We start from the raw sequence: 144179 nt of genomic DNA, 5'->3' as shown, positions 1-144179 counted from the left end.
GTTGATATAGGGGCACCTATTTTGGTGTCTCAGGTCACAAGCACATACTCTAGGGATTTATAGGTAAAAGTTATAAAATTAATCTAATAGCAGCTTAGAGATAGGTGGATTCCACTTGATTAGGAAATAATGTGCCCATGGAAGAAGGAATACCTAACGAAGACCTTCAGAGACGTTAGTTTTGTTGAAGAGGGAAAGAAAATGTAAAAGAATGCAGAGGCTGGAATTTTAGGATGGGTTTGGAAATAGAATATAGCCTATTATTTCTAAGTTATATTTGTATACCTGGCTTAAATGTGATTTTCACAAGAATCTGAAGAACTTTCAATGCAATATTCAAGAATGAAGACTCAGTAGTTTAAAAATAGGAAAATATCAGATATTTCATAGCAGGACAGTGACAGTTTCAATGTTGTGTTTTAGAGGAAGATTTATCACAGCTACAGGAAAATGGACGAGAAAACAAAAAGACTGGAGGCCACAAGTGAACAAGGGCTAATGGTGGTTTTAAGTAGGGTGATTTAAAAAGAAAATAAACATTGAGAATCAATTCGGAAGTAGAGGTGAAAGCACCTTGTGACTACTTAAGTGTGTAAAACAAAACAATGTTGGAGCTGAAATACATTCTGGAGTTTCTATTTTGAGTTTTAGAAAAGATCTGCATGTCTTTATTCCGGACAAGGAGTGTTAAGAGAAGTTTGAGGCATGATGCTGGAAGCCACAAGGTATGCTGTATTTTGGCCATGTGCCTTTCATCATACTTTTGTCTCTCTATCATGTGCAGTTAAACCTTTCATCATCCCAGACCCAAGTCAAGGATATTCCCCTCTCTGTTCTGGAGCCTCTTTTAAATTCTTGCACTTCTTGATCGCAAGGCTGAATATCAGTGTATTCAACAGAGCAGAAATAAACTTTATGAGAAACTCCATTAGAAAGAATACCATGTAATATGTCTTGAGGATTCAATTATCATGTGTAACATTTGCCTCTTATATTTTCAAAAATTGACAAAAGCAGAGGAAGTGGTAGGCTTATTTTGCATCTCTTACATGTAGTTTCTCTACCTTAATTTGAAAAACACAATTTATGTACGTACACAGTTATATTAAAAGACCAAAGTTAAATCCCCATTTTCCAAAAAGCAGAAAGATGGTTATGAAGAATTTTTTTTCGTTTTAGATTCTTACATTGCTGTGAATTTGATGTCAATATTCAATAAAGTACCTTCTGTTACTGGTGATATGAAAATGTGATTGCTATTGAACATTAAACAAGGCATGCTGGTAATTTTATAACAATTATGTTTTAGCTTTCCATACCAAAACAATGGTAATCAAATCTCATGCTTGAGAACTTTAGCTGATTGTCATAGGGACAAACATCCTGCCACCAGTGGTGCAATTATGGAGGAACATTAATGGGATAGTTCACCTTCCCTTGAAGGGTAGAGCTAAATCATTGTAGCTGATATAATGCAACTATGGGCTGATAGGCTGATGAAGCTTATCAAATCTTGTGCTCAGATGTATTTGCCATTATATTGCTTTCAAATGCCATGTGTTATAATTCAGTTACATTTCCATGTTTAAGGGAATGAGCTCAATACTCCCATCTGCCACAGAGAATATGGGTCTGCTGAGAATAGAAATGAAAGAACTACCCTTGTAGGCCATTTCACATTTCCTTGGAGTGAGTCTTGCTCTAACTTACATAGGACTCTAAGCAAAATTTCTGCTTTCATTAATTTTGTTCACCTCTCATACTTCTTGAAGCCCTCTGTTTGGAGAAAAGGGAGCATTTCTAGTCTCCAAAAAGTGGGTGAAAACTTGCAGAGACAATGAGTAGGTATGTATAAGCTATGTAGAAATCAACATCGTGCAATCTGAAGGTTACCACATAATTTACTTTCATGACATACCAAAAGATAAATCATTCCAGAAAACATTCGCAGATGTTTTGTCCTGCATTTTCATGTGCCAGTAAACTTTGTGTACATACTTATGATCATGGATTATGGAAACTCACACCAGGACCAAATAAAACGACAAGAATCTTTGTATTAAGTTTTAAAGATGATATCTCCATGTAAGATGTCAATTTATGAGTAAAAGGATGATCGCACAATGCATGCAAGTCTCAGCCTTTTAAAAAATAAAAAATATAACTATGTACAACACACATTTAATTTTACTACATAAGTGTTTAAAATTTTAAAGATGAAATGGAGCACAGGCACACGACGAAAACCATTTGGAACTCTTCAATATGTAAACGAAAATGCTGAGACTCACCCACAGTTCTTTGTTTTTGTTCCGTAAATTAATTATTCATGCAATACCAGGTGATCCCATGTTAAAGCAGATCAGAAGCAACCAGTAATTGGTATTAACAGTCATTATAAATGGCAACTCTTGCCCTAAAAACCTTTGATGGAAATGAAGACCACATTCCGTCAGCTCCATTATTTTCTTGTCTAAGCAGTGGAGTCAATTATTTGGCAGCAGGAAGAAACTAGACACACCTGACTTCTAACTATATCCCAGGAATTAAGAAATTTTAATACGAACAAAGGTCTTTGTAGCTACCATTTAAGAATTTGCAATGGATCATACACTTCACACATATCATCTCATTTACTGAAGCAGTCCTCTGGGATAGCTTTATTTCCTCTTGTGCTACAACGTAGAAACAAAGGCTTACAGAGGGTTAAGCAATTTGCTGAGAGGTTCACTCATCTTGTATGTGGCTGGGGAAGGATTTAACTACAAATCTGTCTAATTTACTGGTATGATGGCAAATTACTAACAAAGAACTCTCCAAAATATAGACATTATTTGTGGGATTTGTCAATGCCCATGTATCAATTCCCACTATTGCCAATTTTAAGTTTCCAGAGTGACATCATGGAGTGCAGGATAAGGTAGAACTGGACAAAATCAGCTCTCACAAACTGGTTAGAGCCAGTCCAGCACATTGACAAACTTTGACTTCAAAATTTAAAATTTCCACCGTTAGGTTTTGCTACAAACAATAAACAAAACAACAAGAAGAAAGAAAAAAACTAGTAAAAGAAAAAAGTAATCTTAGGCAGTGTTCTGACACATCTCCCTTTAACTAACGACTTGGAAGATTTCCTACTCAGATTTTAATTACAACCCGAAGGTGTATTGTATGAGATGAAAGGACTTTCCAACACCATTGAGTTATGTGTAACAGCTACAGGTATCATTTCTTTAGAATTAATATACAGGACAAACATGCCTATTTATTAGAGATCAACATATATAGTAGAAAGAAAAGTGAGTGAGAAAAATAGGGGAATAAAAGTTTGAGAAACTCCTCCTAAAAATGTTATCTATGATTGACTTAAAAATGTATATCAAGGCTGGGCATGGTGGCTCATGCTTGTACTCCCAGCACTTTGGGAGGCCAAGGCCTGTGGATTTCTTGAGCCCACTAGTTCGAGACCAGCCTGGGCAATACGGAGAAACCCTGTCTCTATAAAACAATACAAAAAATTAGCCAGGCACAGTGGTGCACAACTGTAGCCCCAGCCACTTGGGAGGCTGAGGTGGAAAGATTCCTTGAGCCTCCTTAAAAGTGAATATCAAAACACCACATTGTATGCCATATATATATATTACACACACACACACATTTGTCGGTGAACCTCAGTAAAGTTGGAAAAAATGTTTAAGAGCCAGGAAAGTAAAGGTGATTTTAACTGATTGCCTGCTATTTATGATTGGCATTTTATATTGGTTTGATCATTAAATTATTACAATAATATTTAAGTTACATATTATCGTGATCATGATTTTATAAACAAATTGAGGAAGATAGCAGAACCCACTTTCATCTCAGATTTTCCTTCATCTGCACTTTGAGCTACACCCACTCTAAACAAAAAGAAAAACAAAATTAAAACAAAACAAAGATCTCTCCAAATTGTGTCCACACCCTCCATATGCCCCGACCACTTCTATGTTGTCTGCCTCTTTTACATATAGATGCAAAGTTTATATGGCATTATCTTCGTTCTTTCCTGCATTATAAGGTTCTTCTAGTTTCCAATTAACCTAGATGAGTGAAAAGTACATGGAGAATGTACAGTTATATTTATTAAATGATTGGCTCTTCTCCACTCTGATCTTCATTCTCTCACAGTCTTAAAGGGAATGCTCTTTAATCTTTCCAATTACACATTTCTATTTTCACAAAATCTGCTGTAGCATCGGTAACTACATGCCCTTATTGTCTAATGAAATCTTGTTCTCCCAGGTTAAGTGCAAGCATAAAAATGCAGCTTTACTTCATTACTTTCTCTTTTCCTTTTTTTCCCATCTCTTACTCCCTTCCACCTTCATGGCTGTAAATATGTATACAAACGTGCTAAATAAATGGTTGTCACCTGGTTGTTAGGAGATGTGAGCGATTAAACATTCAAAAAAGAAATGGAAAATCTCTTTAACATGCAATGTAATTTAATGGAATCATAGAATATGCTTTGGCAGGAAAAATGGAAAATATCTATTTTAAACTTTTGATTTATTGAAAATCGAAGAATTTGACAATGGAGAAGATTTTATTTTTGCCACAAATTAGTCTTAGGAATATGCACCAGAGGATCAAATATTTTAAGCACAGACTTTTTGAAAGAAATCAAGAAAATATACGTAATTGTGAAAGATACATTTTTTCTGAGATTGCATATCTTGAGGAGAACATGGGGTCACAGTCTAATGTGTGAAATGTATGGAGTCTTCATGACACCCAGACAGGGGGCGCACACTTTACATAAAGATCTATTCAGGGTAGGTCCGCTGGAATCAGATTGTCTTCGTTTTCTTTTGTCTGAAACTGTCTTGATTTGCTCTTCACTCCTGAGCTCATGAAGTGTTATTTTAACCCTTATGAGTGGCTGGCATCTCTACTTTTAGAATGTAGAAACTGAAGCTTAGAGAGGTTGACCAAGTTCCCAGAGCTTGCGCAGATCCTAACCAGCAGAGCAGGTTAGTACACCCACGTTGCCCCCCCAGCTCCATGGGCTTGAGCATGATGTCAAATATGCTATTCAAGCTTTGCATGAACTCGATCATTCCGAGGGCCCAGGGAGACGTCATGTGCGCACATGGGCAGCGACAAGGCTACCAGGCAGTTTTCATGGGGCGAGCTGATACCCATCTCACAGGCGTGCATGTCAGCGGATGAGGGGCGCGCAGCTGAGGCCTCGGTGCTGAGTCTCCGCTTTCCCAACCCAGGCACCTTCAGCCCAGGCCTCGAGCAGACCTTCTGTGCTGAGTCTCCGCATTCCCAGCCCAGGCACCTGCATTTGGAGGCGCCCTCCAGGGACTGACAGAGGCTCATTGCTCCGCTCTGGCTCAGTTCTTTGCACCCCACCCCTTTCCCTCTCCCTCCTGGTTCCCCCGCCCAAGAAAAGGCAAGGCGCTTTTGTTGGGGATTCCCTTCGTAGGAGTGCGATAATGCCCCCGTCTGCCTTAAGTCACCTGCCCCTCCCAGGTATTCTTCCCAGGAGATTAATGGGACACCAGGAGCCCCCAGGTCTTTCCTGGCCTCCCGCCTGCAACATCCTGACCGGCAATGATGAGGGTGGATCCTGGCTCCGCGTCTGGCTAATGCTGCTTACGCACCTGCACACCTGGCTGCACAGATAGGAGAGCAGATGCGCGATGCGCGCCTGCCTGGGCTGAGGTACAACTCAAGTCCAGTCCCAGGACGTCTCCTCCTGTCACCCTCAAAGTGGTTGATGTGAATGCTTGCGAAAGCATTTCTACCCAACGTACTATGCCAGTTCAGGGAAATGCTCTGAATAATCTGTTTGTATTGACTTTCATCCGCCGCCTTCCTCACCCTTACACGTCAAGGACTTGAGGCGGGTGCCGACGCCAATCTATTTGCAGGATACAAATAAAGAGCTGTATGTTTTGAACCATCCCGTGGCCCCTGTTTGTTATCGTTGTTGTTGTTTATTTTGTTTTGTTTTGTTTTCCTCTAAAATTTATGTATGCCTTTAGCATTTTCTTCCCTTTGGAAAAGTTTGGGCCAAAAGTTTTCATGGAAAGGACACGCCAGGTCAGCCTCCTACTTATTTGGATTCGCCACTCTCCTGAGAGGTTCAGGCGGAACTAAATTCAGGGAGAAAACCTCTCCAGTGAAACCTGGACCCCTACTACATTCATTAATCCAAAAAGAACGTGTTCTTAATGTATTACCATTTACAAAGCTCTTTGATATCATTTTCTCATTTAAGCTTTGCAACAACCCTACAAAGGAGGTAGGGAAACACTTCCTGTATTGCAGGTTCTAGACTCCAGGCTCAAAGCAATCTAGCACCTCGCTCATGGCCCTCCGTTTTGTGAATGATGGACCAGGGGTTTGAATTCAGTTCTTCCAAATAAAATCCATTTTTATTCAACTAAACCATACCATGCTGTCTTCAAATTACATACTTCCAAAAACTGAAATGGGCAGCAGAGTTGATTTTTTTTTTTTAATGATAGAGCTTGAAAGATGTCAGTTAACAGAAGAGACTGTGTAAAGTAGTATATCTGGTTTCTCAGGGGAGACTTCGTGCAGGACACTGGCGAGTGTTGCACAGCAAGTAGAAGACATACTTTCATTTTCTTTCTGTTTCTTTTTCTTTTTTTTTTTTTTTTTCTGAGACTGAATTTCACTATTGTTGGCCTGGCTGGAGTGCAATGGCACAATCTCAGCACACTGCAACCTTCGCCTCACGAGTTCTAGCGCTTCTCCTGCCTCAGCCTCCTGAGTATCTGGGATTACAGGCATGCACCACCACGCCTGGCTAATTTTTTTTGTATTTTTAGTAGAGACGGGGTTTCTTCATCTTGGTCAAGCTGGTCTCGAACTCCCGACCTCAGGTGATCCACCCACCTCAGCCTCCCAAAGTGCTGGGATTACAGGCGTGAGCCACGGCTCCTGTAATTTACATGTGGAAAAATGTAATTTTTCACTTACACATGGAAAAAGAAATCGTGAAATTAAAAATTAAGTGAAGCCAAGCTGTAGAAACGTATACATTGTGCCTGTGTTAATGTAGCTGATGACTTGAGGAATTGGATCAGAGGCAAAAAGGCAGCTAAACTCTCCCATTTAGATCATAAGAAATAATTTTTATTTTTTCAACTTATTCTTGTTTCCACAACTCATGTAGCATGAAGGAGTATAAATTAATAGATGTTATGAACACTTTAGGTTATCTTTCCCAAGCTAAATCTTAGCAACTCCTTCTGATATGTCTTAGTCTATTTAGAGTTCTAGTGTATTATTTTAGTAATTGACATTAAATCAAATCACTATTTTATTACTTTTGAATATAATAAAAACACAAAAGGGACATCATAAAAGGGAATCGAACAAAATTAGCTTTAGTTTTAAAATGTCTACAATTTACCTTGCAAGTACATTTTAAAAATATGTCAAATGAAACATAATATTAAAAATGTTGAACCACTTGGCAATCTTTATATTTTATATCTTTAGGGATAGATATTTCATAATTCTCCCAAATGAAGTACCTATTTGAAACATTAATTGTCCTGCAGTCTGGCAGACCACTGAAAGCTGTAAAAAATTGCTAGCAACATCAACTCATAAAACTAATTACAATAAATGTTTCTAGCATCTGCTCTTTTTTTTCTTATTTCTCTTATATAAAACTATGCATACAATCCATTTCAATTTATCATTACATAACGAAAAGTGCAAGTTTTGAAGAGGATGAAGCATCTGGTGCGATGCTATTCTCGTTATTGCACTAAATAGATTTAACTAAATAGACTACCTCTAGTTTTCAGGATGTCTACATATTAAGTAATAGTAAGTAACAAAAGGTTGGATTCTTCAAACGTTATGTCACTACCAACATTACACCAAAGTTCAGAGCTTATTTTTTCACTATTTAGTTTGGTATACTGCAGACTTGAAAAACAAGATTTTAGTCATTGACTTTCATGTCCAGCTTAATCAGGAATATTATTAGAGTTGATCATTGATTATTTTAACCATTATCTCAAATTTTAACGCCTCCTATAGTTCAAATTCAGTCTCGATACTGACAATAGAGTGGTAAATATGAAGTCAGTTTTGCTCTCACTGAATTCAAAAGCAAAAGCAGAAAGCTGAGGAAATCTGAAATTGTGTGTCAGGTTCTTACAGTTGAGGGATGTATTCAAAGTGTGTTTGGGTGCCTCACTTAGTCTGGATAGTGGGTCAGAAAAAAGACGAAACCTTTTTTCTGTTTTGTGTACACCTGGAAACCACAACTGGTGGGCTCATTACTGGTTTTTATACGTAATGTGCTGTTGTCACACAGTCACACCCATTTGTTTATGTTTAGTGTATGGCTGCTTTCTCACTACAATGGCGATTTGAGCAGTTGTAACACTGACCATATGGCCCACAATGTAGAAAATATTTACTAGATATCTTTTTTATAGATAAAGCATAGTGAATATTTTAGGCTTTGTGGGCCATTCAGTTTGTTCGGGTTGGCCATTTTATTATAGCACGAGAAAAACCGAGGATCTTACCTAAAATAATGGATATGGCTGTGTTCTAAGAAAACTTTATTTACAAAATAAACAAATTCTAATAAACAAATAAATAAAATTGAATAAAACTTTATTTATGAAATCAGGTAGTAAACCAAAATTAGCTCCATGGAGCAACAGTTTATCAATTTTTGGTCTAGGGAAAGCAGCCGTGGCTATATTTATGGAAAGAACTTTTATACAATATATTTTTTTTTTAATTTGAATGCCCAATGATAAGGCTTAACAGGGGAATAATATGATAAATACATAGTTTTTAGACTATATGGTTGTTAAACCATTTAAAACCATGAGATTGACTTTTTAACATTAAGCATTGATTACCATTTTTGCCCCAAATATTTACTTTCCTAGATTTTTAATTTAATTTCTGTAAGTTTAAATACTGAGAAGTCACCAAAATTGCTGTAGTGAACATGTATTTATCCTTCAACTACATTCACTAACTACTTTTTTTCTCTTTTCTTCTTTCTCATATGACACTTGATTTCTGCATACTTTAGGATATACAGTCTAAGAATAAAGATGTTCTCCTGCATAACCACAATAAATTTACAGGAGGTTGCAAAAATATACAGTCCTGTGAAAACTCTATTTAACTTCCCCCAAATGGAAACATCTTATATAACAGTGGTAAAGTATCAAAATCAGAGAACTGATATTGGTACAACAGCGTTAACAAGATCACACACTTTATTCATCTTGCACCACATTTATCATGCAAACATTTCTAAATATGTAGTTCTGCATGTGATTACATGCATAGACTTGTGGAAACGCAACAAAAACCAGCTCCTGGTACTGTCCATCACAATGCATCAGTGCAATTCTCTCACTGACTCCCTTACAATTGCTTTCACTCCTGTCGGTGTACCTTAGCAAGTAATGGTATTCTATTGAGAATTGCATTATCTGTCTCTATCATTTTGTTATTTAAAAAATATTTTACGAATCAAGTATATTGAAAGTAACTTTTTGAGACTGGCTTTCTAACATTACGCATAATACCCATCTAAGTTGTTGTATGGATTAATAGTTTGTTTCATTTCATTTCTGAGCAGTATCCCACCATACACATGTACCATATTTTTAAAAATCTCCTTGCTTCTTGAAGGATATTTGGATTGTGTTGAGTTTGGGACTATTTTGGTACAAGCTACTATGAATGGATGTGGACAGGTTTTTGTGTGAACATAAATTTTCTTTATTTTTAAAATAGATTTCTTGGGCTCTTCTAGACACACAAACATGCCATCTGTCAATGAGGATGGTTTTATGACTTCCTTTTTAATGTGTATACAATTTATTTGCTTTTCTTGCCCTATCGCCTTAGTTTCAGTATTATGTTGAATAAGAGTGGTAGGAACAGACATTCAGTATTCACCACTAACTGTTATATTGGCTGTTTTTGCAGATGTTCTTTATCAAGTTGAGGAAACTGACCTCTATTTTGAGATTGCTGACAGTTTTTATCATGAATCAGTGTTGAATTGATGCTTTTTCTGCATCCATTGATATGACTAATCATGCGGTTTGTTTTCTTTAGTTTTTTGGCATAGAGGATTATATTGATTGATTCCAAATACTGGACCTGGCTTACAAACACGGGATACAATCAAATCAATTTTAGGTATAATTCTTTTATGAATTAGTGAATTCTCTTTATTCATAAATTGTGTCTAAGTTTTTGAAATATATTGGTCGTAATATATTTTCTGTGTGTGTATGTGCACAAAAGCATTTTCTGGTTGCGAGTAGCAGGATATTTATTAGCTTCATAACATGAGTTTGAAATTATTCTTTCCACTTATGTATTCTAGAAGAGACTGTAGAATTGGTACTAATTTTCTTTTAACAGTTACATAGAATTATGTTTCCTCAGTAGGTATGTAATTATTCAGATTGTCTGCTTCATAGTGAGTGAAATTTTTTATATTCTTTTTTTTGTTGGGAATTGGACCATTTCATCTAAGTTTTCAAATATGTGTTGTAGAGTTGTTTACAATGTTCATAATATTTCACTATTATCTTTTTAATGACTAGGAAATCTGTGGTAATATTCCCTCTTTCATTCCTAATATCAATAAATTGTGTCTTTTCCCCTTCAACCTTTGTCAATATTGGTTGACATTTATTCATCCTATTTACTGTTTCAAAGAACCACATATTTGTTTTGATCTTATCTGTTGTTTTCAATTTCAGTGAATTCTACTTTTATTTTATCATTTCTTTCATTCTGCTTGCTTTGGGTTTATTTTCCTTTTTTTTTTTTTTCCGTAGATTATTGAGGAGAAAACTTCCACAACTGATTTCAAACTTTCCCAATCTCTTAGCACAAGCATTTATTATACAAATTCCCCTGTCCTCGATTTTCTTGATCTGGATCCCACAAATGTTTCATTTCTACTTTTATTCATTTCTATCCATGTTTCACAATTTTAAATTTTATTTGGCTTCTTATAATTGAGTTTAAGATTAAGGATTACTTATATAATCTCAATACAAAACCTCCACCAAAAATATAATTTGCAGATATTTTCTATGAATACTTATTTTTTGCATTTCATAACGCTGTCTTTTGAAGCACAAAGTTTTTAATCTTGATGTGATTCTCAATGTTAATTTTTTCATGAATAAATCATGTTTTGGCAGTTCCGTTGAAAAACTTTTCCAATGTTTTTAAGTTTTTAAAGATTGACATATAATAATTGTACAAATTTATGAGGTATACAGTGATGTTTTAATACTTTTACAGTGTTCAGTTTGTGGGTATTTTTCTCCTATGTGTTCATATATATATGAACATACATGTAATATATATTTTTCATGTTATTATTTACATTTAGTATCATTTATGAAGAATTCATTTTTGAAGATAATGTAAGGTAAGGTGTATAAATGCATCCTTTTGCACAGAGATAGATAATTCTCCTAGTATGAAATGTTGAAAAGATTATATTTTATTCATTAAATTTCCTTGGCACATTTGTTGAAAATTAGTTGGCTGTAATTGTAACCTCAAATCCATTTCTTTGTTCTTCAGGTCTCTATTTGTCATAATACTGAAGTAAATTTATTAGTATATTTTTTCAAATTTTGGACCCAGGAATGCATTTCTTCCTTTTCAGATTATTTGGTTATTCCATCTCTTTTGCTTTTCCATTTAAAATGTGGAGTTAGCTTGTCAATTTCTGGGGCAACACACACATACACAGACACACACATACACACACACACACACACACCCTGTTACGATTTGATAGGAGTTGTATTGAGTTTATATATCACCAAGTGAAGATTTGCCATTTAAAAAATAGTCTTCCAATCTATGAGTATTGAATGTATCACCAATTATTTAGGTCTTTACGTTTTGCTATGTTTTACAGTTTTCATTATATATGTTCTATACTTCTTTTGTTAAATTTCTTTTTTTCTCTTCTTGATATTATAAATTGAATTGTTACCTTGACTTCATTTTGACAATGCATTACTAATATATAAAAATACAATTGATTTTTATATTGCTCTTGAATTCTGCAAATATGCTTCACTTACTTATACATTCTTGTAAGTTTTATTTTAGAATCCCTAGCTTGTTGTTGCTGTTGTAGTGTGCTTATTTTTGTTCTTTGATTTATCCTACTGCCTAGAATTTCTAGTGCAGTGTTTGTTTGAAGTTACCAGAGACACCATTCTTTACTTACTCCCGATTTAGGGGGGAAACATCTAGTCCTTCATCATTCAGGGTGAAAGCATGTCTAGATTCCTGTAGATGCCCTTAATCAGTTTGTTAAAGTTTCCTTTTACTCCTAGTTGTTGGGAGTTTTCATTCTGAACAGTTGGAATTTGTTGGTTTTTAAAGTCCATCGATTGAAATGATCATGTATGTTTCGATGTTAATTTACTGACTTCCTGATGTTAAAACAACTTTCCACTCTTGGCATAAAATTCACCTAATCATGCTGTAAAATCCTTTTCTGTATGTTGAATTTGGTTTTCTAATTTTTTGAGCATTTGTGTGTCTATATTTGTGTGTCTATATAAATGTGGGGTAATGATTGGTAGTTTTCAGTTTTGCTAATATCGCTACTTTAGATTTAGAGTAATACTGTTTTCACGGATTGAATAGGGAAATATTCCCCTTCTCCTCTATTTTCTAGAAGTTTATGACAGATAGATATAATTTCTTCTTTAAATCTCTTGATAGAGTCCACTCAGGGAGGTCATCAGGGATGAGGACTTTTGTAGCAAGGTAATAATTATTATTTTATTTGGTACAAGTCTATACAGATTTTTTTGTTTCTTCTTGAAGAACTTTTGGTAATTGCTGCTTCCTAAGAATTTTTCAAAGTTGTATAGTTTATTGGCAAAAATTGTTCATAGTATCACCTTATGATCCTTTTAATTTCTGAAAGGTCAGTACTGATTACCTTTTCTTCAGTGCTAATTTTTTCAATGTTTGAATTAATATCTGCTGCTATTTTGCTATTTTTCATATATGTAATTTTTTTGTTTCTCTGTTCCACTTGTACTTCAATTTTTATTTTAGCTGTATTCTTGTGCATCATTTTAATTCCTTCGTAAGACATTTTACTACATTTTTATATTCTTAGAATTTGATTTCTGAATTTCAGTATATATTTTAACTTACCAAAATCTACTTCAAATTAAAACTAACATTACTCTGCTAAAACATAAACTTTTGTCTTCATCAAAGCCCATCTTCTCTCCCTTCATTTGTGCTTTGTATATAAAAGTATTCACTTTTTTTGTCATTTCAATTCTGCTATGAAACCCCTTGAGTAAAATTTTTCTTGTGTCTTTTATACTTTTCAATTCCATAATTTCCATTTAGTTCCTTTTAATTATTTTACCTCTTAATCAACATTCTCTGATGAGTAATTGTCACCATACGCTCCTTTAATTCTTTAAATCTGAAATATATTAGCACTTTGAAACAATTTATAATTGCTGAATTTGAATTATTTGAAAATTTGAATTCTTTGCTAAGTTTAATTCTAAATAATCAGGGATAAACAAAAAAAAGTATACTGACTTTTTTTGTTTAGTTTAGTTTTGTTTTCCTGGTATGGCTCACACTTTCTTTGTGTTATGTATCTCATATTTCTTACTTAAAACTAGATATTTAGAATAATATAACAGCTCTGAATTGACATTCTCCTTACTGACCCAGTGGTTGGTACAGGCTTTCTTCATCTTCTACTTTCTACCAGGGCTTCTTGTGCTTCTCATGTGTTGGTGGAGACAGAGGGTAGCGGTCTTATGTTCAGCTAAGGATGTAGATCTGACTCTCTTCCACTCTCTCCTGCAATGTTTAATTTGACTTTTTTTTTTCTGATATTATTGCTTTTTAGGAACAAGATTTCTCTTATTCCTTATTCCAGAATTCCAAAAGTCATTTTTAGGTTATTAATTTTCTTTAGAATCAAAACTTTAATAAGTTGAAAGAATAATAGTAATAATATTATTATTTTGAACCATTTGGGAATAAGTTGTCAACAGGATGCATCAACAGCCCTGAAATCTTGAGGGTGCATTTCCTATATGTGAGCACTTTCTTCTACTTAACCACAGTATAATTCCCTAGATCAGGAAGTTAACCTTCCTGCCCTGTTGGGATCTGTGGCATCTTTGTGCTGGGATTGTACTTTCCCGGATTTCTTTTATTTATATGACTCCTAATTAAGATTGGCCATTAGATCAACTTACACAAAACCTTAAATTAGGAATTTAAAAAGTAGTCATTTTTATGCTCTGAATCAATTCAGGGCTGGCGCTTTGGCAGCTGAGACGTGTAACTGATCTGTTGGCTCTCCCTCTTGGCATTGGTAAACAACAAAACCCATGTTTTCTTCATCTTTCACTGGATTTCACCCATCATCCTCTCTAAACTCTGGTCTGGAGCATTTACTAGTTCATAGTCAAAAGTCACAGCCTTATCCTTCAGGTCACTTGCATTTTTGAGATTGTAAAGGATGAGTGAGAGATGTGCTTGAAGCCATAACTCCTGGGTTGCAGTTCATCTTTACTCTCAGCTGTTCATATCCGTCTTCCATGACCAACAGCCAGTCCAGCCAACCCCCAGCCCAGGCCCAGACCAGAGACAGATGACATTACATATACTGTAACCACCTTCCACAGATGCAAATGTTCTAATCTCTATAGTGAATCCCCAAATCTAAATCCTTCATAGTCTCCCTGCTCATCTGTTGAAACAGTTATTGATACACCATCTATTCTTTGCAGACCATTCAGGTTTTACTAGTTCTCCAAATAATATGATTTTTAAGGAAAGCATCCACTCAGAATCACATATTTTTAAAAAATCTGGAAAATCTATTTTCTTCCAGCCTGGAATAGTTGCATGACATTTCCATGAGTTTCATTAGATTTGTGTTGCTCTCTAACACATTACCACACACTTAGCAGCTTAAAACAACACTCATTCACTATTTGACAGCTTTTCTAGGTGTAAAGTCTGGCATGGATAGCTGGGTTCTCTGCTTAGGGCCTCACCTGGCTTAAATCAGCATGTTGTCTGGTCCACGCTCTCACAGGGAGCTTGGGGTCCTGTTTCAAACCTACTCTTAGCAGAATGAAGTTCCTTTTGGTCATAGGATGGAGGTCTCCTTTCAGGTTTCCTGTCGACCGAGGATTGCTCTAAGATCCTGGAAATCACGCACAGTCCTAGTCACATGGCCTTCTCCTAGCAGAGCAGTTTATGTCTTCAATGTCAGCAGGAAATTATGTTTTTCAGTCTTTCACCTAATTAATCAAGCCCACCCAGATAAACTTCCTTTGACTAACTGAAAGGTAACTGATTTGGAGCCTTAAATGCACCTGTAAGAAGCCTTTACCTTAGCCATAATCTCTTTACTAAACACAAAGCACAGGTCCTATACATATGAGAAAAACAATCTATTAATTCTATTAATTTCTATTTTATTGACTGGTTTAATCAGAAATTGGAACTCAATTTTGAAAAAGTCCTTTCATGCACCCATGAGCATAACATGAATTTTCTCATATCGATTAATATAGTGAATTATATTAATACATTCTTTTATATTGAACCATTCCTTCATTCATTTTATAAATACCAGTTGATCTTGTACTACTTTCAAAGTGAAGTGGTGGATTTTCTTGCTAATATTTTATTTTTTACTGATATTTATAAGTAGCACATTACCTTCTTCCTTGAATACTTTTATGTTACTTATCTTAAATCTTGTTTTTACATTTCTTCAGGTGGAACCCATTGTCTGAGGATCAAATTAATAAGACATCTTTAAATTAAATATGATCCTTGTACCCAGTAACTAAATGGATAATTTTTTAATAGAAAACATATGCCTACAGTCATATTACAATTTAATACAATGGTAATTATCATAGATTTACATACAAGTCACTGGCTAACTTAATATGGTAATTATCAAGAAGAATATGAACATATTTCATAGAATGCATACCCGAGTCAGAATATGAAATAAATAAAATTTTTAAATGTATAATCACAAATTTATTCACCACATTTTTTATATGATGGAAATGATAGAACAACATGATCTTTGAAGTTCATACTATGTTTTTAAATGTCATGTCAGAATAAATTCATTTCTCTTTGACCCCAGTGGTGAAAGAACAGAATGATACACATATTACATATTTTAATGCATATCATAGTTTTAAGGTAGCCAAATTCTCTAAAGATTTTGTCTGGAAGTGATTCAGTATCAATCTTCAGAGAGGCCTTTAGTGAAGAGCCATGGTCTCTGTTCTCTGTCCTTCATTTAATAATATTTCAAATTCGCACTTTACTGTCAGGACCATACTTGATAAAGACAGGTAACTTAAATAGTTTCAGGATAACCTTTATAGTTTCCAATCACATTTGGAGCAGTTGATTTAGCTTATTTAGGAAGTGAGCTTAGGTTTAAATCCTGATAAACATAAGCAAATCGGTTTAAATTTTTACCAACTTATATCTATGACTAGGGTGTGTTAATAATACTAGAAATAAAACCATTTTAGAGCAAATTGAAAAATGTATAGAATAGTGTAGATATGAGCATATTGGGTAGAAAGTATTTATGAGACATTGATCAAAAGAATCACCAGAAAATGCATTTTATGAGAGAGATTTGAAGAAATATAAAAATGAGCTAAGAGAGACATGACACCTGCTTTCCCATAGCTCAATAATGCTCATGCAGAAATGAGTCTCAATTTATTCTGTCTTATTTCAAAGGATGTCATCTGGACCAGCTCTTTGAAGATGCATGGATGCTGAGATTTGTCAAGTGTTTAATACGTGCCAATCTTGATGAGCATTTTGCAAGCCTTGTCCCATTTGTGCCCTGCAGGACACCTGTGAAGTGCATAATTACTGCTAATAAATTAATTTCCATTCCATAGTTTTACTAATTACATCTATTTTTTCTTGATTTTATTATTCATCTCCTTACTTTTAATTTTGTTCATCATCAATGCCAAAAAAAAGAAATACAAATCAAAACAAGTTATGATCTGGCTTACCAACTTAGCAAATGTGTAACGTGGTTTCAGTGCATTCTTTCCTGTGCTGTATGTGTGTGTCCTGTGTGTGTGGGTTTGCGTGTATGAACAGAGACACATTGCTGGCAATGGACAAATGAAACAATTACATAAACAGAAAATGGAAGTGGAAATTGGGGCAAAATTATTTCCAATCATTTTGAAATATATCAGTAAAATATATCTTCAAAGCTATCTAAAATGTAGAAAATATTTTCTGTGTTAACGTATTCTTCATGCCATAATTTATAGTAGAAATGTTAAAAGCATGAAAATGTCTAAAAATAAAAGCCTGCGGCCGGGCACTGTGGCTCACCCCTGTAATCCCAGCACTTTGGGAGGCCGAGGCGAGTGGATCACCTGAGGTCAGGAGTTCAAGACCAGCCTGGCCAACATGGTGAAACCCCATCTCTACTTTAAAAAAAAAAAAAAAAGGCCGGGTGTAATTCCAGCTACTAAGGAGGCTGAGGCAGGAGAATTGCTTGAACCCAGGAGGTGGAGGTTGCAGTGAGCCAAGATTGTGCCATTGCACTCCAGCCTGGGCAATAAGAGAGAAACTCCATCTTAAAAAAAAAAAAAAAAAAAAATTTCTTGTAAGCTAAGGTGAAATGAACTAGAAGCCCACACCATGTCACCACAACTAAAAGCCAGAGGAGATCAGAGTCCTATTCATCCATTAGATTAGTAGCAGTGCCGCCAAACTTAGCCTCCCAGGGCTCCTACAGCTTCCTATCCCTCAGAAGGCAGTGTGATTCCAGTGCACTTCATGATTTACAGGTACAGGGATGAGGCTTTAATGAGTAGTGGTCACCCTAACCTGCATGGAATGTCCTCAAAGAAACCTAATCATGCTTCCATTGAGAAGGTCATTTTCTCTCCACTACCTTATAAAAAGTATGGAGACAGTGTTACTCCTGGTAAGCAACGATGTTGAATGGTGATCCTGCAGAACCTAGCCTTCTCCAAACAACCCCCTTGCCTCTCTAGAGTTACAGGAGGCTCGGGAACCTGTGTTTCCTCTTCTTTGGCTGGTCTTGGCCTGGTAAGATTCCTCCTTCTCCCAGTGAAGCCAATTCCTAAATCTGTAGTAGAAATCACGCCAAGCCCTACTATATAGCCAGTAGACCTATCTTCATGGCATCAGCACAAGTAGAACTGCTTCATAATTGTTGACGCTGTGAAGTATGCTACTTTAAAAAGAATACTTTAGTTATTTAATAACATATTTTACATCATATCTCACTTTGATTTGTATTTGTACATGTATCTCTTGGCTTAATTTCCACATGTGAAAAGAGTTTTTCAATTATTTTTTCAAACAGAAACAATTTTCCTGATTAAAAGAGTATAAATTTGGGGTATTGTCATTTTTAGGTCTCTAGGTAGGATGTATCAAGAGTATTCGTTTCTCTTTGTTTTACTTGTTTTCTAATTATTTAAAGTATTTTTTAAAAAATAGGTTTGAACATTAAAAATGCCACAAAAGGAACAAAACTACATAATCACACACCTAGACATAGGTATTGTTAACTTTACATCATGTTTGATTACAATAATATTAAGCTTCATATTTTACATAGCTAGGATGGCATATATTTAATTTTGTAACCTGCTTTCTAAATTTAATTTTTAGCATAATTCTTTTCCATTTTGCTAGAAAATCTTTCCATTATTTTCATTGGTTTTATAATGTGGAGTTTTATATGCGTATCATAATTTATTTTACCATGCATATATATATTTATCATATACGTATATTTACCCCCCCACACACACACATACACACGCACACACACACACATGCATTTTTTTTTTAGAAGGAATCTCTCTCTGTTGCTCAGGCTGGAGTGCAGTGGCTCACTGCAACCTCCACCTGGGATTACAGGCATGAGCCACCACGCCTGGCCAAGAAAATATTTCTGAGAGATGTTCCATGGTGTGAAAACAAACAGATTAACAAACCCTGTTGGTGAATGTGGAATGGTATGTATAACAAAATAATTGTCTTGAACTGTCCATCCACACAGACTGTGTAATTTGGTAAGGTGTGGGCATGAAGCATTGAAGACTTAGGAAGACTGGAAGAGTGCTGAAGAAGGACTGAGCAATGCAGAGCTTCTATGATGTGAATGCAACCATGCAGCCAGGAAGCCAGCTGGAGTGCCACGCACCACAGAAGGGCTTGCTAGATGCCTTCAGTAGCACCTTCCATACTAGGGACCTGTACTGTAGTAACTAGAGTTTTCCAATTGTCTAAAGAAAGACATAGCATCTGCTTAAGAGAGTTGGCCAGTTTCTTGATATAAAGCAAAAACAAAGACAGAAAAAAGGAAGAAAGTCTACTTTACCATCAGTGGGACAGAGGATGTATATTGCCTGATCCAAAAGAATAGATGGAAATTTCATTAGTTATAGACTTCAGCTTTGCAGGTGGCAAACCTCAGTAAATGCCACCAATGACTTACCTGTAGGAAAAGAGAGTAGGGTTTTTTTTTTTTTTTTTTTTTTTTGCATTTCATTTTTAGCTTGACAATTTGGGAGGAGCAATTTGTTCGTCTTATATGATTCAGAGGAGGGATTAGGAAATAGAAGTCAGTACTGGGTTGGATGCTATCAAGATTCAGGACAGTCCTGGGATTGAGGGTCTCTATAAATTTTTTTTTTTTTTTCTGGGAGACAGAGGTATTAATGCAGGGCTGAGAGCTGTCATTGGCACAGTGGCAATAACCACTCCGGGAAAGACAGAAGATAGAAGAAAAGATGCAAGTGGTTACTTAGTCACTGTGGTTGTCTGCACAGAGGTCTTGTCTGTGTCTTGCTTGGAGCTATGTTGAGGCTGTACCAAAGAACTTAGTCATTTTCTTTACCAGAAGGTCAAAAAAAAAAAAACACATAGCCTTCTTCATTCCCAAACTCATGTGCCTTTAGGAGAGACATGGAGGTGGGTAACCAGCAAGAGAGACCGAGAATGTTTCTGTTTGCTTTTTGTTTAGATTTTTCACGAGGAGACATCTAGTGTTACCTGAAGAAATATTTATATTATTAAAACATGCTAATCTAAACAAGCACACTAACCTAGCAGTGAAGACTCAGGAAGAAGACTTAATTATCCAGAGATGAAACAAATATATATGTGTGTGTATATATATGTATATGTGTGTGTATATGTATGTGTGTGTGTATATATATATACACACTTAACTATATATATATATATATATATATACACACACACACACACACACACACACATTATTCTAACTTAGGTAAGGTAAAGTTTTGATGCTTTTACTTAAAGAACAGAAATCTCTCTCTATATATATACACATAGATGGAAGTGCATGAATTTAAATTTCCAGAAAATATACACACACAGACATAAACACACTCAGCTGTTGACTTTCACTATTAATAATAACAGAGGTTGGGTGAGTGGAATGGGGATGTGATAGATATGATGACAATTTCATCCTAATTTCATATTCTTATTTGTTTCATATAAGTGTATTTTAAGCATATATTATTTTTATCATTAAAGACTGGCTCACATTTTTGAAATTGTAGATAACATATAATCTTAAAAGTGCATATATATATATATATATATATATTTTTTGGAGACGGAGTCTCACTGTGTCACCCAGGCTGGAGAGTGCAGGTGGCTGTATCTCGCTCACTGTAAGCTCCTCCCAGGTTCAGGCTCCTGCCTCAGCTCCTCCGAGTAGCTGGGACTACAGGCACCCCACCACGCCCGCTAGTTTTTGTATTTTTAGTAGAGACGGGGTTTCACCATGTTAGCCAGGATGGTCTCGGGATCTCCTCTGACTCAGGATCCACCCGCCTCGGCCTCCCAAAGTGCTGGGATTACAGGCTTGAGCCACCGCGCCCGGCAGTGCATATATTTTTGCATTTAGATAAAAAGTATTTTCTAATAAGTAATATAAAATGACTCATAAGCAGTTTTTCTGTTTATTTTATTTAGTTTTTCAGGTATTTGTTTCCATCTTATTAAGAAGGTTAGTGGTGTGGTATGATCATGTGATTTTTCCATTTTTCCTTATTCACAGGGTAGCACTTAACAGTTTTTAGCCTGTTCATTCACAATGGAGCACAATTTTCAGATGGTTGCTGCAACAAACCACGTCAAACTCAGTGGCTTGAAACAGAAAATCTATTTGCTCACAGTTTCGAGGGCCAGTGCCTGAATTCAGTGTCCCTGGGTAGAGACTGAGGAGTCGGCAGGGCCCGCATTCCTTGGGGGTACCAGAAGAACCTTTCCTCACGGGTGCAGCCTCTGCTAGCTGCTGGCATCCTTTATCTTGGGACCTATTCACTTCAATCTCTGTCTCCATGGATACTCGCCTTTTCTTCCTCTTTCTGTGTCAAATCTCCTTTGCCTCTTTATTATAAGGACACTCGTGATTGGATTTAAAGCCTACCTGGATAATTCAAGATAATCTCCGTATTTCCAGACCTTTAACTTAGTGTCATTTGCAAGGATCCTATTTCCTTATAAAGTAATTTGTATGGGTTGCAGGGATTTGAGCCTCACATCTCTGGGAGGCCACTCTTCAGCTGAGTACAGTGGCTGACCAAAGAACTAAAAGAAAGTCAACCTCGACAACAAGAGTTCAGTACTCCAAAAAGGATTCAATCACACAACCGTCCCAGAGCAAGCATGATTATAACTGCAGCATATTCCCCAAAGATTATTCCTTTTGCAGAGAAGACTGTAGAGAGTTCACATTTAACTATAATTTAAGAACAATAATTTTGCTGTTATTAAATATTTTACATGGATGATTATTTTTGTCTTCAGTATTTGGGGAAAGAAAATTTCCATAACATAAACCAAAATGTTACCTAGTGCCATCAACTATTAGCCTAAACTTCTAGAGTATTTTCACATAATTGTATCAAATGTGAGTACTTCTCTAATTTAAAATAAATCCCGCCCAACCTATACAGCATGAAAAGAAAATTTAAAATCCCATAATTAGAAAAATGTGCTTGACCCCCAAACAATTAGGGAATTCCCACCTAATTATATAATTTTCAGGCAAAATTACTTAATATATATTATAACTGATAACTGGTTTGACTCATATTTTCAAGGAGGATTTTAGGATCAGAAAGAAGTGTCATTAATGTTATCGTTTCCAGAAAAAGAATAAATGTAAAACAAATATTACACTTATTTGTACTTCTTGACTTATTTATAATAGGTCAGGAACTTGTCTTGACTTTTTTACTTAAACTTATGAATTATTAGTGGCCAACATTTAATCAATACATTGGAAGCAAATGCCAAAGGCTGATGTCAGAGTAATTAGAAATGATGTGTGATGTAATGTTTTGAGATCCCAGGAGCAAACACATAATTGATAAATGATAGCTACCAAGCATTACCAAGATGGAGCTAAAATGTCACAGATAATGAATGTTGGAGCGGAGACTGTATTATAATTATTTATATGGACTCTCTCCATGACACATTAGTACTGAGCCATTATGTTATAAGGGAGTAGCTAAGAGTGCAGTAAGCAATACACATGTGCCCCTTCTGCGGGGTTTCCAGACTCCATATGTGTTTACTCAATCTATGCCATAGGCCAGATTTGTCCTAGAGAAATTATTGGATTTTTTCCAGGTGACTCTAAATTGAAAAAGGAATTAATCTCAAAAACAAGAACCATGGACAGAAGAGAAATTTATTCACATAAAAAGTAACAGAAAAAGCAAGAGCATCATGCCAATGAAGAGGAATAATGACTGTCTTAAAATATCTACTAAGACTCAGTTGATTTTTGTGCTCACACAAATAAAAATAACCTGAGCCATTTTTCTTACTAGAAGGCAAATGGCATTAGTTTCATTTCTCCTTTCAATTGCTGTTTTTCTATAAGAGATATGAGATATTTTTTACTTTCTGTTCCCTGTGCCCTGGTGCACAAGCATGAGGTTAACTCATGAAGATGCCTACCTAAGCTGATGTCACACGAATAGGTTCGTGTTGAAACGAAGTCCTCTAGACTGGATTTTTCACTTTCACTTGTTTTGCTACCTGTGTTTTCAGGGTTGTGCTTGTTCCTAGGTTTTGTGCATAGCAGACTCCTAAGTGATAGGGAGAGATATATCTGTGAATCCAGCCAATGACTGCAGTTCAGGGGGCTGGAAACCCTCCAAGTCATGAAGCTGGCCACGTGATTGTGTGGTTAGGAAAAGACATGAGGCACATGGTACGGAGTGAGGCTGAGAAAAACAATACAGGTTGTGTTGTGTGTCTGAACCCAGCCATTTATATTCAGTGTATATAAGGACCACTGACAAATAGGAACTGGTTGATTTGGGCATCTGAATTTATCCAAAATTTCAGTGAGTGCTTTACTCTTAGAAGGAGAAAAAGTACGTGTCAGTGGACTGGATTTTCATGCCTTATATGGGTGAAGTATTTTTTTCCATCCTCATCCTTTTTTCCAAAGGGTTAATGTGAGCAGTAAATAATAGTTGTTGAATATAACAGCCATTTTTTTTGATTCACAGATATTTTGAAACAATTGTACATACGTACAATAGTGGCCGACTAACTTTACTAATGAGACTGCATATCATTAATTTAGTTATCAAGTGAAATCAAATGTGCTCCATTATAAATAGTGCATAAAGAAGGGGGTGAATAGTTGACCCAGTTATTGGAATAAGTAGATAAATCAGTCATTAAATTAATTATGAATTTTTGATGGCTGGCTAGGAGGCAGAAATGTTTAATTATGAATGGTAATAGAAATCCCTATGGGGAAAAAATCACATTTAAGAGATAACGATCTTTACAAAAACATGTTCCGAAATACATTTTTACCAATTCAAGGTTTTGCAACCCTGTTTTAGAACTGTTTGAACTATTTTGATATCTTGGGTAGCCTGGAAAAGCCTTGGAAATTTACCAGATAATTTAAGCTGTGAAGAAAAAATAGTCAGAATCTCTCTCTCTCTCTCTCTCTCTCTCTCTCTCTCTCTCTCTTCCTCTCTCTCCCCCTTCTTTCTCTCTCTCCTACTCCTCCCCCTCTCTTACTTCCTATTCTTGTTTCTTTCTTTTTCCCTCTCTCTCTCTCCTTCTTCCCTGTCCCTTGCTCCCGCATATCTTGCTCTTGTTCTACCTCTTCACAAGGAAGTGTAAAGCAAAACAGATGAAAACGAAAACAATGAACAACATTTATATTGTCCATCTTTACTATGTTACTTTGTTTATGGCACTCATGGCCATAAGGGGATAAATTTTCAGGGAAAATCTGTGAGACTGACAAATTTTGAGTCTTTATTGGTCAAATCCAATAAGCTCTTAATGTAGGCATCAAGTAAGCCAAAGTTAGCTACAATTATAAATATGAAGTAATGTAATCATTTCTGTTCCTTTCATCAGCATCAATAAGTAGCCTCAATTAAGAGTCTTGACCATAGCACATGTTCCATTTGCTACATTAACTTCATCATGAAACAATTGAACTAATTGTTACAACATCATAGGCTATAATTAAGGATGCAAATGCTGTCTTCTGGTTTTGATAATACTGGGCAAATTAAACTACTGAACACCAATGTAAAGAGTGGAAGACAGTTTATAAGGGACAAAGAAACCAAATTGGGAACAGGTTCAAATCATTAGACGTTTCATGCTGTTTGGGGAGTAAACGTAAACTTGTTCATGGAAAGAAAAATTCAATGAGTCTTATAGTAGTTAATAAAGTAATTAAACTATATGGTCTCCTAGTACAGCAAACAAAACACTCAGGAACATCCTTTTTGATTGCCTTAAATGTCATATAAAAATATGGATGAGCAATTCATACATTTTGCATTGATAAAATTTGTCAGGGACAGCAATTAACTTAAACATAACTTAAACATAATATAAGTGTATGAGAGTTTTTTGTTTTAGGAAATTTTGGTACTATTTACAATCTTTACCTAAAATTCTAGTACTAACTTAATGATATCTATAATGAAACATAATCCATTGAAAAATGAAAGGGAAATTTCAAGTATATTACCCTTGTTAACTATCATTTCACCTAAGTAAGGTAAGTGTAGACTCACTTGTCACTATACTCTAGACATAAAGGGCTTGTCTTAGGTCATTCAGCCTGCTATAATGGAATATCATTAACTGGGTGGCTTGAAACAGCAAACATTAATTTTTCACAATTCTGAAAGCAGGGAAGTTCAAGATGAAGGCATCTGCAGATCAGTGTCTGCTGAGAGCTGATTTTCTGGTTCATTGGCAGCTCTCTTTTCTCTGTGTCTGGACATGGCAGAATGTAAAAATCTGTCAGGCCTTTTACATGGGCACTAATCCCATTCATAAGGGCTCCACCCTCAGGAGCTAATCACCCTGAAGGCCCCATTTCCTAATACTAATGTCTCAGGTTTTAGGATTTCAACCTAGGAATTTGGGAGGTACACAAACATTCAGACCATAGCACAAGTAAAACAGTTTTTCCTAATAACAACAATAATTGTATTAGTAAACTCTCCAGAGGTTAATGGTGTGGAGTGACATTGCACGTATTACCTCCAATCCCCTGAAATCTTCATTATGGGGTCATCAATAATTTTTTTTTTTATATATGATAATAGTATCTTTGTTAAATATCTCTTTTTAAAAAAGAATTATCAACTTTAGAGGTAAATACTAATGTATTTACAGATAAAATCTTTATATGTTACAAATAAGAAAACTAAAGCTTAGAGAGAAAAGGCAAAACTTTTAAAATCAAACAACTATGCATCAGTGACATGATTCAACATGGTTTACTCTAAACCCCTACACTATCATATTTGCCCTGTTCCATGCAATGTTCTATGAGGAATTTATTTACAATATTTGTCTACTCTCAGGAGATTTTCTTTAAAGCATATTTCTTTGTCAAATTAACTTCATCATTAGCATAGATTATATATACAATGATTCCATACTCAAACTGCATTCCTTATAAAAATAATTGTTGAATGCCAGAATCAGGGAGGAACAAGAGAAACGCACATAGAACTTCAGGAAAGTTTAGGTGTTTTACTGATCTAAAGATTTCATGGTAGGTTGGGTGTGGTGGTTCACACTTGCAGTCCCAGAACTTTGGGAGGCTGAGGCAGGTAGATCACTTGAGGTCAGGAGTTTAAGACAAGGCTGGCCAACATGGGGAAACCCAGTTTCTATTAAAAATAGAAAAAAGTTGCCACGCATGGTGGTGTGCACCTGTAGTCCCAGTTACCCAGGTGGCTGAGGCATGAGAATTCCTTGAACCTGGAAGGTAGAGGTTGCAGTGAGCTAAGAGCATACCACTGCACTCCACCCAGGGCAACACAACCAGACTCCATCTCAAAAGAAAAATTAAAATTAAAATTAAAATCAAATTTCACAGTAGCAGCTAGCACATAGTATCTTCCAGGCACTATTCTAACACTTTACATATGTAACTTTAACAAGACCCTATAAATTTGCACTATCAATACTCCAATTTAATAGACAAGAAAATGGAGACAGAAGTTGAACAGTTGAACAAGACCCCAAGTCGGTCGGCAAGTGGTGGAGCCAGGAGTCCAGAGTTTGCATTCTTTTTTTTTTTTTTTGAGACGGAGTCTCGCGCTGTGTCACCCAGGCTGGAGTGCAGTGGCGCGATCTCGGCTCACTGCAAGCTCCGCCTCCCAGGTTCACGCCATTCTCCCGCCTCAGCCTCCGAGTAGCTGGGACTACAGGCGCCCGCCACCACGCCCGGCTAGTTTTTTGTATTTTTAGTAGAGACGGGGTTTCACCATGTTAGCCAGGATGGTCTCGATCTCCTGACCTCGTGATCCACCCGCCTCGGCCTCCCAAAGTGCTGGGATTACAGGCTTGAGCCACCGCGCCCGGCCCAGAGTTTGCATTCTTAAAAACTAACTACTTCTCTATGATTCCTAATGCCATAAAGGCTAGTACTTAACTTAGATCAGGATCCCTCTACCTCATGTTCAGCCATTCTTCCCCACTCACCCTTTATGTTAGCGATATGCTTATGTTGGGGAATTCCTGGGACAACACAGACCTGGAGCACTTTATACCATCTTATCACCATTTTCCTCTTTTGTCAACTGGAACACTTCTTAGATTATAAACATTTTAAGTAAGATCAACCAGTGTTCTTAAACTCTTTCTTAAAATAGTGATGGGATAGAGCTGGTTCACACCAGCTCAGAGGGACTATTGATAAATTGTCAAGAATTTTGAAAGCATTTTGCATTATTAAAAAGTCAATTACAGAAACATAAAATTAAATAAATTATGCTAAAATCAAAGGTCATGAATACTCAAGACATTACTTTCTAATCATTGGGCATGAATGTTTGGGAGGTACACAAACATTCAGATCATAGCACAAGTAAAACAGTTTTTCCTAATAACAACAATAATTGTATTAGTAAACTCTTCAGAAGTTAATGGTGTGGAGTGACATTGCCTATATTACCTCCAATCCCCTGAGCAATCCTGTGAAATCTTACGCCTGTGGCCTCTGTAGGATGGAAATCCTGTCAGATAGTGTACTCATGGGAGCCTTTTCTTACCTCTACATGCGGCGTAGCTTTGTGGGTCACTTAAGGCAGTCATGACTGGCGTATTTTACCAGATGCAAAGGTTAAAAACCAGGGCTTCATTTATTGTTTTGTAGATTGTTTTGTAGACTGTCCAGACTTTAAAAAATGAAAGATAAAATATTAATAATTATTGATAAATATTAATAAATTGTGTCTTGTCTTTAGCCATTACATTGCAGATAGCTCAAAAATGTGAGAAAATATTATTTCAGTGTTGAAAATTACTATCTGATTCAACAAAGAAGTTGCCTACATCTTTGACAAGGCAGGGAACTTTCGACGTCCATCTGCCTTGTTGCACCTTCGCCATACTCTTTAGCATAAGGAAAACCTTCGTGGCAGACTTGCATTCATTCATTGATGACACTAATGACTTATTTGCTGAATCAGATAGTAATCAAGTCTTTATTTGTAGTCTGATTTTAACAAATAATGATACAATTTTACCACAGATTGGTTACAAAGGCAAGAGTGTAGCCAAAATCAATGAAAGCTTTCATTTAAAATAAATTGGCTATAAGAATTTACAGTAAAAGGTATGATACATTTTAGAGTAATTTGTAAATTCAGTGCTAATGCATTCTTAATATCAGTAAACAATTTTTTAACATACTAGTGTGGGTATACACACACACACACACACACACAGTTTTTTCTAGAGAACTAGTTGTTAAACATTTACTAACACTAACATTTACTAAAAACTTCTATTGCCTATGACAAGGAAGAATTCCCATTCAAATAGATTCTGTGAATTTCTGTGTGTGTGTGTGTGTGTGTCTGTGTGTGTGTGTCTGTGTATGTGTGTCTGTGTGTGTGCCTGTGTGTGTGGTTTTTGTGTGTGTGTGTAGCTTGTTTATTTATGCCACAAATGTAATTCAATTTACTAACTGGATTTAGCTCTGCTAAGAACAGTAAGGATATCAGGAAAAACACTTTCATTTACTGTTAAGAGATATGAGCAACTCCCTATATGATCATCAATGTAGATTACAAAAACTCTTGTTCTTCAACCACATTCACAGAAAGAACAATGTTGGCTCCAGGACTAAAATCTTTTAGTGTGTATTCCTAGCACAGGTAATAGCTGGACATTGCTTAGTCACTGCATTTAATAGAGACCAAACTAAAAAAAAAAAAGAAAGAAAGAAAACCTCTGTCTCAATGTGCTCACCCAATGAAAGAATTGTTTTGTCAGTCCAAGAAAGGAGAGAAAACCCTAATTTGACATTTTCTACCACAACTCAATTACACAAAAGTGCCAAGAATTATATTCTGCCTTTGGCCTTTCCCTGGAGTGAGACTGCCTGTTGCTCATTGCTACCTGTGTCAGACCCTGACTTCTCTATCATTCTCTTAAACAAACAAACAAAAAGTACATAAATAAATATTCTGAATTTTTGTATTTTGTATTTGCCACTCTGTGCTCCTCTTTGCTACTGTTCTCTGTTGCATTCTTGGCTGGGTTTTTATTTTTTCAGTTGCTACAAAATTGGCAGGTATCTCTTAGACTTCTTCTCTGTTGTACTTACACATCTTCTATCATCCTAAACAATTTGAAGACCCACATTCATGACCCATTCACCATCTTCAGAAACTTTAATTTTGTTACCAGAGATAACTCCAGTAATCTATTTTACTCAATTTCTATAACCTCCCCAATATACCCACACTATGAACCTCCTACTCTCTTGTTCTTGCCACCCCCTAAAATAGTAAATCCATACAATCCACTCTCTGTTCACAACCTCCTCTATTCCAGATCACTTGATAATTTATTCCCAACATACTAGCCTTTTAAGTTTTGTGAGTACCAGTCTATCAACCCTCCATTTAACCTTATATAGCCATCTCCTGCCATACCTACTTACAGCTCCAAATTCAGAAATTTAATCCTGTCTCGCCACTATCTCAGCCTTTCCTGTCTCATTGCCTTTCTGACATATCTGTCAATATTCACGCCCTGGAGGAATCCAGTGGTCAGTGAACTACATGCAGGTACCTGGAACGCTGAGCAAAGCTGATGAAAATTTCATGCTCATGAAAATACAGCCACCGTAAACTCATGGGCACCAGCATGAGAAGATACTGCACACTGGTTAATGAGCCTGTTGTGCTTCTGGGCCAGAGCTTGCATTTGTCCTTAAATATCTTCCCTCTCAGAGTGAGAGATTATTCTCACTTAAGGTGAACTATCACTAAAGACCACAAGACTTGGTTTTCTTCATGAGTCAGTGTGTCTATGAGATGGAGTGCCCCAAGAGAGAGAAAACTTGGCTCCTTGTAGGAACTGGTGGAGCAGAGGTACCATCCGCCTTGAGGATTATTTCTATCTAGCTATGCATGCCTGACATAATCTGCAGACAAGTGGGGTCTGTCCATGGTGGGTTAGTAAGCAAGTGAGAGTAACATTTAGAAATGCTTACAGCAACTTGACATTGCTGAGATACGTTTATTCTTTTTACAAAGTTACCTTTCTATGTTGGATCAAAAAAAAATTACTTCCTCATTGATAGTTGGAGAAGCATTATTAATTGTTACATAAAAGATAAAGGCACCTGTATATAAATGAAGTTGTTTTTATTTTGACTAAATATGTATTTTAGATACAATTTTCTCACTTTGGCCTCCTTCCTTTTCTCCACAAATATATTTCAATTGCAATATCTTCAATTCTCCATTCCAACTTATATCTACAGTTATCCTTAGGATATCATCTGATTTTCTGTTGACAGACAAGAGGAGTCACCTACATGGAGTTCCCATTTCGTATCCCCAGTTACAGACGTACATGTGCTTTGGAACCAATCTCATTTCAGATATGCCTTCCTCAATGGAAGAGTTATCCCTTCCCTGTGCTTTGGAATTGACCCCACCTGGCTTCTCTGGGCCTGTGTGTTCGGTTATACCCCACATTCCTCCCTGTGTGCTTGCATTCCACTTCAGTACATGTCTGACTTCTTCTCTTTGGCTTAGTCACATAATCGCGCCACTTCAGTGAAACCATCTTTCTGAGATGACTTTTGATTCTTTGGAACCAATTATTCCAGCAGACAAATTGTAGCTTTTTTATTTTGCTAGACCTTCCCATAGAACTGCTCATCTACCCTTGACCTCTGGAAGTCCTTTCTCCCCCTTGGAGCTCCTGAGGACGTCTTTCTGTTGTGCTTTTCTGAGCTGGTCTCTGACCACTTGTTCTTCACGTCCTCTGCAGGCTGCTCTTGCAGAACTCATTCCCAACCTCATGGATCCCGAGCATTGTGACATAAGCACAGGACACCTGACAGTGGCCTTCCTTTACCTTTAAAACTACTTGCATATTGCTTAACATGACTCTCCAACCTTATCTTACTATGCTGACTTTAAATTCTGTTTTATTCAATTTTGTTTTTGTTTCTTTGAACATCCATGCCATCACACTGGCCTAAAAAAAATGCCTTTTCCAAATTTTCTTTGGTGCTCTTCCAAATTCCATCTAAGAAAATACTTCTGATGCAAAGCCTTCCAGAAGCTTTCTCCTCTGAGTTAACAATCTTTGCTATGGGTTCACATAATAGACTTCACCTTCCATACAAGAAACTTAGTACATCATTTTTAAAGGAATTGCTTATTTAATTTTGTTTTCTCTCCAGACTACAAATGCCATTACAGAGGGTTTGTGTCTCTCTTAACATCTTTGGTATCTACAAGAACTAGCACAGTACCTGGAAGATAATATGTTGAATGATTACCTGCTAAATGAAAATGCCTTCATATTTCAGAATCTAACTGAGATGTGCATTCTAGAGTGAATGAGGGGCTGGGACCTTAGAGCTGAAATTAGTCAGTAGAATTTTATAATAGAAGGTATATAAATCTTGTTCCTTCTGTAACTAAATATTTACACTATTTTTCAACATTTTTAATCTATTTCTTTCATCACATCTGACTAAGCCATTACATATACCCAGAGCCTTTGGGTGTTATCTTCACATTGATGAAGAAGAGCAAAATGTGTACAAACTATACCACAGTATATTCCCAAAACTGTCTCATTTGCATGAAAAAGGATGGCCTAAAATTTAACGCTTTTGCTTTCAGAAAAGATAGTCTCCTGTAATTTAGGAAGAATTCAGGAATATGTTTTCTTAGCAAGCACAGACACACACACACACAGACACACACACACACACTCTCTCTCACACTCACACAGGTCTAGTTGCTGCCCACAAATAAATTTGGAAGGTAATTGTAATCCATGGTTCAGCTCCTTTAGTTGGTAAACCTAAAATGAAGAATAGGACATTTACCTAAGCCAGATGTAAAATACAATATGTGGATAGCAATGACCTGTAATATTTCACAGCTGGCTACATCCAGTACATCCCAAATGTTTCCCCGAAGCCAGCACACAGGTTTCCTCTGGCTTTGCTGACGGCCTGGGGATCACCAGAAGCCGAGTGGCAAATGTGGTATTTGTCACCTTCACAGCTGTTTGCTTCCTCTCCATGACTTGGTAAATTTGCTCAGTAAGGAAAAGGTAGAGGCAGAAACCTTCCTTGTAGATGAGAACAGGCCTTAGTGCTTTTCCCCAACCTGCCTTCACTCACAGCTGACATTTTCCAAAAGAAGATAATCCAGGAAGAAGATAAATACCATGTTATTCACAATGTTGAGCAAAGCTATCCACTGGCAGATTGGGCTGATATTCTTTAAACTCTCAATCTGAGACTGCCCAGGAGAATGAAATATGTCACCCACCCTGCTGTTCCCCCTACCCCACTGCACACAATTCAAATAATGCTCACATACAACTCACATCTAAATGCATGATTATTGATATGGTTTGGCATGTGTCCCCACCCAAATTTCTTGTCCAATAGTAACCTTCAATGTTGGAGGAGGGGCCTGGTGGGAGGTGACTGAATCCTGGGGGCGGACTTAACTCTTGCTGTTCTCTGGCAGAGTTATCAGGAGATATGGCTGTTTGAAAGTATGTGTCACCTCCCCGCTCTCTCTCTTCCAACTACCAGCCAGGCCATGTAAGACGTGCTTGCTTCCCCTTCACTTTCCGCCATGATTGTAAGTTTCCTGAGGCCTCCACAGAAGCAGAAGCCTATACAGCCTGCAGAACCATGAGCCAATTAAACCTCTTTTCTTTTTAAATTACTCAGTATCGGGTATGTCTTCATAGCAGTGTGAGAATGGACTAATACAGTTATCTTTATCAACTACTCTTCCCCTCCGAATATACTTATAAAATGCTTTTGTAATGAGCTGATTTTTCCCTATTGCTGTTTGTACTCATTTTTGCATACAGCCATGCAGAAATTAGCTTGAGTTAGAAATGGAGTTCCTGTCCTATCTGGAAGTCTCCCAAGAAATTTGTTACATAACATAGAAACTGTTTTAAGCTATGTGGTATCATTACGCCTCTCCCACTTCAAACGCTTGCTAACTCTGAGAGCATCTTATAATTATGTTTTTAATTTGTGTAACTACTTCATTATTTTTGCATCATTAAGAATATAAATTTCTTGAGAAACAATGTCTATTTTGCTTAATTTACTTATAGTGTGTTGGGATGCCAACACAAAATATGTGCTGAATAACTATTTTTACATTAATGGATAAATTTAAGAACAATTGCATCTTTTAAGAAAGTATTTCTAATTTATTTTCATTGGAAATACTGACGTGTTCAGAAGTAGAAAAAATAGAGTAATCTCCAAAATATCCCTGTGTTTTGATTATTGAGAGAAATATAAAAAATGGCAATTTTTTTTTTTTTAAGACAAAATCTCACTCTGTTGCCCAGGCTAGCGTGCAGTGGCGCCATCTCGGCTCACTGCAAGCTCCGCCTCCCAGGTTCACGCCATTCTCCTGCCTCAGCCTCCCGAGTAGCTGGGACTACAGGTGCCTGCCACCATGCCTGGCTAATTTTTTGTATGAGACAAGGTTTCATCGTGTTAGCCAGAATGGTCTCCATCTCCTGACCTCATGACCCGCCCGCCTCAGCCTCCCAAAGTGCTGGGATTACAGGCTTGAGCCACCGCACCCGGCAGAAAATGGTAATCTTGTTCAAGACCTGAATGCATCTCAATGTTGCCTCATAAGTTAGTGTTACTGAAAGATCAAATGAAAATGTCCTGGAAGTCCTATCAAAACAAAAGGTGAGCTAAACAACAAACAAGCAAGGTGTTGTTCTTAACACATTTGCATAATGAGGGATTTGAATTAACCTTAGTTTGTCACTTTATCTGAAAAGTAAAAACAGAAAGAGAGAGGGTGGAGGGAGAGACAGAGAGGCGAGAGAAAGAGGGAGGAAGGGAGTAGCGGAGAGAGAGACAGAGAGAGAGAGAGAAAGCTCTCAGAGGACGGAGGACAGCATTGTCTACCTTCATGGTGAGGATACTGTCTTGCAGTTTTCTGAGCTACATGAAAATGAAGCATCAGCCCTACCTGTCCCTGGAGAGGTTGGCCAAGGGGAATCAGTGTGCTGCATAGGGTCTGATGAGGAGCCTGGACAGGGTCAGCCCCAGGTAGTGGAGTTGGGACTTGCAGCTGCTTGAGGCCTTGGCCTTTGGCCTAAAGGAACAAGACTCTGCCAGAGGACTCTGGGCTTTCTCCCTCTCCAAATAAAATTGACCAATTTCAAATTCCATGCCAAATGTCACTCTCTCTCACCTAATTTGATTATATTTTTACCCCCAAATCTTCCCGATTTGTCTGTGCATCTTTCTACAAATTCTCCTAAGTAATTTTTTCTTTTTGCTCTTGTCTTGGTTTCCTCAATCATTTTGCCAATCTGTTGTCTCACCAACAGGTTATTTTAAATTTACTTCTTTTAATTGTTTACATAATGAAGTGTCAGCTATTATTAATAGGTATGGGACCCAAAGCCTCTCCTTCCCATATAATAGTTCTAACAAAAGGCCTGCCTTTCACCGTGCACCCTTGGCAGTCTTCTTGTCCTGCCACCGTAAGAGGCTAGTCCCTGCTGGTGAAGTTCCCTTCAAGCATCCCCCTCCTGAATGGAGCGTCTCCCACATAGTTCTTATTTATGGAGATCTTTCTGTATATATCCCTCTCTTAAAGAGTATGTGTACTCTCTTTTGTTCTTTGGTTCTACCTCAATGTCTTAAAATATCTGTATTCTGTGAACTCACTTGTTTAATTCACTTTAAGAAATACTTGTCCATGACTTTTGTAGGAGTCTATAGAAAATGGTAAGTTTTGGGGCAATTTTGGGAGAGTCCATACAATAGTATCTAGTTTTTGATTATACACGAATATAGTTTGGAAACAGTACAGAGGGAGATCCTAGATAAATCTTCATTATGGGTTTTTCTTTTCTTTTTTTTTTTTTTTTTTTTTTACAGTCAAGGTGTCACCTATGTTGCTCCAGCTGGTCTTGAACTCCTGGGCTCAAGCAGTCCTCCTGCTTCAGTCTCCTGAGTAGGTGGGACTACTGACACGTGTCACCCCACTGGCTTATGGGATAATTTTAATTGTTTTGTAATTATTGATTTGCATTTACCTTAATAATAACCTGTGGCATAGATAATGTTAATAAGAAACTCTTTCCCAAAAGACAGATTTGAATCTTTTCCTGACATATGACCATACTCACAACTTTATCACAAGACCAGAAAAATAAAAATAATAAAATAGAATTCTAAAATACAATTTGCAAAAGTGATAAATTATGACTCTTATATATACACACACACATATATATACATATACACACATGCACACACACACATATATACACACACAAAGCACAGAGACTTTAACTCTATATTAAGGAAGGAATCAGGAAAATGTTATAATAGATTCAAAGAAGTCTTTATATATGTAAATATAGCCATATGTATATATAAATATAGCCATATATATGTACATATATATATTGCATTTCCTCATCTCTCCTCTCTCTGTCTGTCTCTCTCTATATATACATATACATATATATACATATGTATGTACATACATGTATGTGTACATACATATATGTGTATATGTATATATGTATATATATACGTATATATATACACAGAGAGAGAGAGAGACAGAGAGAGGAGAGATGAGGAAATGCAATTTTAGGTAGACTCACAACTGCCTTTTTTGGCATAGGAGTCAGGGAGGATGAGGTGGCAGGATACCTGAGTGGGAAGTTAATGGACCTCCAGAAAACAGAATTAATTTGCAGATCTATAGGCAAGAATTCTTTCTCACTGCTAGCAATTATTTACAACTTACAAAAGTATAATAGCTCAAAGGTATTAAAAGGCAATGTGAAAGTGTGTGTTCTAAACAATGTATGATTTTCCACTGGAGACACCCAGTAATGTTTTTGGCTTATCCCAAATTTCCTTACAGGAATAAGAATATTACATTAATAGACACATTTCTGAGATCAAAGAATTGTACAGCTTTAATTGAACTATATTGAAAAATGTTCCTGCTAATTGCTCAACAACTGAATCTGATCGTATTGGATCTAATGAATGAATAACAACTGAATGAATATACATAAGTAAATGTACAAAGCTATCATGCCTCAAAAAGAAGGTGGAGCCATATAAAATATACATCTTATTTTTGTTTATGGTAGTGGGAACACATGCTCTCACTCCTAGGCACACAGCCTGCAAGGCACACCTGCTACTATACAAAGCTGTGGAGCTACGATATGTAACCCTGAGGGTGTACACTCCCTTGAAAGGCACCCCAGATTCTCTTGGGGAGGACAGATCTTTTTCCTCACTACTGTAGTTGCACCCACACATTGAGAATAACTGCCATGTTTCTCCAGCATCAGTGATGAAATGGGATTATGCCCTTGTCACTATCACTTTCAGTAGAAGGAACAGCTTGAGAATTGTGTGCAAGAAAAGCATTTCACAAAAAAACAGAAACAGACATTTAAAAATCCAATTTCATTACTAATTATCCCAACACTTCATGATAATATTTATAGTACAGCATGTTTTATGTTTATTTTTTGACAGGAAACAATTCTGGATATTGGTGGGCTATGATGTGATGTTTCAAAGGTATACTTAGTATAATGATGAAGTCAAGATGATTACCACCTTCGTCACTTTAAACATTTATTACTTCTTTGTGGTGACAACATTCAAAATCTTCTCTTCTAGCCATTTTGAAATATGCATTATTCATTGTTATTTGCTATGGTCACCTTACCTTGTAATAGAATACCAGAATTTATTTTTCCTGTCTAACTCTAACTGTATATCCATTAACCAACTTCTCCCAGTTCCCCCAGCCTCCCATCCCCAGCCTATGGTAACTACTATGCTACTATTTCTATGAAATCAACATTTTTTTAGATTTCACATATAACTAAGATCACGTGGTATTTGTCTGTGCCTGGTTTATTTCGCTTAACATAGTTGCCCTCAAGGTTCATTCATGTTGTTGTAATGACAGGATTCCATCCTGTTTTATGGCTGGATAGTATTCTAGTGTGTGTGTGTGTGTGTGTGTGTGTATAATTTTTTATTCATTTATCTGTAGATAGGCATTTAGGTTGATTCCATATCTTGACTATTGTAAATAGCACTGTAATAAACATGGGTGTACAGGTATCTCTTTGACACACTGATTTCTTTTCCTATGGATATATAACCAGTAATGGGATTGTTACAAAGGCTCAAAGAACTAACGTTATGAAAAGGGCAGTCTTTTTTAAAAGAAAAATTATGTAGAGGGCCAGGCACGGTGGCTCATGCCTGTAATCCCAGCACTCTGGGAGGCCGAGGTGGGCTGATCACCTGACGTCAGGAGTTCGAGACCAGCCTGGCCAACATGGCAAAACCCCACATCTACTAAAAGATAAAAAATAAAAAATATTACCCAGGCATGGTGGCAGGTGCCTGTAATCCCAGCTACTTGGGACGTTGACGCAAGGGATTCACTTGAACCTGGGAGACGGAGGTTGCAGTGAGCCAAGATCGCCCCACTGCACTCCAGCCTAGGCAGCAGAGTGAGACTCAGTCTCAAAAAAAAGATGTAAGAAAAACTGAATATACATATGCAGAAGAATTTAACTAGACCCCTAGCTCTCACCATATACAAAAATTAACCTAAATGATTAAAGACATATCTGTAAGGTCAGAAATTTTGAAACTACTAGAAGAAAACAGGGGAATGCTTCATGAAATTGGACAGGGCAAAGATTTTTGAATAGGATCTCAGAAGCACAGTGAACAAAATAAAAAAAAAAAAACCTAAACAAACAAAAAGCTTTATATCAAACCAGAAAGCTTCTGCACAGAAACGAAAACAATCAATACAAGGAATGAAATGAAGAGACAACCTATGGAATGAGAGAAAGCATTTGCAAACTATGCATTTGCAAGGGTTACTATCCAGAATATACAGAAACACAAATAACTCAGAAATAAAGCAACAACTTCAAAAATCAGATTCAAAAATGAACAAAATACCGAAATAGACATTTCAAAAAAGACATACAAATGGCCAACATGTATATGAAGCATATTCAATGTTACTAATCATTAGATAAATGGAATTCAAAATCACAGTGAAATACAACCTCACATTTGTTAGAATAATTATTACCAAAAAGACAAAAAGTAACAAATGTTGATGAGGATATGAATAAAAGGGAAATTTGATACACCGTTGGTGGGAATATAAATTAGTAAAGTCATTACACAAATTGGGATGGAGGTTCCTTGAAGGCAGAGCACTTTTAAGATATTGGAGCAGTGGAAGCAACATGTATAAGAAATTTGCTCAACTTCATTAATAAACATTTCAATCAACATGGGATGCCATTATTTCTCTATCAAGTTGGCAGCATTTCTTGTGTGTTTATATGTATGTGTTTTAAATGATTTTGATGAAAATATATAGTGTTTCTAAAAGGATAACAATCATTTACAGATACATGTTAGGGAATTATAAATTATTCTGATCCAAATCTTTGAATTATTTTCTCCCTATAAAAGATACCTTCTTTTTAATTCCTTAATTTCAATTTTAGGAATAGCCAAGAAGGACATCATCAGGGATATAAAAACTTCATGTATCAGAATATACTTTGCAAAACTATTTATAGTAGAAAAAAAGTCTGACAATATTGCATAGAATAAAAGAGCCTACAAAAATCATGTGTTTATAAAATATTTATGATATATTAAAAGCTATGGGAGATGTTCATGATACAATGTTAAGAGAAAAAAAATCAGTTTCACAGTATGGTTCAAAAATCGTATTACCCCAAAGTTGAGAACAACAGTTCCTGAATTCCACTTGCCATATGGGTTAAGGTTGGTATGTCCAATGAGAAGCTCTTACACCCAGTATGGAAGATGGAGGAGAAGAGACTCATTTTACAGAGACACTTGCAAGCAGATGGGACAGGCCAAAATCTTAAAGCAGCCCAGCTGAGTTTCTTGACAATGCTATGTATGAGTGCTTTGGCCTGAGCTGGTGAACTGTCCAGGGTGGTTTAAGGCCAGCTCTGCAGAGTCACCTACTTTGGTGATGACCTCCTGACCTGCAGTTCTACAGCCCTTCCAGTTGTTGTACAAATTTTTAAGTCCCTTCTTTAAAATCATTCATTCCTTGTACACAAAGAGTGGCCTCTATTTTACGGTTCAAACCCTGATGGTATCAGGATTGCAAATATAATCATACTAAAACACAGACATTCAATAAAAATGTGCCTTCTACATTCTCTTGGATGCTCTATCATTTATTATAACCCATGCGTTTCAGGGCACATTTAAACTTTTCAAGGACTACTTCTTCAGGGTTTTTAAAGTTTTCTTCAAAATTTCTTTCCATCCAGACATTCTGTCCATACCAATTTTAACAACCTCCTAAGCTGGGTTAAAATAGTCTGTGATGGGTGATTTTGTCCAACTTTTACATTTAAATCCTGTTTTTTTCCTATGATAGATAAAAGCATGGAAGATGGAGGCACACTGCCTTCGCAGCAGCAGGAAAGGGGCCTCTGCTCATCGTTCATGTTGGCATTGATTCACATCTGTGGCGAGATGCCGTGTTGGTGAGTGTGCAGGGAAATATCCACTTTCCTACAGACTGGGTGATAGCTTGAATTGCGGAAAACTTGCAGGCAATTTGGTAATATCTTTAAATTATAAATGCAAATGCCATGCCCTTTGCCTCAGCAATTCCACTTCTAGAAATTTATCCTACAGCTATACTCACATATGAGCAGAATGTTATATGAACAAAAATACCCCATTCATCATTTTTTGTAAGATAAATATATTAGAAAAATCTAAAAATACATCATTATGGGGCAGTGAAAATTGGACTTTATTACAGCAAAATATCAAGTAGCCTAAAATGTGTTTGTTTTCAGATGTATGCATATATAATTGCATATGAGTGTGTGTGTGTGTGTGTGTGTGTGTGTGTGGCATGCCATACATTAACTCTGGAAGAAACATAAATAACATACAACTCTGAATGTCTCTGGGGAGCTGGGGACAGACTCAGAAGAATAATTTAGTGTAGGACCTTTTTATCTTTTGATTTTTATGCTACACAAGTTTGCATAAATTAGTTTAAAATTAGTTTAACCTTTTAAAGTTAAGAATGAATTTTCTCCCCCATGTTTTCCTCATGGAAGGGTCTCCCGGTCATAAGAAAAAAATAGTCATTTGGCTTTTGATTCCCCAGTCCTTCTGTCATTCATTTTCCTAAACACTTAACATGTGATGGCTTATCTGGGAGAGTCTCAGTTGGCCTTCCTCGTGCCTGGCTGATCCGTACCCATTTCCCATCAAGTGTCCTGGTGTGAATGAGAGATTGCACAACACTCTTGAGAGAATACAGGTTATTCTTTGTGCATATTAAGGGGATATGCACTTGATTGGGTGAGCACAACTAGAAGTAGAAGGTGGTACAGGAGTCTCCTGACATCTTCATTTTGATGAAGCTGAAAGAAACTGGGTTGGCTTCCTGGCCCACATATCTTTTTTAATAAACTAGTTGGTGTAGTTTGAGGATCCTCAGACTTCTGTAAAGGGACAGAAAGTGAACACTTCAGGCAGTAGAGGCTGTAAGATCAGTTCCCCCATGGCAGCAGCATCAAAACATCGATAGAAAATGTGTAATCAATGTGCAGGGCGTTGTCCCAATCACACTTCTTTTACTTCTTTATTATTTTATAAACACAGGCAGAGAGACAGACTTGGCTGAAAGTTTCCCAACGTTTGCGCACCTGTTACCCTTCCTAGCTGTATGAAATAGATAAATACATTTAGAAAGGATAAATTTGGAGCATTCCTCCAAGGAACACTGGCTGTTTTGATCTAGCTTCCCTGCCTCATGGCTCCCTGCCCTGATTCTCTAGGGAGAGGCACCAGCGAGAAGATGCTCATCGTGAAGTTTTCACAGAAAAGATATTTGGTCCCAAAATGAGACTAACAAATTCCTAGGGTTAAATAAATTACTTCTTAGCAAATTACTGTTAGAAAGAATGCTCAAGCTCACCTATAGAAAGGTCTGAATTCTTCATTTGACTTCTTCAGGTTTAATTTTTGTGGAATCATCATAGCTGCTAGGAAAGGCACACCTGACCCAGTTTCCCCAAGTTCTGCAGCTGCTGAGTCAGCATCCAACACCAGGCTCCCTCGTTAGTGAGCAACCAAAGGAAGACAGGGGCTCTTTTTGCTCAACCTTTGTGTGGCTATGTGTCCCTGTTTTATTTCCTTTAGATATCAATTGTTACCTAGTTCTTGCTTTTTGTAATTCTGTATGTCTCTACACCATTAGTGACTTGTAGATCTATTTCGCCTTTAATCATCTACTTCTTCTTGGCTTATCTTTTGAAAGAAAAATCCATATGCCACCTCTGAATAGAGCTTGTTTTGTTTGAGGAATTCAGGTCATTCTTTTTAAGCCTTATTAAGCATGCTATTACAGGCTTAGCTAGCACAAGGTGTTACGGCCACTATGAAGACCCAGAATCTTCAAGATCCCTGAAGGCCAGCCACACAGATACGGCATAATCAAAGGCAGAATTCTAACTTCTCACAAATAAAAAGGAAAACACAATTTCATGAGTCTATTATTCTCCTCTTGTCATTCTGCTTTCAGGCAAACTGGCCTGCCCTAAACTATCCTATGGGAATTTAAAAGGAAGAAGTACATAACTTCAAATACCTAGTTACCTGATGTCATAATATAGCCCTCAAGTAAAGTGTTGTTATGAGAGCTTCCCTTTTTCTTCTACTGCAGTGACACAGGAAAATGAATGGTAGCCATGTATGTTTAGCAAAAAATACATAAATATGAATAAATTGTAATAGCTATATATCTATATATGGACATTGATTGCTGGATATAAGTGCTTATATACCATATACTATTTTATTTCATCTTCATAACGCTGAGAAGTGAGTAATATTAGCCCTAGTTATAGATGAGGAACTAGAGATGCAATTAAACAGAATAGAAATATGTTTACTAAATCATTATACATCACAGTGTTCTCTGGAATGCATCCTACTTTTAATTGATTCTACCTGTCTCTTTCTCTATACATATATACACACACACACACATAGTTCTCAGTATTGTCCTATATTGAATTATCCAGTGGTTATTTCTGCATGAATGTCTCATAAGAGCCTCAAGCTCAACCAACCAAAATGAAGATGTCAGGAGACTCCTGTACCTCCTTCTACTTCTAGTTGTGCTCACCCAATCAAGTCCACATCCCCTTAATATGCACAAAGAATAACCTGTATTCTCTCCAGAGGGTTGTGCAGTCTCTCATTCACACCAGGACACTTGAAGAAAAACGGGCACAGATCAGCTAGGCACGAGGAAGGCCAACTGAGACTGTCCCAGACAAGCCATCACATGTTAAACTGGTCTGTGCTCAGATTTCTAGACTTGTACTTCCGAAGCCCAGCACTGCCCAACCCTGCCCCACACCCATTTAAACATAATGTCTTCCAAAATTAGCTTCTTTCTGTTCCCCTCTTTCCCTCTCCAGTCAACTTTTACTTTCTTAAAAGTTTCAGGGTTTATTTTTCTAAATTATCTATAGCAAAAAACTTTTTCATGTCTTTTATATGTTCACATAGAAATTTGTTTTAGCCCTTACAGCAGAATTTATCTAATTGTGTTGAATTCTCTTCTTTTAGCTATCTTCCCACTAATCTTTAATTTCTTTGGTGTCTCTGTCACCATCATATCCCTGGTGTCTAGCAAAATACTTGGGTCAATATAGACTCTCAAAAAATTACTTTAGGAATGTTAAATGAATGTGATACTGACAGAGATCGGAGTGATACAATTGCCCAGATACTTAAATTCTCTTTCAACCTAATTAAATTTCAGTTCCTTTACTGGACTCAATACAATGCTATCCTAGCCAGCTTTTGTGCTGTGCTGTCAATGGTAATGCATTGTTCTCACTCTTTCCACTTCCCTTCTCATTTAGCAGCATCACTCATGAAGTGGGGTTGCATTCTCACTGAAATAGAGCCACATTTAATATGCATAACAAAACCACTCATATAGATGTGACTATAATTTTTAAAAGTGTACCTTAACCAAAAACTTTAAACAATGAACGACCTTTTATATAATCTTCCACCTCCAAGATATATTTCATTCATTTTAAATTTTTTAAACGTTGTTTTACCCAAATACAGAGACATTTTACAAAAGTGCAAAGGTCGTGAAAAACAGTATAAAACTGAGAAACTGTCACAGCTTGCAGGAGTGTAAAGAGAGGTGATGATTTAATGCAACAAAGAAATATTGAGTTGGATGCTGAAGAAGGAAAAGATATTAAGGCAAAAACTGGTAAAATCCAAATCAAGGCTGGGAGCAGTGGCTCACGCCTGTAATCCCAGTACTTTGGGAGGCTGAGGCGGCCGGATCATGAGGTCAGGAGATCGAGACCATCCTGGCTAACACGGAGAAACCCCGTCTCTACTAAAAATACAAAAAATTAGCTGGTCATGGTGGTGGGCGCCTGCAGTCCCAGCTACTTGGGAGGCAGAGGCAGGAGAATGGCTTGAACCCGGGAGGCGGAGTTTGCAGTGAGCCAAGATCGCCCCACTGCACTCCAGCCTGGGCGGCAGAGCGATACTCCATTTCAAGAAAAAAAAAAGAAAGAAAATAAAAGGAAAAAAATTCAAATCAAATCTGTAGCTTAGGTTACAATACTGTACCTATGTTACTTTTTTTTTTTTCCAAACTGTTTAAGATTTTTATTTTGTTAGAGCAGTTTAGGTTCTCTGGGAAATTGAGAGAAATAGTGTACAGAGATTTATGTAATACGGGGATATCCCATTTTCTGTGAAACTGGCAAACTGCCTTCTTAAATGGTTGTACCCTATTGCATTCCCACCAGCAATGATAAAAGTTCTTTTTGAACCACATCCTTGCCAGCATTTGGTACTGACAGTACTGGATTATGGTCCCCTGCTCCCCTGTAAACACAGCCTTCCCCATTGTCAACATTTCCCACCAGAGTGCTCCATCGATCACAGCTGATGGGCCTGCACTGACATATCGCCATCAGCCCAAGTCCACAGCTTACATTAGTGTTCACTCTTGGTGGTGTGGATTCTATGGGTTTGGACAAAGGTATAATGACATGTATACAGCATTATGGTATCATACAGAGTATTTTCACTGCCCTAAAAATCCTCTGTGCTCTGCGTATTCATCCCTCCTTTTCTCCATCCCTTGGCAACCACTAATGTTTTAACTGTCCACATAGTTTTGGCTTTTCCAGAATGTCAGTTGGAATTATTCAGTATGTAACCTTTTCAGATTGGTTTCTTTCATTTAGAAATATGCATTTAGGTTTCCTCCATGTCTCTTTATGACTTGACAGATAATTTCTTTTTAATGCTGAAGAATGTTCCATTGTCTGGATGCACCAAGGTTTATCGATTCACCTGCTAAAGGAGAATTTGGTTGCTTCAAAATTTTGACAATTACAAATAAACATACTTGTGCAGTCTTGTGCAGACATAGATTTTCACGCTTTTTGGGGATAAATTTGATATTTGGGAAAGGAATATGGAAAGGAAAGGAATTACAAGGAAGATGATTGTTGGATTGTGATAAAACTATGTTTCATTTTCTGTGAAACTGACAAACTGCCTTTCTAAATGGCTGTACCCTATTGCATTCCCACCAGCAATGATAAAAGTTCTTTTTGAACCACATCCTTGCCAGCATTTGGTACTGACAGTACTGGATTATGGTCACGCTTATGCATGTGTAGTAATAGCTTATCGTTATTTTAATTTGCATTTTTCTGATGTCATATGATGTGGAGCATTGTTTCATGTGCTTGTTTACTATCTGCGTATCTTCTTTGGTGAGCAGTCTGTTAAGATTTTGGCACTTTTTTAATTTTTAATTTTGGTGGGAACATAATAGGTGTATACATTTATGGGGTACATGAGATATTTTGATACAGGTATGCAATGCATAATAATCACATCCTGGAAATGAAGTATCCATCACCTCAAGTATTTATCCTTTCTTTACATTACAAACAATCCAATTATGCTCTCAAGGTTGTTTTAAAATGTACAATAAATTATTGTTCACTATAGCCACCCTGTTATGCTATCAAATACTGTATCCTATTCATTCTATGTAACTATATTTTTGTACCCATTAACCAACCCTCTAACCCCCACTACCATTCGCAGCCTTTGGTAACCATTACTCTAGTCTCTGTTTCCATGACTTCAATTGTTTTAATTTTTAGTTCCCACAAATGAGTGAAAATATACTTCTCTTTCTGTGCCTGGCTTATTTCACTTAATATAATGACGTTCAGTTCCACTCACGTTGTTGCAAACAACAGGATCTCATTCTTCCTATGGCTGAAGAGTATTCCACTTTGTGTATGTACCACATTTTCTTTATGCATCCGTCTATTGATGGATGAATTAGGCTGCTTCCAAATCTTTGCTATTGTGAATAGTGCTGAAAAAAGCACAGGAGTGCAGATATTTCTTCCATATACTGATTTCCTTTCTTTTAGGTATATACTCAGCAGTGGGATTGCTAGATTACATGTTAGTTCTAGTTTTAGTTTTATAAGGAGCCCCAAACTCTTCTCCATGGAGGTTGTACTAATTTACATTCCCATCAACAGTGTATGAGGGTTCCCTTTTCTCCATGTCTTTGCCAGCAATTGTTATTGCCTACATTTTTGGTTAAAAGCCATTTTAACTGGGGTGAGATGATATTTCACTGTAGTTTAGATTTGCATTTCTCTGATGATGGCCCATTTTTAATCAAGTTGTTTGCTTTCTTATTATTAAGTCACAATTACTTTTTTGCAGTTTGTTATATATAAATAAAATAAATGTTGGCTTTATGAGAATGAGTTTATATCTCTTATGTGTAAAGTTTTATTTTATTGTAACAATTTTCTATATTTTCTAATTGTAATGCATTTTATATATTGTGCTTTGTCTGTAAATGTGTAACCACATTCTCATTTTTGATCACTATTTAATACTGTGTTTCATTACTTGATTCACGCACGCATTCAACAAATATTCAGGTGTCTGTTCTGGACTCTGGGGACATAATCATGAATAAAAATATCCCTTCTCTCAATGGTTTATTTTCTAGTGGGAGAGCAACACACAAGTAAATATCAATTATACACCAAAGCATGGACAAACCCTATGAAGAAAAAGAGAGCAAGGTGAGGGGTTGTTGTGCAGCAAGGCAGCGTAGAGGAGGGGCCAGGGTTTCAGACCAGGTGGGCACGGAAGCTGATCTCTGAGCAGAGACTTGAGTTAAGTGTGAGTGAGCTATGTAGAGATAGGGAGGCAGAGTTCCAGGAAAGAAAACAGAAAATGGAAAAGTGCTTAAGAGAAATAAGTTTCTTTTATTAGATATTTCAGGCATTTCATTTTTTTCATATACTCTTAAAGATTATGTCAAGTTTCTCCTATATCTTTCTCTAGCATTTCGAGAGTAAGATTCATTTATTTTGTTTTATTTTATTTTAGTTTAGTTTAGTTTAGTTTAGTTTTTGAGACAGAGTCTTGCTCTGCTTTGTCGCCCAGGATGGAGTGTGGTGGTGCCATCTAGGCTCATTGCAACCTCCACCTCCTGGGCTTCAAGCAGTTCTCCCACCTCAGCCTCCCTAGTAGCTGGAACTGCAGGCACACACCATCCCACCCAGCTAATTTTGTATTTTTAGTAGAGACGGGGTTTCACCATGTTGGCCAGGCTGCTTTCGGACTCCTGACCTAAAGTGTTCCATCCCCCTTGGCCTCCCAAAGTGCTGGGATTGAACCACCCCATCCAGTCTCAATTTTTGCATTTAAATCTTTGATTCAAACCAATACATTTGTCGTGAGAATAGGATTTTAAAAATACTCTTGTAGCTGTTTAATCCCCATTATTTTTCCTATGATAATTTCCTAGAATTAGAAAGAATACATTAAAAGTATTGACCTTTTAAAGATGTTTGATGCATACTGCTAAACTGCCTACTGAGAAGATTTTAAATGTTTGAAGTACTTGGAAGGACGCATTTCACCATATCCTTAAATACATTGTGGATCAGCAGTTTTTTATCTTTATTAATCTAGTAGAAGAAAAAGAGCATCTCCAGTGTTTCTACTGCAGTCTTTTAAATTGTTTTTATTTACTTATCTTTTTATTTGGTCATGTTTTATTTTTTATATTATCTTTTCATGTTTCTGCATACATTCTCCAGCTAATCATTGTTAGTTTCTCTGTTGGAATGCTGTGATATTCTGTACATGCTGATAATAATATACCTTAATTATTTGGTAATTATTTCATTCATTATAGCAATCTACCTATGATCAATTTAACTATCTCATATTTTAAAATTGACATTTTCTGAAAATATTGCTGCTCAGCTTTCTTTACATTTTCATTTTCATATAATATTTTCTTCATTGTAGTTTTTCTGTGGCATCTAAAGGGTGTTTTGATGTCATTTATAGTTATTACCACTTTAGGGTATGGCTGGTTAATTTCTTAACTTTTGATAAATATCCCATGGTGCTGGAAAAGGCTGACATTAGGGGAAACTGAGTAAAATAATTGAACAATGAGATCTCTTGGACACAGGAATGGTAACATCACACACCGGGTCCTATTGTGGGGAGGAGAGGAGGAAGGGATAGCATTAGGAGATATACCTAATATAAATGATGAGTTAATGGGTACAGCGCACCAACATGGCACATGTATACATATGTAACAAACCTGCACGTTGTGCACCTGTACCCTAGAACTTAAAGTACAATAAAAAAAAAAAGAAAAAAAAAAAAAAAGAAGACACCACACAAAAAAAGAGAAAGACCCAGTACTGATAAAACACAAAACGCAGATGCTACTGAGTAATTTCTAGCATCTACCCTCTGAAGAATGTGACTCTTGGTAGCTCCAGTCACCTTTCCATGTGGTTTGTTGCTTGTCCAAAGGAGGTTGTCAGAAGCTCTCCCTAACCATACTGTGCAGAGTGGCTCGGACATCTCAGAAGCCACATCCTAGCTGCCCCCTATTCTGTGATCTTTTCTGGGTTTCCATTTGTCTCAGGGTCAGGTAACAGTCCTGCTGAATTTCTAAAAAATAAAATTCTTCTTCTTCAAAAAAAAAAAAAAAAAAAAAGGTATGTGGAAACTCTCCTATAAACCTAAAATTATTTTAAAATATAAAGTTAATAAATATTAACTTATCATTTTTGTTTCAAGCTATGGACTGCCATAACTGGACTAAGCAAAACAGAGTAGAAAACTACCTAAGAGGCCTCGGGCAAAAGACGAGGAGCCTGTGCTGTGAGCACAGAGTCTGCTTGTGAACAGGTCAGGGCCATGAGTGGGCCGTGACCGGGAAGGAAGACAGCAACACCCAGGCCCAGCAGGAGAATATTTGGGACAATTTGGACTGAAAACCTCAAGAGCAAATGATCAGACCTGAGACAGAAATGAGAATTGAAAAGCAGGGATTTTGAAAGCAATGTCCTTGGATAGAGTTTGTTTCTGATAGTGTCTTTCTGGTGAAGTCTTGAGCTCTAATTCTGGGGGACAAATGCTTATCTTAAAGGATCTTCCTTTTCCTTCAGAGCACGCACTCCTTGTCCCTTTTTTATATAGTTTATGATTTGACCATCTGTTTGTCTGCATGTCTCTGTCTCAACAACACTTAACACTTACTCTTTGTGAATTTTGAGTAGACTAACTGCAAAGACAAATATATTGTTGAGCTCTCCGCGCTGGTGAGGCTGGGCTGGACCCCTCCTCGTTTACTCACGCTTATCAACAGATATTAGTGCAGGGCTGCTGCTGCTGGCATGGATTGGGAAAGATAGAAACAAGAGAAAGCAAGGCCGTGTTCTATCAAAGGACCATTGACTTAAATTTAATTCTACCTTCAAAAACAGTGCACTTCAAACAGTTTATTATATTACTTCAAATAATGCTTCTTTGAAAGTTTAATGTAAAATATTTAAATTATTATAGCATAAGATTTCAAGCTTGTGATGTGACCTGTTGTCATAATTATTATTTTTCCCAATCACGAAATGTGGAGGATTATTATTACTTAAGGAATTTTTATTGCTTTTGTTGTTCAATAGAATTATTTCACATCATGGAGAAATGTCATACATTTAGCTAAGGATAGCACATTTTAAGAGCATGTGAGAGAAATCATTTTTAATAAAAACCATTTTTACATTTTTCTAAAATATAATAATGCTACTTTTTAGAACTTCTGTTTTTCTAGAGAGTGATAAATTGGATATAAAAATTCTGCAAAGGAAAAAGAACTACAACTTTAAGTACACTTTTAAAATACAGCTACAAAAGTGTGCCTATTTTTCATAAGTAAAATTGAGATTTGCTCTATGGTCACTGGTGGAATGATTGAATATACCAATATAATTATACTAAATCTTTCACTTGCATTTGAAAAAAAACTCGTAACCAATAGAACCAATTTTGAGTTAATAGCATAATCTAACATTAAGATGATACTTTTTGCTGATTTCATTGCAATTATATCTAAAACATTACATATCTGAGAAATATTTGGTCCTAGCAAACACGTGAAACCCCAAGTAATCTTCAAAACATAACTTTAAATTGTGATGTTGCATTTTCTGTAAGAAATTCTATTCGTTATTCTTTATTAATAGCTATGAATTAATCCCTGGAACTGTATTCTAGCTACTTTAATTGGTTTTAAGTTTTTTTTTTTTTCCTGTTGATCAATTTCACTCTTTCCTTTACTAACTTATTTAATTCTGTGAATATAACTCTCATTCATTACATGAGGATTCTGAAATTTCTTCTTAAGCTAATGTGCTGGCTTTCAAACTATATTAACATCCATAATATATTATGTGTATGTGTAAGTATGTTTGTAAATACATACTGCTATATTAACTTATTCACATACATGACGAGACTTCAAAAAGTTCCTGGGAAATATGGAACTAAAAGATAAAAACTTTAAAAAATAGAGACTTTATTTTTTAACATAAGCTTTGTCAAGGTCAAGACACTTCTGTAAGTGATGACAGCAGTCCTTAAAGAACTGAGACTTTTGGGAATTTATGTCAATGCTATCATTTTACATTATTAAATGAAGAAAAATGAGTGTCCTTTAAAGACTTTTTAAGATTAGGAAACACAATGAAGTCAGAAGAAGCCAAATCAGGACCATAAGCTAAATTTCCCATGGAAACTTGCAAAACGGCCCTTGTGTGATAAAAGGAATGAGCAGGAGCATTGCCCTCATGGTGAAGGACTCCCTGGTGAAGTTTTCCTGGGCATTTTTCTGTTAAAAGTTTTGGCTTACTTTCTGAAAACACTTCCATAATAAGCAACAGTTACTGTTCTTTGGTCCTCCAGAAAGTCAACAAGGAAAATGCCTTGAGCATTCCCAAAATCCGTTGCCCTGAGCTTGCTCTTGACAAGTCCACTTTTGCTTTGACTAAGACCACTTCCACCTCTTGGCAGCCAGCACACTGGTTTGTGCTTTGTCTTCAGGACTATACTGGTAAAGCCACATTTCATCTCCTGTAACAATTCTTTGAAGAAATACTTGAGGATCTTGATCCCACTTGTTTACAATTTCCATTGAAAGCTCTGCTCTTGTCTGCAGCTAATCTGGGCTCAGTGGTTTCGGCACCACTGAGTGGAAAGTTTGCTCAATTTTAATTTTTAAGTCAGAACTGTGTAAGCTAAACCATTTGAGATGTCCATAGTGTTGGCTATTGTTTCTGCTGTTAATCACTGGTCCTCTTCAATTAGGGTATGAACAAAACAAATTTTTTCCTTGCGAACTGATGTGGATGAACTGCCACTTTGGGCTTTATCTTCAGCATCATCTCTTCCCTTCTTAAGATAAGTTCTCCATTTGTAAACTGCCATTTTGCAGGGCATTGTTCACACAAACTTCTCATAAAGCGTTAGTGATTTCACCATTCTACTACTAAAGGTTCATCAAAATTGGATGTTTATACTTATTTCAATTAATAGCAGAACTCATGTTACTCTGATAGGGGCTCTTTTAAAACTGATATTTTATCCTACTCAGTGCTTCAAACTAGATCTTGTACAGACATGTTCCAATAAGTTAGTATGCATTCATTTTGGTGTAAAACAAAATTGAAATGCATGCATAGTTTTCCACAATTATTCATTTTTCATTAATTTTTTGAAGATCCCTCATATATACGTAATAGGTACATGTTCTGTTTACACATGTCTAAGTGTACCTCTACTTCAAAAGTATTATATATTTACACACACACATATGCATCAAGATCACAATCTATTTACACATATGAATAAAAGTATCTAATTAGACACTCATTTCTCCTTTGTGACAGGCTCTCTTTAGTATCTAGCTACTCTTATGCATCTATCAATTTAATCATACTTTTAACAGAAAGTCAGTTTAATGTTCCATCAAACCAGTCCATGACAAAACTTTTGAAAGAGTTGTTGTTTCTTTAAATTAGTTTAACAATTTGGGATAACTTAAGTAGAGTTGCCAAAAACAATTCTGAATTACATGTGAGCAAGTTACCTATAAAACACTGGGGGAAAAAATCTATAAGTAATCTGTATTCATATTGTTTTGTAAATACTTAAATTCTGGTCTCACTTTAAAGTAAACCAAACTAGGATTTAAAAGGTGTCGTATTGGCGGTATGGGTTATGCAGAACTTTGATTAGCAGACTCCTTCGCATCATAAACCCTGGATCTCTTATTTAAAATTTGATAACTATAATTTTATATTAAAAGTTAAAACAATATGTTTCTTTGTGATACTTCCTTTTAAGCAAAATGTTCAGTTTATCCAAAACATTGACAGTAACAGGTAAAAGAATTGTGTTTGTGTTTATCATATATAATTTATATGTGTGTATATATAATATAAATTTACACACACATTTCAAGCTCCATTGTTTTCTGTAGTACTTTATCAATTTTTTTGTAATTGTTTTAATATAATTTTATGTTACATGTATTATTCATGCAGTTGTATGTAATATTTTATTAAATATTAGAGAAAGTAAAATAGAAGTGGAACTCTTATTTGAAAGGAGGTCCCCTGCCCTCTGAAATCACAGCCAACTAAGAGTAGCATTTAGGAGAAAAAGGAGAAAGAAACAGATGTCATGGTCATGGTAGGTTTTGGAAAAATGCTCCATTTCCTTTGGTCTCTGTGTATTTGTCCCTTTCCTTTATCGGTACTGTCAAAGATTAACACTAGGCTAGTGGCTTTGCCAGTAATTCCAGCACTTCAGAAGGTCAAGGCAATGTAACAAGACTCCATCTCTACAAAAAACTAACAAAAATTTAGCAAGGCATAGTGGCTCAGGCCTGAACAAGAGGATTGCTTGAGCCCAGGAGTTCAAGGTTGCCATGAGCCATGAGGTCACCACTTTACTCCAGTCTGGGCAACAGTCAGAGTTAGGCCCTGTCTCTAAAAAACAAAACCAAACAAAACAAAAAAGACAAAATCAGCATGTGGTTTTGAAGGGAAATTAAGCCAAGTGACTTAGAAATTAATAGTAGGGACAAAAAGAGTCCTTTTGGCTCCCATGTGAGAAATATAATCGAGCTTTTTAAATCATAAACTTGTTATCAGCTATAACTATTTCTGTACCATGTTAGATAATTTTGTGCCAATGTCTAAGTCATAAAAATGCCTCCTTTTTTTTCTATTTTTCTTTTCTTTCTTGTTTTGTTAATGTATTTCAAAGCTATGCTATTTGGCCCAGTTCATGGCTCATATCGTTATTGCATATTAAATCCTTTATTAAAATTAAATGACACTGCCAAAATGGAAGAATAATTAAAAAGTTACATGCAAAGATAATTTGCAGACTCTCATTCTGATCAATTTATCAAATTTACATGATATTTTCTGTTTTTCCTATAAAGGAAGGGTATTAGCAGACCTTGTTTTTGGCAATGATGAGTGAAAATTCTATATATATTTATTTCTCTGAATACATAGAACACTTTTGAGTGTTTTATAAGTTTGTTAATAATTTGAGCTTTTTATTACATGAACTGTGTAGTTATGTTTTTAGTAATTCTATGTATTCTCTATTTTTTTATCATTGATACTTAGTGATGTCTTACTGCTGTGGAATAGTAACCCTGCTATGTGGGTTATAAAAGTAGTCACCTCTCTTGTCCCTTGTCTTTCAAGTTTTATTACTTGTAGATATTTCCCAGTGTATTATAACTGGCTCACACCTAATTCAGAAGAACTGTTTTGTTTAACTCTACTTAAGTGTTTCCAAATTATTAAGCTTACATGGAAATAAATAACTCTCTTTCTGCAGTTACATTTCATTCTTCTATGAAATAGATCACCTACGTGACTAAAAAGTTTTTCATGAACTGGTTTGGTAACACATTTAAGTGAATTTGTGGTAAAAGCGCAATTAAATTGATAGAAGTATGAAGGTATTGGGCTACTAAAGAGATCCTGGGCCACAAGATATTTGAATGTACTAATTATATACATATATTCTTATTCCTAATTGGGTGTCCAATAGTTGCAATCCAATTTCTTCAGCAATTAATTATTTTCACAGAGATTCTGAATGTCACCATTTTCGTATGTTAAGTTCTTGCATATCTATTTCAGAATCTCTGTTCACTCCTAGGGATATGTCTATTCACATCCCATTGCCAGGCCCTTGTGCTGGCTACAAGGAAGGAGGCTTCCTTTGCTACTGTTCATAGGGGAATCACTGTTCCTTAGCTACTGCAATGCTGGTGCACAGTAAAGAGTCCTTGCCCTCTTGCTAAAATGTGTCCCTACATTCCAGATAAATACTCTGTTCCGTAATGTAATTGATTAACCACATTATGCTGAGATAGTGCTTTGAATTACCAGGTGAGCAATCTCTTTCTAGACTAATGAGTCCTTCCCAGGCCATTCCATTTCTGACTCAACCTCACATCCTGTCATCTCAAACCTCACACAATCCCCTCTGAAACTCATGAGGAGTCATCAGAAAATCCCACAAACCTTAACTTCTACAAATGTTCTCTTCACCTCCCTACCCTTAACTCGTTTTGCATGTGCACTGCCCCTCACCTGAAAGCAAAGCCACACTTTATCTTGACTTCCAAGACCTCCATGGCTTGGACAACAGTGTAGATACCATTCTTATTCACATTTGTCCCCTATCCTTTCTTAAAAGAAAATCTAAAGACAAAGTAAAATTCCTCCAGCAGTTTTATTGCTTGCTTCACTTAACAACCTAATATCTCCTAGTGGTTTCTACCGTCCCTGCCTCCAGGCCCACTGATAGAGTTTGGATGTGTGTCCCCTCCAAATCTCATGTTGAAATGTAACCACTGATGTTGGAGATGGGTCTGGTGGGAGGTGTTGGATCCTAATGAATGACTTGGGGCCATCCCCTTGGTGACACATGCCAGCTGGTGGTTTATAAAGACTCTGGGACTTCCCTGTTCTCTCCTTGCTTGACAGCTGTCTCCATGTGAGGCGCCTGCTCACCCTTGGCCTTCCGCCATGACTGGAAGCTTCCGAAGGCCTCACCAGAAGCCAGTGCTGGCACCACACTTCCTGTATAACTTGCAGAACAAAAATTAAACTCTTTTCTTTCTAAATTACCCAGTCTCAGGTATTCCTTCATGGCAATGCAAACGGACTAACACACCTTGCCTTCCTTCCATCTCCCATGCAGTTGAGGCTTCCCACTTCCAACAATCTGAACAACTTCTCTTCTGAAATCAGGGAAGGAACATCTCTTCTCAAAGGCAGCCACCGTGGTGGGTAAATTCCATGCTCTGGAATCCTCAGTGTCCTTGCTGCTCCTGGATTTCCTTCTCTCTCATGGTTCTTGGTTTTGAGAGTTCTTCTTTTTCCATTCTCCTTTCTTTCATGTTCTAAATGTTGGAGTACCCTAGGCTTCACCCTTGCCCTTCTCTGTATTTTCTGCATAAGTGATCTCATGTAGCCTGTGGCTTTAAGGACCATTTCTATGTCATGAGGAATTTATATGTTCATGACTTCCAAATTTATTTTGCCAGGTTCAAACCCTCCAATGAGTTCCAGGATTATTATTCTCAATAGCACAGTTAACAGGACCACAGCATAGCAAGTGTTTTTGTTGTTGTAGAAAACACACCCTGAACAAAACTCTTGATTTCTTCAAATATTTTCTCCTATTGGTAGTGCCCATCCCAATAAATGACACTATCATCATCCAGTTTCTTAAGCTGATATGCTAAAACTGTTGGGATCCTTCCCCTTTCCCAGTGCTAACATCTAGGGAACCAGTAGGTTCCACACTATCTTCTAGGTCAACCCCAAACTTGTCTGTATCCTTCCAGATGCACGATTTGCCTCTTAGACCAAACCATCCCCATGGATTGCTTGAAATCCTGTATTGATCTCCTGTGGTTTCCATTTCCATTGCTGTAGCCAGAATCGTGTTTTTAAAAATATCAACCAGATCATAGACTGTGCACTGCTTAACACTCGTGGCTTTAGAATAAACCCTGTACTCTGGTCCCCATGCCTTATAGTAAGTACTTCATCACAGTCTATTTCTCTAACCTCATATCTTCTCTCTCACTGGTCTCCAGCTCTACTGGACTTATATTTGGACTTCAAATAAATGGGAATTATTCCCCTTACAGAATCTTTGCCCTTGCCCCTGCCTGGAACACAGTTTCCCCTTTGTTTTGGCATAAAAAGCTTTTTTGATTGTTATTATTATATGTAGAGAGAGTTTCTGCAGACAAATATTTTTAATAAGATCAAATATTTAACTACACAACCTGGACAATTTAACTATACAAACTGGGAGACATGGAGAAAAAGCAAGCCTTCCCAAAATGCTTCTTTTCAGAGGAAGGGCAGGAAGAAGGGCAGGAAGAAGGGCAGGGAGGAGAGGGCCAGCAGGGCGACGGTTGTTCTGAAATCAACAGCTGTTAGGGTGGGAGGGAGCACAGAGGGAAGATCTGGGGATATGCCGATGAGGGGTGTGGGGGCTGCATGTTTGATAACGTGGTGTCAGGGCCCCACTTTCGAGGTACAGCAAGGATGAGCAAGTGAAAGTAGATACATGGGCTTAAGTCTCCGGAGGTGGGTAGCAGGGCCCAGATTCTTAGGAGCCAAAGGAGCCAGCAGACTGGGTGTCCTGGAGAGTGAAGGAGACCCTACTGCAGCTGCCGCAGGAAGGCGTTGTCACCTCCCAGAAGTCCCAGATGGCGGACGGGGCGGGCTGGACCAGAACGAAAGGCCAAGTATCATCACAAACACTGAGGTTCCAGGGGCCGACGCTCGGCTTCAGAGGCCCTGGCCTGGGCACGAAGGAAGCAACCGCTCCATTTTTGCTCAGGGGCTTGAAGGCAGAGGGCCGGGGCTCCAGGTTCCAACTGCCGCCCTTGCTGTCTGAGACCTCGAACCACAATGGCCCTTCGAACCTGGCGCTTCCCTTGGGACACTGGCTGAGCGCCCTCAGCAGAGTCTCCCGGGTGCAGAAGTCCGGGAGTTCCTGGGCGGCGGGGCGGCTGGCGGGGCGGCCTCGCTGTCCTGGGGATCCCCAGGGGCTCTCCTGACGCTCGGGAGGGGCGATCCTGATGGTCATCGGGCTCCAGGTCCGTCCTGGGTTCCGGGCACGACACAGCCCCCTTTTCATGCAACCCTCCCAGGCGCAGGAGAGGTTTCGCCCCAGGGCGGTCTCCCCGGGCAGGGCGGGGCGCCTCCAGGCCTCGGAGCCCACCCGCCGGAACTTGTGGGGGTCTTGGCTGAGCCACACCTCGGTGAGGTGGGTGCTGGGCGCCAGGCGCCCCCACTGGACGTACTGAATATGGCTCTGAGTCGGGAACCTCGGGGACCACGGGCTCTGGTGACCCCGGGGAGACAGCGCGGTCTGGGGCATGATGGGTGACCTGCCCATGGGAGCCGCCAGGGCGTCGGAGCCTTGCAGCAGGGGTTCGCCCACCCTCCAGAAGTTCCTGACGTCTGCGGACTTGGCCGGGCTGCAGCGCCCAAGGCTGGGGGACCGTTGGCCTCTGGGCGCTTGGAAGGCACGCGGGGCGTGGGCACCGGACACTCCACAATGGCTCCACGCGCAGGCCACGTGCCCAGACGCCCAGACTGCAGGAAGACACTGGAGGCATAAGCCTCCTTCCAGGTGCAGCCAGCAAGTTTCCTCTGGAGAGAAGGGCCTAGGAGCTACCATGGTCTGCTGTTCTCTCCTCCTCCCTCCCTCTCCCACTTTTCTCTGCTCCCTCTCCCCCTCCCTCTCCTCTCAGCTCCTCTTCCGCCTCACTCTCTCTCCCCTCCTCCGCTCCCCTTCCTCCCCTTCTTGTGATGTCGTTCATATACCAAATAATTCAGCAACTTGAAGTGCAGAATTCAGTGGGTTTTATGGTACAGCACACATGTGCACCCATCAGCACAGTAAATGAGAAAAAAATTTCATCACCTCAGGAAGAAGCTCTGTACCCTGTAGCTGTCACCTTCCTATCCACCAGTCTCCCCAGCTGCCACAACCAGGAATCCACTTTCTGTCTCTGTAGATTTCCCTCCTGTGGGCTCTCCTATAGCATCACTTAGCATGATGATTTCTAGGTTCATCCTTGCTGAGACCTGTACATCCTTCCTTTTCATGTCCAAAAACCTATTCCATTGCATGGATATAACACATCGGTTTGGCCTTTCATCAGCTGATGGACGTTTGGGTTGTCTGCATGTTTGGGATATCATGAAGAATTTTGTCATAGACATTGGTGGGGCAAGATTTTGTGCAGACAAATATTTTCACCTCTATGTAGTATGTAGCTGGGAGTAGAATTTCTGGGTCTGTGGTTAGTTCATGTTTAAAGAGAACCACCAAACTGTTCTTCTCTGCCTCTGTAGGGTGTTGTGTCCTCACCAGTAATGTTGCTCTATTTTATACTTGACATTTAGAAAGAGAATGTATAATAATACCTGCAGAAAACTGCAGACAGACTACTGACAGAAAGACGCTCTCTTTCATTACCATAAAAACAAACATAACTCACTGAAATACTTTTAAGAAAAACAGCTAGTTTTGTTTTAGTAAACAAGATACATGTTTTATTCTTCTAGAATGGTTAATGTTACATCTTGCAATTTACCTTTTAAGGAAATGGTGGTTGTACACCACAACTTATGTTTGAGAACTGACAATGATGATTTTATGTAGACTCCTGTAATTTTAAGCTTTTATATATTCATATATAGATTTCTTCGCTTCAGACATTAATGTAGTTTTTTTTTCCATTTTCTCCTAATATGTGTATATGGAGTAGAATGATTCACTACTGTAGCTACCAGGTGAAAAGATCTGCTTACAAAAACATTATCTGAAGGCTATTGGGCAATTGATGACAGCCATCTCATTTGAAGGTCTGTTCAAGGAGGTGTAAGACAAACTGCTCTGGAAAGCCTCTCAAGAGCATTGCAGAAGGCAACACCTGAGTGGGTCCAATCATAGGGGCAAAAAGTAGAGACTAACAAAATGCCAAAGCCAATAATCCACAACAGGTTTTCTTTCGGGATTTGAGAGACAAAGAAGTGAATGGTGAGGACACTGAAAAAAAAGTTTAATAAGAAGTCTTCGCGAAAGTTCTGTGGTTCAGAAAGGGGCTGATTATCAAAGGCACTGTCAGCCAAGGGGAGCAGCAGGATGAAAGCCCCAGGACTTTCCGCTCAGTCAGTCATTCATTTTCATTTCCCCAGATTTCTTAAGTAAGAATCCTCCAGTATAAAATTTAAAAACAAATCTCCTATGCTATAACTTTTTTCTTAATAATTCATTTCTTGATAAAGATGACAATAATTTGTATAGCTAAAAAGCCTCTTTAGATGGTATTATCATTGGAGTGGACAGTTAATGCAGTGAGGGGTCTATATTTTTTTTAAATGTATGTTTTCTTAGTATCTACACAGTTTTCCATGTCCTATTTGAAGTACAACCCAATGGGTGCCATTTTGGTTTGTTTTTGGTTAAAGACCCTTCAAAAAATCACATTCTTCCTGCTGGTGAAGTGCAGGCAGCCATAGGTTAGTAGTCAAGTCTAATTATACCTTCAAAGGCAAAGGTGAGTAAAAAGTTATTTTCATAAACATTGAACATGTCTGTTTCTTTTCCTTCTCACACACTAAGAGACAACTGATTTCTTTTGGTTAGATAATATTAGAGATTAAGGTAGAACAGTAGTTTTCAATTAGAGATGACTTTGCTGTACCTGTACCCTCTCACCCCCACCTACCCATCTGAGGACATTGGATAATGTCTCTAAGTGAGGTCGCCAGTAGCCCTGCTAAACAGCCTACAGCGCTGAAACACACTCCCACAACACAGAGTGACCTGCCCAAAAATGTGAGCACTATGGAGACTGAGAAACCCTGCTTCATACCCTTCTCCTAAAGTTACTAGATTACATAATACCTATGCTATGTTTATCAAAACTAATAAATTAACATTGGTTCCATCTATTAAGTAAACTCCAGACTGTATTTAAATTTCACTGGTTTCTCTTTTAACTCACTTTTCTTTTCTAAGAATTAATCCTCTTTAGTCTCTTGTAGTCTGTGAGACTTGCTCTGTCTTTTCATATGTCCGATGATCTTGATACTTTTGAACAATACTGGACAAAGTATTTTCGAGAAATGCTCAATTTTTTAAAACTTATTTTTAGCACTTTATTTAATTATTTACCTGTCAACCAAATTATCCATTCAGATAGCTTAAAGTGCTAAATCACTCTAGAATTCTTATTGAAAAGATATGCCATTTATCCTATTTTATTACCCAGAGAAATCTGGTTTCATGGTTTTCCATTTTTTAAGCTGATTTTCTTTCCCTGAGCACTGCTACCTATACATTAGCTCTTTCTGTCCTCTGTTGCTCTGTTTTGCCTGAGCTCTGAGATCTTTACATTTTCTCATGTTTGTAGAGCTGATAGCTTCATTATTTTCAATAACTTGGTGCTAAATTTTGATCATGGTTTTCTTTCCTTCTGATCTATTTTTTATTCAAGACTATTTGTCAGTAAACTCTCTAAAAACAACTTTGAGATAAATCTTATACCATGTAATTTACACACTTAAAGTGCACAATTCAATCACTTTTAGTGTATTCACAGATATGGGCAGCTATCAGCCCAGTAAATTGTAGTATCTCATCATTTCAAAAAGAAATCCTGGACCCTATAGTTATGACCTCCTACCTCTCCACCCCATTCTCAGCCCCAGGAACCACTAATCTACACCTTGTCTCTAGATTTCCATATGGTGCACTTTTATATAAATGGAATTATATAATATGCATTATTTTGTGACTGGTTTCTTTCATTTAGTATGCTATTTTTAAGGTTATCTGTGTTACAGCATGTACTTCATTCCTTTTGATATGCGAAATATGCTTCAATTCATGGTTATATCATATTTTGTTTATCCTTTTGTCAGCTGATAGACATTTGGGCTATTATGAACAATGACATTCTAAATATTCATGTATGAAATTTTTGTAGATAAATGTTTTTATTTATGGTTGAATTATACAGAGTAGTAAAACTTCTGGGTCATTTGATAACTATATTTAATCACTGAAGAAACTTCCAGACTGTTTTCCATACTGGGGATACCATTTTACATTCCCACCACATGTATGAGACTTCCAGTTTCTCCACATTCTCACCAATGCTGATTATTATCTGACTGTTTGATTCTAGCAATTCTAGTTTGTGTGAAGTGGTATCTCATTGTGGTTTTGATTTGCATTTTGCTAATGGCTAATGATGTGGAACATCTTTTCGTGTGTTTACTGGCCATTGGCATCCCTTCCTTGAGAAATGTCTAGTCAGATTCTTTATTCATTTTTAATGGAGTTATTTGTCTTTTTATTTTTGAGGTTTAAATGTTCATTAAATATTCTGCTTACAAGTTTCTTATGAGATACGCGGGATTGCAAATACTTTTTCCTGTTCTGTGGATTGTCTGGTCATTTTCTTTAAAGCAAAAATGTTTTTTTTTATTTTAATAAAATCCAATTTAAAATTTTTGGTCATGAGATAGATAGAAAGAAAGAAAGAAAGAAAGAAAGAAAGAAAGAAAGAAAGAAAGAGAGATATAATTACTTATTTGGGAGGGCTTGCCTTGGAGATTATGAAGTCAGTGTTAGATAAGAAGTACCGATATTCAGTTATTTCTGAGCTCCTTTATCTACCATATTTATCAAAAAAAAAAAGTATGTCTGAGAACCAAAGCAGGGGTACATTATGACTATGACTTGTGCGTTCCTTAAAAATGTAATAAAATTATGTTTATGAGTGTGTTGATGTGCGTGTGTGTGTTTTGTGTGTGTGTGTGTATATATATATATATATATCTCCACTCTGTCCTCATAGGTCGTTTACTGTTTAGACGAGAAACTTCAGAAATCTATCTGAACTCCTGTCTATCTAGGAGATGAACCTATGTATCTATCCCAACTCCTTTCTTTATTTTAAGGGATCTGGTAGGAATATTCCAACTGGTTCTGCAGCTAGGAATAAATATGCTTATTGTTCTAAAGTTTGTCATAAAACATCCCACAACTTTTTATTTGTTCACTCTGAGATTTTTCTAGATTTTACTGTGATATTGACTCCTGTGTGTTCTCCTATATGCACATGCATGAATGCACATTTGTAACAATTCATCCTATTCTTTTTCTCTCATCTGGGAATTCCATAAAATATCTGATCCACTTATGATCCCATGTCATTTTCCAATACTGCTATCGATATACTATTTCCTTAAATTTCTCACACTTCATTTTAAGAGTATTATAGTCAATATGGAGTTCAGTTTGTGTGTCCTTTAAAAATATTTTAGCTTCTATATTGTAACTGGTTACAGTATTACAATAATTTTATAGGCCAGTAATTCTCAAACTTGCTTATGTGGCACCACAGTCACCTGGAGGAATTTCTAAACAAACTATTGAGACTCACGCCTACTAGGTCTGGGTTGGTCCCAACAACCTTCATTTCTAACATCTTTCCAGGTAATGCCATGATGCCTACCGGGGGACCAAACAGTGAGAACCACTGCTATAGGATTGTCTATCTTCTGGTTACGATCTGAAATTTGTGGGAACTGAACAAATTTAATTTAGATCTTAAAGGAACAGAATATCATTTGCCATCTAAGTTATATTTAATATCGTTTTCCTTATTTGGAAAAAAAAAGTGAAGATTTTTGAGGACCGTTTCACAATATTTCATGTTCATTCAAATCAACCGGCGGTGGTAAGATGCCAATATTGATTCAGTAGGTCTGACATGTGGCCCCAAATTCTGCATTTCTAGCAGCTCAAAAGGTGACAAAGTACCAGCAATTTTGGTCATAACCTGGGTGTAAGTCAAAAATGCAGGACCTCAGGCACCGAGACTAATTAAATCAGCTGCTGCATTTTACTAAGATTCCCAGGTGGTTCACATGCATTTCAAAGTTTAGGATGCACAGGTCTAGAAACAAAATTGCACGTTAGAATGACGTGCCCCGTGCCCTGCTATTCTCATTTAAATAATCTTTAGAGCTCTCCAGTGGATGTGATTGTCAGCCTGGTAGAGAAGCACTGGGCTAGCTGGGCTGGCATGTGCGCACAGCCTGTGCGCACAGCCTTTTGCAGACTCTAACATGCCATTTAGCCCGCACTGGTTGAGTCCATATGCCCAGTGTGCAATTGCTTCCTTCCATTCTCCCCCATGTTCCCCTTTCTACGACTCGGCTCTCTCAGAGAATTATGCTCCTTTTGGAAAAGACCACACCTTTGATCAAGAAAATAACATCTGTCTGCTTTTCTACTAGATAAGGTGATTAAATCTCAAAAATGTAATATAACTCAAAGTGAAGCTCCTATCACCAGACCATAAAGCCAGCACTGAAGAACACAGTAGGTGGTGTACGTGTTGGCAGTCAAATGCTTATTGACAGAATATTTCCTGTAGTGCGGAATCATTCAGCTTTCACCCTTCATTCATAAACTCTGCTTCTGTAAGAAAATTTTCTTTTAGACTTACACTTCTGGTGAGTGTTTTAGAGAATAATTTCATGTTATTGCATTCTTTCTGGATGGAGCTCCTACAACGTCTCCAATGTTTTGTTATATACATACGAGACAAAATGTGTAGTTGCTCCAGTCCTGTTCAGATATAATTCTATAATCAAAACTTTAAGGCCATAAAAGGAAAATAGAGGTGACATTCTTATGCTGCACTATTTCCTCCCGAAAATGAAAGTTTTAAGGGCAAAGATTATGTCTCCTGAGTGCTGCTGTATACAATAACTTTCCTGCCATGGATGCTCAACACTTGTTAAATGAGAAATTCACCCCAAGGTTCTGTAAGTTAGGATTTTGATCAACTCACTGAAAATGAATACAGATGACAGAGTGGATAGCCGCACAGGCTCTGCCTGGAAAGCAAGGATCGACATGCACAGCTGACTGAGCTGCATCTAGTTATGTTCTTGTAACTCTCCCAGATCCATAATTCAAAGTCTCACAGCTTGCGTAAGATTTATCAGACAGGAAACAGTAATTACAAAGACATAATGAAAGAGTGATTTCCAGGGAAAGCTCTTTGGTGTACTGGATGACACAGTAGGAAACATATTTTTGTAGCTTTTAAGAAGGATGAACGCCACAGGTAACTGGCATGATGGCGTGTTCTCTTTGGCAACCAGATCTTCTTTTATTAGGACATTTCAGGTAGTCATGGGTTCAAAAGAAATTGGAAAGTTATTCTAAAATGTATTAAAAATAATGAAAATCAAGAAAGATTAACCCTTACAAAGCAAGCATGTTTCTTGTTGTTCCGGCTTTGAATAAGCATCCTCATGAATGACTCATTTGATTTGAAAACAATCCTACCATTCAGAACGCAGCATGGTGTCTTCCTGGACCACATCTAAGTATTACATCAATAAAGTCGCTCTCTACTGAAAAGATGATCGAAATTAACAGATTAGATCGTGTAAAAAAGTGAAGGTTCAAGAATCTCTGCCAGGTAGTGTTTTGTCATTATCAGGTTAATGACGACAAAGACAAAAGAATAAATACATGCAAAACTTTATGAGTTTATGGTTATGTCTAAATGTAACTAAATAGGTGACTGAATATGGAGGTATCGGCTATGCTGATTCAGTTTACAAGTCATCTTGAATGCCTACATACTTAATTTTGTATTCTTTACTGAAAACAATTCATTCAGCAATTTCAGGCCAGTGTTGTTAGGAAACATCAACCTTTGTTGACCAGAACAAATGCATTTGGAAAAAAATTCCATTTAACACGTAACTTCATGCAATCACTTTTCTTTTTTTCCAAGCTCATCAGAATACTAGTTTGATCACCATACTAGTTTGATTAGCAGATAAATTATTTGAATCACGTTTGCAGGTTAACTTTTGTTATTTCAACAGAGAAAGAAGCATGTTTATATATTTATGTAAAAAAGAGAGGCATTTTTATACATTTTGGAAGATATGTAGTGAAAGTGACTCCTGATTCAAAATAAAAATGATAAAATATAGCTATAACTTAGAATTACAGTATTTGTAAAATCTATTTGACTTCGAATTATTACTGGAAAGTACATTAATTAAAAAAATAGTATACTGAGTTTCAACCAAACTCCTACAATATGTTTTGAGTGAATTAAAATGTGTCTTACAACAAATACATTTTATGAAAATCTACCAGGAAGTATACATTAATATATTCTAAACAGTTATTTGTTGATAAATTACATCTTGAAATCAAACTTTAAAAAATTGATTTATTTTGTTCAAAAAATAATTATCTCAAAAATTATTGAGCACTTTGAATGAAATCTTGATCTCTGAGCAGAGTTATGTGGTACTCCTACACTAGGCCATACTTAATGCAGATATGCCCCTACTGAATCATCTTTACATGTTTCTGAAAAACAAGATTGATCCTTGGATTGTTTTAATTAATTCACTGGACTATTAATACTTTAACAAAAATATTTGCATGTAAATTATAAGTAAATATCAACTTTTTGTTTTTTCTTTCTTGTATTATCCTTGAGTGTTTTCTCCTTTATACTATCCTTAAGTCAACCTCAAAATTGACTCAGAAACCTCGAGATTTGGTGACGAAGTTACCCTAGCACAATCAAATAAGCCAGAGAGCTCTCATTCTTTTTCCATTTTCTGAAACATTGCATATATCAAAATTTGAATCATATTTGAAAAATATATAGAGGCTTAGTCATATTTTTATTCCTCATGAATAAATTCTAATAATGTGTACCTTTCTAGACTCCTGTTTTTTAATAATTTCAAATTTAATAAAAGTAAGCAGATTACAGCATTTAGCATGATCTTAAAGTTCCTAATTGTGATATATTTTTCATTCTCTATATAATAATTTATGGTTTGTCTATTTATAATGTTGAAAAATATTATTTTAAAAGTGTTATCTAAAGCTTTGCATTTGATTTTGATCTTTTATATTTTACATATTGTGGCATTTTTGTTTTCTCTAACTTTATATTTGCTTAATTGCTTTTCTAACTTTCTAAATTGAATTGTGAACCTGTCTTCCTATACTCATTAATGATATGAGCAATTTTTTTTTTTTTTTGAGACGGAGTCTTGCTCTGTCGCCCAGGCTGGAGTGCAGTGGCGCGATCTCCACTCACTGCAAGCTCCGCCCCCTGGGTTCACGCCATTCTCCTGCCTCAGCCTCCTGTACAGCTGGGACTACAGGCGCCCGCCACCCCCCCCCCTTTTTTTTTTTTTTTTTTTGTATTTTTAGTAGAGACGGGGTTTCACAGTGTTAGCCAGGATGGTCTCAATCTCCTGACCTCGTGATCCGCCCATCTCGGCCTCCCAAAGTGCTGGGATTACAGGCATGAGCCACTGTGCCCAGCCTGATATGAGCACTTTAATCTACACTTTTTAATACATGTCTGTATCAGTATGTTAAAAATATACTGTAATACATGTTTTGTTTCTCAGGGTCAATCACATTTGTTGTTCTCTTAAGAATGATTGGCATAACCTGAGGAACAAAGTGAGACTCAAGTGTCTCTAAAAACTAAAAATCCAAAAATTAGCGAGGTACAGGAGCGTGTGCCTGTAGTCCCAGCAACTTAGGAGGCTGAGGCAGGAGGACTCACCGAGCCTGGGATTTCGAGGCTGCAGTGAGTTATAATCATGCCACTGCACTGCAACTGAGGTGACAGAGTAAGATCCTGTTTAAAACAAACAAAAGAAAAAGACTTTAAACTTTAAAAAACGGGTTATTTTCCTTTTTATTTTAGCTGTCTCATTTTTATTGAGTTCTAATTTTATTGTATTGTTGGCAGAAACATGTTCTATAATTTTGTTTCCTTTTTTGTTGAGAACTTAATCTGTAGTTTTCATGTGGTGAGTTTTTGGTAAATACTGTTTATTTGCATAAAAAATGTATTACCCCTCAAATTCGGATTGCCAATAGTGTCATTCAAATGCTCTCTCTCAAAATTTTTTCTTGTTTTAAATGTATTTAAGTTAAATGTAATGTTGGGTAGAGTTCTCATATGCACTCTCTCTATATGTAATTTCTCCGTTTATTAACATCTTGCAAGAGTGCAGTACATTCGTGACAACTGATCAACCAATACTGATAAATTATTAACTGATGCTCATAGTATTCACCAGGGTTCATACTTTCTGTTGTACAAGGATGGGTTTTTTTCAAATATATAATGTTGTATAGCAACCATTTCAAAATCATACAGATAATTTCACTGCTCTAAAGTCTCCCTATGCTCCACTTAATTCTTCATCTCTCCCTGCCCCTAGACCCTGGCAACCACTAATCTTTTTACTCTCTCTAGTTTTGCTTTTTTAGTTGAAATCAAACAGAATGTAGCCTTTTCAAACTGGCTTCCTTCACACAGCACTATGCATTTGGGGTTCTTCCATGTGTTCCATGGGTTAACTGCTCACTTCTTTTTAACAATAAATAATATTACATTTTATGGGTGTGCTACACTTTGCTTACTCACCTACTGAAGGATACCTTCGTTGCTTCCAATTTTTAGCAATTATGAATAAAACAACTATAAACATTTATTCACAGGTTTTCACATGGACACATCTGTTTTCAACTCATTTGTATAAATACCTAAGAGTATGGTTGCTGAATGGTAAGACTGTCTCTAAAGGACCTGCGTCATCCGCACTCCTACAGCCATGATGAGGGATCCTGCTGCTCACCATCCTCACCAATATTTGGTGGTATTCATGTTTTGGATTTTATCCAATCTAATAGGCATATAGTGGCACTTCATTGTTTTAATTTGCCAATTCCTAATTAAATATGACTTGAGAAACCTTTCATGTGCTTGTGACCTGTGTACCTTTGATCTGTGTATGGTCTTTAGTATGTGCTCAGAACTTTTGTTCAATTTTAAATTAGATTGTTTTAAGCGTTCTTTTAATATTTTGTATTTGCACAGATTTTCTTCCAGTCTGTAACTTGCTTTTTCATTCTCTTAACAGTGTCTTTCACAGAGTAGTTTTTAAGTTGAATAAAATCAAACTTTTTTCTTTCAGAGATTATTGCTGCTTGTATTGTATCTTATTATTATTGTGTTGTATCTTAAAAGTCAGCATCCTACCTACTGGTCACCTACAATTTCCCCTATGTTATCTACCAGAAGTTTTACAATATTGTGCCTTACTTTTAGTTCTATGATTCGATTTGTTTTTAATTTTTGTAATTAATTTTACTTTTGTAAATTTTTTAATTTTGAGACTTCATTTTTCTGTTAGAAATTTTTGTGTTAGATTCACTTTCTCGGAAGTGGATGCCAGTTGTTCCAGCATCACTTGTTGAAATGACTGTCCTTTCTGAGTTGCCTTTGCTGCTTAATGATAAATTTACTCTATTTCTATGTATCTATATCTGAGCTTTCTATTCTGATTCACTGATTTCTTTGCACATTTTATTGATAATATATTTGTATTTATTTGCAATATACTTACACTTTCATCTCATTTTTAATAAAAATTATACTTGTCCCCACCTTGTTCTTAAGTATACTTTTCCTTGTCCAAGGTGAATCTTAAATTTAAACATTACTTCACCAGAAAAATAAATTTTAAGCAAACCAACATTTCTAGTGTTTTTTCCAGAATAAAGCTAATACTTTACCATCCACCTTACATTTTATTGTCAAGTATTTTCTTTCTTTATAATATACTTCAAAACCAAAAATTATGCATCATGTTACTTATGCAGTCAATTCTTACTTGTACTTACAGTTTTTACTACTTAATAGTTCATTGCCTATTTCAGCTCATTCTAATCTGGGTTTACTTTTCTGCTTTCTTAGATAAATCCTTGTCTCCTTATTTTAGCAAGCATATGTATGTCTGTAATGAATTTTCTTAGTGTTTGTTATCTAAAAATGCTTTTATTATACTTGTTCTATTCAAAGATAATTTATGCCGTCATAAATTCATAAAACAGCATTCTCTCTCTTGAACACAAACTTTTTCCTCCGGCCAAGCGTAGTGGCTCACACCTGTAATCCCAACATTGTGGGAGGCCTAAGCAAGTGGATCACCTGAGGTCAGGACTTCGAGACCAGCCTGGCCAACATGGTAAAACCTTGTCTCTACTAAAAATAAAAATAGCTTGGTGTGGTGGCACATACCTATAGTCCCAGCTACTCATGAGGCTAAGGCAGAAGAGTTGCTTGAACCCAAGAAGCAGAGGCTGCAGTGAGCCTAGATCATGCGGTTGCACTCCAGCCTGGGCAAGAAAATCAGACTCTGCCTCCAAAAAAAAAAAAAAAAAAAAAACAACCGCTCCATTTCTTCTGCTACTACTCTCTTGAGGAGCATTCTATCAGTCTAATTCAGGGGTCATCAAACTTTGTGTAAAAGTCTCTGGAATTGCTGGGTTCTTGGTCTGGCTGACCTCAAGAATGAAACTGCCGACACTTGCGGTGAGCATTACAGTTCTCTTTTAGTGCGGCCGAAGTTTATTCCTTCAGATACTCAAGTGTATCCGGAGTTTCTTGCTTCAAGTGTGTTCGTGGCCTCGTTAGCTTCAGAAGTTAAAATGCACACCTCCGTGGTGAATACTACGGCTCCTAATCATCTCTCTACAAACCCAAAAAATCCCCAGCATCAAGATTTACTTACAAAAGGGAAAAAACAAACTGACTTCTATTTCGGAAAGCACCCCCGCCCCTTAAAACTGCTACTGCCAGAAGTGGCCTGCTTTTATTGCCTTATTTGGCCCCACCTACATCCTGCTGATTGGTCCATTTTACAGACAGCTGATTGGTCCATTTTACAGAGTGCTGATTGGTCCATTTTACAGAGTGCTGATTGGTCCGTTTTGACAGAGTGCTGATTGGTGGGTTTATAAAGCTTTAGCTAGACACAGAGCGCTGATTGGAGTATTTACAATCCTTTAGCTAGACAGAAAAGCTCTCTAAGTCCCCCTGGGACTGGGAAGTCCAGCTAGCAACACCTCTCATAAAGACATAAACAGTAAATATTTTAGGTTTTGCAGGTCTAATGGTTTCTTCCACAACTACCCAAATCTGCCTTTGTAGCACAAAAACAACCAGCCAATAAAATCTTGTTCACAAAAACAGGCATCAGATTGCTGAGCCCAATTGATTTTTTTTTTTTTTTTTTTTTTTTGTACTCAGTGTGCCTTTTGTCACTGATTTTTAAGATTTTCACTTTGTAATCCTAGCACTTTGGGAGGCCAAGGTGGGTGGATCACGAGGTTAGGAGATGGAGACCATCCTGGCTAACACGGTGAAACCCGGTCTCTACTAAAAATACAAAAAATTAGCCGGGCCTAGTGGCAGGCACCTGTAGTCCCAGCTACTCAGGAGGCTGAGGCAGAAGAATGGCGTGAACCCAAGGCGGAGCTTGTAGTGAGCAGAGATTGCGCCATTGCACTCTAGCCCCCTGGAGGCAGAGTGAGACTCCATCTCAAAAAAAAAGATTTTCACTTTGTATATCAAGTTAGATACATTGTATTTGTGAGAGGGGGCCTGTGGACCAATAAAAACTAATTGGGATGAGAATGATACAGATAAAAAAAGTGACCAACAACGATGGCCCAGAAACGGTGATGACATTAAGGAGAGCTGAGTGAGTGACAATGAGCAGACTTGTTGAGGGCCAGCTGTCACTTGGAATTAGGTGAATCGCATTGGATGAGAGTTGACAATTGTCTGGAACTGGAAACCTAATTTCTCTCCCAATAGCATGATTTTACCCAAGACCTAAGAATATATATGGTGGCTTGGGAGGGTGAAGGGGCATGCTAGATAAAATGACTGAGTTTAAATCAGAAATGACTGGAGAAAAAATAAAACTAAGATTGGCTAAGATCACATTTTCTGACACGACACATGTGAGGAATTTAAAAGTAATATCAGAAAACCAATAGAAAAGAAAATAGTTAAAAATGCCCATACCACTCTTTATAGCTTAATAATGCAAGTTGCTTCTGATCAGAGGTATACTTTTTCAGATGGTTGTATGTGTTTGAATATGTACTCCAGCTCATAAAATATATCTTGTTTTCAAACATATACCTCTGCTCTAGATATCCTTAATTTATTTGTTCTATAGAATTGAATAGAGGCAATATGGTATATTTGTAAACATCACTAATTTTAGAGTCCTAAGTGTTATGCTTGAACTCTCACCCAGCAATTATTTAGAATATCATTCATTCTTTCATTCAGAAATGAATTTTGTGAACAAATGAAAATTGTGATCCAAACTTAGTTATTGGTGATGCCTACAATGATGCATTAGAGAACACACTGCCTTCCTGGGTATTAATCATCATGAGAGAGCAAGACAAGGAAATTAGAAATTACATGGGAGAAAAATTGATGACTTTAAAGGGAACAATCAAATTGCTATGGAAACACATGCGATAATATCACCTCTAAGTAGTTCAGAGATTTCTTCAAGGAAATGACAATTAAGGTGGTTCTGAATTATCATCAAAATTTTAAAGAGAGGGGAGAGAATATTTAGTGAGGTTATTTGAGTTATTCAAATGAAACTATTCCAATGAGATCATGACCAATGTGATGATTAATTTTATGTGTCAATTTGGCTGGGACACAGTGCCCAGCTCTGTGGTCAAAGATTCTTCTGGATGTTTCTCTGAAGGTGCTTTTGGATGAGATTAACATTTAAGTTGGTAGATTTTGAGTAAAGAAAACTGCCCTCTACAATATTGGTTAACTGCCCTTAACCAATCAGGTGAAGGCCTGAACAGAACAAAAGATTGACATACTCCAGTAATGGAAATGTTGCCATCAGATTGCCTTTTGCTTTGAGCTCCAATATGAGCTCTTCCTCAGTCTCTAACTGGCTGGCCCATCCTGAAGATTCTGCACTTGCCACCCGCCATAATCACGTGAAACAATTCTGTAAATGTATTTCTATACATTTACACATACTACTGGTACTGTTTCTCTGGAGAACTCTCACTGATACAACCAAATAAACTGTGCAGGTAATGGTGGGGATGGTGCTAAGTGACTAGACTTAAGAGATAAGATAACCCCTACGACACACAATTTACCCATGTCATTAACTTTCACATGTACCTCTTGAACCTAAAATAAAAGTTGGAAAGAAGAAAAAAAGATAAGCTTAACCTTATAGTAGATTGCGTAGGATGGAGGAAGAGATAAGAGATGAAACAGTCAAAGAGAATGCTTACATTCTTGGCTTGGGTCAGTTGGATAAGTTATAATTTTTTTTTTTTTTTTTTTTTTACTTAAATAGGGGACATAAAAAATAATGAAAGCTGGCCGGGCGTGCTGGCTCATGCCTGTAATCCCAGCACTTTGGGAAGCCGAGTTGGGCGGATAATGAGGTCAGGAGATCAAGACCATCCTGGCCAATACGGTGAAACCCCGTCTCTACTAAAAATACAAAAAAGTTAGCCAGGCATGGTGGTGCATGCCTGGAGTCCCACCTACTTGGGAGGCTGAGGTAGGAGAATCACTTGAACCCAGGAGGTGGAGACTGCAGTGAGCCAAGATCATGGCACTGCACTGCAGCTTGGTGATAGAGGGAGATAGAAAAGAAAAGAAAAGAAAAGAAGGAAGGAAGGGAGAGAGAGAAAGAAAAGAAGAAAGAAAAGAAAGGAAAGAAAGGAAGCTGAAAGTATCAAGGAAGGAATAAGTTTTGCTTCAGGATTCTGTTTATGTCAGCAATGAGACCAAGCTGTTTGGAATTTGATTCAACGTTCCAAGCATGAAAGAATTCTGAGACATGGTCAGAGATTTCAGAGTCAAGTGGTATCCCCTGTCATTATTTCACGTTGTAAGAGTCACATTTTTAAACTCAGATTTTATAATTAAGTGGGAATTACACCAATCTTAAATGGTATCTGCATTAAATTTTCCAGTTTGCACATGGCTTTGATATTCACTGTAGGGCCAAACGAAAACATTGAAGAGAAAACACTTGTTAAACTGCAAATGCCACTGAGTGAAAGTTTTACCTTCATAAAATGGAACTTTCTTAAACTATAAGAAAGTTATGATATGATTCCTTTAAAAAAACCAACAACATAGCAATGATAAACAGACAATGTTATCAGTCTAATGGATTTTGAACCTTGCTGGATGGGACAAGGAGAGGGCCATTGATAATAAAATCCAAGCCAGGCAATAGGCTGTGATCTGATTGGCACAGAAGGCTGTCTAAGAAAGATCTGAGAAGGGCATTGGTTTTAGTGATCTGCTTCTGAGGTCCACCTACTGACTGGAATGCATGGAATTTACATTACATTCAAAACCAGTAAAGATCAAAGAAGTAAGAACTTATTCACGGCCCATTCTTAAGGAAATACCACACATTTGCAAATTGATGTTTGAAAGTGGAATTGCGCAAATTAATGCATGATTCAACAGCAGGAGATGCAGTATTTAGGCATCTGAGTACACAGTTTAATACATTATTTCATGAAATATTAATATTATGACATTAATTTAAATTGATTTAGATACACAAACTGTAATAGGGGCAAAAAATTAAATGTTATTACCAAGTCATCACACATTGCTCTACACGGAGCTGCTGCCAGGAAAAGCACATATTAAAATCTAATTTCACATCTTCATTAATGAACTGAGTCAGTGAGAGATTAATGAAATCCTGAGAAAATAATAAATCAGTAAACATATTTAATGATCAGGGATACATAGTACAAAAGGTCTTTTATGATTAAGATACAAAACAAGGCAACCTGTAAAGGTACACAGAGTGCATTAAGTAAAAAAAAAAAATACAAAAAACAAAAGAAGCAAAACAAAAAGCAACTACAGTTCCTATACCATTTCTGAACAAGATACAAATCATATTGAAAGCATATGACCTCATAGCTTGTTATGCTTGAGCATATATTTGCTTTTCTCAAGCACTAACTCCCAATGTCCTTATTGTCTATTTTCTCTGAGAAATAAATCTTATCCTAAATTTTCAGCCACCTAATGGAATCTTTCTCGAAACGTATAGAACAAATATGAACTGGTTCTATCTCCCAACTGGTTTGGGTTATTTACCTTAAGTGGAGACATTTTTGCTTACTAAACAGGAACTGTTTCAGTTTAAAGTAGATTGCATCTGGTTACTTTCTATAGAGAGGAAATTTTCAATTCCTCAGTGTCCCCTGCTTCCTACCGCCCCATACACACAGGCACACATTCAGCAGGATTAAGTTACCACTAATTGGTTAGGTCCAAGAAAAGTAATAAGGTTAAAATTTATAGACATATATTCTGAAAAACATGCTATGTAAATCTTAGAAAAAAACTCATGTGTCTCTTTCCTGAATTTTTTAAAAATTATTTTATTTGTTTTAATTTTTTTTCTCTATTACTCAATTGCCCAGGGCTCCCTATGAGTTCTTTCTCATAGTCACAGCCTGAGAACCAGGGCAGATGCTACAATATTCTTTTTCTCCTACTGTATCTTATACTATTTTTTCCCTTCTCACTGGCTAGCATGATCAGGGTCCATGTTTTATTCATTTTTAAAATTATAGGGCCCAAGAGGAATTCCCCACAGAACAACACAGTGACTGTGGCAGATCATGACCAGACTGCTTCATCAGGTAAGACCAGATCCATCCCACCTCACTGGGTGGGGCCTCCCTGAGGTAATTTCATCAACTCCAGCCAGGAGTTTATGAACAGAGGCTGGAATGGAGCCCCCGGAGGGAAGGGTAGCTGTGGTTTCTGTGGATCAGTGGACTTAGTCTTTCCTTCCTGCTGGCTATGAAGAGTCTGGGCAGTCTAGATGACAGGGATTCCCCGCATTGTAGCACACCTGCACTGCCAAGGGGCAGCCAGCCTCCTTCTTTAAGTGGGCCCCTGATCCCTTGCCTCCTGACTATGTAAGACCTCCAAACAGGGGTTGCCAGACACATCATACAGGAGAGTTCCAGCTGGCATCATGTCAGTGCGCCTCTGGGATGGAGCTCCAGGAGGAAGGAGCAGGCAACCATCTTCACCGTTCTGCAGCCTCTACTGGTGATACCTCCAGGTGTAGGAAAGACCCAAGTGAACAGGCTCTGGAGTGGATCCACAGCAAACCAGAGAAGCCCTACAGAAGAGGGGCCTGATTGTTAAAAGAAAAACAAACAAACAGAAAGCAGCAACAATAACCTCATCAACAAAAAAGACCTGAGAAAAAAACCTCATCCAAAAGTCAGCAGACTCAAAGATCAAAGGTAGATAAATCCACAAAGATGATAAAGAATCAACACAAAAATGCTGAAAACTCAAAAACCCAGAGTGTCTCTTGTCCTCCAAATGATTGCAGCACCTCTCCAGCAAGGGCAGAAAACTGAACTGAGACTGAGATGGATGAACTGACAACAGCAGACTTCTAAAGGTGGGTAGTAACAAACTTCGCTGAGCTAAAGCAGCATGTTCTAACCCAGTGCAAAAAAGCTAAGAACCATGATAAATCAATACAGGAACTGGTAACCAGAATCATCAGTGTAGAGTGAAACATAAACGACCTGATGGAGCCAAAAAACACAAGAACTTCACAATGCAACCACAAGTATCAATACCCAAATAGACCTAACAGAGGAAAGAATGTCAGAGTTCGAACAGTATCACGCTGAAATAAGGCAGGCAGACAAGATTAGATTTAAAAAGAAAGAAAAGAAACAAACAAAACCTCTGAAAACTATGAGATCGCATAGAAAGATCAAACCTGTAACTGACTGGAGTACCTAAAAGAGACGGTGAGAATGGAACCAAGTTGCAAAACACACTTCAGGATATAAGGCAGGACAACTTCTCCAACCTAGCAAGACAGGTCAACATTCAAATTCAGAACACACAGAGAATCTCAATCAGATATTCCATGAGAAGGAAGATCAACCCCATGACACCTAGTCATCAGATTCTCCAAGGTAAAAATGAAGGAAATAAGGCTAAGAGCAGCTACAGAGAAATGCCAGGTCAGCTACAAAGGGAAGTTCATTAGATAAACAGTGAACCTCTCAGCAGAAATCCTAGCATCCCAGAGAGATTGGGGGCCAATATTCAACATTCTTAAAGAAAAGAATTTCCAATTCAGAATTTCATATCCAGCCAAACTAAGCTTCATATGCAAAGCAGAAATAAAATCCTTTTCAGACAGGCAAATGCAGAGAGAATTTGTCATCATCAGGCCTCCTTGTAAGAACTCCCAAAGTAATCACTAAATATGGGAAGGAAAAACCATTACCAGACACTACAAAGACACACTGAAGTACACAGACCAATGACACTATTAATCAACTACATCAACAAATCTGCAAAATAACCAGCTAGCATCATGATGACAGGATCAAATTCACACACAACAATGTTAACTTTAAATGCTAATAAGCTAAACGCCCCAATTAAAATACACAGAATGGCAAACTGGATAAAGACTCAAGACCCGTCAGTATGCTGTATTCAAGAGAGCCATCTCACGTGCAAACACAGACAGGCTAAAAATAAAGAGATAGAGGAAACTTTACCAAGCAAATGGAAAATAGAAAAAAAAAACAGTGGCTGCAATCCTAGTTTCTGACAAAACAGACTACAAACCAACAGAGATCAAAAAAGACAAAGAAGGGTATTATATAATCATGAAGGGTTCATTTCAACAGGAAGGGCTAACTATCCTAAGTATATTTATACCAAATACAGGAACACCCAGATTCATAAACAAATTCTTAGAGACCTGTAAAGAGACATAGACTCACACACACAATAATAGTGGGAGATTTTAACAACTCACTGTCAAAGAATTAGACAGATCATTGAGACAGAAAATTAACAAAGATATTCAGGACTTGAATTCAGCTCTGGATCAAGTGGACCTGATAGATAACTGCAGAACTTTCCACCTAACAAGAGAATATACATTATTCTCATTTCCACATGGCATTTACTCTAAAATTGATCACATAATTGGAAGCATAACACTCTTCAGCAAATTCAAGAGGTATTACACTACCTGACTTCAAACTATAATACAAGGCTACAATAACCAAAATAGCCTGGTACAAAAACAGACACACAGACCAATGGAATAGAATAGATAACTCAGCAATAAGACCATGCATCTACAACCATCTGATCTTTGACAAACCTGACAAAAATAAGCAATGAGAAAAGGATTTCCTATGAATAAATGGTGCTGGGAAAACCAGCTAGCTATATGCAGAAAATTGAAACTAGACTACTTTCTTACACCTTATATAAAAATTAACTCAAGATGGAATAAAGACTTAAATGTAAAACCCAAAACTATAAAAACCCTATAAAATATCTGGGCAATACCATTCAGGACATAGGCACAGGTGAAGACTTCATGATGAAAATGTCAAAAGCAATTGCAACAAAAGCAAAAATTAACAAGTGGAATCTGATTAAACTAAAGAGCTTCTCCACAGCAAAAGAAATTATCATCAGAGTGATCAGACAACCTACAGAATGAGAGAAAATATTTGCAATTTATCCATCTGACAAATGTTTAATGTCAAAAATCTATAAGGAACATAAACAAATTTACAAGAAAAAAACAAATAACCCCATTAAAAAGTGGGCAAAGGACATGAACAGACACTTATCAAGATGTGTCCAAGAAACATGAAGAAAAGCTCAACATCACTGATCATTAGAGAAATGCAAATCAAAACCACAACAACATTCCATCTCTCACTAGTCAGAATGGAGATTATTAAAAAGTCAAGAAATAATAGATGAATGCTTTTACATTGTTGGTGGGAATGTAAATTATTTCAACTATTGTGAAAGACAGTGTAGCAATTCCTCAAAGATCAAGAACTAGAAATACCATTTGACCCAGCAATCCCATTACTGGATATAAACCCAAAGGAATATAAATATTTCTATTATAAAGATAAAAGCACATATATGTTCATTGTAGCACTATACACAATAGCAAAGACATGGAATGAACCTAGGTGCCCATCAATGGTGGACTGGATAAAGAAATTGTGGTACATATATTCCCTGGAATACTATGCAGCCAAAACAAGGAATGAGATCATGTCCTTTGCAGTGAGATGGATGGAGCTGGAAGCCATTATCTTCACCAAAGTAATGCAGGAGTAAAAAACCAAACACCACATGTTCTCACTTGTAAGTGGTAGCTGAACAGTGAGAACACAAAAACACAGGGAGGTGAACATCACACACTGAGTCCTGTCAGGGGGCAGGGGAAAGAAGAGCATCAAGAAAAATAGCAAATACATGCTTAGCTTAATACCTGGCTGATGGGTTGATTGGTACAGCAAACTACTGTCACAGGTCCCCACTTCACCAGCTGGAAACCACTGTGGCAGTGGCGCCTTCTGCCTGAGTATTGCTTATGCCTCCTGGGTCCATTCCACCTACTTGGCCTGACAGGCTGTGCTTGGCTTGAACTACTGGCCCAGATCTCACCCCTGCCAAGGATAAGCCATGTGCGGAGTAGTGAGGGGTGTGTGAGTAACTGAGCATGGGGTGCCGCCACTGCACAAAGCCAGGCACACTGGCTGCCGCAGTGGGGCAGGCAGTTCCAGATGCTGGCACACAGGCTAGCTCCATGTAAGGCTGCAGGTGGACCAGATGTACTGCACGTAGCATCTGCTGTGGGCACCCACATCTGGACGAGGAGAATGCAGTGGCTCCCAGAGACTTGGAGACATCAGGAACTGTAAAACCCCAAAGAGAATGCAAAAGCCCTGGCTCAGGGAGCCTCTAGGTCTGGGCTCTTGAAAGGGCTGCAACTCTTCTCTCCTTGTCGCCCACAATGTGGCAAGTGTTGAGGGCATGTTTCAGCCCTGTTCTGTTACAGCTCCTTTAGTCCTGCCCTTTGGTTGGTCCTGAGTTCTTGTCCCACATCCAGGAAGAATGAGGTACACAGACAACTGAAGGGTGAACATGGCAGAGAAGAGCTTCACTGAGCAGCATAATTATGAGGAGACCTGCAGCGGTTTGCTTCCTTCTGCAGGCAGGTGGTCTCAAAGTTTCTGCAGCCCTCAGCAAAGAGGAGACCCAGGGTAGGTAAATCCTATTTGCAGGCAGGTCAGTCTGTCATCTCTACAACCCCCAGCAGAGAGGAAACCCAGAGTGGGTAGCTCCTATCTGCAAGCAGGTTGTCCTGTTGTCTACAGGATTCTGGCTCAGTCCAGATTTTTATGGGCTTCAGAGGGGATCAAGTGCATGCTGATTGGTCCATGGGTGGCCACAGGTGAGCCCAGAAAAAAACACCGTAAGTTCTCACTTCAGTCTGCAGAACTGACAGCCCAGCCTCCAGGCTGCCTACAGGCCATTCCTGCCTTAAAGGTTTGGGCTTCACTGGTTACCTGCCTCTTTTCACCCAGGACCCTGTTTGCCTTCTGCCGCCATCAAGCTGCTGTCCATGGCGCCCAGGCTCTTGGTGCTGAGAGGTGCCTTCAGGCTCACGCCAAGCTGACCTCAGTCCCACCTCAGTCTGCCTCCTATGCTTGTCAATGCCCAAAGTCCGGAGGGGGACAGAGGGAGCAGGGGTCTGTCATGTCAGCACTGTCCCGAGAGTGTACACGCCTGGCCAGATCATGATGGTACCTGTGCTAGGCCTCAACTTTGCTCCAAAATCAGACTAGGCACCGGAGCAGGGAGAGGTCAGGCAGCAGGAGCGGGCACTTCTGAGCCTGTGGGACAGGAGGACTTCCCGGGTCTCCAAGAGTGCAGAGATTCCCGGTTGCAGCCACAGCTAGACAGCTGCTGCTGCATCTGGGAGGCTGGGTCTCCCAACTCACCAATTCAGAAAGGGGATCAGCTGCCACCTGTTCTCTGCTCCCTCTGGCTCCATGGAGAACATAGCCCATGGCACGCATCCTCCACTGCAGCCAGCATCATGACAGTGGCTACTCCAGCTAGGCCACCACTGCCATGACCACCATGGCACATGTTTACCTATGTAACAAACCTGTACATCCTGCAGAGACCCTTCTGCTGTTAAAGCTTAAAACTTACATTTGTTTTATCTGAGTTCCTTCCTCAGGAAATGACCTTCAGGCCTCTCCTAAAAAGTATCAAAGAACTGAAACCAGATCACCACACCAGATGCCAGAGCCCTCACTCACCATGGTTGCTTGCTTGCCCCTCCAGAGTTTCTATTTCCTTACACGTTGTTACATTTCTTGCCTGATACACAAACCTCTAGCTTTAGTTGGTCAAGGAGATGAATTTGAGACTTGAACTCCCATCTCCTTGGCTGCAGCACCCAATTAAAGCCTTCTTCCTTGGCAATACTCGACTTCTCAGTGATTAGCTTTCTGTGTGGCAGGCAGCAGGACCTAGACAGAACCTCTTGAGTTTTGATAACGTGATTAAGGTGTCCCTTTAAATCATGTATCTTACATCATTTCATCAATTTTTCAGGCAGCTTCCTCCGTTTCAACACTGGCTCATTGTTGAAACTCCCAGATAACAAATAATCAAGGCATGCAGATTTCATTAAAAAACATATACATTTTTATAATAGCGATCTAGACATATTTTTATTAGAAATTTGTACCACTGTGTGCTTGTGGTAAATAAACACTAACTGTTTTGGAAAGCTCATAGAGTTGTTGGGTGTATGTTCTGAGTTTTTAACACATAGCATGACATTACAGGCAGTATCAGAGCATTTTTTGAAATGACCTCTCATCCCCTACTAAAATGTTCATAAAGGATAATGTACAAATTGAAAACAGACAAATGATTACAAAGTGAAAACAACATGTGATTATCGTCTTAGTAGAGAAATAAAACATACCAGCTCTTCTGCAGATTTACAGTGATGATCATTACCCTGGCCCTCCACAATGTGAGCATCATTCTGAGTCCTATCACATGAATAATTGTTCTTTTATATTTCTACATAAATAAAATCATACACCATGTACTCATTTCTGTCCACTTTATTTTGCTTAATATTATGTTTGTACCTTTCATTTGTGGCATTTCATATAGCAATAATCCGTTCCTTTTAAATACTGTATACAATTTTGTTGAATGAATATGCCACGGCTTATTTAAATATTTTATTGGTGATGGCTTTTAGATTATCTTCACTTGGGACTATTAGAACTAAAGGAGCTATGAGTATTTCTGTATGTATCTCTTGAAATACACATATATGGTGTTTTTTTTTAAAAAATGTAGACAAATAAGTGAAATTGCTGTGTTATAGTCAACTTTGATTAATAATGCCAAATGATTTTTCTCAGTGATTTTATATCAATTTATACAGTCACCAGCAATATATGGGCTTTCAGTTGCTTCCTATTATTGGCCTATTTGGTACTGTCAATCATTTTGACATTTTGATGCATATAAAGTGACATTAAGTTATGGTTTTCATTTGTATTTTTAAGAGTTTTAGTAAGCATGAGGATACTGGGCATTGACCATTTGTATGTTATTTTTGCAAAGTTTCTGTTCACATTTCTTGCTCATTTCTAAACTCTGAATGTAATTTTTTGTTAGTTTCATGTTCACCATTTTTTTAAGTCCATAATTTTCCTTTTCACTCTCTAGAAAATGAAGTTTGATTAACAGAAGTTTCTAATTTTAATGTAATCTTATTTATTACTCCTTTTCTTTATAGTTGGTGGGTTATTTTGTTATGCTTAACTCTGTTTAAAAACTCCTTAATACAATTAATGATGGTATGCTCCAATATTATCTTTCTTATTGTTTTACTTTTCACATTTGGATTACTAATTCAGGTTTTTTTGTTTCTTTGTTTTTGTTTTTTGAGATGGAGTCTCCCTCTGCCACCCAGACTGGAGTGCAGTGGCCCGATCTCTGCTCACTGAAAGCCCCGCCCTCCCAGGTTCACGCCATTCTCCTGCCTCAGCCTCCCGTGTAGCTGGGGCTACAGGCGCCTGCCACCATGCTCGGCTAATTTTTTTTTTTTGTATTTTTAGTAGAGACACGGTTTCACCATGTTAGCCAGGGAGGTCTCAATCTCCTGACCTCCTGATCCGCCCCTCTCGGCCTCCCAAAGTGCTGGGATTACAGGCTTGAGCCACCGCACCTGGCCACTAATTCAGGTTTAATTAATTTTTGTGTTCAATATTATGTAAGGGATCTACTGTCATTTTTTTTTTTTTAATTTTTCTGTATTGAGAGGTGACAATGTACTAGCACTCTCAGTGCCTCCTTGGCCTCTGCATCCACTCTGGTGGTGCTTGAGGAGCCCTTCAGCCTGCCACAGCACTGTGGGAGCCCCTCTCTGGGCTGGCTGAGGCTGGAGTTACCTCCCTCTGCTTGCCGGGAGGTGTGGAGCGAGAGGCGCAGGCGGAACCGGGAGTCCGGGTGGCTCTCGCGGGCCAGTGCCAGTTCCAGTGGGAGTTCCCACAGGCACGGGCATGGGCTTGGGCTTGGTGGGCCACACACAGGGCGGCTGCCTGGCGCCACCTGCCCAGGGCAGTAAGGGGCTTAGCACCCAGGCAAGCAGCTGCAGAGGTTGCGCCAGGTTCCCCAGCAGTGCTGGCCCACTGGCACTGCACTCAAATTCTAGCGGGGTTTAGCTGCCTCCCCACAGGCAGGGCTTGGGACCACAGCCCGCCATGTCTGAGCTCCCCTGCTGTGGTGGGCTCCTGTGCAATCTGAGCCTCCCAGAGGGGCGCCGCCCTCTGTTCCATGACGCCCAGTCTCATCTACAGCCCAAGGGCTGAGGAGTGCAGGCTCGGCTGGGAACTGGCGGGCAGCTCCGCCTGCCAGCCCCGGGCAGGATCCACTAGGTGAAGCCAACATCTTGAACCTGATGAGGACTTGGAGAGCTTTTATATCTAGCCAGAGGATTGTATGTGCACCAATCAGCACTCTGTATCTAGCTAACCTAGTGGGGACTTGGAGAACTTTTCCCTCTAGCACTCTGTATGTAGCTCAAGGATTATAAATGCACCAATCAGCACTCTGTGTCCAGCTCAGGGTTTGTAAATACACCAATCAGCACTCTGTGTCTAGCTCAAGGTTTGTGAATACACCAATTGGTACTCTGTATCTAGTTAACCTGGTGGAGACTTGAAGGACTAGCACTCTGTGACTCTGTGTCTAGTTCAAGGATTGCAAATGCACTGATCAGCACTCTGTGTCTAGCTCAGGGTTTGTAAATACACCAATCAGTACTCTGTGTCTAGCTCAAGATTTGTAAATACAGCAATTGGTACTCTGTATCTAGTTAACTCTGTATCTAGCTAGCTAGCAGTCTGTGACTCTGTGTAGCTCAAGGATTGTAAATACACCAATCAGCACTCTCTCAAAGTGGACCAATCAGCTCTCTGTAAAATGGACCAATCAGCTCTCTGTAAAATAGACCAGTCAGCAGGATGTGGGTGGGGTCAGATAAGGGAATAAAGCAGGCTGTCCTAGCCAGCAGTGGCAACACGCTTGGGTCCCCTTCCACACTGTGGAATGGTTGTTCTTTTGCTCTGTGCAATAAATTTTGCTGCTGCTCACTCTTTGGGTCCACCCTGCCTTTAAGGGCTGTAACACTCACCATGAAGGTCTGCAGCTTCACTCCGCAAGGCAGCAAGACCACAAACTCACCAGGAAGAATGAACAACTCCAGACGTGCTGCTTTTAAGAGCTGTAACACTGACCGATTTTAAAATCTATCTGGAAATCGAAAGGACTAAGAATAGTTAAGACATGCATGAAGAATAAAGACAGAAGATTTAATCCCTTGATAGTAAAACTTATTTTAAGCGATGATAATTTACTGTGCTGTTGATTCAAAAATAAACCAATAAAATCAAAGAAAGTGCAGAAATAAACGCCTCCATGTAAGTACTCTATTTAGGACAAACGTGAAAGTGTGGACCAATGGTAACCAATGTTCTTTTCAATAAATTATGATGAATTTTGGCAAAACAGAATTACACTGAGTGACTTTAGGAGCTCAAAGAGAAAGGCCCAGGCTGCTGAAGATGCCCCCGGCTCCCGCGGGCCCTTCTTGGACCTGGTTTCTAAGTTGAGGGAGGCTGAGGAGACATGGAGCATGCTGCCGGCCAAATGTGACCAGCACCACAGCATCCTGGTGGAGATGGAGGGGATGCTCAGAGACCTGCAGAAGAGCCTGGAGGAGAAGGAGCAGGTGTCCAGGGCCAAAGTAGGCGCCACAGAGGAGGTACTCGAGAAGTCACCTGTCAGTGAAACATCTCAAAGGTCTCGTAGAGAAGGTAAAAGGAGAACTTGAAAGTTCAGACCAGGTGAGGCAGCACACGTCGTGCATTTGGATGCAGAGCTGGAGAAGCACATGGCAACCCCCAATGCTGTGCCAGAAGGTCTGTAGCTTCACTCCCGAAGGCAGTAAGACCACAAACCCACCGGGAAGAATGAACAACTCCAGACGTGCTGCCGTTAAGAACTGTAACACTGACCACGAAGGTCTGTGGCTTCACTCCTGACAGCGAGACCATGAACCCCCTAGAAGGAAGAAGTTCCAGACACATCTGAACGTCTGAAGGAACAAACTCCAGACACACCATCCTTAAGAACTGTAACACTCACCGCGACCATCTGTGGCTTCATTTTTGAAGTCAGAGAGACCAAGAACCCACCAATTCTGGACACAGTATTCCTACCTTCTGCTCCCCCTACTCCCCTGCCACCACTGTCACCAACGTTGGTTTTAATGGCATCAACACTCAGGAGGTCGCAGGTCAGTTCTGGTTTGCAATGTCTAGGGGTGAGTGGCTGTGGCCTCCAGTCAGTCCCGCAGACTTCCAGAACTCGCTTCCCGGTCCTGCCCACCTCCCACTCCGCTCCACTGTAAAAAGACAAAATGATTGCATCAACAGACAGACCCCAGAGCTCCTGGCCTCCCACACACCCTGCAGGGACTGTCAGAGTCAACCAGGGCTTTGGTGTCACTCAGCGGTGGCCTTGGGCTGTGCCCAAGATCGTGTTTATCAAATGTGACACAGGTTTGTTTACAAATGGGGGATCAGGAAGGTCTACTTCTCTGACTTCAAGACACTCTCAAGTCTCTAATTAATTCTTTCGGAGCTACGGAAAGTTGGGCCTGGATAACACTGTAGGTTGGTTGGCTGATATGTAAGAAATGTGTACGGCATTTTGGTAAGTCCGACAGTAACTTCTTTTTCCACAGAGGAGACTCAGACAGAGGTGCCCTCCTTTGAGCTGCTGCTGTCCTCTGTCTTTTCCAGCTGTTCCTACAGCTTCTTTACTGTGTCCTTCCCTCTTGCCAGCTGGTCATCCCTTGCCAGCTGGGTCATCTTCAGAAGCTCCTGCAGCTTGGTGGCGGTACGGCCCAGGTCAGTCGTTAACTACTTCCCTTTTTATAATCTCTCCTTCAGCTGCACGGCCTCCTCCATTTCTGAAGACTCCAGGTGGCAGGCTGTGCGGAGCTTTTCCAACTCTTCTTGTAACCAACACACTGAGGCCTGAGCAGCCTCAAACTCGACCGTGAGCTTCTGCCGCTGCATCTCCTTGTCCTCCGGGTTGGCTTCTGTCTGCTCCAGCTGCATCTTTAGCTGAACGGGGTCGTGCTCGGCTAGGAGGTTTGGGGGTAAGTCTGGGGAGGAAGCTGGGGTCCCTGCTAGGTCACCAGCCCCCACGTGGCTCTTAATTTCACTCAACTGCTGCCTGAGCAGGACGAGCACATCCTTCTGTTTCTGGGCTTAGTTCTTGGCTGCATCCCGCTGAGATTGAGATTCTAGTAGAAGTTGCCTCAACCCCACCACTTCCATGGCATAGTTCTGGCACAGAGCTGGGGGCTGCCATGTACTTCTCCAGCTCTGCCTCCAAATGCGACCTGTGCTGCCTCACCTGGTCTGAACTTTCAAGTTCTCCTTTTAGCTTCTCTACAGTATCTTTGAGATGTTTCACTGACAGGTGACTTCTCGAATACCTCCTCTGTGGTGCCTACTTTGGCCCTGGACACCTGGTCCTTCTCCTCCAGGCTCTTCTGCAGGTCTCTGAGCATCCCCTCCATCTCCACCAGGATGCCGTGGTGCTGGTCACATTTGGCCTGCAGCGTGCTCGGTGTCTCCTCAGCCTCCCTCAACTTAGAAACCAGGTCCAAGGAGGGCCCGCGGGAGCCGGGGGCATCTTCAGCAGCCTGGGCCTTTCTCTTTGAGCTCCTACAGTCACTCAGTGTAATTCTGTTGTGTGAAAATCCACCATAATTTGTTGAAAAGAACATTGGTTACACTGGTCCACACTTTCACGTTTGTCCTAAATAAAGTACTTACATGGAGGCATTTATTTCTGGACTTTCTTTGATTTTATTGGTTTATTTTTGAATCAACAGCACAGTAAATTATCATCGCTTAAAATAAGTTTTACTATCAAGGGATTAAATCTTCTGTCTTTATTCTTCATGCATGTCTTAACTATTCTTAGTGCTTTCGATTTCCAGATAGATTTTAGAATCGGTTTCCAGTGTCCACACATACAAAGAGAATCCTGGACTTTTCATAGAATGACATTGTGTGTACAAATCAATTTTGGGAGAACAAACATCTTTATAAGCAGCAGTTTTAGGTTTGCAACAAAATTTAGACAAGTTACAGAAATTGCCCATATACCTCCTGACCCCATATATGCACACTTTCCCCATTGTCAACATCCTCCACCAGAGTGGCACATTCGTCGCAACTGATGTGAATCAACACCGACACATCATTATCATGCAGCGTTCATGGTTATGTGGGTTTCACTCTTGTAGTCATTCTGTACATTTGGACAAACTTATAAGGTCATATATCCACCATTAAAGTATTGTACAGAGCAGCTTCACTGCCCTGAAACTCTTCTGTGCTCCACTTACTCATCTCTCCCTTTCCTTGACCCCTGGCAACCACTGATTGTTTTACTGTCTCCATAGTTTCCCTTTTCCAGAATGTCATATAGTTGGAATTTTAAAGTATGTATCCTTTTCAGATTGGCTTAACTTAATAGCATGGATCTGAGTTTCCCCCATTTCTTTTCATGGCTTGATAGCTTACTTATTTTAAAATCCGAGGAACATTTTATCATTTGAATGTACCGCAGTTTATTTATCCATTTGTCTACTGAAGGACGTCTTGATTGCTTCCAGCATTTGGCAATTATGAGTAAAGCTGCTGTAAACATCTTGTGTAGGTTTATGTGTAGATAAATGTTTGCAGCTCCTTTGGGTAGATACCAAGGAGTGTGATTGCTGAATTGCATGATGAGAATATGTTTAGTGTGAAGTAAAATGAACACACTGGCTGTAGTGAGTGATCACAGGGTCACTCACTGTGGCCAATGAGTTAATTTTTTCCATTATTCCCAGGAGAGCAGCTCCAGAGGAATATCCTATTTGCACCTCTGAGCTAAGATGGTTCCTGTAACTCTGTGTCTGGAGCTGAAATAACATGGCAGAAAACTCCTCCCACTAGCCTCCTGAAAGGCTTCCAACAGACTTCTGGTTTGGGGTTGGAAAATACCAAACCAATCAGGACTGAATGAATTTGAGTTATTCATTTGCATATACAGACCTGATTGAGAGCTGGAGCGGGAACTTTCCCTCTTTAAGGCAGACACCCGGCTGGGCGCGGTGGCTCAAGCCTGTAATCCCAGCACTTTGGGAGGCGGAGGCGGGCGGATCACGAGGTCAGGAGATCAAGACTCTCCTGGCTAACACAGTGAAACCCCGTCTCTACTAAAAAATACAAAAAAACTAGCTGGGCGAGGTGGCGGGCGCCTGTAGTCCCAGCTAATCGGGAGGCTGAGGCAGGAGAATGGCATAAACCTGGGAGGTGGAGCTTGCAGTGAGCTGAGATCCGGCCACTGCACTCCAGCCTGGGCGACAGAGCGAGACTCCATCTCAAAAAGAAAGAAAGAAAGAAAGAAAACAACAACGACAAAAAAAAAACAAATAAAAAAAAAAAAAAAATTACCCGGGCGTAGTGGCAGGCGCCTGTAGTCCCAGCTACTCTGGAGGCTGAAGCAGGAGAATGGCGTGAACCCGGGAGGCGGAGCTTGCAGTGAGCCGAGTTCGCGCCACTGCACTCCAGCCTGGGACGAAGACCCCGTCTCAAAAAAAAAAAAAAAAAAAAACAAAGGCCAGACACCCTCTTTATCTCCAGAGTGCACTCTTGTTTTACTTTGGAAGCAGCATCTCTCTGATCAGCAGATTTGTTATTATTATTAGAAAATAAAACACTTCTTTATTTTTCCTCTACAAACCTTGTGGTCTTTTGTTAACATTAGTTTTATAAGAAATTTCCAAATTATCTTCTAAAGAAGTCATGCCATTTTGCATTCCCACCTCCATTGAATGAAAGTTCCTGTTGCTCCACATCCTCATCAGAACTTGGTGCAGTCAATGTTCTGGATTGTGGCCTTTCTAATAGGTGCATAGTGGTACCTCATTTTTACTTTAATTTCCACATCCCTGATGCCATATGTGATGTGAAACATCTTTTCCTACCTTTATTTTCCATCTGTATATCTGCTTTGGTGTGGTGTATAATACTGAACCTTTTAATCAATGAAATTTGATATGTATATAGGTTTTAATTTAGTTTCTATCAATGTATTTTTAAAGCGTTTTGAGTGGAATCTTGTCCATGTGTTATGTATCTGTTTCTTGAAAGATGTTTCTGAAACTATTATAAATGGCATTGTTTAACATATTATTTTCTGTTGTTTTGTACTTCTGTATAGATGTGTGTGATTTTTATGTATATAACTTATATACATAAATGGATATGTGTATAATAAACATTATATATTTTATTATATATGTCATCTAATATACTTTATATGTAATATATGTTATATACAATTTTTTTCTTTTGTGAGGTTGGCCCTAATATTTCAAATCTTTTGAGCTAGTTTAAATTATGCACAAAACTCTTGATAGTTTTTTGTCAATCTACTAATATGGTAGTTGTGTCAATGGAGGACACAGGAAAAAAAATAGTCACACATGTTTAATAACATTATGGCGTAATTGCCATATAACTATCATAAGGAATTTTTATGTGATCATATTTTAATTATTTTAATATTATTTAATATTTAACATTTAATTATTTTAACATTTTACTATCTTCCCAATATAGAGTTATATTTTGTTATTTTTATTATGATCACATACAAATTCTTAGAGTTCTTAAAACATTGTTCTTAGAAAAGTTTGAAAAAATTTCAATTCTCCTAAATTACCAGTAGGTAAATTTTGCTATATTTGCTCTCTGAGTAGATAGATAGGTAGAAAGATAGAATTATTTTTGCCAAAGTTGCTTAGAAAGAATTCTCAAAAAGCTGTTAAGAACAAGTATCTCCTCCTATTTAGCCATGTGATGACTTTTACACCTAAGTATGTTAGCATTAATTACATCACCTAATATAGCTTCATGTGTTCCAAAAATGTTTTAGGACTGTCTTTTTTTAGTCAACACTCAACATTGGTTCATTCATTTCATTGGGTTTCCATGTTTTTTTTATGCTTTTTTAAAAGTCTAAAATGGGTAACTCTAGCTCCTTTTTTTTCTTTTCCCTGATATTGGAAAAGTATGCAGGCATGTTTATCTGTAGAATGCCCTATGTTCTGGATTTGTCTGTGATTAGATGCAGCAGAAACATATTTGGAAAAACTAAAAATGAAGTGATATTTTGTAGTTTTTAACCAATCCCATCAGGAAGCACATTGGATGAAGTCACTTGTCTAAAATTCATGTACGAATTCTTTTGTCAATAGGTAAATACACGTTCTATGTAATAGGATACCATTGTTTCATTTTCAGTCCTGTTGTGCTCCTATTTTGTGCTTTATTATATTTTTCAGGACCTTCCAATAATTGTAGGGAACATTATTTTGCTTACAACAGAAATATATTGAAATTTTTAAAATAACGTGTTTACTTTTATTTTTTTGAATGTTAAATATTTCTTTCTACCATCCTAGTTTTGCAAAAGTTTTATTAACACCTATTGAGATAATTGTATCACTTATGGTGGGGCGCAATGGCTCACGTCTGTAATCCCAGCACTTTGGGAGGCCAAGGAAGGCAGACCTCCTGACCGTAAGTGTGAGGTCAGGAGTTTGAGACCAGCCTGGCCAACATGGTGAAACCCCGTCTCTACTAAAAGTACAAAAATTAGCTGGGTATGGTGGCAGGCTTCTGTAGTCCCAGCTACTCAGGAGGCTGAGGCAGGAGAATCGCTTGAACCCAGGAGGTGGAGGTTACAGTGAGCCGAGATGATGCCATTGTACTCCAGCCTGGGCAACAGAGTGAGACCTTGTCCAAAAAAAAAAAAAAGTTATATCACCTGTTTCCCTTTGTTTTGTTATACTAATGTCCTACAGCTAAACTAGAATCCCTAAAGTAAAATGAACTTGATTATAAGGCAGTATTCTTTTCATATTCCTTTCATTGATATATTAATTCTTTTTGGTTTTTTTTATGTTTTCATGCAAGTCCATAAAAGAGTCAGAAATGGAAATTTTCTTTCTTGTATTCATGTCTGATTTTGGTATCAAGGTCTCTTTTTCCTCAGAAAATAAATTAGAGTGTCTTTTTTTTTTCTAGTTTATGAAAGGGTTTGCCTAAGATTTGTGTTATTTCTGTTGTAAATGTTTCATAAGATTCATGTGTGCTTTACATTTTGAGTAACTTATTTAATTATGGTTTGAATTTTAATGTTTTATGTTAAAGAAAGAAATACAAATTTTTCATTTATATTTTTTGTTTTTTATTATAATTTTTCTAGCAATTTTGTATTATAGCTAAGATTTTGAATTTATGGGCATAAAGTAGACCATAGTATTCCCTTATAATTTCTATGTCATTAATATCTATAGTGATGTTCTGTTTTCTTATGTCTTATATTGTGTACTTTTGTGTGTGCTGTCTCTGATATTGTCAAGGTGTTATAAATTTTATTAGTGTTTTCAAAGAACAAATTTTTATCTTTATTGATGCCTATACTATAGACTTGTTTCTCATTTCATTATTATTACTCTTACCAAGGTGACCAGTTTTCCACTTAGGAATGTAAGACAGGGGAAAAAAGGAAAACAGGATGCTCAGGTAAATATGAATTCAGATATGCCATTTTTTTTTTTTTTAGTGTCAGTATATTCCCTTCCAATATTTGACACTTGCTTACACTAATATATATGTTTATCTGATATTCAGTTGGACCAGAGTAGCCTGTATTTTATTTGGCAACCCTATTAATACCACTTCTTGTAGATTTAATGCCCTGATTGTTGATTTCTGTGTCTTTGGGTATTTAGATTACTTACTTTTAGGCTTTGATTTTTTTATATTTGCATTTAAGGCTATACATTAACTCTCAGCATAGTTTAGATGGAACACTCAATTTTTAGGCTGTCTTAATTTCATTACCATTGTGTTTAAAATATTTTCTACTTACTTCGTAAATATGTTTACAAAATGACTGGTGAAAGCACATTCTTTACAACAAACACTGTGGGGAACTACTGAAATATCTGTCAACAATAGAATACCTAAAGGTCTATTGTTTTTACAATGCAATACTAAAGAATAATTTTAAAAGAACAAACTACTGATAAATTTAACAACAGGGATGGATCTCAAAGGCATTAAAAGTAAATACAGGGTTATACTATTCTGGCTGAGGTACCATTGGCTGGAAAAGCACAGGGCAAACTATTCTGGAGAGATAAAAATGTTCTATATTATAATCTCAGTGATGGTTCTAGAAATATATGTAAAAATTTTAAGAGATACATGCTTACAGTATGTACTCTGACTACTTGAAAATTATATTTCTTTTTTAAAGGCAATGAACAAAAAAGAGATTGGTTAAGATTAAAACCGGAAAAGGATTTGCATCACCAATTCCTGTGTGTAGAAGAAAAAGCTATCACATTAAAAATATCAGATATTAGTTATCTCTAAACAGCATACTGAACAGTATACATCATGACAAAAGAAGTGTTAAATTCAGGTAAACTTATTTAATAATTATAATTATGTTCATTTCTTTTTCCTCTTTTTTCTCTAGACTTCTCACTTCATTTCATTCATTTGATCTTCAGTCATTGATACTCTTTCTTCCAGTTGATCGAGTTGGTTACTGAAGCTTGTGCATTTGTCACGTATTTCTTGTACATGGTTTTTATCTCTGTCAGTTCGTTTATGGTCTTCTCTGCATTGATTATTCTAGTTATCCATTCTTCCATTCTTTTTTCAAGATTTTTAGTTTCTTTGCACTGGTTACGTAGTTCCTCCTTTAGCTCTGAGAAGTTTGATCGACTGAAGCCTTCTTCTTCAACTCGTCAAAGTCATTCTCCATCCAGCTTTGATCCGTTGCTGGTGATGAGCTGTGTTCCTTTGGAGGGGGAGATGTGCTCTGATTTTTTGAATTTCCAGCTTTTCTGCCCTGCTTTTTTCCCATCTTTGTGGTTTTATCTGCTTTTGGTCTTTGATGATGGTGACAAACTGATGCGGTTTTGGCGTGGGTGTCCTTTCTGTTTGTTAGTTTTCCTTCTAACAGTCAGGACCCTCAGCTGTAGGTCTTTTGGAGTTTGCTTGAGGTCCACTCCAGACCCTGTTTGCCTGGGAATCAGCAGCAGAGGTTGCAGAAGACAGAATATTGCTGAACAGTGACTTATGCTGTCTGATTCTCACTCTGGAAGCTTCGTCTCAGGGGCGTACCCCACCGTGTGAAGTGTGAGGTGTCAGTCTGCACCTAGTAGGAGATGTCTCCCAGTTAGACGACTCAGGGGTCAGGGACCCACTTGAGCAGGCAGTCTGTCCATTCTCAGATCTCAACTTCCATGCAGGGAGAACCACTGCTCTCTTCAAAGCTGTCAGACAGGGACATTTACATCTGCAGAGGTCTCTGCTTCTTTTTGTTTAGCTATGCCCTGTCTCCAAAGGTGGAGTATACAGAGGCAGGCGGGCCTCCTTGAGCTGTGGTGGGCTCCACCCAGTTCGAGCTTCCCGGCAGCTTTGTTTACCTACTTAAGCCTCAGCAATGGTGGGCACCCCTCCCCAAGCCTGGCAGCTGCCTTGCAGTTAGATCTCAGACTGCTGTGCTAGCAATGAGGGAGGCTCTGTGGGCATGGGACCCTCCTGTCCAGGTGTGGGATATAATCTCCTGGTGTACCATTTGTTAAGACCCTTGGTAAAGCGCAGTATTAGAGTGGGATTTTCCAGGTGTTGTGTGTCTCAGTTTCCCTTGGCTAGGAAAAGGGATTCCCTTCCCCCTTGAACTTCCCAGGTGAGGCAATGCCTCGCCCTGCTTCAGCTCTCACTGGTCGGGCTGCACCAGCTGACCAGCACCGATTGTCTGGCACTCCCCAGTGAGATGAAACAAGTACCTCAGTTGAAACTGCAGAAATCACCCATCCTCTGTGTAGCTCATGCTGGGAGCTGGAGGCTGGAGCTGCTCCTATTCAGCCGTCTTGCTCTGCCTCCAAGAAATATGGGATTATGTGAAAAGACCAAATCTACATCTGATTGGTGTGCCTGAAAGTGAGGGGGAAAATGGAACTAAGTTGGAAAACACTCTTCAGGATATCATCCAGGAGAACTTCCCCAACCTAGTAAGACAGTCCAACATTCAAATTCAGGAAATACAGAGAATGCCACAAAGATACTCCTTGAGAATAGCAACTCCAAGACACATAATTGTCAGATTCACCAAAGTTGAAATGAAGGAAAAAATGTTAAGGGCAGCCAGAGAGAAAGGTGGGGTTACCCACAAAAGGAAGCCCATCAGACTAACAGCAGATCTCTTGGCAGAAACTCTCCAAACCAGAAGAAAGTGGGGGCCAATATTCAACATTTTTAAAGAAAAGAATTTTCAACCCAGAATTTCATATCCAGCCAAACTAAGATTCATAAGTGAAGGAGACATAAAATCCTTTACAGACAAGCAAATGCTTAGAGATTTTGTCACCACCACGCCTGCCCTACAAGAGACCCTGAAGAAAGCACTAAACATGGAAAGGAACAACCGGTACCAGCCATTGCAAAAACATACCAAAATGTAAAGACCATTGATGCTAGGAAAAAATCTACATCAACTAACGAGCAAAATAAGCAGCTAATATCACAATGACAGGATCAAGTTCACACATAACAATATTAACCTTAAATGTAAATGGACTAAATGGTCCAATTAAAGACACAGACTAGCAAAATTGGATAAATCATCAAGACCCATCAGTTTGCTCTATTCCAAGAATTCCATCTCACGTGCAAAAGAGACACACATAGGCTCAAAATAAAAGGGATGGAGGAAGATCCTACCAAGCAAATGGAGAACAAAAAAAAGAAAGCAAGGCTTGCAATCCTAGTCTCTGATAAAACAGACTTTAAACCATCAAAGATCAAAGAGAGACAAAGAGGCCATTACGCAATGGTAAAGGGATCAATTCAACCAGGAAGAGCTAACTATCCTAAATATACCAATACGAAAATGCAGGAGCACCCAGATTAAAACAGTGCTTGAGACTTACAAAGAGAGACTTAGACTCCCATACAATAATAATGGGAGACTTTAACACCCCACTGTCGAAAAAGCATTAGATAGATCAACGAGACAAAAGAGATTGAGACCATCCGGGTGCAGAACTCATCACTTACTTAAAGCAGACCTAGCAGAACATCTACAGAACTCTCCCACTACAAATCCAACAGAATATACATTCTTCTCAGCACCAAAATCCCACATTTATTCCAAAATCGGCCACATAGTTGGAGTAAAACACTCAACCAACCAAATGTAAAAGGACAGAAATTATTACAAACTGTCTCTCAGACCACAGTGTAATCAAACTGAACTCAGGACTAAGAAACTCAATCAAAGAAACTGCTCAATACGTGGGGAGCTAAGACAACCTGCTACTGGTGACTACTGGGTACATAATGAAGTAAAGACAAAATAAAGATGTTCTTTGAAACCAATGAGAACAAGATACAACATACCAGATCTGGGACTTTATTTAAAACAGTGTGGCAGAGAGTTATAGCACTAAATGCCCACAAGAGAAGCTGAAGAGATACAAAATTGGTATCTAACATTGCAATTAAAAGAACTAGAGAAGCAAGACAAACCACGTTACAAAAGTGCTTGAAGGCAAAGAAATAACTAAGATCAGAGCAGAACACAGAGGATAAGAGACACAAAAAGGCCTCCGAAATCAGTGAATCCAGGGCTGGTTTTGAAAAGATCAACTCAAAATTGATGGTACATCAGCAGAGACTAATAAAAGAGAAGGAAATCAAATAGATGCAATAAAATGATAAAGGAATATCACCACTATTACAGAAATGCAAGGCTACCATCAGAGAATACTATAAAACACCTCTATATGCAAATAGAAACTAAAACCTAGAAGAATGGATGGTTCCTGGACACTTGCACTCTCCCAAGATAAACCAAGGAGAAGTTGAATCCCTGAATAGACCAATAGTAGAGTTTCACAGAAATTAGAGGCAATAATTAATAGCCTACCAAACAAAAGTCCAGGAACAGACGTTCACAGCCGGAATTCTGCAGAATTTACCGGAGGAGTGGTACCATTCCCTCTGAAACTATTGCGTCAATAGAAAAGGAGATCCCTCCATAATATTTTATAGAGGCCTAATACCATCATGATATCAAAACTTGGCTAAGGGGCACAGCAAAAAAGAGAATTTTTAGACCATCCCTAGTGAGCATCGATACAAAATCCTCAATAAAATACTGGCAAACCGAATCCATGGCACATCAAAAGCATCCCGCCATGATCAAGGTAGGCTTCATCGCTGGGATGCAGTACAGTTTCAACACACGTCAATAAATGTAATCCAAGCATATAAACAGAACCAAGACAAAAGGAAACCACATGATTATCTCAATATAGATGCAGAAAGAATGGCACAACCCAAATTCAGCAGCCCTTCATGCAAAAACCTCAATAAATTCAGTATTGATGGAATGTATCTCAAAATAATAGAGCTGGCCCACATGACAAACCCACAGCCAATATCATACTGAATGGGCAAAACTGGAAGCATTCCCTTTGAAAACTGGCACAAGACAGGAATGCCCTCTCATACCTCCCTATTCAACATAGGCTGTTGGAAGTTCTGGCTAGGGCAATCAGGCAAGAGAAAGAAATAGAGTATTTCAAGTTAGGAAAGAAAATCATTATCCCTGTTTGGAGATGGCGATTATATATATTTAGAGAACCCCATCATCTCAGTCCAAAATCCTTAAGCTGATAAGCAACTTCAGCAAAAGTATCAGGATACTGAAATCAATGTGCAAAAATCACGAGCATACAGTAACAACAGACAAACAGAGAATAGCCAAATCATGAATGAACTTCCATTTACAGTTGCTTCAAAGAGAATAAAATACCTAGAATCAACACAAGGAATGTAAAAGACCCTCTTCAAGGAAACTGAAACCACTGCTCCAGTGAAATAAAAGAGGACACAAACAAATGCAAAGACATACCATGCTCCTTGGATGGGAAGAATCAATATTGTGAAAATGGCATTTTACCCAAGGTGAATTTATAGATTTCAATGCCATCCCCATCAAGCTACCAATGACTTTCTTCATAGAATTGGAAAAAACTGCGCTTTAAAGTTCATAGCAGGACCAAAGAAGAGCCCACATTGCCAAGACAATCCTAAACCAAAGAACAAAGCTGGAGGCATCCACGCTACTGACTTCAAAACTACTATACTACAATTTCTGATAACAAAACAACGTAAATTTACTGGTACCAAAACAGAGATATAGACCAATGGAACAGAACAGAGCCATCAGAAATAATACCACACATCTACAACCATCGATCTTTAATAAACCTAGAGAGAGAGAACAAGAAATGGGGTAAGGATTCCCTATTTAATAAATGGTGCTGGGAAAATTGGCTAGCCATAAGCAGAAAGCTGAAACTGGATCCTTTCCTTACTCCTTATATGAAAATTAATTCAAGATGGATTAGAGACTTAAATGTTAAACCTAATACCATAAAAATCCTAGAAGAAAACCTAGGTAATACCATTCTGGACATAGGTATGGGTAAGGACTTCATGTCTAAAACACCAAAAGTAACGGCAACAAAAGCCAAAATTGACAAATGGGATCTAATTGAACTAAAGAGCTCCTGCAAAAGAAACTACCATCAGAGTGAAGAGGCAACCTACAGAATGGGAGAAAATTTTTGCAATCTACTCATCTGATAAATGGCTAATATCCAGAACCTACAAAGACCACAAACAAATTTACAAGAAAAAGATAAACAACCCCATCAAAAAGTGGGCAAAGGATATGAACAGACATTTCTCAAAGGAAGACATTCATACAGCCAACAGACACATGAAAAAATACTCATCATAACTGGCCATCGGAGAAATGCAAATCAAAACCACAATGAGATATCATCTCACACCAGTTAGAATGGCAGTCATTAAAAAGTCAGGAAACAACAGGTGCTGAACAGGATGTGGAGAAATAGGAACACTTTTACACTGTTGGTGGTATTGTAAACTAGTTCAACAATTGTGCAAAACAGTATGGCGATTCCTCAAGGATCTAGAACTAGAAATACCATGTGACCCAGCCATTGCATTACTGGATATATTCCCAAAGGGTTATAAATCATGCTGCTATAAAGACACATGCACACGTATGTTTATTGAGGCACTATTCACAATAGCAAAGACTTGGAATCAACCCAAATGTCCATCAGTGACAGACTGGATTAAGAAAATGTGGCACATATACACCATGGAATACTATGCAGCCATAGAAAAGGATGAGTTCGTGTCCTTTGTAGGGACATGGGTGCAGCTGGAAACCATCATTCTCAGCAAACTTTCACAAGAACAGAAAACCAAACACTGCATGTTCTCACTCATAGGTGGGAATTGAACAATGAGATCACCTGGACATGGGAAGGGGAACATCACACACCGAGGCCTATTATGGGGAGGGTGGAGGGGGGAGGGATGGCATTGGGAGTTATAACTGATGTAAATGATGAGTTGATGGGTGCTGATGAGTTGATGGGTGCAGCACACCAACATGGCACATGCATACATATGTAACAAACCTACACGTTGTGCACATGTACCCTAGAACTTAAAGTACAATAAAAAATAAAAAATAAAAATAAATAAAAATTCATAATATAAACAAACAAAAAAGAAAATAAAGAGCAGAATGACTCAATAAATAACACCTAAAAATTATTCATTCATTCAAGCCAAAATTTTTAAAATAATGATATTCTTAGTAATCAACTGGATTTTATCATAATTGATGAATTGGTCCGTTATAGGACATTCTGTCTCTATTTATATTATCTGAATCTAGCATGGTGTCTTCAATAAAGTGGTGGGACATTCAATACATTTTTAAGGAAGGGAAGAAGGAAGGAAAGAAAACATGCATTTGCTTATGTAATTGAGGTAACTAAACTTGAGAATATTTTATACAGGAAAATAAGATGTAAAATGGGAAACAAAAAAAATTATAATTATGAGGCATTTCAATATTTTATTTTACTGTCTTCCGAATATAGCCTTATGTTTTGTTTTTATACAATCAATATTATATGTAAAGAATCAAAACTGAAAATAAGCAATTTGTCAATGATCACAAGGTAGGAAAAGAAAAAATAGAGATTTAGTTCCGTATTACTTGAGTTTAATTCTAAAACCAATAGATTTATTCCACAAGCATTGATTGAGCATTTAGGACACCATAGTCCACACCAGAAAATGAGATTTCAGTTTTGGACAGACAACAATCTATGGGTGATATTCCTTAAGCTTAGAGCTTATAAATAGTGCCAATGATATTTAATATAATACAAAACACACAAATGGGAAAAATGAGGGGAGGGCTTTCTTTTACTTTCAGTCACACTTTCAATAATTTCTATGCGGAAAATTTAAAGAATAAACTTCATACTAAATCTGCAATGTCTCCAACTTACTAAAACTCAAAAGTCTAAAATTATCCCCAAGTTCTGCCATATTATTTTCTTACTGAGTCAAATTTTCATCCATTAAACACTTTTTCAAGTAGCCTCTCATTTTAAAAAGAAAATAAAAAAAGATTTCTCCATGTGGTCTTGTGATAGGTGTCATGACTCTAGTATTGCAATCAATAATTGCACTGTTGAGTTATCTCCCCCATTCTGAGTTTAATTATCCAGCTTTTCTGACTCATTTCTTTTGACCTTCAACTCCAGCATACTTCATTGACTATCAGTGACTTACACCCCAAGCCTTATTATTACCAGGAATTAATCCACCTCCGAGTTTTTTGAACTCTATGATTCTCTTAACTGACTGACGTATATTCTTACGTATCTCTCTCCCTCTTATTTCATTCTACACTTGTTAGACAGTTATCCCATTCATCTTCTCTTCTCTCCTGTGTTCTGAGTCCACTCAAGGTTTTGTTTTTGCAACCTTACCCATAATAGAATTGAAGGTTACCAATGTAATTGTGCCCTAAGTCAATGTCTTTCATTGTCCTTTGTCCACAAAGTCAATGAGACATATCTCACTCACAATTATTCAACAGTATTTTATTTCTTCATTGTTTTGCTGCTCAACCTAGGCTGTTGTTGCCATACATGTGATTACTAGCTTCACCACAATTTCATGCTAAGCAACTTTGGTCAGGGTTTTAGAGATACTTGGGAATGATTTTCCTCATCTCTGACTGACTCGTTATAACTCTTCTTTTAGCAACTGTTGAAAATATTTTCCACAGCCTTCATATCCCCAACCTACTTCCACACTCCACTCTTGGGTGAAGGCTCTGGTTCCTTTGTCATTCTGGAGATAGATGATATTCTGCAATCTACCATCTGTATGATGTTTCTAAAATAAAAACAAAATCCATCATATGACTCTCCAGTGCCATTATCTGGCTTCAGCATATCTTCCCAGCTGATGTTTTTTAGACACTCACGGATTCTACTTTTTTTTTCTTTTTAACTTCTTCAATGTCTCAACTTATCCTTGCTTTCTCATGCGTCCTTGGCCCTGCCTACCTTCTGCCTAGAATTTTATTTGCCCTTTTCTTCATTTGTCTCTCTTCTGAACACATTTTAAAATTCACCTTCTTCTGGACTCCTTCCCCAAGCTAGTTTAAGGGCAGCTCCCTGTAACACCAGCCCTTTTGTTCCAAAACCACCTTGAACATACCTCCCTTACATATCTGTCAAGTGTGCTTTAAGCAACTTGAGAGCCAAGACTAGTATCCACTTAACAACTTTTTTCTTCAAGCCAATCACACTGCCTAACACACAATAAATGCCAAATAGATTGTAACAAATATATTTTCAAAAATAAATGTCCTGAACGTTATTGACAGCCACCTTGAAATTTCTGGATTGTTTTAGTATCTCACTTCCTTTATTTCTGCTACATTTATCTTTTTCTTTCTTTTTTAATCCACTTCTTTTGTATCCCCCATGCACTTTTCCCTCTTTCACATTGTAGAAATGGCAAATCTTTACTCATTGCTATAGCAGTGCAATTTGCTTTTGATTCAATCCTCTTCCACCTCTGGAATAATATACCATATCATTCTACTTTATGTTTTTTGTCTAAAAATATTTTCCCTTCTTTTCATGTTGAGAAAACATATTTTCTTAACACTGCTTCTAGGTAAAATGATCTTTCCCATGCTTTCCTTTCAAATATCTCTCCTGCCCCAACATTTATTTACTTATTTATTTATTTATTTTTTGAGACGGAGTCTTGCTCTATTGCCCAGGCTGGAGTGCAGTGGCCTGATGTCAGCTTACTGCAGGCTCCGCCTCCTGGGTTCATGCCATTCTCCTGCCTCAGCCTCCTGAGTATCTGGGACTACAAGTGCCCACCACCAAGCCCGGCTAATTTTTTTGTATGTTTAGTAGAGACGGGGTTTCACCGTGTTAGCCAGGATGGTCTCGATTTCCTGACCTCGTGATCCGCCCGCCTCGGCCTCCCAAAGTGCTGGGATTACAGGCGTGAGTCACCGCTCCCTGCCCTGCCCCCACAATTCTAAACTCTCCCTGTATATCCCTTTTTCATTACTATTTTGATCCTTAACTAATGACAATCTCATTTCTGCCATTACCATTCTGGTGAGATTGCTTTCCTTATTTGTGGTTCAAAACATGCTCTGCAGCCATGATCCTCAAGCTCTCTATTCTTAACAAACTATAAAGCCCGCGTGTTCTTAGCTAAAGAGATCCTCCTCCCAACTGTTAGAATGAGCCATAGACTGACGTTCTGTTCACTCCCTTTGTCTTCTGCCTTCTTCTACATGTTTTATTCTTTTTTTTTTTTTTTTTTTTTTTTTGAGACGGAGTCTCACTCTGTCACCCAGGCTGGAGTGCAGTGGCCGGATCTCAGCTCACTGCAAGCTCCGCCTCCCGGGTTCACGCCATTCTCCTGCCTCAGCCTCCCGAGTAGCTGGGACTACAGGCGCCCGCCACCTCGCCCGGCTATTTTTTGTATTTCTTAGTAGAGACGGGGTTTCACCGTGTTAGCCAGGATGGTCTCGATCTCCTGACCTCGTGATCCGCCCGTCTCGGCCTCCCAAAGTGCTGGGATTACAGGCTTGAGCCACCGCGCCCGGCCTACATGTTTTATTCTTTGAACTCATCACCTGGTAACCATTTAAACTTAAATGTCCTGCTAGCAATTACAGTCATGTACTGCTTGACAACATTTTGTCACCAGATGACATACATGATGATGGTCCCATAAGATTATGATACATACTTTTACTGTACTTTTTCATGATTAAGTATGTTTAGACACACACATACTTCACATTGTGTTATAATTGCTGTACTAGTTTGTACCTTGAGAGCAATAGGCTGTATGATACAGCATAGGTGTGTAGCAGGCTCTCTTATCTATGGTTGTGTAAATACACTCCATGGTGTTCACACAATGATGAAATTGCTTAATGATATATTTCCTAGAACATATTCCTGTCATTAAACAATACCTGACTATGTATTCAAAGCACAGGGTCTATCTTCCTGGACAACATGCAAATGTAGATTCTGAGCCATTTTGATAAAAATAGGTTTAGTGTGGTTGCCATTGAATTAGAATTATGTGGGGACCAACTGCACTTTGGGCCACAGGCTACTCAATTCTCCAAAGTGTTACTCAGCCTTATATAGTTTACCCAGGGCCTCTTCATTGCTACTGAACCCAGCCTTCCAAACACAGTCATGCTCCTGGGGAAAACTTGGGATTGAGCTCCTGTGAGTCTCTGGTCACCACATTTTTATCAACTAATCAAGATATTCTCTTGCTTTTTGTGTTTTTCTGTTTACAGACACCTTATCTAATATATATTGATAATTCATTAACACTGAACTTGTGGTCAACCGTCCTATAAGTTATACTTAAGTGAAGTGTTTTCTAACACAGGTGTTTTCTCCATAAGGCACATCACAACCTTCTTGCACTTAGGAACATTAGACAACACTTCAGCACTATACATAGAAACATTTTAAATGGCAAAATGTCCAAGAAGAAGCACAAAACTTTTAAAATGTGGCACTAAATGAACTTGAAGTGGACACTTGTTTCTTTGTTTATTATTCTTATTTATTTTTTATTTTTGAGATGGAGTCTCCCACTGTCACCCAGGCTGGAGTGCAGTGGCACAGTCTTGGCTCACGGCAACCTTCACCTCCCAGATTTAAGCAATTCTCGTGCCTCAGCCTCCCAAGTAGTTGGGATTACAGATGCCCACCACCATGCCCACCTAAATTTTTTGGTTTTTTGTTTGTTTTTTTTTTTTTAGTAGTAGAAATGGGGTTTCACCATGTTGGCCAGGCTGGTTTCAAATTCCCGACCTCAAGTCATCCACCTGTCTCGGCCTCCTAAAGTGTTGGGATTACAGGTGTGAGCCACTGTGCCCGGCACAGATGCTTGTTTATAGTATGAAAGTTGAGACAAGAACACGGTGTCCACTTTGTTCATGCTCAGCTGAGAACATGCATATTGAATGGCTCCAAATTTTTCGCTCCTCTGCACATGTTCACAAATGACCTCAAACGCACTGAAAGTATTGATTTTGGAGTAACAACTCAATTTCAGCGAGTAGGTGAATTTACACATAAAATTCATGAATAATGAGGACAGACTTTATATATAGTTCTGTGGCTTCTTTATTAACTTGCACTCATTTAACAGCTGCTTAACTATTTTGAAACATTTTACAATAAAATTATTCCTACCTCCCTCAGGACACTCTCTTCTTTTGCTTGGTTAATTCTCCACATAGCTACAGTATCTCAAGCCAGATCCTGACTTTTGCTCATGCTAAACCACAATTTTCACAATGTCATGTCCCTTGTGTACAATTTGTACAGTGACAGCCATTGTTTACAAATTGAAGAGGCTCTCATCTTTCCCCAAAGATACTTTACTTGTCCTCTGCCTGGTAGAAAGATTAGGCTAGATAGAACTAAGTTAAGATTGTGCTGCAATTCTAGTAACAGGTTTTTTGTTTGTTTGTTTGTTTTTTGGTTTTTGTTTTTTTTTTTTCGCCCATGCCTCTTCTCCTGCTATTTTGCGGCTTCCTCAATTTTCCAACTGAGAGCATGGGGTGCCTCCAGTCCTTGACCCCACTGCTGTAAATCCCGAACTGTGATATTTATTTCTCCAGTACCACAAGACTGCTATAAATTCCAGTGTTCTTTAGATTTTTCTGCTTTGCTTTTTGTCATCCTATGCCATCCAGTTTTAAATTTTGGCAAGTAGCAACTGAGGATTGGATTGATTTCTCTGTCTTTCTCTTCCAAAATCACTAAATTTGTCTGTGAAGCCTTCCAGACTGCCAAAATTTTAGTTGGTTTCTTTGTTTCAGAGAGATGATCCTCTAACTGTATGTTTTGCCTGGATTTATATGCTCAGAATTAGAAAATATACTTAGGGAAAATGGCTACAAAATATAGCCTCGTCTCTCCCCAGTTCTCAAAGATCTTGGTCTCTCAAGATTCCAAAAGCTTCAGCAGGTCCCCACTGCCTTCTAGTATATGTATATATATTACATTATGTTTGTGTCTTAGCAGAAATATTTTCCCACAACTAATTAATCCATAATAGCCACAGGTAGACCTCTCAATGAATTTTCCCTAAGAGCTCTATGTCTTCTTCCTACTGCTTGCCTATTCGTGGTTGGCCATCTCCATTTTTCTGCTGGTTGACTATTAGATTTTAATAATAGGTCGATGTGAACCTTCATGAATTTCCATACTGAAAAGTGATTTTTCTTTCTTTGGTGCTTTTGTCTTCTGTGCAATATGTTGACCTGCATAATTTATCAGGAATACTAATATTCAGGTGTCATGAGAGCCATCAGTTTCTACATCCTTTTAACGTTACCTAGCTATATCTTTTTCATTGTGAATAAGACCTCTTTATTATTCATTTTCCATGCCCTTATCTTACATGATGATGTGTGGACACCTGTAGGTAGAATGAAAGTAAAATATGCATTTGTTTGATATAAATTAATTCAATGCATAAGTTAAGTATGATTAGGTTTTTTTTTTTTTTTTTTTTTTTTTTTTTTTTTTTTTTTTTTTTTTTTTTGAGACAGAGTCTTGCTGTGTCGCCCAGGCTGGAGTGCAGTGGCACGATCTCGGCTCACTGCAAGCTACACCTCCGGGGTTCACCCCATTCTCCTGCCTCAGCCTCCCGAGTAGCTCAGACTACAGGCACCTGCCACTACATCTGATTAATTTTTTATATTTTTTAGTAGAGATGGGGTTTCAACGTGTTAGCAGGGATGGTCTTGATCTCCTGACCTTGTGATCCGCTTCTAAGAAGGCTCCCTTTCAGTGGAACAACTCTGTATCAGAATTTTTTTCTTAATAATAATATTTGTAATATGTTTTAGACCCTGCTGAAATGCAAATTTACTTTTGCAGAGTAACACGTTGAAATTCATTTCTTTATTTCTTATTTTGAATGAGTTTATCAGATTTTTTTGTTTTATAGAAAGAAGAACTTTTTCAATACAGTTATATTTAAGCTTACGAATGAAGAAAGGGTGATTTTGTTAGTTTGTTTCTATGCTCGTATGAGGCGTTTTTCCAGAAAATATTGTTAAGAGAATCAAAAAGCAAGCAAAAATAAGGACAAAATATTTTCAAATCACACATCCGAGAAAGGATTTGTATCAAAATATGCAAGAAGTCTTAAATATCAACAATTAAAATCAAACAGCCCAATTACATAATGAAGAAAAATTATAAATTGAATGAATATAAAAATGAGACTTAACATGACTTGTCATTAAGGAATGGCAAAAATCAAACCATAATGAGAAACCCCTACAATCTATTATAATGCCTACAATCTAAAGAAAAATCCAACCGCCACTACCAACTGCTGTGGAGAATTCAGGGCAATAGGAACTCTAATTCTTTTCTGGTGGAAATGCAGAACGGGATAGTCACTTTGGAAGGCAGAGAGTTTTTAAAAACATTAAACATAGTCTTACCATGCTATCCAGCAATTGAACTTCTATGTATTTACCCAACTGATTTGAAAACCTATTTCCACCCCCAAGCCTTTTACAGTAGCTTTATTTATAATTGCCAAAATTTCAAAGGAATCAAGATAGTCTTCAAGAGATGAATGGGCCTGGTGCGGTGGCTTACACCTGTAATCCCAGCACTTTAGGAGGCTGAGATGGGCAGATCACTTGAGGCTAAGAGTTCAAGACCACCCTGGCCAACATGACAAAACCCCCTCTCTACAAAAAATGCAAAAATTAGCCAAGCATGCTGGCACATGTACTTGGAAAGCTGAGGCATGAGAATTGCTTGAACCCTAGAGGTGGAGGTTGCAGTGAGCCAAGATGGTACCACTGCACTCCAGCCTGGGTGACAGAACAAGACACTGTCTCAAAAAAAAAAAAAAAAAAAAAAAAGAGAGAGAGAGAGAGAGGAATGGATAAACAATTTCTTACAAATATATGATGGAATAGTATTCATCAATAGAAAGGAATGAGCTACCAAGTCATGAAAATTAGTAGATTAATTGTAAATGCATATTATTAAGTGAAAAAAAATATGAAAAGGCTATGTACCATATACTAATTATATGGTATTCTGAAAAAATAAAAATTATAGAGACAATAAGATCAGTGGTCGCCAGAGACTAAGGTAGAGAAGTATTGAATGAGTGAATGATAGGGTAGTTTTAGGGTGATGAAACTATTCTCAGTTTTTTCTGAGCCCAATAATGGCAGGCTGATGAACCAAGTATTCCCTAAGTGCCCATAGCACAAAATGTATACATTAATGTATACAGTTAAATATTTTCACAGAGCAGTTTTTAATTTTAATGAAGTCTATATTATTGTTATATTTTTATTTTTGGATTGTGCTGTTAAGAACTCCCACCCAGTTCAAAGTCACATAGAATGTTTTTCCTTACATTTTCTCCTATGAGATTTACAGTTTATCTAGGTCTATGGTCTTTTCTGAGTTAATTTTGGTGTAAGGTTGTATGAGGTTTGTGTCTGATTATATTATTTTGGATATACAGATCCAGCTGTTTAAACACTATTTTTTGAAAAGACTATTATTTTTTCTATTAAATTACCTTCCCTCCCTTTTCAAAGATTGCTTCACTGGGTTTGTGTGGTTTCTTTTTTGTATTACGTATTCTGTTATATTTATGTATGTATCTATTTTTCACCAATACCACATGACTCGATTACAGTAGCTTTATAGTTTGTCTTGAATTAGGGTGGTGACAGTCTTTCAACTTTGTTCTTCTTTGGTATTGTATTGGCAAATCTGAGTCTTATGACTTCCCACATAAATTTAACAATTAGTGTATCCATATCCACAAAACAACTGGCTGAGATACTGAGTGATAAGGCATAGAATCTATATATCAATTTGAGAAGAGTTGACATCTTAATAATATTTAGTGTTACTGTCAATGAGCAAACAATATCTCTCACATAACTGAATTTATTTGTTTTCTTTCATCAGAGTATTGTGGTTGTATACATATGGGTTCTATACAAATTTTTATTTATTTAATTCTAGATACTTAATTTTTGAAGCTATATTAAATGGTACTTTTAATTTCAAATGACAATTATTCATTGTTATATCTGAAAGCAATTAACTTTTGTATATTAACCTTGCATCATATGACCTTGCTATAATCACTTATAAGTTCTAGCAGTTTTTTGTGTGAATTCTTTGGGATTTTCTGCATAGATGATTATAATTATAACTATAATTAGACCATCTGAGGGCAAAGACAAGTTTTTTTCTTTCTAATTAGTATAGCTTTCATGTCCTCTGTTTTTCTTATTGCATGCACTAACACTTTGAGTACAATGTTGGAGAGATGTGGTGAGATAGGCATGTCTACTGACAACACATTCCCAGAATTTTTACTTTTCTGAGAAAGTTTTTATTTCTTCTTCACTTTTGAAGAATAATAACAGAGTACGGAATTCTAAATTGGCATCTTGGATTTTTTGTGTTTTTTTCTTCTCTCATTCAATGATTTTTACTATTTCACTTCACTTTCTTCTGACTTGTGTGGTTTCAGTTGGAAAGTCATATATAATTCTTATTCCTGTTCTTCTGTAGAGGAACTGCCCCATTCTTCCCATGTGATTTCCTTCAAGACTTTCTCTTTGTCCTTTCTTTCATGCAGTTTGACTATGATATGCCTAGATGAAGACTTTTTGGTTTTTCACCCTGCATGGTTTTCTCTGTGCCTCCTGGATCTGTGGTTTATTATATGTCATTTTTTTAAATTCTCAGTCATTATTACTTCAAATATTCCTTTTGTTTCTTTATTATTTTTCTACTATTCCTATGATATGTATTTATACCTTTTGTAATTATCCTTCAGTTTGGGGTATTCTGGTATATTTTTAATTTTTTTTTGTTTCTGTATTTCAATTTGAGAAATTTCTATTACATATGTTCAGACTCAGTGATTTTTCCTCAGCTGTGTCGAGTCTGAGAACGAGTCCATTATAGAAAGTCTTCTTCTCTGCTACAGTGCTTTTGTTATCTGGCATTTTCTTTTGTTTGTTTCTTAAATTTTCCATCTGTATGCACATATTACTCATATGTTCTTGTGTATTGATGATTTTTTCTATTAGACTCCTTAATATATTATTCCAACTTATTTTAAATTCCTGGTCTAATATTTCCAAAGTCTCTCCCATGCTTGATGCTGGTTCTTATGCTTGCTTGTCTCTCCAACCTGTGTGTTTTCTTGTCTTTCAGCTTTGCAGTGTGTATTGAAAGCCAGACACAATGTGTCAGGTCATTAGGCTTTGAGTGTGATACTTTCTGTACATCAGACTAGGAGTTGGTCTGAGCTGAATGTCTGCTCTAACTGCAAGTGACAGAGGTTTTCTTTTACTATAGTGGTTCTTTTTTTATTTTTCTCCACTTGTGTGAAATACAATACTAGAAGATATTGGAATTGCCTAATTGATGTTCCTCCAGCTCAGATAAGGTTCTCGTAAAATATTTTCTCTACAGAGAAGGTTTCTATTATTGAGAGTGCTCTGAGCATATTTCAAAATGTTTTTTTCTCCCCTTCCTGCCCAAAACACAACTGGATTTTTGTCTATTCTTCATTGAGTAAGGCTGTGAGAACTATGTTTGGTAAAACTCATGAAAATGTGGGGCACTTATCAGTCTAGGCCCTCAGAGAGTTTTTACCTCAAGCTAATCCACATTCAGTTGTCAATTATTCATCACAATTATCATTTTTTTCCTGTCACTTATTGGTTTTAGCATATTTTTCTTCACTGCTGAAAGCAGATCTTCACTATACTTCTCTGTGTTCATTTGTCTCTCCAGACTTTGGAGCAGCAATTTGACTTATGATCTTGATTTCTGATGGATCTGAGAAGTCGATGATTTTCAGTTTGCTCAGGTCTTTCCTTATTTGAGGGCAGGAGTGAAGCCTTTTAACCTCTTTATATCTTGAAGCTAATAGGAAGTTTCTTCTTCACATTTGAAGGATTATTTCAGTGTATATATAATTTTTATGTTGGTGGCTTTATTTTCTTTTGATGCTTCGAATATTTCATTTCATTCACTTCCTGGTTGAATGGTTTCAGAGGATAATTTCATTACAGTTCTTATCTTTTTTTCTTCTATAGCTAAGGTGTTTGCTTCTCTAACTTTCTAGTTTCTTTCATGAATTTCTCTTTTTCTGTATTTTGTTTTCTGCAGTTCGAAAATAATTTGTCTAGGTGTAGAGATTTTTGTTGTTGTTCTTAACAAGCTTGGTCTATTCTGAGTTTTTTTTTTTTTAAACTCTCATTTGGTGTCTGTATTAATCCATTTTCATGCTGGTAATAAAGACATACTCAAAACGAGGTAATTTAATGAGGAAAAATGTTTAATGGTCTTACAGTTCCATGTGACTGGGAAAGCCTCACAATCATGGCAGAAGCCAAGGAAGAACAAGTCACATCTTACATGGATGGAAATAGGCAAAGAGCTTGTGCAGGGAAACTCCCCCTATAAAACCATCAGATCTCATGAGACTTATTCAATATCACGAGAACAACATGAGAAAGACTTGCCCCCATTAATCAATTACCTCCCACTGGGTCCCTTCCACAACACATGGGATTTCAAGATGAAATTTGGGTGCAGACACAGCCAAAACATACCATTCCACCCCTGGCTGCTCCCAAATCTCATGTCCTCACATCTCAAAACCAACCATGACTTCCCAAAAGTCCTCCAAAGTCTTAACTCATTTCAACATTAACTCAAAAGTCCACAGTCAAAAGTCTCATCCAAGAAAAGGCAAGTCCCTTTCATCTATGAGTCAGTAAAATCAAAAGCAGGTTATTTACTTCCTAGATACAATGGGGGTACAGATATTGGATAAATACAGCAATTCCAAATGGAAGAATTTGCCCAAAAGAAAGGGACTACAGGCACTGTGCAAGTCTGAAATCCAGCAGGGCAATCAAATCCTAAACCTCCAAAACGATCTCCTTTGACTCCATATCTGACACCCGGGTCATGCTGATGCAAGAGGTGAGTTCCCATGGTCTTGGAATCTCCATCCCTGTGGTTATGCAGGGTACAGTCTCCCTCCTGGCTGCTTTCATGGGATGGCATTCAGTGTCTGCAGCTTTTTCAGGTGCACAGTGCAAGCTGTTGTTGGATCTAGTATTCTGGGGTCTGGAGGATGGTGGACTTCTTCTTATAGCTCTGTAGGCAGTGCCCCAGTGGGGATTCTGTGGGGGCTCACACACCACATTTCCCTTCCACACGGCCCTAGCAGAGATTCTTCTTTAGGGCTCCTTCCCTGAAACAAATTTCTGCCTGGACATCCAGGCATATCCATTAATCCTCTGAAATCTAGACAGAGGTTTCCACACCTCAACTCTTGACTTCTGTGCACCTATATGCTCAACACCACATGGAAGCTCTCAAGGCTTGGGGCTTGCACCCTCTGAAGCCATGACCTGAGCTATACATTGGTTCCTTTTAGCCATGCCTAGAGTAGCTGGGACATGGGACACCAAGTCCCTAGAGTGCATAAAGCAGTGAGGGTGGGGGGGTCTGGGACTGGCCTACGAAACCATTTTTTCCTCCTAGGCCTCCAGTTCTGTGAGGGGAGAGGCTGTCACAAAAGTCTCTGACATTCCCTGGAGACATATTCCCCATCATCTGGGCAATTAACATTTGCTTCCTCATTACTTATGCAGATATCTGCAGCTGACTTGAATTTCTCCTCAGGAAATGGGATTTTCTTTTCTATTGCATTGTCAGGCTGCAACTTTTCTGAACTTTTGTGCTGTTTCCGTTTTAAAAATGAGCGCCTTTAATGGCACCCAAATCACCTCTTGAATGCTTTGCTGCTTAGAAATTTCTTCTGCCAGACATCCTAAATCATCTCTCTCAAGTTCATAGTTCCACACATCTCCAGGGAAGGTGCTAAATGCTGCCAGTTTCTTTGCTTAAACATAGCAAGAGTTACCTTTGCTCCAGTTCCCAACAACTTCCTTATGTCCATCTGAGACCACATCAGCCTGGATTTCATTGTCTGTATCATTATCAGCATTTTGGGCCAAGGCATTCAAGAAGTCTCTAGGAAGTTCCAAACTTTTCAACATTTTTCTGTCTTCTTCTGAGTCCTCCAAACTGTCCCAATCTTTGCCTATTACCCAGTTTCAAAGTTGCCTCACATTTTTGGATCTCTTTTTACAGAGCCCCACTGTACCAGTGCCAATTTATTATATTAGTTAGCTTTCATGCTCCTAATAAAGACATATCTGAGACTTGGTAATTTATATAGAAAAAAAGTTTTATTGGACTTACAGTCCCATGTGGCTGGAAATTGTGTTGGGAAGCCTCACAGTCATGGCAGGAGGCAAAGAGTAGCAAGTTATGTCTTACAAGGATGGGAGCAGGCAAAGAGAGAGCTTGTGCAGGGAAACTCCCACTTAGAAAACCATTAAATCTCATGACACTTATTCACTATCACGAGAACAGCATGAGAAAGACCTGCCCTCATGATTCAATTACTTCCCACTGGCTCCCTCCCACAACATGTGGGAATTAAAGATGAGATTTGGGCAGGGACACACAGTCAAACCGTATTAGTGTCTCATGGTTTGGCCCTGTGCCTCCACCCAAATCTCATCTCAATTGTAAATCCCCACATGTCCAGGGAGGGACCTGTAATCCTCCAGTTTTAAGGGAAGCAGATAATTGGATAATGGGAATGGTTTCTCACATGCTGTTCTCATGATAGTGAGTGAATTATCATGAGATCTGATGGTTTTATAAGTATTTGACAGTTCGTCCTTCACACTCACTCACTCTGTCTTGCCTGACACCATGTAAGACATGCCTGCTTTCCCTTATGCCATGATTGTAACTTTCCTGAGGACTTTCCAGCCAGGTGGAACTGTGAACCAAATAAACCTATTTTCCTCATATATTACCCAGTCTCTGGCAGTTCTTTATGGCAGTGTGAAAACAGACTAATACAGTGTCAGTTACTAATTTTGAAAAATTGTTTAACACTATTGATTCAAATATTTTTTTTTCTGCTCTGTCTTCTGTTTCTTCTCCTAATATTCATATTATGTATATATTAAACCTTTTAAAATTGCTCTGCAGTTCTTGGATGTTGTGTTGTTTCTTTCTTTTAATTTTTTTTTACTATTTTTATTTTGGTTTGAAAAGTTTCCATTGAAAAATCTTTAAACTTACTGATTTTTCCTTTGTCCATGCCCAGTCTTCAGACGAATCCACCAAAGGTATTCTCCAAATCTGTTACAATGTGCTTGATTTCTAGTATTGCCTTTTGTTTCATTTTTTGAGTTCCCTTTTCATAACCCATTGGTTCTTTTTCCATTAGATCCCTTAACATATTAATCATACCAACGTTAATTTCTCTGTCTGATAATTCTAACATATGTATCTGAGTCTGGTTCTAGTGATTTTCTTTTTCCTCTTGAAATAGTTTCTTCTGCCTTTATTGCATGCCTTATGATGTTGAATGGACTACAGCACTTAATGCAAGTTTTTATATTAATCTTTCCTGTCAATTTGCTGAGTACAATATGTTCTGTAACAGTATGTGCCAGAGGACTCTGATTCTTCTATTGTTTTGTTTTGTTTTGTTTTTGAGATGGAATCTCACTCTGTCACCTAGGCTGGAGTACAGTGGTGCAGTCTCGGCTCACTGCAAGCTCCGCCTCCTGAGTTCATGCCATTCTCCTGCCTCAGCTTCCCGAGTAGCTGGGACTACAGGTGCCTGCCACCATGCCGGGCTAATTTTTTGTATTTTCAGTGGAGACGGGGTTTCGTCGTGTTAGCCAGGATGGTCTCCATCTCCTGACCTTGTGATCCACCTGCCTCGGCCTCCCAAAATGCTGGGATTACAGGTGTGAGCCACTGCTCTTGGCCATGTTTTTGGTTTTGTTTCCTCTTTTGACGTTGGGCTTTCCCAACTCCTCCTCATAAAGCATCTGAGAATGACAGCTCTTTCCACTGCAATCTATTGCTATTCTGAGTCCTATTGGTGTGGCAGTAAGGGGTGGAAAGGGTTACCACTCTGTAACCTTATGATTCCATCCAAGTCTTTGAATGATCAAACCTTCATAAAAGGTCCTGCAGTAGTATATTCCACTTACCTCTAGATCAGACCTTAAGGCTAACGGGGAAAGAGTTGGGCTGGAGTTCCTACAGATGAAATAAAGGACTTCTTGTAAAGTCCTTTCCCCTGAAGAGTAGTCCTTTGCTATAGAAAAAAAAAACTCTGGGCACATTTCACAGTGATTATTCTTCCCCTGGCAAGAGCCAGTAGGTGTCTTTCTTAGAGCTTTACTGTGAAAATCTGATGGAATGCCTGGTGGTTGAACCCACAGTGTGAGGACCTCCCTCAGACCCTGGACTCCAGTTTTTTCTCTACCACACTAGTCCATGCTCAGCTCCAGTAATTCTTCATTTTCATTCAAGTCTTCTTGAGAGTTTGTAGTTTAGCAGCTCCAGGTCACCAGTCTCAGCTATGGTTCTCTTGATTCATCTCTCTCCCCAGATTGTGGAAGAATGATTTGCTCTACATCATTTCCCTGATGGGCCCAAGAAGAGTTGTTGATTATCTTCTTATTGATGTTTGTTTGTTTGTTTGTTTACTTATTGATTGGTATTATGAGGATGTGGTGTCACCTTTCAGTCTCTTTAAATGTCAAAGCTGAAACCAGGAGACTGCAATTTTTAGTGCAAAAAGTTTCAAGGATTATTTGTATCACTATAATTCTATAATAGAAACATTGCTTTTTATTAAAGAATAATTTCTTTCATTTTGTCTTTACCTCACCATTTAAAAAAAAAAACCTAATGATATGCAAGGCTCACATATTTCACAATAGCAAACTTATATCTCTAAAGGCATATTTTTAATTGTATTTATCACAGGTGTTATAATTTTCTGCTTAACACTCTATTTAGTAAGGCATCAAATTTTCTCTAGGTTACAGGTAGCTTTATTTCATCAAAAATCAATTTGCAGTTTTAACGTGGGCACATTTTCCTCATAGCAACAACTTCCTGTTGTGAAGCAGAAGAAAAAAGAATAATTTAATTATGTGCATTAAGGCTTCAAATTTTGAATCTAATTGTTTGTATGCAGAAGCATAGTTTATGAACTGTTAGTCTTATTTTTATGGTGAAATTTGGGCTGGGGGTCTTGATGAATGGTTTATTCATTTAATGGACTTAAAGATTCTCTCTCAAGCTGCCAAATAACTTGTGGACATTCATTATCATTTTGTGCACGTGCCCTAGAGAGAAAGAAAAGTAAAAGGACTACGTGTTAAGCGTGCGGCAGAGAAAAGTAAACATCATCCCCTAAAATGCAATTATATAAAATCATCTCTCAGAAATATAAGAAGCACTTTTATTTAAATTGAAAAAGTCATCAAATAATGTAGAGTTTAGACACAACTGTTTGACAATAATTTGTTGCTTCATCCAAATTTAAAAATAGCAACAATGACTATATAATAACTATGCAAAATTCTGCATTCTGAAACTATCCATCACACAGTATATTTCAGCCAAGGTGTTTCTAATTTCACATGCTTGTAAATACATGTGGGAGATCAAAGGCTTTTCTAAACTGAAAAATCAAAATTGCATAAGGCTATTGCTTTTTGGTTTTTGTTTCTTATGTGTGTAATTCTCAACAGAATTGGAAGTTTAAAGCTTGTCTAAATGAACAGGTTTCTACCTTTACACCCTTGTCACCCAGCAAATTGGCCATGCTCATTTACAGGGATAACACAATGTCAGGAATAAAGAAAGTTTAAGATTGAGAAAATGTCACAAAGGGACATCAGTAAGAACCATTTCAAAAATTTGGAGATGTGAATTATAAACGAAAATGCCTTCCTAAGATAGTAGGAATTTCATTTAGATCCTAGCACGTGTGCTTAATTGGTTAACTGGAGAATTTGTTAAGAATCACAACAGAATATTTTAGCTACTCACAAATCCTTGTAAATGCCTTATTTATATTGCCTCTATATCTGGCCTTTTGAAAATGATCAATATATTTTTCTTTGACCTTAGCATACACTTGTCTTCTTTCTTCTTTTCTAAAGGGCACTCAGTGCAAAAACATGATGACTTCTTCATTCGTTGTGTTTTCAATGCTCATTATAGCTTGGATGCTCAAATCTGGAATATCTCTATGATATCATTATTTCTTCAAATATAGAAAACCCAAAATGAATCAAGACACTGCTGAAGTTTAGCCTCATACAAATTATTGAGGTTGTATTACTTCTTTCCCTAGTGTACGTAAAAGAATTGCATTAGTCAGTGTTCTCCCGAAAACTAGAATCAATAAGATATATATAGTCCCATGATCTGTTGTCTGCAAATGGGAGATCCAGGAAAATTGGTGGTATAGTTCTAACCTGAATCTGAAGACCTGAGAGCCAGGGTGACAATCATATAAATCCCAGTCCAAGAGCAAGAGAAGACTGAAGTTCCAGGTCAAGCAGCAAGCAGACAGGGGGTGAATTCTCCCTTCGGCCTTTTGTTCTATTCATGACTTGGACTGATTGAAAGAGGCCCACTCCATTGAGGACGGCAATCTAATTGATTGAGTCCACCAATTCAAATGCTAGACTCATGTGGAAACACCCTCACAGACACACGCAGAAATGAACTTTAATCTACACACCTGTGGCTCAGTAGACCTAACATAAAATTAACCATCACAAGAGTTAACCTACCAGGCCTAACTGCTTTTTCTTAAAATGTCCCGCTTGCAAGGTTGGCCCTCTGACGGTATCCAGGGACTTGGATTTCAGGGGAGTTCCTGCTACTCTCAGAACAGATTGGAGTGGCTCACTATGCCTAACCAAACAAATCATATGGTTTCTGCTGAACACACTTTCCTTGTGCATTCTTGACATTCTGGTATGTGCCAGGCAGACAATGCCTGTGTAACCAGCCCCTGGTAAAAACCCTGGGCACCAAGTCCCTCATGAACTTCTACCCTGGTGTCTCCACTGGGATAGGACTCAAAGCCTGAGCCTGATTTCTTCCAGACTTCACCCTCCACACATTTTTCCTTTGTTGAATTTATTTTACATCCTTTTGCTGTAGTAAATCCTAGCCATGGGTATGCTGTACACTGGATCCTGTGAGTTCTGGAGAATCACAGGCTCTGAAGCTGGTCTTGGAGTTCCCGAACATATCTACATTCTAAGCTTTTATTGATTTGCTCTAGAACAACACCAACTGTCTCACTGTATCAAATTGCTACCTCCTATGCAGCTTTACTTTATGTTATTTCAACAATATATTTAATCTATTTGATTCTAGGATAGATATTTTTGCTTTTCTTCTAACTAGTTTGAGGTAATGAATAAAATAAATAGTAATAAATAAAGACACCTCATAAAATCATAATTTATAAACCTGCATATGAAAGAATGAATCTATAAGGGCCTTTTTTCAACAGCTTGGAAATATTGGGAATATTCTGTGTTGATCTTGTTGTGGGGGTGTCCCATCTTTTTTATTACATAATATTAAAAGCATAAAATGTCAATTTAAATGTAAATATTTTCTTTGTACCTTATCTTACCCTATTGGCATACTAAATGTTGATTGTGTGTATTGTTGTTGCTCTGTCAGTTGGAGTGCCTTGGCTGCAAGTAATAGATTACCTGAAGCAGAATTCAATATTTTAAACAATGAAGAGTTTAATATCATGAACAACAAGACATCCTGGAAAATGCGATTCTAGGATCAGTTAATTAAGCAACACCCAACACCACCAAGGACCCAAGTGCCACTGATATTTCTGTTTTGTGTTCTCAGCAGTTGAAATGTGTCTTCAGTCTTGCCCTCTGATGACTGAAAGATCATTTCCACAGCTCCAAGCATCTGATTCTCACAATCTCAATCAAAATACGAAAAGAACAGTATCTCCAAGCACAATATTTTTTAACCAAGGAAAAGAATATTTTTCTTACACAAATACCTGAAGATATATATACATATATATAAAATGTATAATTTTTATTTTTAAAAGACAGGGTGTCTACGTGTCACACAGGCTGTGTCATGATCATAGCTCATTGTAGCCTCAAACTCCTAGGTTCAAGCAGTTCTCCTGCTTCAGTCTCCTGAGTAGCTGGGATTACAGGCATGTGCCAACATGCCTGGCTAATTTTTAAATTTTTGTTTAAATGAGGTCTCACTATGTTGCCTAGGCTGGTCTTGAGCTCCTATCTTCAATGATCCTCCTGCCTTGGGCTCCCAAAGTGCTAGGATTACATGTGTGAGCCACTATGACTGGCCAACCTTTATATATTTTGTTGGCCACTGTGCTAATTACATTGACAAACCTTGGCAAAACCATTCTCTGTCAAGATAAAGAGAATTATCATCATTTTATTTAGATTGGGCAAAAACTACATATTGTGGCTAGGAAGGGACCAATGCCCATGAGTACATGAGAAGATGAATATGAGAAGAAAAGATCCAACATCTGCCAGGGAGGGAAGAGGTAGAATGGCAACAGGATAGACCATCAATTCTATCTGCCACTGAGCTTCCATCCAACAAGATTCCTCTACGTTTCAGATCTTAATAGCATGGCATGTACAAGAGATAACTACTCAGATACCAAACAGGGAAGGTTGTGAACAAATTATCTGTTGTTGTTTTTCTTAATTTTACCCAAACTGTTTACTTTTCATTGTTTTCATATTGAGTAAAATTGGATTTCAGGAACATGAGCATTTGCAGTACCATTCACTTGTTTTCTTTTTCTTGAAAGTCTCTCCTTTGTTTTTAAGATAATCCACTTTAAGTGCAATTTCATATGCATCATCTAATTGCTGAAAATTTCAGCTTCATCTACAATGCTGCTTGTTTCTTGGTTCTTAGAGCAGTTTTTTCTGCTCTTCATGAAAATTGTCATCTGGAAAAACTAGATGTTCTCTCAGCTGCCTCTGTCATTTATATTTACAACACTTCTCAATAGTTTATTGGATCCAAGAGGTCAAGATCATATCATGTTCTTTCGTTGTACTTGCATCTGTTAAGAATTAGCTAAGAATTCAAAAGAACTTTTTTTTTTTTTTTTTTTTAGATGGAGTCTTTCTGTCGCCCAGGCTGGAGTGTAGTGGCACGATCTCTGCTCTCTGCAAGTTCCGCCTCCTGGGTTCATGCCATTCTCCTGCCTCAGCCTCCCAAGTAGCTGGGACTACGGGTGTGAGCCACTGCGCCCAGCCAACGGGGCATAATACTTTTTATGATTTCTTTATTTTTTAGTTTTTTGGCTTTCCTATTTATAATTCAGAATATAGTATCATCCATTATAGTTATACCTATACTTTTCTGACAATATTTCCTACTGTTTTTATTTTCCAATTTTATAAACAATATTTTCGTTTGATTCCAGTCCATAAACTATTTCTACATAACAATTAATAATACCATGTCTATAAGCATCATGTGCCATAGACGTGGCATGGCGTATACATAGAGTTTTGTATTTCATGTTTTGTTATATACTCTATATTGAGTTAAATTTTGTGGAGTGTGTAAACTCTGTGCCTAGATTCAATTCTTTTCTTTTTTAATATGTGAATGTTCAGTTGTTCTGGCACCATTGGTTAAAAAGACTTTCCTTTCTCTGTTTAATTGTCTTTGTTCCTTTGTCAAAGCTGACTTGATTTTATTTCTGCGGGTCAATTTCTGGGCTCTCTATTCTGTTGGGTTGATCTATTTGTACTTGTTTGTTTGTTTCCAATAGCAGACTGTCTTAATTACTGTAGCTTTGCAGTAAGTGTTGAAATCAGGTAGTTTCAGTTCTCCAACTTTGTTATTCTGATTCAATATTGTGTTGACTATTCTGAGTCTTTGGTGTCTCTATATAAACTTTAGAATCAGCCTGTCAGTATTCACAAAGTAACTTGCTAAGATTTTGATTGAGACTTTATTGAATCTATAAAGTTGGGAAGAACTGACAGATTGGCAATATTGAATCTTTCTATCCATGAGCATAGAATATCTCTTCATTTATTTAGTTCTTTGATTTACTTCATCAGATTTTTATATTTTCCTTGTGTTGATCTTGTATATATTTTGTTAGATTTATAGCTAAGTGTGTCACTTTTTGTGTGCGAATGTAAATGGTATTGTGTTTTTAATCTGAAATTCCACTTGTTCATTGTTAGTATGTTGGAAAGCCATTGATTTGTGTATATTATGTTAAGCTTATAAATGCAACTTTGCTATAGTCACTTCTTAGTTCCAGGAGGGATTTTTTTGTTGATTCTTTCATGTTTTCTGCATAGCTAATCATGCCATCTGCAAGCAGAACAGGTTTATTTATTTCCTCCCAGGATCTATATTTCCTTTTCTTGTCTCATCAGATTAGGTAGGATTCTTAGTACAATCTAGAAAAGGAGTGGTAAAAGGATATATTTTTGCCTTCTTCCTGACCGTAGTAGGAAAGCTTCAAGTTTCCCGGCATTGCAGTGTTAGCTGTATGTTTTTTGTAATTTTTTTACCAAGTCTAGGAAATTCCCCTTTGTTCCTAATTTGTTGAGATATCAAAAAATACATATTTAATTTCAATAATGGTATCCTTATCTTTTTCTTGCTTACAGGAAAAATGTTTCAATATTTCTTGAGAATAAGGTTAGCTGTAGGTTTTGTAATAAACATAATTTTTAAGACTCAAGAAGTTTTCTTATGGCTCTTTTAATAATAGTTCTTTTTTAACATCATTCAAAGATTTTGAATTTTGTAAAAAAAAGTGTTTTTTAAACTTCTGAGATTTTTTCTTCTCTTTTGTTTACTGATAAATTTATTACTGATATTAATTTATTTTAGAACATGAAATAAGTTACAGATATTAATTTATCTTAGAATATAAAATAAAATAGTGATATTAATTTATTTTAGAATATAAAATAATCTTTACATTTCAGAAATGAATCTTATCTGGTTCTTTTACATATTGATGAATTCATTTTGAGACTATTTTATTGAGGCATTTTTGCATAAATATTTAAAACTTTTGTATCCATGTTATTTTATCATAATGTCTTCACCAGATTTTGGTATCAAATATATGTTGGCCTCATTAAAAGAGTTGAGAAATGTTTTTGTTTTATTCTCTAGAAGAGTTTGAGCAATATTTCTGTAATTACCTTCATAAACATTTGTTTAAAAATACTAATTAATTTATTTTTGAGAAGGTCTTTAAAAAGTGACAAGATCAAATTTTTAATTTGGTTCTCCCACATCTTTGACAAGTTACATTTTTTAGCATATCGGTTAATTTTATCATACTTGTCAAACAATAGGTCATAACATAGTCAGTATTTTTACAAATAAGTAGTGTAAATTGGTTTATAATATAATTTTAATATATACCAAGTCTGAAATGATGTAGACTTTATCATTACTGATACTGGTTTCACAAATTATTCCTTCCTCTTTGTTCTGATTGATCTCTAGGGTGGTAAGAGTTTTTGTAAAAAAATGTTTGAGTTTGGCAGCATTTAAAAAACAATTTGGAGTGCACTTAATTCTTATATTCTTTTTGTAGAACTTTCACTATCTTTTCATCATGGGCATTCATTTTTTTTAACCTGATGCCAGTCTAAATTTTTTTCCCTAGTAGAATTACAGTTTCTTCTTCCATGCCTAAATAATTACTTATCTTCAAATTCCAGTAATTAATCAGGATATATATCACCTTTTGATAAGTGAATTCGGTCTTTATTGAATGGGAAATATTCCGTATTTTATATGTAGCTATGCATTGTTTTCATTTTCAATATTCCCCATATTTTTAATATTCTCTATTGTGTGTCATCAATTTTTCTTGCAGTTTGCATTATTATTTTTCCTAATTTATATAATCTTTTTTCATGAATGTTTTAATGTCTTGTATTTTCACTGTGTGAAGTGAACTGCATGTTATCTGATGATTTAGTGAAGATGTCTGTTCATTCAAAGCTACTGAAATTCTTCACAAAGTGTTTGGTCTGAATTCTGCTTTATATGAAAAACTCCTCACTGGCAGAGGGATCCTACACTCTTTCCATGCAACAATCCAGCAGAATTCTGAAACAAAGTCTTCACTAGACGAATGTCTTCACTAGAGTGAGACAACAAAGGCAGGTGACAGATTCTCAGCATATTGAATGCTCTGATACCTTTAGTCTCATATCTTTCTGGGATCTGGAAGCCACTCAATTTTATGAAGAATATAATTACTATAATGTGATTTAATAGCTTTAGTTTAGAAGAGAATGATAAGTGAGTTGTCAGGTTTGCATTTCTTTCCTTAAAAAATTGCTATATTTTCTCTGACTTTGGGGAAAAAATTAATGTGCAGGAACTACTAATAATTATTGTTTGGGTCAGGTGCAGTGGCTCTCACCTGTAATCCCAGCACTTTGGGAGGCTGAGGCAGGTGGATCACCTGAGGTCAGGAGTTCGAGACCAGCCTGACCAACATGACATGGTGAAACTTTATCTCTACTGAAAATAAAAAATTAGTCGGGCATGGTGGCACATGCCTGTAATCCTAGCTACTCGGGAGGCTGAGGCAGGAGAATCGCTTGAACTCGGGAGGCAGAGGTTGTGGTGAGCTGAGATCAAGCCATTGCACTCTAGCTTGGGCAACAAGAGTGAAACTCCGTCTCAAAAAAAACAAAAAACAAACAAAAAATATATATAATTTAAAATTGTGCAGTATTTCAGAGATAGTTTTTTATTGTTTATTATAATGTGTCCAGAGAAATAATAATGTAGGTGAGTCAACTAAAGATGAACACCTTATTCCTCTCTCTACCTTCTGTAACCCCTGACACTATGCTCTCTGTGGGCCCATCTCAAAGTTATTTGGGGTTAAGACACATGGGGTGGAAATGCTTGTGAGAGTTTAGCTTTGCTCCATGAATATGGCCTGGAGTTGGGAGTGGAAAGCACAGAGGGCAGGTCTGCCACCACACACACCTAGCCTTTCATGATGATCATATGGACACTCAGCTTACCTCATCTCATAAGCCAGGCAATACAACTCAGGGCCAGAAGCAGGCAAGTTACATTTCAAGATCTAGAACTAACAGCACATAATTTCACCACCAAAGTTCATCTTCTAAAAACCAACCGGATTGTAATAGCAACATACTTTGGCATCAAGAGTGAGAAATGAGATAAGAAACTATTAATACTACTATTGATAAATTTTGTGTGTTCTTTTTCCAGAAAACATCAATAAATATACATTCTTAGTTCTTTTGATGCTTGATGGTGGGAAAAACTGAAAAAGTTTATGTAAACTGCTGGGCAGAGATGCATTCAAAACACTTCATCACATTTCTGTATCTATCACTCTTAATGTCTGAAAAGCATTCTCTTCCATCCCTTCCCATAATTCTACTTGAATTTTACTTTCTTGCTGCTCATTCTGACAATCCTTTTAAATATCTCTTTTGGATCTTTTGTAGTCTGTAAGTAAAGTCTCCGTGATCTTCCACAATTTTCGGTCAATGAATTCACTTCATATTGATTGACTACCTATTATGCCAGTATACAGGAATCTCCAACCATATTCTTGGATTAACTAATAGAATTCTTGTAACATCTTTACATGTCGTATATACCATCGGATGCCTTTCTTTTAGTTCTGATTGCTACTGTTATATCATTACTCTTCTATTAAATAGCTTCATTCCTTTGTAGGTAGCTAGGAATTATTTTTTTCTTTATTTTGCCCCTAACACATCTGGAAATGGTTCTGAAAAATGTGTTCATTTTTTGATAATGTATTCAACTTTTGTAAAATATTAGTTGTACTTGTTTATATGATGTATTGTGAATGTAAAATCACAGAATTGACAAATAAATTGTCGTTTGCTTGTTTTTTAAGTATGGATATAGAATTTTGCCATGTTTAATTTAGGATCTTAGGAAAGGCACAAGATGGAAATAAAGATTTCATGACTTCCAGGACTTCCAGGTCTGGGGGTACCTGGCATATCTGGAAACCACACATGGAGATCAAGGAGTGCAGACAGGGAGAAAGAGAAAGGGACCAGTGAGCCAATGTCCTTATTGGATCTAGGGCTGTATCCAAGAAGGTTTCCCACAGGGATTTTAATTGGTGGGTTTCAAGCAAGCAGGCTGAAGTTTAGGAGGTCACCCCATGATGGAGAGGCAGTCACTGCGTCATATCTCTACAGGCCATGTCGGGTGTGAGGGTCGGTGGGCGAGTTAAGCAGGCTGCATCTCCCATAGGAAGGTGGTCACCAGAGGGCAGTTGTATAAGGCAGACAGCTGTATCAAACCCACTGAGGACCTGGGGGCAGGGCAGTGCTGAATTAGAAACTGTGTCAAGGGTGACTGAGCCCTGCTTCTCATGTGAGAGAGTCATTTATATTCAAATGAATGCTGAGGCAACTTAAAATTATAAGAATTCACTAAATTCCAGGCCGGGCGCGGTGGCTCAAGCCTGTAATCCCAGCACTTTGGGAGGCCGAGACGGGCGGATCACGAGGTCAGGAGATCGAGACCATCCTGGCTAACACGGTGAAACCCCGTCTCTACTAAAAAATACAAAAAAAACTAGCCGGGCGAGGTGGCGGGCGCCTGTGGTCCCAGCTACTCGGGAGGCTGAGGCAGGAGAATGGTGTAAGCCCGGGAGGTAGAGCTTGCAGTGAGCCGAGATCGTGCCACTGCACTCCAGCCTGGGCAACAGAGCGAGACTCCGTCTCAAAAAAAAAAAAAAAAAAAAGAATTCACTAAATTCCAGGTGTGTATTTAATGCAGAAATGTATTACATAGACTTGATATAAAATAGTTAGGATTTTATCTCTACGCTTCCTGGGACAAATATTAGTATCTTCATTAAAAGAATAATTTCAGTTTGCAATGTAATGAAGTTCACACATTAAGAGGTAAATAGAACAAATATAGTTACTTAAATATAAGTGGAGGCGTTACAAAATCAACTGTCAACATACAAAAAGTTCTGAATTATTTGATTTGGACTAAAAAAACATAAAAGTGTTACTTTTTCATTTTGAATTCTTCAAAATAATAATATCATAAAAATAGCTAGTGACTTTACCATTATACAAATAAAATTATTATACAATACATGTACACTACAGTACTTCTCGAGGGTATAAGAAAAGAGAAATACTTTGAAGTTCTTGGAAACAGAATGCTGTAGAAAACAAAGTAATACAATTTTATTATGAACCAAATGCCAACATCATTAATCACTGCAAATGAAATAATCACACTGACAATTAGTGTATTATTTTGGAGCCAAAGACCTTTTGTTATCCTAAGCTATAGCAATTTATAATTATTAATGAATCTAGTGTTCACAGAAAATATTACCCAACTAAATATGAAAAGTAGCATATTATACTAAAAAGTAAACTATGTAATTAGTGTATTAAAGCCTTATTATACCAAGTGAATTACTCTGTTGTCTCATTTAGTGGACTGATATTTCTACTTGTATTTTATTATTAAGACATTTCAAAAGAATATGCTAGGAGAATGCTGTATCATCATCCATATTCAATATGTTTTGTAACTTTATTAGTGACAAAAATAGTCTCACTATTTTCATTTGGAATACTCACGTTTTCAAATGACTAATTGAAAAGATAACGCAAAATTTAAAGACTCAACAGATGTTTTGTTTATTAGAAATATTATGGGGCCAGGTGCGGTGGTTCACGCCTGTAATCCCAGCACTTTGGGAGGCCGAGGCAGGCAGATCACCTGAGGTCAGGAGTTCAAGACTAGCCTGGCCAATATGGTGAAACCCTCATCTCTACTGAAAATACAAAAACTAGCCGGGCGTGGTGGCGGGTCCCTGTAGTTCCAGCTACTTGGCAGGCTGAGGCAGGAGACTCGCTTGAAGCCCATGAGGCGGAGGTTGCAGTGAGCAGAGATCACGCCACTGCACTCCGACCTGGGCGAGACCCTGCCTCTAAATAAATAAATAAGTAAATAAGAAATATTAGGAAACTATTTTAAAGTGGAAAGTGAAGAGGGATGTGGACACAGAAACAGGAACAAACGACCGCGACTACTAAGCTTCCTGTTTTGAGTACAGCCAATGATAGTCTATGCTGATAACACTCTGCAGTGAGCACTTCCCTCAACAAGAACCAAAAAGACGGATGGTGCTAGCTGAACTCAGCCAGCAAGAATAACATCTTAAAGCACATTTATATCTTCACAATGTGAAGCAAGGGGTCATACAATGTCCAGGCACATAAAATCCAATTCCAGGAGAAATAAAATAGAGCATTGTATTAGCTAATATTCTTTTTTTTTTTTTTTCCAAAATGGAGTCTCACTGTCACCCAGGCTGGAGTGAGGTGGCGTTATCTGGCTCACTGCAACCTCTGCCTCCCGGGTTCAAGCCATTCTCCTGTCTCAGCCTCCTAAGTAACTGGGATTACAGGCAGCTACCACCACGCCGGGCTAATTTTTGTATGTTTTTTTTTTTTTGACGCGGGGTTTCGCCATGTTGGTCAGGCTGGTCTCAAACTTCTGACCTCAGGTAATCCGCCAGTCTTGGTCTCCCAAAGTGCTGGGATTACAGGCATGAGCCACCGCACCCGGCCAGCTAATATTCTATATTATGGTTTACTTACAAGTTTGATCAATACCTGAATGACCATAGGAACATGGGAGAAAATAATTAACTTCAGGCAATTAGCCCAATTATCAGAAGATAGTTGACTCCCTTACAGAAAACACTTGGCACTTTGTCATTCAATGGGATATTTCCCCAGCTCAGAGATGCATCTGAGATCTGTGAACCTTCAGTGCAGATTGCTTGTCACACATTTGCAAATGAGATAGAAATTTTAAACATTTTAATTTAAAAAAATGAGTCAAGTGCTTTTTCTCAATGGATAATACAAACTTTGCTTTGACCTTCAGTATTTCCAATTATATGTGCCTTGTTTGCAACAAAAAAAGTAATATTTTGCTTTGAGAAAATATGTTACCCTGCATGGAGACCCTCTCCCTAACTCAAAAATAGCTTGGTTATCAAATGAGGAAACAAAACACCAAATAGTAAGAATTACAGAGTATAGTCAGAGCTTCTTCAGATTTGTACAAAGACTCAAGTAATCAAACCTCTGCTTACCTCTCCAAGTTCACTTGCTTTGGCCTACCTTCTCTTTTTCTCCAGGCTCCCCAGTACTGTATTTATTGTAGTTCCCACTGCACCCCATAAGACTGTGTTTTACTGATAGCGTAATTTTGCTAATTGCAACACACACTTTATTCTGGCTTATTCTTTCAGTTCTGCTGGAATCAGCCTAAGGATGTCTCAACTTCACTGTGACGCTTTTCCTGCCTCCATTTTCAACTCTAATTCAGGGTCCTGCATCTAAGATCATATTCAGGAAACCCAGAAAAATGCATCTATCACTGGACACCAGACGTAGAAAGCAAAGAGCTGACTACACCCTTTGTGCTAGAAGAGAGGAGTTTTCTTAGGATGCACTCAGTCTAGCTTTGTCCAAAGCCTAAGTGAGCAGCAACTTCAGAACATAAGCATTGAAATGTCCAGTCGGGGCAGAGGGTATCTGGCAGGGGTCCCCAATCAAAATAAGACACATGATACAATCTGCCAATGCCTAGTGTCTGAGGAAAAATGTATATTGTGTGACCGAAGATTGTATTGTATGCAGAAAAAGGTTTCTTCCATTGAAGTGAAGAGAAATGGAAAATCCTACTATGCTTTCCTTGGAAGTGTGCATTCTCTCCCTCTCCCATCCTTAATTTTTTACCTAAATTTATGCTGGTTGACATTGACTAACGCCCAGGAGTGACTTTAAACAAAAGAAGAAAACATTTTATTTTTATTTATTTATTTATTTTTGAGAAAGAGTCTCACTCTGTGGCACAGGCTGGAGTATAGTGGTGCGATCTTGGCTCACGGCAGCCTCCACCTCCCAGGTTCAAGCGATTCTCCTGCCTCAGCCTCCCAAGTAGCTGGAATTACAGGCACCCGCAACCATGCCTGGCTAATTTTGTACCTTTAATAGCAACAAGGTTCGCCATTGTTGGCCAGGCTGGTTTTGAACTCCTGACCTCAAGTAATCTGCCTGCCTTGACCTTCCAAAGTGCTAGGATTACAAGTGTGAGCCACCGCATGTGGCCGTAAGAAAATATTTTAAAGCATTGCTACTCTTGAAGTTCCCTGGAAAAGGCTTTGTCTTCCAGGACCTGAAGAGCAATTGAGAAGTAACACAGCTGCTCATTCTGCCTGTTTTCACTGTTTCTCTGTGCCATTCCCCTGCATCTCTGCACAGACAAACATGCTCATCAACACACACAGCCCCAAACACCCTTCAAATCTTAGGAGCCTCAGTTGGCAAAGTCAAATAGACATAGCCAGTACCTTCTCCAAGTACCTATCTTCTATGTCTCAATTGCAAATATGGACAGAAAAATTAGGCTAAGAAATCAAAGGACTCTCCATAAGTCACATATTCAATTCTGAACCAGTCATCCTTATCCAGGCAGAAACTGGGGTGATCCATGCGAGGAAAGGCTATGTGGGGATACAGGGAAGGGGGTCATTGGCAAGCCAAGGAGAGGGGCACAGGAGAACCCAGACTGCTGACATCTTGAACTTGAACTTCCCGCCTCCAGATCTGAGATAAAAATAAATCTCTGTCGTTTAAGCTCCCCCATCCGTTACTTTGTGATGGCTACCCTAGGTGACTCACGCATACGTACATGATGCATGTGTGTGTTTGCGGGAGAGGGTGTTTGATAGAAGATCATAGATAAATTTTATAAGAGGAAGTTAAAGTTTTTTTTTTCTAGATGTTGCCATTTCTTCATTTGTTGCTTCTTTTTACACTCTCCCTTCCTGCTTTCCTGTCCACATTTCCAACAGTATTTCTAGCATTCATACCAAGTTATATTACCCAAACTCAAACACATTTTATCCAAAACTAAGTTAGTTTATACTCTTAACAACCCTTTTTTTTCCTTTAAACTCTTCCACCATAAAGTAGAGCAGAACACATTTGTGGAGCGTATTTTTTTTTTAATTGTTTGTTTGTTTGTTTTGTTTTGTTTTGTTTGAAACGAAGTCTCATCGCCCAGGCTGGAGTGCAGTCCGGTGATCTTGGCTCACTGCAGCCTCCGCCTCCCAGGTTCACACTATTCTCTTGCCTCAGCCTCCCAAGTAGCTGGTACTACAGGTGCCCGCCACCACGCCCAGCTAATTTTTGTAGTTTTAATAGAGGCAGGGTTTCTCCATGTCGGCCAGGCTGGTCTCAAACTTCTGACCTCAAGTGATCCACCCCCTTTGGCCTCCCAAAGTGCTGGGATTACAGACATCAGCCACCACACCCAGTCCCTGTGGAGCCGTTTTTGAGTCCTTTTGAGTCCTTGTTCTCTCCTTGCTCTCTGCTGTCTCTGCTGAATCTCCTTGCCCTTGACAATCAAGCATTAAACAACCTTGCTTATTTTCTCTTTGTATGTATTTCCATTCAGGTCTCACATCCAGTTGCCTTTATTGTATCAGTAAAGTGAATAATGAACAGCCAAGTATCATTGTTCAGTAACAGAACTTACAATGTATGTGTGTGTATTTGTAAACATTTACAGGGTCTCACAAAAATGAATTTGCAGTACCAATTACTGTTGAATCATTTATTATGCAAATATTAAAGTAACTATTAGTAACTATTGACAATTGACAAGCAATTTCTAGCTCACTTCTGGGCAGCTAACAGTTTCAAAGGAAGAACTTATAACTCACTGAGAGAGAAAAAACAATATTTTTAAAATACTACTAAAATGTAACACCTGCATCAAAATTACCTCTGTTTTTTTTTTTTTCTATGAGATTCTACTATAAGATGGAATTATTGCAATGATGGAATATCATTAACTGTTTCAGATAGACTGGGTGGAGTGGCTCACACCTTCAATGTGAGCACTTTGGGAGACTGAGTCACGTGAGAGGGTTGCTTGAGCTCAGGAGTTTGAGGCTAATCTGGGCAACATAGCAAGATCTCCCCTCTACTAAAAATAATTTTTAAAAAATTAGCTGGGAGTGGTGGTAGAGCCTGTAGACCCAGCTACTCTGGAGGCTGAGATGGGAGGATTCCTTGGGCCGGGAAGGTCGAGGTTGCAGCGAGTTGTGATCACACTACTGCACTCCAGCCTGGGCGACAGATGTAGACTCTGTCCAAAAAAAAAAAAAAAAGGAGAAAGGAAGGAAGGAAGGAAGGAGAGAGAGAGAGAGAGAAGGAGGGAGTGTGGGAGAGGGAGGGAGGGAGGGAAGGAGGGAAAGGAGGGAAAGGAAAGGAAAGGGAAGAAAGGCTGGCAGGCAGAAAGAAAGAGAGGAAGGAAGGAAGGGAGGGAGGGAGGAAGGAAGGAAGGAAGGAAAGAAGGAAGGAAAAGGAAGGAAGGAAGGAAAGAAAGAGACAGAGAGAGAAAAAAGAATGTTGTATAAGGTGGAAAAGTGGCTTTCAACAAATACGGCAGTAAGTTCAGGACCTGAGAAAAGATCTGATTCTGATGTAACCCATGAACTACCCAGAGTATCCTAAAAGCTCTGAGTATCCTGAGTAGATGGTGGGTTTGCTAGTATTTGTAGGAGGTTTCTGTTGTAGGAGGAGGTGAGATGAAGAGACACTCGAGAAAGAAAAGACAGAATCCAGAAGAATGGGATTATAGGAATATAGGGAAGGGAGGTTTATGGATTGAAGAGCATGGGGAAGAAAAAACTTCTCTCCTTACCTATCACCAAGTTCAGAGCTGAAGCCCCTAAAACAAAAAACAAACTGACAAGAGAAAAGCATACACATTTATTTAATAGAAGTTAAAAGTTTTATCATAAACAAGAGGCTTCAGGAGTGAAGACCCAAAGAAACGGGCAAACTTGTACATTATTATGCTCAGGTTTGATGAAGAGTGAACCATCCTGGAGATATATAATTACAGGACAAAGGGTCTGATCTAACAGTGAGATATGGAGGGGACAGCAAGGCTTATATGTTCGGATTCTTCTCTGTGTCCCTGTGTTTTCAGAGATAAAGATGTCCCTTTCTTTCGGGGATGGGGGGCACCTCTCAAATGAGGGTTGTATGGTCCACTTCATGGGAGAAAGACAGGGGAAGGAAGAAAGTCGCCTCCTGCTTCTACTGTTTTCTCTAATGCCAGGGCACCATATTTTGAGGTAGCACATCCTAAATCCAAACAGATCCTGTTACCTAAAATATATTGTGCTTTGGGATTTGTTGAACCTTGTAATTGTCAGGGAATAAATTATTTGTATCCTGTGATCTCTGAATCTCAAGTAAATGTGTAACGTCTCATGCCCAACATGAACAAATAAATGAACATGAGTAAATACATCAATAGAGAATCCTACATGTTTCCTATGGCTGCCATACCAAATTACCACAAACTTAGCTTAAGACAACATCAATTTATTTTCCTACAATTATGGAGGTGAGAAGTGTGACATGGGCCCCACGGCCAGAGCTGACCTCTTCGGGGAGCCTTGGGAGGATCCTTGCCTGGCCTCTTCCAGCACCTAGAGGCTTCCTGCCTTCCTTGGCTTGCAGCCTTCTTCCACCTTGGAGGCCAGTGGTGGCCAGAGGAGGCTTTCTCTGATTCGGACCTCCTTCCTCATTTAAAGATGCTGGTGATTTTACTGGGCCTACTGAGAAAGTTCAGCGGCCTTGACTTATCTTAAGGTTGGCTGATTACATAAGTCACAACATTAATTCCCACTTGCCACAGAACACATGCGTAGGCTCTGAGAAGTAGGACGTGGACATCACTGGGGGACATTATTCTGTCTACCACAGTGGACCTGACTGATTTTTATTGACTGCAGTATCTGGTCATTCTGTTCTTATTCTTGAAATTCATTCTGCTGTTACTGTTTTTTGTTTGTTTTTTTGTTTGTTTGTGTTTTGAGACAGAGTCTCGCTCTGTCGCCAGGTTGGAGTGCAGTGGCGTGATCTCGGCTCATTGCAACTTCCAGCCTCCCAGGTTCATGTGATTCTCTTGCCTCAGCCTCCGGAGTAGCTGAGACTGCAGGTGTACGCCACCATGCCCAGCTAATTTTTGTATTTTTAGTAGAGAGGGGGTTTCACCATGTTGGCCAGGATGGTCTCGATCCCTTACCTCATGATCCACCTGCCCAGGCCTCCCAAAGTGCTGGGACTACAAGCGTGAGCCACTACGCCATACCTGTTGTCACTGTTTTTAAGTATGTATCCACTCATTCTTTTCTAACTCAACTGGTGAATCTCAGAGGACTGACACCTGAACTTGGCAGGTTATCCCACATTTTCTCCTGATAAATGAACCATGTTTTGAAAGTAGACACAGCCAGGGATTCTGAGGTGGGAGACAGGAGAACACACTTCACAGGACACTAGTGTTCACCACAGTATCATTAACGAATTCAGATAATCCCATAAGGCAGAGAAGAGGAAAGAGAAAGCTTAAATTGAATTTCTCTAATTACATGCAAATTAGATAGTGTGGGAAAGTTTGAATTTAATGAGTGCAAATTGATCCTAAGGGCATCTCAGGCAATTCTCCATTTACAAGGACCAAGTGAGGGGAGCCAAACAGTAGCTCTCAAGAATAGGGCAGTGGGTCCCAGGCCTGCCAGAAGAGCTGGTGCAAGCTCTTGTGAAAACACCTCTTGCTGAATAGAAGTACACAGCCCCATTCATGAGCATCTCTTGAAACACTCAACTGCCCAGTCAAGGAAGTCCTGTCATAGATTTAGAGAGTCTGAGAAGGAAAAGTAAAATCCCAAGCCCCTCAACCAACTGAATGGACCCTAACTTGGCACAGGGGACCCCAGAAAAACATTAAAGACTGAGTTCCCAGCCATGACAGGACAGGAGGTTGAACACGCCTCATTCTACCCCCTTCCCTTTTGCTGTTCAGACACGACAACTGACCAGCATTTGTGTTATATAGAGGTCATAAGACTGACAGAATGGATTCTTTGTGGCAATAAGATACCAAATTATAAACAGAATCTAAGACCATGCCAGGCAAGGGTTAAGTCACTCACCTCTACACTTAAAAGAATAAATTCTTTTCTAACTGCCACAAGGTTTTTGTTTTTCTTGTGGAACCAAACAACAAGCAGTGGCCTTGAAAGAAGTGCTTTTTAAACAATTGCAATTCATCCACTGCCAGCTGCTGACTGACTGACTGACTTCCAGCCCTTGTTCCACAGGCATACCACAGCTTTAGTTGGATAAGAAACTGATTTCAGTGACTTTCTCCTGGTAAGAGACCACTGACAATGGACTGGTTCTGGACGGTTTACAGAGGCTGCGCACTGCGTGCCTTCATGTCCCCACTTTCCCTTTTGATGTATGAGGCTTGATGGCAATACATTTAAGCACTAAGTCTACACAGTCAGGTGAACATGGATCATATATTGCATACATGTTTGTTCAATATACATGTATCAGGGCCACCTCCATGAGTATTCATGGCTCCTCCTGTCATCTGTGGAATATGTACGTTTCACAACCTGTTCGGCATAAATTCCTATTCTGCCCTCCCCTCCCTTGAAGCACCTGCTAACACACCATGCCACAGGCTAAGCCTCCCAGCCTGTCAGGATGTCCTCCCTGCAGGCTGTATACCTTTCCAGGAAATAAAAATTTCCTTTGCAAATGTATAAATTGTGGAATTTTTCGCTTGACAAATCTAAGTCCTCCAGTGTACCCAGCTCAAGTTGGACATAGTTGGAGTCTGCAAGGAACCCAGGGGGAGAAGGACTGCCCACAGGGAACTGACAGCTTTAGAACACACCTACTGGCACTCGGTGTTCGTGACCTTTCAGTCCTACAGTCTCTGCTGTGGCCTGAATTCTCATCCCTACACTGGAATTATTTTCCAAAAACCTCTAGTATGATTCTCATGAAATCTATACTCTGTACTGCTTCCAAAGAGGCATTGCATGACAGCTTAGGTAATTCTCCACTTTTGAATGCTTCACTGGGTTATCAGAGCTTCTAGGGTAAAACTCCAAGTCCATGTTTTGGCTCATAAAGCTTTTCATGAATTGGCATTTGCCCTCTTGGATGACTTGAGCCCCACTCTATAACTGCCACTTTACTCTCTTCTTTGTAAATTGTGAGCATGTTACGCTATGTAGACATCTGTGCCTCTGAACATGAGCCTCAACTAGGGTGTCTATGTGCATACTCTTGCTGTCACGTGCGTCCGTGTGAAGAGACCACCAAACAGGCTTTGTGTGAGCAATAAAGCTTTTTAATCACCTGGGTGCAGGCAGGCTGAGTCCGAAAAGAGAGTCAGTGAAGGGAGATAAGGGTGGGGCCGTTTTACAGGATTTGGGTAGGTAAAGGAAAATTTCAGTTAAAGGGGGTTGTTCTCTGGCGGGCAGGTGTGGGGGTCACAAGGTGCTCAGTGGGGGAGCTTTTGAGTCAGGATGAGCCAGGAAAAGGAATTTCACAAGGTAGTGTATTAGTTAAGGCAGAAACAGGCCATTTTCACTTCTCTTGTGGTGGAATGTCATTAGTTAAGGCAGGAACCGGTCATCTGGATGTTACGTGCAGGTCACAGGGGATATGATGGCTTAGCTTGGGCTCAGAGGCCTGACACTTGCCCCAGTTGAACTTGCTTTTATATTTATGTAACTAACACAAAGTCTTCAAACCTCAGCTCCAATACTACCTCTTATTGGAGATTTTTGATTGAGAGATTCCTTAAGTGCTTTCACGTGCTCCCTTTGCAAGTGCCTCTCACTCAGAATTCTATGCTTTTATTGCCGGTGGATCTCTCTAACCTTCTTAGAGGGCGTAGGACGTGCCTTCTATGTCTTTGCATTGCCAGTGGATTGCACAGTTGTTGTCACTTTGTAGGCACAGAAATACCTACAGATTGACACAGGCAAGGGCTGCATTTGAAGGGAGAATTTTTCATTTCTTATTTAAATAATTTCTACTTCAATTCTCCATACCTCAGGTCCCTCCTTCATAAACTGGTACTGAAAATATCAAATTTATCTCTAGGACTGTTGAGGTGTAATGTTGACAATGATAATACTAACAAAAGTGTTACATAAACTGTACATTTATAAAGGCTCTTACTAAAAATGATATACAACTATTTTTAATCTCTCCTAGTTGCACATATTAATACAATTAATTTTACAGTTACACTCTAACCTATGCTATCAGGCCATGACAGGGTTGGTTCTGTTAAAGAAAAATATTATTCAATGATACTGGTTATGTACAATAGAGGAGGCTTTATTCAGGACTATTGCAATAGGTACAGCGACAGTGCAGTAGGGTTTTGCAGTAGGGGAGACGGATTGGGCTCAACTCAGAACGCAGCAAGGGCAAGTGGAAATTCATAGACAAGGAGCATGATGTGGACTCCATAGATAGAAAACTACTAAGAGGAAACAGCCAGGGTGTTATGTAGCTTTGAAATAATTCCAGACACATAGTTTGCTACATAAATGACATATCTTGTTATAATAAGAACTTGAAACTCATTCCTTCTCCCTTGGAGAATGTGATGTCTTATCAGATCCTGTATGCAAGAACTTCGAGCAAACCCTCCCTCCCCTCAGGAATATTATGTCACACCTTATCAGACTCTATATGTGAAATATTGACCTCAACAACTGGACTCCAAAATAGAACTACCAATTGATTCAGCAATTCCACTACTGGGTACCTACTCAAAGGAAAAGAAATCATTGTATCAAAAAGATGTATGCACTCATATATTTACAGCAACACTATAAATATACTTAGCAGCACCTAAGTGTTCATAAACAGATGATCGGATAAAGAAAATGCAGTATATGTATATACCATGGAATGCTATTCAACTATAAAAAAGAATAAAATTATGGGTTTTTATTGCAGCAACACAGATGGAACTGGAGACCATTATCTTAAATAAAACAAGTCAGACACAGAAAGACAAATGCTGCATGTTCTAACTCATAAGTGGGAGCTAAATAATGTGTATTACAGATGCGGGAGACTCAGATGGGTGGGGATGGGAGTGGGGGATGATGAGAAGTTAATTATTGGGTACAATGCACATTATTCTACTGCTGAATACACTAACAGCCCTAACTTCACCACTATGCAAAGTATTCATGTAGCAAAATTATGTTTGTACCCCGTAAATTTATACAATCAAACATTTTAAAAATATACATAAACCTAAGAGAGTGACAGCCACTTTGAGAGTTTAGGTAAGGCAGGCTGCCCTCTGTCGGCTGCCTCCAGAATGCCCAGACCTTAGACAGCAGCAGGCCTGGGAGCCTGGGAGCCTGCCTGCCAGCACTAGCACCTCTGTCTAGCATGAGGGGCCTTCCGCATCATCGGGAATCTTTGCACAAAGACCTGCTTGGGTCCTCATTGAGCAACTGGATTTTAATGACTTTGAAGTTCACTCCCTATGTGGTTAATGTACCTCATCTCTAAAGGGTATTGCCTGTGAAGTCTGTTCATGTTTTTCTCCCCTTTAATCATTGCAAACCTAAGAAAAATTCTCTTTGGATGAAAAGAAACTGTGTGATTCTTGAAATCATACTTTCACCATCTCCTTATTTTCACCATACAGAACAAGCGATAAGGGGGATTCTACTTATCTGGCCTAACAGGACTCTTGCTGAAGGCAGGCCAGGGTGATCAGACATCACCTAGGGGAGGATGAGGAAAACTATCAGATATCCAAGGGAGTAATCAGATACTGAGGGTGAGGGGCTTCTTGCCAAACTGACTTAGCAGGGTTGAAACTGCCTTTGCAAAAGTTATAACAGTGACAAAATTATGACAGTGAAATGACTCAATGCAAGAAGACAGCTTCAATTCCCTATGGTTTTATCTCGAACCAATCAACATTCCCATTTCCTAGCTCGTACCCACCTAACTGTCTTTAAAAAACCCTAGTCTCATATTTTTGGGAAGCTGATTTGAGTAATAAAACTCCAGTCCCCCATTTCGCTGACTGTATGTATATTAAACTCTTTCTCTATTGCAATTCCTCTGTCTGGATGAATTGATTCTATCTGTGCAGTGGGCAAGAGGAACCCATCAGACACTCACAGAGTTCTTTGTTGAAACTAGATTCTTAAGGAAGTCCACACATAGGCCTAGGAGAAGGTTCAGGAGCCTGACCCGAGTTTGGCTAGTCCGGTAATATTTTTCAGTTCTTAAACTTGAATAGAGTTTCCACTTACGGTACTTTTAAACAGGTCAGATTCTCACCAATTTGCTTGAAGAAGGAAAACTAAATGGAACAAAGGATCTCTCAGTATCCTAACAATCTTGTGATTCTATTTGCTATTAGCATTAAAAGAAGTCAGAAAGTAAACTATTGATTTTATAGTTTTTCTAACCACACAACTGTAAAAGCCTTTCTGGCCTAATCTCTCTGCCTTCACTGAACCTCATCCAGATTCTGCCTGGGAGTTACATATTCATAACACTTGTAGGTCTTATCAGTACAATGAAACCAAAGTGCAGCTCTCACAAAAAAAAAAAAAAAAAATACAATATAACAAGGTTTCTGCAGTGCACAATGAGAAGCTGATTTAAATTACAATGAGGCCCAAATAAAAGGAAAAAAACAAAAACATTCCATGAGGTTTGTTGACAACAAAAGCTTAAGTCAAATACTATTTTATCATCAATCATAGCATCAATCTGCGGCATCAAAGGTCAACTCTCTGTACAGTAAACCCCAGAGGGAGTGTATTTCTCACCGATAAAAGCAAATTGAATCACAAAGTGTTAGAGTGGAAAGGAATATTTCAAGTTGCTGAAACAATCACCTTACTTTGTCGTTCAAGAAACTCCTTTTCCAAACTCTCCCCGCCTCTGGAATCTTCCGGTTGTGTCCTGACTCCATAATGAACCCATTCCTTGCACTGGCCTTGAGCTCTCTGTGCATACATAGCACTATTAGGGTGCAGAAAACAACGCCCCAAGTTATGGGCTTTAGCCTGCTGAGTGGTTTGAAAATGGGAAGGCCTCAGAAATAAGCCTCAGAACCAACGTCTGTCTCTGAAGTTTCCCCACCTCCCTATCTCTCGGATCCTCTTTCTCAAAGCACCAGCGGGAGGGACTCTCTCTGGAATTTCCTGAGGTGAGCAAGGAAGCTTCTTCCCCAAAACACCAACTATCATTCATCTCCTTTCGGAAATCCCTTTGTCTATCCCCAGAATGCAACCAACTTGAATGGACTGTTTCACAAGATAGTATCTGCCTCTTGGGCTCATTCAAATTCCAGAGAGAATCATTACAAACTGATTTCTGTCTCCCTGGCCCATTCATTCTCCTAACAGTCAGTCATTTTCTGCCCCTCCAAAAAGTTGTCTACACTCTTCATCTCGCCACTTCCTTATGAAAAGGGGTGTATAAGCCTCCACTGGGTTATGGGGTAGTCACTCCATGACCGCACCATGCTTGTTAAAAATTTTTCATATCTTTTCTCCTATTCACTGCCTTTGGCCAGTTGATTTTTCAGTAAATCTTCATGTATTACACAGAAAATGTAGTGGCTTGTATAAACAATAGTCATTTAGTACAGTTACTAAGGCAGCAACTTCCCTGGGTGAGTTGCAGGAGGCTGCAGTTCTCTGAAGGCTGGACCGGGTGCAGACTCTGCTTCCCAGTGGCTCCTTCTGATTCTGGGAAGCAGTGGTGGCTGCTGAAGGGAATAGCAACGCCTCCACGGTGCCTTTCCACAGGGCCCTTGGCCGGTCAACTGGCTGCCTCAGTCAGTGACCCAAGTTAGAGCGAGGTAGAAGCTGTAATCTTTTAGGCCTAACAGAAGTCACACATTATTTCTATAATGTTTTACTGGTGATTGTGAACCTAAAGTAATCAAAAAGGTCAGAATCTAGTTTAAAGAGAGTTATTTAAGCACAAAGTTCGAGGACAAGCCACCCAGGAAGCACAGATTCCAAAGAAAGGAAATCAGTGTTAGAAAGTGTAGAGGCTTGGGATTGCTTATCCAGACAAAGCTGAAGGAAGTTTAACAGAATTTCAAAAATTTTCTATGCAGGACTTCATGCATAGGTACAAAAATCTTATTAGTCGTCAAGGTGGTCTTTTTCTTTCAGGAAAGATGTAATTAACATTCTGTTATAAAGGCGAACTGGGGTCTGTTCACCCAGCATAGTAAAACCAGATACCCACAATGAGTTTTTGCAACAATAGAAAAGAAGGCATTTGTTGCAGGACACCAAGCAAGGAGAGTCCGGCAGCTTTTGCCTAAAACCTGACCTCCCCGATGGCTCGCGAAGAAGGGTTTTTAAAGTTGGGATAAATGTCAGAAAGCAGAAGCTACAGGTAAAATCTTAAATCAATACATGGAAGTAACACTTTGGTTTTGGAAAAGCATGGGACACTGTAACGCCTCAGGTTCTTGCCTCGCCATACCAAAGAGTTGCTGTGGCAGCTGACCGTGATGAGTGATAGAGACAGGGACCGAGTGTGAGAAAAAGATGTAGGCTTTATTGAGGCAGAGTAAAAGTACGAAGCTTCCATAGCAAGGAAGGGGTTCCGAATGGGTAGCCAGAGTTAAATTATACGATTGCCTTTTAAACTCTTTAAGGCAGGAAATATGTGCGGAGGGAAGATGTTACGAGAGGGAGAAACAAAGACAATTAGGCATTCCTGACATGTCTTAGATCTTGAGGAAAACCGAACTGCAACTTAGGTTTTATCTACTTTCTGGCCTTGCAGTGGCATGGCAAAGGAGATAGGATCTTACAGGACTTTACAAAGTATGTTTACAAGGATTTGGGATTGGGAGTATAGATAAAGTCTCCTGGTTACAGAAAAACGGGCAGTTAACATTCCTTTTACCTTAGTTTCGGGGAGGGGGAAGGGAGAGAGGGAGAGAAAGACATGGAAACTTACAGCAAAATATTCTCTGTTGATAGCTTTCTTGGGGAAGAAAACACATGCACAAATCCTGGTGTTAGGAATAGTGTAAGCATATATCTTCAATATTCATCCAGGACTGAGGTAAGTACTAATGCAGGAAATGAGTGAGTTCCACAGCTTTCTGAGCCCCTACTCGACCCAGGAAGCCCAACTGGTCCCTCCTCTCAGTACCTTGAAATGGGAGCTTACAGGTTGTAGACAGATTTAAAAATCCTCTGATTTGCAATTGATTGAAGAAGAGAAGCTTCATTTAAAAATTTCGGGGTCAGTAGAAAAATGTGAACTTCTGGGGGGGGGGGGGAGGTGGTGGCTTTCTCCAAGCTCCTTAGAAAGAAACAGAACAAAAGGCAATACTTAAAATTTAGTCCTAATTTCCACCTTCTCCAGGGTCTGTGTGCCAGTGGATCAATTCAGGGGGGTCCTCAATGGTGGTCTGAACTTCTGACAGACAATTCAGTGACATAGGTTAAGATGTTATCTTTAGTTTCTAAGGGGAAAGCAAACATCTTCAAGATTCTAACTTATTTAACAATTGTTTTAGGCTACTATTTCTTATTCAACAAGTTGGTTAGTTACTTTTCAGGACTAGCTAGGTGCTTAGAATTTCTCTTGAAGGAACTCAGGATTTCTCATGCTTGGGAACTCCAGGCCCCTAAAAAAGGGAGTCTCTGCTCTGTCTCAATTCCACATTGAAGTTCTAACTGTCATGGAGTCTTTTGTACTATCTGGTCTTAGTTAGGTGTAAGACAATAAAGGAGGCAGCTGTAACAAAGACCAGTGATTGGAAGCAAGGAAGTCTGCTCTCTGGTTTCATCTAGTCACTTACAGAACTAGAGCAATGAGCAGGACAGTGAAGCTGTAATTTGAGAAGCAAAATTGCAGATATGCTACTGACTCAGTCGCCAGGGTTAACTTCTCTCTTGGCATAATACATTTAGAGGGCCCTGAAATTTAGTTTTCTTTTACAGTGACACAAGTGAGCACTAGTTATTCTGGGAGAAGACTACATAAAAATCATGAATACCAACAGGCAAGAATCACAGAGCTATTGTGAATCTGGCAACCATAATTTGAGTCATCTTTTCCATATGTTTGCTTTACTTCTCTGACTTTCCTGATTTCTTCCGCAGCCATTACCTCCATTGTAACCTTCCCAAATGGTGACACCACTCCCACTCCATTTTTAATTCCTTTTTCAAAACTTGCATCAATTACAAAGTTGAATAGTGGGTACAAGTCCCTGCTCTTCATTTCTACTTCCAGACAACTACCTCTCTCATGCCCTTACAAAAAGAACAAAGCTATTCTAGCTCTTGTCATCAACTGACAGTCACACCCCATCTTTCATCAGTTTCTGTCATCTGCAATACAGTCTTTCATTCCACATCAGCCCTACTACCATTTTGTCTGAAGACAGCAATCTTCTCCCTTCTCACTACTTTAAATTTCTCTTCTCCAAATGAGTGAATCCATCTTACTTAAGCAACCGATTCACATTACAACAACTCAGAATTCCAAAATCAGACAGTATTTTCTCCATTTGCTATCATTTAAAAATATACAAACTATTTTTTATTTTAGGGTAATTTTACATTTACAAAACCGTGGTAAAGGTATTACAGAAAATGTCCATATATGCCACACTCAGTTTTGGTTTATGTAATGTTATTATCTTAAGCCGTTGTGATAATCTGTCAAAACTAAGAAACCCACACTGGCACTTTGTTACTAATTAAATTCCAATCTTCATTTGGATTCCACCAGTTTTTCATTAACGTCCATCTTCTGTTGTAGGATCCAATCCACTTACTATATTGCATTTACTCATCATTTCCTTAGTCTCCTGGAGACTGTAACACTGTTTCAGTCTTTTTTGTTTGTTTTGTTGTTGTTGTTCATGACCTTAACAATTTTGAATACTGGCCAGGAATTTTGTAGAATGTTCCATCATTTGAGCTGTATAAACATTTTTCTTATGATTAGGCAAGTTTTATGGAATTCTAGAAAGAATATTGTAGAATTGAAATGCCCTTCTACCACATCATGTCTGGAGGTGCATAGCATCCACATAACAATACTGGTGAAGGTAGTAATTATTACTCGCATAAGGACATAAGGTAGTCTTTGTCTGCACTGCAAAGTTATTGTCTTTCCCTTCCTATACTGTATTTTTTGGAATTAAGTAACTAAATTCAGCCTACATTTAACGGGTGTGAAATTAAGCAGCACCTCTAGTAGGGTAGAGTATTTTGTATATTCTTAAAATTTTTTTGTGAGAAATTTTAGTCTATACTCCCCCGTTTCTGTATGTATGTGTGTATGATGCATGTTTTTATAAAATTATAGACACTATAAACCCATGTACTATTTTTTACACTTAGGGCTATAACCCTCTTAGCTACATTTTTAACTATGCCAAATACTACCATTCTTTAGTATGATGGATCCTTCCAATCCATAGAATCTTTTACTTTTGTCTTTAATCTGTAAGCTGCCTCCCTTTTCTGGCTTAGATTCTATGGTCCATTACTTCAGTAAATTTTTACAAGCATCTCAATTCCTCTTACTATATATCTTTTGTGTTAACTCTATCTGCTATACTCACAGGCCTAAATGATTTCTGTCTTCTTTCATTGGGTTAAACCTCACTCACAGCAAATAAATTAAGAATTATATAAGAAGATAGTGAAAAATGCCACAAATTATTACCAAACAAAAATGGACTGTCAAAATTTGTGAATAATCCTACTAAGTTACTTGAATTTGACCCAAGCAATCACTATTTTAAAACTAATACACATATTCTTAGAGAAATTTTAGGCTTACAATAACTTGTATAAAAAAGGCAAAGACTTTACATATCATCTTTCATCTCTCACAGAATTTCTCCTATTACTGCTTTCTTGCATTACTGTGGTAAATTTGCTACAATTGATGAAAGAATATTAATGTATTATTATTAACAAAGGTGCATAGCTTACACCGTGTTGTATAGTTCTATGGGTTTGCCAAATGCACATTATCATGTATTTACCATAACAGTATTATACAAAATAGTTTCAGTGTCCCAAATAGTCCCTGCACTTCACCTATTTACCTTTTTTATTCACTCCCCATAAACTTCAGCATGGACTGATCTTTTTATTGCCTTCCGAATTGTACCTTTTCCAGAAGTCATATACAGTCGTCCCTTGGTATATGCAAGGGATTGTTTCCAGGAACCTGGTATATACCAAAATCCAAGCATACTCAGGTCTCGCAGTCAGCCCCTTCAAACCTGTGTATATGAAAAGCTGGTTCCCATGTATGTTGGTTTTGCATTTCACAAATAATGTGTTTTACATCCAAGTATGTTTGTAAAAGATATGTGTATTTTCTGAACTTGTTCAAACCTATGTTGTTCATGGGTAAACTGTAGTTAGAATCATACACCTAGTCTTTTCAGACTGGCTTTTCTCACTTAGCAAAATGCATTTAAGATTTCTCTATGTAATTTTGTAGCTTGATAGCATATTCCTCTTTATCACTGAATGATAGTCAATTATACAAACGTGCTGCTGTTTATCAGTTCACCTATTGATGGGCAGTTTGTTTGCATCTAATTCTTGACAATTATGTATAAAGTGTTATAAACAATTGTCAGCAGACTTTTGTGTGGTCGTAAGCTTTCATTTCATTTAATAAATACCTAGAAACATAAATGGGAGTTGCCATTGCTCTCTGTCCTCATCAGCATTTGATATTGTCAGTGTTTTGGATTTTAGCCATTCTAATGAGTATGTACTGGCATCTCACTGTTACTTGAGTTTTCAATTCCCTGATGACATATGCCATGTGTGTCTTTTCATATGTCTCTTTGCCATCTATATATCTTATTTGATGTGACTTCTGTTCAGATCTTTTGCCCATTTGGTAATTGGGTTGTTTTTTGTTGCTTAATTTAAAATAGCTTTTGTGTATTTTTATACCAATCTTTTATTAGGTATGTATTTTTGCAAAGATTTTATTTCAGTCTGTGATTTGTCTTTTCATTATTTTTACAGTGTCTTTTGAAGAGTATACCTTTTTAATTTTAATGAAATCTATATGATCACCTTTTTTCACATAGATCATGTTTTTGGTGTTGTATCTAAAAAGTCATCATACAACCCTATGTCATCTAGACTTTCTTTTATGATATATTCTAGAAGTTGTCTAATTTGGCATTTTACATTTAGGTCTGTGATCCATTTTTGTGAAAAGTGTAAGAGCTGTTTGTAGATTCATGTGGATGTACAATTGTTCTAGCATCAAATATTGAAAACAATATTCTTTTTTTCCACTGAAGAAGCTATTGTCTTTTGCCAAACTTTTGTAATTGACTGTATTTTTGTGGGTTTATTTCTGCGCTTGCTCTTCTGTCTGTTGAACAATTTGTCTATTACTTAGATAGCAACACACTGTTGTGATTACTGTAACTTTATAGTAAGTCTTGAAGTAGGTAGTTCCTCAAGTTTGTTCTGAAGTATTATGTTGGCTATTCTGGGTCTTTTACCTTTCCTTATAAACTTTAGAGTCAATTTGTCAATATTGACAAAATAACTTGCTGGGACTTTGATTAGTATTAGCTTGAGTCTATAGATCAATTTGAGGAGAATTGATATTTTTAACAATAAATCTAATACATCTTTCTATCCAAGAACATGATAAAGCATCCATTTATTTAGATCTCACTTGATTTCTTTCATGAGAGTTATGCAGTTTTATGAATATGGATCCTATTGATATTATGCTAGTCTTATATGTTTTCTATGCTAATGTAAATCATGTTATTTCAAAATCTATTTCTGGTATATAGGAAAGCAATTAAATATTATATATTAACATTATATTCTATGGCCTTGTTATAATTGCGTTTTAATTCCAGGAGGGATTTTGGGTCACCTTTAGGTATTTTCTAGATTAATACAATTATATCCTCTGTGAACATAATTTTATTTTTTTCTTTCCAATCTGTATATCTTTTATCTCCTTTTTTACTGATTGTATTAGCTTGTATTTTTAATGATTGAATAGGATTGGTTGGTGAGAGGGGATATTCTTGCTTGCTTTTGGTTTTAGGTGAAACTAATCTAGTTTTTCACTGTTATGAATAATATTAGCTAGAGGTTTTTGTAGATGTTCTTTATGAAG

At 38.1% G+C, this 144179-nt stretch overlaps 1 protein-coding gene and 1 pseudogene across 1 annotated transcript; both read right to left on the bottom strand.

The window, feature by feature from the left end:
• Window positions 1-54563: 54563 nt before the first annotated feature.
• POM121L12 (POM121 transmembrane nucleoporin like 12) lies at window positions 54564-57556 on the bottom strand. Its single transcript, XM_009202936.3, has one exon. It carries the CDS (start codon window positions 57554-57556, stop codon window positions 56477-56479), a length of 1080 nt encoding a protein of 359 aa, XP_009201200.1. The 3' UTR covers window positions 54564-56476.
• Window positions 57557-84471: 26915 nt separating this feature from the next.
• Window positions 84472-132934, bottom strand: LOC101008587 (annotated as a pseudogene).
• Between the last annotated feature and the right edge of the window lie 11245 nt (window positions 132935-144179).

This window comes from Papio anubis, chromosome 4, assembly GCF_008728515.1.
Source record: "Papio anubis isolate 15944 chromosome 4, Panubis1.0, whole genome shotgun sequence".
NCBI lineage: Eukaryota > Metazoa > Chordata > Mammalia > Primates > Cercopithecidae > Papio > Papio anubis.
The sequence above is the reverse complement of the archived record's forward strand: the minus strand, read 5'-3'. Positions and strand labels throughout refer to the sequence as shown.

Coding starts and splice junctions, on each gene's coding strand:
- POM121L12 (XM_009202936.3), bottom strand. CDS start 57,556: ATGGTAGCTCCTAGGCCCTTCTCTCCAGAGGAAACTTGCTGGCTGCAC.